This window comes from Rhinopithecus roxellana, chromosome 5 (assembly GCF_007565055.1).
Source record: "Rhinopithecus roxellana isolate Shanxi Qingling chromosome 5, ASM756505v1, whole genome shotgun sequence".
Classification (NCBI taxonomy): domain Eukaryota; kingdom Metazoa; phylum Chordata; class Mammalia; order Primates; family Cercopithecidae; genus Rhinopithecus; species Rhinopithecus roxellana.
Window position 1 is genome coordinate 159506736 of NC_044553.1, and position 142727 is coordinate 159649462.

The 142727-nt window shown below is 40.4% G+C and overlaps 2 long non-coding RNA genes, 35 other non-coding genes and 6 pseudogenes across 37 annotated transcripts; all 43 read left to right on the forward strand.

Moving 5' to 3' along the window:
- Positions 1–9557: 9557 nt before the first annotated feature.
- LOC115897995 lies at positions 9558–9629 on the forward strand. The gene has a single exon (XR_004057763.1). It is a non-coding gene; the product is annotated as a small nucleolar RNA SNORD113/SNORD114 family (small nucleolar RNA).
- Positions 9630–19246: 9617 nt separating this feature from the next.
- On the forward strand, positions 19247–19318 carry LOC115897986. Its single transcript, XR_004057756.1, has one exon. It is a non-coding gene; the product is annotated as a small nucleolar RNA SNORD113/SNORD114 family (small nucleolar RNA).
- Positions 19319–26105: 6787 nt separating this feature from the next.
- Positions 26106–26180, forward strand: LOC115897987. Its single transcript, XR_004057757.1, has one exon. It is a non-coding gene; the product is annotated as a small nucleolar RNA SNORD113/SNORD114 family (small nucleolar RNA).
- Positions 26181–27806: 1626 nt separating this feature from the next.
- Positions 27807–27884, forward strand: LOC115897988. Its single transcript, XR_004057758.1, has one exon. It is a non-coding gene; the product is annotated as a small nucleolar RNA SNORD113/SNORD114 family (small nucleolar RNA).
- Positions 27885–29790: 1906 nt separating this feature from the next.
- Positions 29791–29865, forward strand: LOC115897989. Its single transcript, XR_004057759.1, has one exon. It is a non-coding gene; the product is annotated as a small nucleolar RNA SNORD113/SNORD114 family (small nucleolar RNA).
- A 1499-nt stretch (positions 29866–31364) lies between these two features.
- LOC115897978 lies at positions 31365–31441 on the forward strand. Its single transcript, XR_004057749.1, has one exon. It is a non-coding gene; the product is annotated as a small nucleolar RNA SNORD113/SNORD114 family (small nucleolar RNA).
- A 2249-nt stretch (positions 31442–33690) lies between these two features.
- Positions 33691–33764, forward strand: LOC115897980. Its single transcript, XR_004057750.1, has one exon. It is a non-coding gene; the product is annotated as a small nucleolar RNA SNORD113/SNORD114 family (small nucleolar RNA).
- Positions 33765–36168: 2404 nt separating this feature from the next.
- On the forward strand, positions 36169–36240 carry LOC115897982. The gene has a single exon (XR_004057752.1). It is a non-coding gene; the product is annotated as a small nucleolar RNA SNORD113/SNORD114 family (small nucleolar RNA).
- A 4102-nt stretch (positions 36241–40342) lies between these two features.
- On the forward strand, positions 40343–40414 carry LOC115897955. The gene has a single exon (XR_004057728.1). It is a non-coding gene; the product is annotated as a small nucleolar RNA SNORD113/SNORD114 family (small nucleolar RNA).
- A 326-nt stretch (positions 40415–40740) lies between these two features.
- Positions 40741–40815, forward strand: LOC115897990. Its single transcript, XR_004057760.1, has one exon. It is a non-coding gene; the product is annotated as a small nucleolar RNA SNORD113/SNORD114 family (small nucleolar RNA).
- An 854-nt stretch (positions 40816–41669) lies between these two features.
- Positions 41670–41744, forward strand: LOC115897953. The gene has a single exon (XR_004057726.1). It is a non-coding gene; the product is annotated as a small nucleolar RNA SNORD113/SNORD114 family (small nucleolar RNA).
- An 844-nt stretch (positions 41745–42588) lies between these two features.
- Positions 42589–42663, forward strand: LOC115897976. Its single transcript, XR_004057747.1, has one exon. It is a non-coding gene; the product is annotated as a small nucleolar RNA SNORD113/SNORD114 family (small nucleolar RNA).
- A 491-nt stretch (positions 42664–43154) lies between these two features.
- LOC115897615 lies at positions 43155–45728 on the forward strand. Its single transcript, XR_004057366.1, has 3 exons — positions 43155–43223; positions 44098–44169; positions 45653–45728. It is a non-coding gene; the product is annotated as an uncharacterized LOC115897615 (long non-coding RNA).
- On the forward strand, positions 43586–43655 carry LOC115897969 (annotated as a pseudogene).
- LOC115897996 lies at positions 44460–44526 on the forward strand (annotated as a pseudogene).
- Positions 45729–46069: 341 nt separating the features above from the next.
- LOC115897981 lies at positions 46070–46143 on the forward strand. Its single transcript, XR_004057751.1, has one exon. It is a non-coding gene; the product is annotated as a small nucleolar RNA SNORD113/SNORD114 family (small nucleolar RNA).
- A 6091-nt stretch (positions 46144–52234) lies between these two features.
- LOC115897984 lies at positions 52235–52311 on the forward strand. Its single transcript, XR_004057754.1, has one exon. It is a non-coding gene; the product is annotated as a small nucleolar RNA SNORD113/SNORD114 family (small nucleolar RNA).
- Positions 52312–53948: 1637 nt separating this feature from the next.
- Positions 53949–54043, forward strand: LOC115897993 (annotated as a pseudogene).
- Positions 54044–55215: 1172 nt separating this feature from the next.
- LOC115897954 lies at positions 55216–55287 on the forward strand. The gene has a single exon (XR_004057727.1). It is a non-coding gene; the product is annotated as a small nucleolar RNA SNORD113/SNORD114 family (small nucleolar RNA).
- A 1292-nt stretch (positions 55288–56579) lies between these two features.
- Positions 56580–56651, forward strand: LOC115897973. Its single transcript, XR_004057744.1, has one exon. It is a non-coding gene; the product is annotated as a small nucleolar RNA SNORD113/SNORD114 family (small nucleolar RNA).
- Positions 56652–57625: 974 nt separating this feature from the next.
- Positions 57626–57700, forward strand: LOC115897977. The gene has a single exon (XR_004057748.1). It is a non-coding gene; the product is annotated as a small nucleolar RNA SNORD113/SNORD114 family (small nucleolar RNA).
- Positions 57701–58467: 767 nt separating this feature from the next.
- On the forward strand, positions 58468–58542 carry LOC115897967. Its single transcript, XR_004057740.1, has one exon. It is a non-coding gene; the product is annotated as a small nucleolar RNA SNORD113/SNORD114 family (small nucleolar RNA).
- Positions 58543–59394: 852 nt separating this feature from the next.
- LOC115897960 lies at positions 59395–59468 on the forward strand. The gene has a single exon (XR_004057733.1). It is a non-coding gene; the product is annotated as a small nucleolar RNA SNORD113/SNORD114 family (small nucleolar RNA).
- A 2490-nt stretch (positions 59469–61958) lies between these two features.
- Positions 61959–62033, forward strand: LOC115897971. The gene has a single exon (XR_004057742.1). It is a non-coding gene; the product is annotated as a small nucleolar RNA SNORD113/SNORD114 family (small nucleolar RNA).
- A 492-nt stretch (positions 62034–62525) lies between these two features.
- On the forward strand, positions 62526–62598 carry LOC115897966. Its single transcript, XR_004057739.1, has one exon. It is a non-coding gene; the product is annotated as a small nucleolar RNA SNORD113/SNORD114 family (small nucleolar RNA).
- An 852-nt stretch (positions 62599–63450) lies between these two features.
- LOC115897970 lies at positions 63451–63520 on the forward strand (annotated as a pseudogene).
- Positions 63521–64669: 1149 nt separating this feature from the next.
- Positions 64670–64744, forward strand: LOC115897957. Its single transcript, XR_004057730.1, has one exon. It is a non-coding gene; the product is annotated as a small nucleolar RNA SNORD113/SNORD114 family (small nucleolar RNA).
- A 939-nt stretch (positions 64745–65683) lies between these two features.
- LOC115897959 lies at positions 65684–65755 on the forward strand. The gene has a single exon (XR_004057732.1). It is a non-coding gene; the product is annotated as a small nucleolar RNA SNORD113/SNORD114 family (small nucleolar RNA).
- Positions 65756–66323: 568 nt separating this feature from the next.
- LOC115897974 lies at positions 66324–66398 on the forward strand. Its single transcript, XR_004057745.1, has one exon. It is a non-coding gene; the product is annotated as a small nucleolar RNA SNORD113/SNORD114 family (small nucleolar RNA).
- A 2214-nt stretch (positions 66399–68612) lies between these two features.
- LOC115897979 lies at positions 68613–68701 on the forward strand (annotated as a pseudogene).
- Positions 68702–69585: 884 nt separating this feature from the next.
- On the forward strand, positions 69586–69660 carry LOC115897992. Its single transcript, XR_004057761.1, has one exon. It is a non-coding gene; the product is annotated as a small nucleolar RNA SNORD113/SNORD114 family (small nucleolar RNA).
- Positions 69661–70595: 935 nt separating this feature from the next.
- On the forward strand, positions 70596–70667 carry LOC115897975. Its single transcript, XR_004057746.1, has one exon. It is a non-coding gene; the product is annotated as a small nucleolar RNA SNORD113/SNORD114 family (small nucleolar RNA).
- Positions 70668–71590: 923 nt separating this feature from the next.
- Positions 71591–71662, forward strand: LOC115897956. Its single transcript, XR_004057729.1, has one exon. It is a non-coding gene; the product is annotated as a small nucleolar RNA SNORD113/SNORD114 family (small nucleolar RNA).
- An 880-nt stretch (positions 71663–72542) lies between these two features.
- LOC115897964 lies at positions 72543–72614 on the forward strand. Its single transcript, XR_004057737.1, has one exon. It is a non-coding gene; the product is annotated as a small nucleolar RNA SNORD113/SNORD114 family (small nucleolar RNA).
- A 1508-nt stretch (positions 72615–74122) lies between these two features.
- On the forward strand, positions 74123–74194 carry LOC115897962. Its single transcript, XR_004057735.1, has one exon. It is a non-coding gene; the product is annotated as a small nucleolar RNA SNORD113/SNORD114 family (small nucleolar RNA).
- A 920-nt stretch (positions 74195–75114) lies between these two features.
- On the forward strand, positions 75115–75186 carry LOC115897965. Its single transcript, XR_004057738.1, has one exon. It is a non-coding gene; the product is annotated as a small nucleolar RNA SNORD113/SNORD114 family (small nucleolar RNA).
- A 1106-nt stretch (positions 75187–76292) lies between these two features.
- LOC115897991 lies at positions 76293–76363 on the forward strand (annotated as a pseudogene).
- A 903-nt stretch (positions 76364–77266) lies between these two features.
- Positions 77267–77338, forward strand: LOC115897963. The gene has a single exon (XR_004057736.1). It is a non-coding gene; the product is annotated as a small nucleolar RNA SNORD113/SNORD114 family (small nucleolar RNA).
- An 889-nt stretch (positions 77339–78227) lies between these two features.
- LOC115897958 lies at positions 78228–78299 on the forward strand. Its single transcript, XR_004057731.1, has one exon. It is a non-coding gene; the product is annotated as a small nucleolar RNA SNORD113/SNORD114 family (small nucleolar RNA).
- Positions 78300–79853: 1554 nt separating this feature from the next.
- Positions 79854–79925, forward strand: LOC115897985. Its single transcript, XR_004057755.1, has one exon. It is a non-coding gene; the product is annotated as a small nucleolar RNA SNORD113/SNORD114 family (small nucleolar RNA).
- Positions 79926–81148: 1223 nt separating this feature from the next.
- LOC115897968 lies at positions 81149–81223 on the forward strand. The gene has a single exon (XR_004057741.1). It is a non-coding gene; the product is annotated as a small nucleolar RNA SNORD113/SNORD114 family (small nucleolar RNA).
- Positions 81224–86405: 5182 nt separating this feature from the next.
- On the forward strand, positions 86406–86478 carry LOC115897997. Its single transcript, XR_004057764.1, has one exon. It is a non-coding gene; the product is annotated as a small nucleolar RNA SNORD113/SNORD114 family (small nucleolar RNA).
- A 46236-nt stretch (positions 86479–132714) lies between these two features.
- On the forward strand, positions 132715–139379 carry LOC104654446. Its single transcript, XR_746836.1, has 3 exons — positions 132715–132742; positions 138646–138853; positions 139186–139379. It is a non-coding gene; the product is annotated as an uncharacterized LOC104654446 (long non-coding RNA).
- Positions 139380–142727: the final 3348 nt, after the last annotated feature.

Genomic DNA, 142727 nt, shown 5'->3' on the forward strand with positions numbered 1-142727 from the left:
ATGGACCACACAATTATACTGGCTTGCTCTAAATGCACCAGTGAGAACTCTCTGCAGGAAACCTGCTTGGGAAATGCCACAGCCTGCAATACAGGCTTTTCCCTTCCCGCTGGTCCTGTGAGGCATGCAGGATCTGTAAGTAATAAACTGCTTCTGTTGTTTCATTTCAAGTGTTTTGTTGAGTTGCTTCCTCTGTGTCTCACCTGACCAACACACTTCTATCTAACTTCTTTCCTGGTCAGGGATCTCCTAGAGAGTAGCTACCTTGGTAGGAATAGACTGGACATAGGTCAGACAAGAACCACAGGGGGACTGTCAGTGTGAATAAGTTTCCTGTGAGAGGGACACCTGGTAATGGATAGGATACTTAGACATTAGACTGTCTGCTGGGATAAAGACATATCCCGTAAAAGACACACTGTAAACACCCATGACCACCCCTCCTGGATCCCCATCAGGCAGAGCTAGAATTTATATTCACTCTCTTGAGACAGACTCCAAGACCATGTTAGAGGAAAGTACAACACTCATTATCCTAGAATTATGATTATTCCAATTCAGTTCATCCAAGACCCCTTTAAAAGTGCATTGGTTAAAGAGTTAGTTAATATTCTTGTTTTTGCATGGTGGCATGTTGGATGTTGATTTTAGTACTAAAAATAAATAAATAATTACATAAGTGTGTAAAATAAACAAAAGGCCAAAACATGGACTGGCGACGAGAATGGTCCAAGAATGAAAGGATTATGGTTAAGTAAATTCTGACTTCCGTACAAATAACCTACCTCATTTAACTTCCTTTACCAGCTGCTTTGTATTTCATTTTGTGCATGTACATAGTTTATTTACACGTTTGCCCATAAATAGAAATCTGGGCTGTTTACTCTGACCAAGGAGCACATAAAGAGATGAAAGATGATGTCAGTATTCTATTAGTGGAGTAAGAGATAGGATTTATGGTTGCTCATTACAACTTCTTAAGAAATAATCAAATCAGATAAAAAAGTATCAGCATAAACCAGTGATGATGTTTCATGAAGCAGAGATCATGATTAATCCAATTAGGTTCATTAGAAAAAGTTCTAGAATATAACCTAAGTGTATTTTCTAGTATTGTCCAATGGAACTTTCTTTTTTTTTTTTTTTTTTTTGCCTTGAGACGGGTCTCACTCTGTTACTCAGGCTAGACCTCCCTAGGCTCAGGTGATCCTCCCACCCCAGCCTCCTGGGTAGCTAGGACTACAGGTGTGCACCACCACACCCAGCTAATTTTTGTATTTTTTGTAGAGACAGGGTTTCCCCATGTTGTCCAGGCTGGTCTTAAACTCCTAGGCCCAAGCAATCCACCAGCCTTGGCTCCCAAAGTGCTGGGATTACAGGTGCGAGCCACCATGCCTGTCCCACATAGACCTTTCTGCAGTGATGGAAATGTTCTGTAATCTGTTCTGTACAGTATGGTAGCTACTAGTCCCATGTGATTATTGAGTCCTTGAAATGTGGCTGGTGTTCATGAGTAACTGAATTTTTAATATTACTTAATTTTTATTAATTTAAATTTAAATAGTCACATGTGGCTACTGGCCCATGCAAGTCTGATATCCAGTGGGGCCGTCAAATTTTAAAGCTACTACATTAGTCAGTTGTGTTAGGTGGTTGGTTCATGGCAGTTTTTTGAATATTAAATATGAATGTATAAATACAAAAGTTAAATAAAAGAGAGTTAGTTATGAGGCAGTGTATTAGTCTGTTTTCACGCTGCTGATAAAGACATACTCAAGACTGGGAAGAAAAAGAGATTTAATTGGACTTACAGTTCCACATGGCTGGGAGCCCTCAGAATCATGGCAGGAGGTGAAAGGTGCTTCTTACATGGTGGAGGCAGGAGAAAATGAGAAAGATGAAAAAGTGGATACCCCTGATAAAACCAACAGATCTTGTGAGACTTATTCACTACCACAAGAACAGTATGGGGGAAACAGCACTCATGATTCAAATGATCTCCCACCAGGTCCCTCCCACAACATGTGGGAATTATGGGAGTACAATCAAGATGAGATTTGGGTGGGGCCACAGAGCCAAACCATATCATTCTGCCCATCGTCCCTCCAATCTCATCTCCTCACATTTTAAAACCAATCATGCCTTCCTAACAGTCCCCCAAAGTCTTAACTCATTTCGGCATCCAAAAGTCCACAGTCCAAAGTCTCATCTGAGACAAGGCAAGTCCCTTCTGCCTATGAGTCTGTAAAATCAAAAGCAAACTATTTATTTCCTAGATACAATGGGGGTGCAGATATTGGGTAAATACAGCCATTCCAAATGGGAGAAATTGGCCAAAACAAAGTGGTTACAGGGTCCATGCAAGTCCAAAATCCAGTGGGGCAGTCAAATTTTAAAGCTCCAAAATGATCTCCCTTGATTCCAGGTCTCACACAGGCCACGCTGATGTGAGAGGTGGGTTCCCATGGTCTTGGGCAGCTCCCTCACTGTGGCTTTGCAGGGTATAGCCTCCCTGCTGGCTGCTTTCACAGGCTGGCATTGGGTGCGGCTTTTCCAGGCACATGGTGCAAGCTGGTGGTTCTACCATTTTGGGGTCTGGAGGACGGTGGCCCCTTTCTCACAGCTCCACTAGGTGGTGCCCCAATAGAGACACTGTGGGGGGCCGTCAACCCCACATTTCCCTTCTGTGCTGCCCTAGCAGAGGTTCTCCATGAGGGCCCCACCCCTGCAGCAAACTTCTGCCTGGGCATCCAGGTGTTTCCATACATCTTCTGAAATCTAGGCAGAGGTTCCCAAACCTTAATTCTTGACTTCTGTGCACCCTCAGGCTCAACACCATGTGGAAGCTGCCAAGGTTTAGGGCTTGCACCCTTTGAAACCACGGGCCGAGTCTTGGTCCCTTTTAGCAATGGCTGGAGTGGCTGAGATGCAGGGTACCAAGTCCCTATGCTGCACGCAGTGTGAAAACTGTGGGCCCGGCCCACAAAGCCATTTTTTTCCTCCTAGGCTTCTGGGTCTGTTATGGGAGGGGCTGCCGTGAAGACCTGTGACATGCCCTGGAGACATTTTCTCCATTGTCTAGGGGATTAGCATTCAGCTCTTTGTTGCTTATGCAAATATCTGCAATCAGATTGAATTTCTCCTCAGAAAAAGGGTTTTTCATTTCTACTACATTGCCAGGCTGCAAATTTTCTGAACTTTTATGCTGTTTCTCTTTTAAAATGGAATGCTTTTAATAGCACCCAAGCCCCCTTTTGAATGCTTTGCTGCTTAGAAATTTTTTCCACCAGGGGCCGGGCACGGTGGCTCAAGCCTGTTACCCCAGCACTTTGGGAGGCCGAGGCGAGCGGATCATGAGGTCAGGAGATTGAGACCATCCTGGCTAACACGGTGAAACCCCGTCTCTACTAAAAATACAAAAATTAGCTGGGTGTGGTGGCGGGCACGTGTAGTCCCAGCTACTTGGGAGGCTGAGGCAGGAGAATGGTGTGAACCTGGGAGGTGGAGCTTGCAGTGAGCTGAGATCGCGCCACTGCACTCCAGCCTGGGCGACAGAGCGAGACTCTGCCTCAAAAAAAAAAAAAAAAAAAAAAAAATTTTTTTCCACCAGATACTGTAAATCATCTCTCTCAAAAATCTCTAGGGCAGGGGCCAAATGCTGCCAGTCTCTTTGCTAAAACATAACAAGAATCACCTTTGCTCCAGTTTGCAAAAGGATACTTAGGCATTAGACTGACATATTAGGAGATAATTCCTCATCTCCATCTGAGACCACCTCAGCCTGGACCTTATTGTTCATATCACTATCAGCATTTTTGTCAGAGCCATTCAACAAGTCTCTAGGAGGTTCCAAACTTTCCCACATTTTCCTATCTTCTTCTGAGCCCTCCAAACTGTTCCAACTTCTGACTTTTGGAACTGTTACCCAATTCCAAAATCACTCACACATTTTTGGGTATCTTTTCAGCAACAAACCCCACTCCTGGTACCAATTTACTGTATTATTCTGTTTTCATGCTGCTGATAAAGACATACCCGAGACTGGGAAGTAAAAGAAGTTTAATTGGACTTACAGTTCCACATGGCTGGGGAGGCCTCAGAATCATGGCGGGAGGTGAAAGGCACTTCTTACATGGTGGTGGGAAAAGAAAATGAGGAAGATGTACAAATAGAAACCCCTGATAAAGCCATCAGATCTCGTGTCACTTATTCATTACCATGAGAGCAGTATGGGGAAACCGCCCCCATAATTCAAATTATCTCCCACCAGGTCCCTCCCACAACGTGGGATTTATGGGAGTTCAATTCAAGATGAGATGTGGGTGGGGACACATAGCCAAACCATATTAACCAGTGATGGGAATGTTCCTTGAAACAAATATGATTAATCCGGTTCTGTACAATTGAAACTCACTGGCAAAAAATGTCTTTCATTCATGAAAAAACAACATAGGCTTATTCATTTATTTTATGACTATTGAGCGTTACATGAATGTGTACCCCATAGTTTCTGTGAACATTTCTCTAATGTTGAAGGTCTATGTATCTTGGTGATAAAGGATCAAAAATGTATTGTCAAAGTCAGTGTGTTGAATAGTGGCTTTGTGGATATTCATCATATGAAGTTATTTACTTCAAAAATGATTAATAAACACTAGAGATTCCATTACATGTGGCAAGGATCATAATGTGACATAGACTAGGGTTTGTGATTAAGTCACCAGAAGTGTAGTCCATAAATTAAAGATCTCATGTTACATTTGTTAGTGAGGAATATGTAGATGGATGCAACTCATTGTCATTATACATAAAGAAGCCTAAGCATGGACCAGTGATGAACGTGTGTCATGGGTCGGGTGTGGTGGCTTGCGCCTGTAATTCTAGCACGTTGGGAGGCCAAGGTGGGTGGATCACGAGGTCAGGAGATCGAGACCATCCTGGCTAACACGGTGATGCTCCGTCTCTACTAAAAATACAAAAAAAAAAAAAAAAAAAAAAAAAAAATTAGCCAGGCATGGTGGTGGGCACCTGTAGTCCCAGCTACTCAGGAGACTGAGGCAGGAGAATGGCATGAACCTGGGAGGTGGAGCTTGCAGTGAGCCGAGATTGTGCCACTGTACTCCAGCCTGGGCAACAGAGCGAGACTCTGTCTCAAAAAATAAATAAATAAATAAAAGAAAGTGTGTCATGAACCAGATATTACATCCATACATTTCTGAACAGATTAAGTCCATTATATAAAGGTTTCTGTTTCTCCAGTTATGGTTAAGGATTAAAAGATTATCTATCTATCTATTAATTATATATCTCTGTCTATAATATACTACGTTTTTCTTGGTTTTGATGGTAGATTCGTGGTGTTTTCCTTGATTATATTATAAAAATCAGTAAGTGAATAGATTTTTAAAATTCAAAGACCTTAAATAAATATGTTATCTGTCTCCTGTATGGTAAATATTCTATAGACATGAAGGCCACAAGAACCACTCCCACTTACAAAAAGAATAGGAGGCACTGAGCAGTGCCACCCCACAGCAACTCTAGTCCTGCTGGGCAGATAATGTGGGCTCTCCCTACCTGGGCTTGTCACTCATATAAGAGGGGACACATAGACGGGGTTTGTAATGGTCATCATTCTCATTTTTATTTTAGGTGATTCACTCAATGGTGTTTATTAAGTTAATAATTAAAATAATCAATTGATTAAGTCAATTAAGAAGGAAGTGTTAATTGTGGGTCAGTGGTGAGAAAGAGGGCAAGCCATGGACCAATGTTGGGAATGTGGCACAAACCAAGGGTTATGGTTAATCCAGTATTTTGCAATTTTAATATTTCTTTTAAAAGTTTAAATCTAGTCTCTTTCACAGCTTTTCACGCGTGCTTTCTCTTCTACAGAGTGAGTGCACCGCAGGTGATCAGCTATTCTGTAATGATGAGGGCCGGGCTGCTTTCTCTGTGGGCAAGGAGCATGGAGGCTGATGACAGGACAGTCAGGCTCCTTGTTCTTGGTTTGGATAATTTGCTCACAGATGTTGACTGTATTACTTAAAAGAAGTAAATAGCTCCACATATTAAAATACCACAGAACACGCATGTGCCAATGATGAGAATGTTATATGAATCAGTGTTCATGATTAATCCAACTCAACACCACTTCCATTAAGAATACAGTCAGGCTATTTTATTTGTGCTGCTGGCAGTTTAATATTCGTATACATTTTACATACTGTTGATTTAAACAGTCCTCCTCCGTTGATATAGACCTATGCCATTAACTGCTTAAGAGGGCAGCACATAGGAAGATTGAAAGTAATTATCAGTATTCTACTGGGCAAGAAGATGGTGGATTTATGGTAGCTCATTGTGTCATCTTTGAAATACAGACAAATTAAAAGAAAGAGGGCTAAGGATGGGCCAGTGATGATTGTGGCATTGCTATGTATGAAGAATGTTGATTGATCCATTGATCCATGTGTGTCATACTTAGATGTATTATAGGAAGATATCTAGTGTATTATTTCTGTGGGAAATTAAAGACATGCACTGTCTAATACCATCACTGCTAGCCACGGGAACTACTGTGTACTTGGAATGTGACTAGTCTAATTGACATGTGATCTACATGGAAAAATACATACCGAGTTTAGAAGCCTCAATATGAAAAAGGTAAAATATTTCTAGAATTATTTATATCGATTAAAAGATAGTATTTTAGATACTGGGCTAAATAAAATACACAATTACAGTTGATTTCACCTGTTTCTTTTTACTTTTTTTTTTATTGTTATACTTTAAGTTCTAGGGTACATGTACATAACATGCAGGTTTGTTACATGTGTATACTTGTGCCATGTTGGTGTGCTGCACCCATCAACTCGTCAGCACCCATCAACTCATCAGCACCCATCAACTCGTCATTTACCTCAGGTATAACTCCCAATGCAATCCCTCCCCCCTCCCCCCTCCCCATCTTTTTAAATACTGTAGCTTCTAGAAAATTTACAAGTATTTGTGTAGGTGGCATTAAATTTTTTATTGCTCAGCGCTGCTATAATGCAATGAGAGGAATGTTCAGTTTCATGTTTTTCTAGTCCATGGGCACTGATTGTATTATTATTGGCTAATCAGTGACACATCACTAATAAGTGAATAAATGAATGAGAAAAAAATGGAAACAGCACGTGCTAAACATTAAAGTGTATACTGCTGAAACAAGGATTACTTTCCTTTTTTTTTTTTTTTTTTTGAGGCAGAGTCTCACTCTGTCACCCAGGCTGGAGTACAGTGGCACAGTCACAACTCACCATAGCCTCGACCTTTAGGCTTAAGCCATCCTCCTGCCTCAGCTTCCCTAGTAGCTGGGACCACAGGCGCATGCCACCACGCCTGGCTAATTGTTTTGTATTTTTTGTAGAGATGAGGTTTCACCGCATTGCCTAGGCTGATCTCAAACTCCTGGGCTCAAGCGATCCACCCTCCTTGGCCTCTCAAAGTGCGTGAGCCACTGTGTCTGGCCTATTATAAATAGTTTTTATTAAGCACCAAAACCCGTAAAAAGAATGGCTATGGTTTAATGGTTAATTCTTTCAGGTAAGGACGGTTAGTTTATGTAGGCGAGGAAGATTTGAAAAGATCATGTAATAATCCATGCTGTTTTATTTTGTTGGTGGTCTCTTGATAGTCTTCAGTTTTTTTTGTTTCAAAGATAATTACTAACAACAAATACCTGATTTAGTAGCTGACTAAATGGAAGAGGATTAAGCATGCAAGTGCTGAGTGAGGGCAGGATTCATCTATGTAGGCACCACTGAAATCCACTCTAAGAGATACCCAGTCTCTTACCTTCATAGGTCGGCCTGTAGCAGTGTCTTGATCTTAACCCTTTTATGGCTCATGGTATTGATTACATTAGTATTGTTTAAGTGAACTGATGAGTAAATAATTAAACAAATTGAGCAAATGTATAAAATAACTTTTTTTTTTTTTTTTTTTTGGAAAGGGAGTCTCACTCTGTCGCCCAGGCTGGAGTGCAATGGTGCGATCTTGCCTCACTGCAACCTCCACCTCCTGGGTTCAGAAAATTTTCCTGCCTCAGCCTCCCGAGTAGCTGGGATTACAGGTGCCTGCCACCATGCCTGGCTAATTTTTGTATTTTAGTAGAGATGGGGTTTCATTATGTAGGTCAAGCTGGTCTCGAACTTCTGACCTCAAATGATCTGCCCGCCTAGGCCTCCCAAAGTGCTGGGATTACAGGTGAACTTATTAAACAAATGTGTAAATGAATAAAAAAAGAAAGCCAAGCATGAACCAATGGATTATTATTATGTTTTTGAAGCATTGAAGTCAATAAAATACACACAAGTACAGGGATGGATGGTTGCTCTTATTTCTAAGGTAGAGATTTTTACGGAAATAAGAAAATGGAAGACGACCAGTGTTGAGAATGTGTCAGGTGATAAGAATGAATATTAATCCAGTTCTATTCATTGAGTTCATTGAATAACAATGAGAATGAAGATCTAGTTGATTATCTCTGAGGGTAATGGGCAGATTGACAGATGTTAGTTTTATTCAGAGTTTTTGAACAGTTTCTTTGGATTCTCAGCTATAGATTGTAAGGGAATGAATGAAGAAGTTTATGTCACAATAAGTTAAAAGAAGACAAAGGACAGACCAGTGATGGTCATAAATTATGAAGCAAGTATTAGGATAAAGTCATTTCTACACTGCTGATGTCCATATAAAGGATATAATGTCTGGACTCCTAACTGCTTAATGTCCACAGATGGGTTCATGTTATAGTCAGTTTTGGATGCTGGTAGATTTATCCTTGTTAATTTTCTTTCAAAAGATAGTTATAAGATTGAATTAGCCTATTACAAATTAAACAGTAAATAAGCAAATAGATGAATACATAAAGAGGGTCAAGAAGGATTTGTCAATTAAATAAAATTTTATTTTATTTTAGAATAAAATAAAACTTAAAAAAAGAATGAGCATTGGTGAAAATGTACCCTGAAACAAAATTTAAGATTGATATAATTCTGAACAAGTCGGTTCCACTAAAAAACGGATGGAAGAAGATATTTCATTCAGTTTACAATTGTTTAGTATTTCACTTTTTCACTACTCTTAATTTACACATTCTGCCATTGATAAAGGTTTAGGTTTCTAAGCTATTGGCAGAGAAAACACAGGGAAGGAAAAAAATGTTGTCAGTGAAGTAAAACATTATGTTCCTTTATGTTCTTTGTGAAATGTTTAAAATTTGAAAATAGTTGAGGGAAGGCTAGAGAAAGAGGGCCCTGCCTGGGCCACGTTGAGTGTGAGACTGCATAAGGAGTTTGGTTGGTCCATACGTGTAACAGTGAGATCCTCTGTAGAAGGAGATTTGGTGGATTAGCTCTTGGAGAAATTAGCCTACATATATCAGTTATAACATTCATATATCTTATTCTTGCTTTGTTGTGATTCATGAATATTGATTAAGTAATTTTTAGTCAATTAATGAACTAAATCAATAAACAACTGTATAAATAAATAAAAAGTCTCAAAACTAAACCAATGATAAGTACTCTGGGGTGCTTGAATCAAGGATTTTGATTAAACTATATGACTCTGAGGTTCATTGTAAAAACAAACCTAGTTTACTGCCTCAGTGGGACATGGGCTTGTAGCTGCAGTGAGGAATATAAGCATCTCGTGCTCAGGATTTTGCAGATCTGATATGAATCCTACTATTAGTAGTAAATGAGTGCATGAGTAAATAAAGACACACACCAATGAATTCAGCCAAAGAGGGCTGGATATGCACCAATTATGAGAGTATGTAATGAGATGTAAATTATTATTAAATATTTCTGAGAAGCTGAGTTCTAATAAATAAACAGTTCAAGGCTGTTACCATATTGGTTAGGAACATATGGGCAGATGTATGTTTCTGGGTTGCCAGCTGTTAATTTTGTTCTGTATTTTAATATGAAAAGGGAAAAGAAGGGAACATAAATAATTGCTTACAGAACTACCTAATTGAAAGGTCAAGCAGGCACCAACTGTTGAGCTTATGGGCAGATGTTAGTGTTATTTAGAGCTCTTGTTCAGGGTATTTAGGTTAACAAATTTTGATGTTATTATTCTAAGTATATGAAGGAAGGGATTATTTATTTATTTGCTTATTTATTTTTTATTGGCAGAATTTTTTTTTATTAACTGTAGCATCAAGAACAATACTTCCCTCATAGCAATGACAAAATAAAACTATAATAATAAAATAATAAAAAATAATAAAACTGTTAGTAATATAGCTAACAATAATTGTTTACTATATATTAACCACTGTGCAATTTTTAAAAATTTTCTATTTTTATTTCAATAGTTTTGGGGGAATAGGTCATTTTTGGTTACATGGGTAAGTTCTTTAGTGGTGATGGTGCATCTGTCACCTGAGCAGTGTACACTGTACCCAATGTGTAGTCTTTTATTCCTCATCCCCTACCAGCCTTCCCCCTGAGTCCCCAAAGTTCATTATGTCATTATTATGCCTTTGCATCCTCATAGCTTAGCTCGCACTTACAAGTAAGAACATATGATGTTTGCTTTTATTCCTAAGTTAATTCACTGAGAATAATGGTCTTCAGCTCCATTCAGGTTGCTGCGAATGCCATTATTTTGTTCCTTTTTATGACTGAATAGTATTCCACAGTTTGTGGAATTTTTCCTTATCCACTTGCAGGTTGATAGGCATGTAGGCTGGTTTCATATCTTTGCAATTGTGAATTGTGTTGCTATAAACATGCGTGTACAAGTGTCTTTTTCATATAATGACTTCTTTTCCTCTGGGTAGATACCCAGTAGTAGGATTGCTGGGTTAAATGGTAGTTCTACTTTTAATTCTTTAAGGAATCGCTATACTGTTTTCCATAGTGGTTGTACTAGTTTGCCCTCCCACCAGCAGTGTGAAAGTGTTCCCTTTTTACCACATCCATGCCAACATGGATTAACTTTTGATTTTTTAATTATGGCCATTCTTGCAGGAGTAAGGTGGCATCCTATTGTGGTTTTAAGTTGCATTTTCCCTGGCAGTTAGTGATGCTGAGCATTTTTTCATTTGTTTGTTGACCATTTGTATATCTTCTTTTGGAAATTGTCGATTCATGTCCTTTGTCCACTTTCTGATAGATTATTTTTGTTTTTTTACTGATTTGTTTGGGTTCCTTGTAGTTTCTGATTATTAGTCCTTTGTCAGATCATAGTTTGCAAGTATTTTCTCCCACTCTGAGGGGTGTCTGTTTACTCTGCTGATTATTTCTTTTGCTGTCCAGAAGCTTCTTAGTTTCATTAGGTCCCATCTATTTATTTTTGTTTTTGTTGCATTTGTTTTAGTGTTGTTGGTCAAAACTCTTTGCCTAGGCTAATATCTAGAAGAGTTTTTCCGATGTTATATTGCAGAGTTTTTATGGTTTCAGGTCTTAGATTTTAAGTCTTTGATCCATTTTGAGTTGGCTTTTGTTTAAGGTGTGAGAGATGATGATCCAGTTTTATTCTTCTCCATGTGGCTGGCCAATTATCCCAGCAGCATTTGTTGAGTAGGGTATACTTTTCCCACTTTATGTTTTTGTTTGCTTTGTTGAAGATCAGTTGGCTGTAAGTATTTGGTTTTATTTCTGGGTTCTCTCTCCTTTTCCATTGGTCTACGTGCCTATTTTTATACGAGTATCATACTGTTTTGGTGACTATAGCTTTGTAGTATAGTTTGAAGTTGGGCAATGAAATGCCTCCAGATTTGTTAGTATTACTTTGGCTATGTGGGCTCTTTTTCACTTCCATATGAATTTTAGGATTATTTTTTCTAGTTCTGTGAAGAATAATGATGGTATTTGGATGGTAATTGCATTGAATCTATAGATTCCTTTTGGTAGCATGGCCATTTTCACAATATTGATTGTATCCATCCATGAACGTGGGATGTGTTTTCATTTGTTTGTGTCATCTATGATTTCTTTCAGCCGTGTTTTGTAGTTTTCCTTGTAGAGATCTTTCACCCCTTTGGTTTGGTATATTCCTAAGTACTTTTTTGTTCTTGTTGCAGTTGCCATACAAGGGATTGAGTTTTTGATTAGATTTTTAGCTTGGTTGTTGTTGGAGTATAGCAGTCCTACTGATTGCAGGAAAGCAATTATTTAAAAGAGGACAGGCCGGGCGCGGTGGCTCAAGCCTGTAATCCCAGCACTTTGGGAGGCCGAGACAGGCGGATCACGAGGTCAGGAGATCGAGACCATCCTGGCTAACACGGTGAAACCCTGTCTCTACTAAAAATACAAAAAACTAGCCGGGCGAGGTGGCGGGCGCCTGTAGTCCCAGCTACTCCGAAGGCTGAGGCAGGAGAATGGCGTAAACCCGGGAGGCGGAGCTTGCAGTGAGCTAAGATCTGGCCACTGCACTCCAGCCTGGGAGACAGAGCCAGACTCCGTTTTAAAAAAAAAAAAAAATAAATAAAATAAAATAAAATAAAATAAAATAAAATAAAATAAAATAAAAGAAGACAAACATAGATGAATAAGGTTAATTTATCATTAAAAATGTCTGTATAAATAAAAGGGGTATGGGTTCTGCACACTGTGGATAAAACGCATAGAATCAGTTATTTGCAATAATATTTTAGGCCATTTTGCATTTTCTTTGAAGAAAATAAAAATATTAACAAATTATTCCATGAGTGAATAAAAAATAAACAAATAAATGAATAGATTCATAAGTTAGGCTCAAACACAGACCATTGGTGAAAATGTGTTAAGAAATGGGAACATAAATTTATCCAATTCTAATCAAGGAAGACCTATAAAAAAGATCACCTTGGTTCTTACCTATGTGGGTGGGGCTTAAGTGATAGAATTTGGAACATGCATAGTTTTTTTTATTTTCTTAGGATGTAGGTTCAGGAGTTTTCCCTATAGTGCCTAAATTAGTAATTAAACAAGTCAATAAATAAAACCAGAGCCATTCTTAGGCTAATGATGGGAATTTGACAAAAACTGCAGTTTTTTTTTTTTAAATATATAAATTTGGTACAACAGGACTTAGGTACCTTAAAAAATCTAAATCTGTGCTGCTTCTTGAATTTTCTAAAAATCTGGTTTTCACTCCACATTCCGTATGCCAGATCTGACTTATTTGTTACCCAGGGATGGAGATCATGTCTGTCACTTTTGTGGATAAGAAACAGAGAGGCACATGTGAGTAACAGAGTTCTTGTTCTTGCTTTGAAGGGGGCTATTCATGTTGTCCATTGAATTAATTCAAAGAATGAATGGGTACCTCAAACATAAATAGAATTAAAAAACGCTGAGAGAGTGGGTGTGAGTGTTCTCACCACAAAAATGACAACTATGAGAGGTAATGCTTATATTAATTAGCTAGAGATAGCCAACCAACAATGTATATATGCTTCAAAACATCATGTCGTACACTATAAATACACGCAATTTTATCTGTCAATTAAAAATAAAATAACAAAATCAAAACCAATTAAACAATGTCATGCATAGACCAATATTGGGAATATGTAATGAACCATAGGTTAAGATGAATTCATTTCAGTACAGCTGAAGTCCCTTACAAAGATGAATTTACTTTGGTACAACTGGAATCCCTTAGCAAACATAATTGGAGGGGGTTGTATTCATTTTCATGGTTGCTTCATATTCTCCTCTATTGTGTACCATATTTTAAGAAGATTTCTCTATTGATAAAGATCTAGGCTTTTACATTGTTGGGAAGGGAGCGCCTACAAATATGGAAAGAATTGCCAGTGTTCCAGTTGTGGAATGAGATGATAGACTGTTCATTGTATCGCTGTTAAGTTATGAATAAATTAAGTGAAAGATGATTGAGCAAAGAGCAGTGGCACACGGGATGGGTAGGAAGCAAGGTTATTGATTAATTATAGGCACAGTCTGAGGCCCAATTAAAAAGAGATCTTGTCTACCAGCTCTGTGGGAAATGAGCCTGGAGATAGCATTCTGCAACACTCAGAGGTCTTGTTCTTAGGTCTTTGTGATTCATGGGTATTAAATTATTTTGTGGGTGAAACTATTAATGAAATAATATGCATAATCAATAAACAGTATATAAGTAAATACATGAGAAAAAAGTGAGTGATGAATAGTTCTGGGGCATATGAATCATTAATTTTGATTAAACCCTAAACTCTGAAGTCCATTAGAAAGAGACCTTGCTCTTCTCTGTAAGGGAGTGGAGTTCAGAGTAGAAGTTCAGATTCTTAGGCTTCAGTGAGTGCTTAGGTAGGGATTGTAAGTGAATCAATGAATGCATTAACAAAGAAATGTGTAAGTGAAGATAAAGACTATCATATGTGGACCATTTATGACAGCATGTCATGAAACAAGTATTACTAGTAATATATTTGTAGAATACTGAATTTCGATATAATACCTAGGCAAAAGCTGTCGTCTGGAGTACATAGGAGCTCTAGACACACAGAAACACATAGACAGATGCATCTAAGTGTCCATGTTGGCATTCTGGATTGGTAAGAGGTTGCTGGTTGTCAGTTTATTAAGAAGGGAAAATATTTACATAAACAAAATATTACATGACTGTAACAGAAAAGGAGCAAATATGTGCCAATTTGAGGATGTGTTACATGACACCAGTTATGATCCATCTAATTGTATCTACTGAATTTTATAACAAACAACAAAAAATGGCAAGGGATAGAGTCAGTTATTTCTATGGGTAATGAGCATGTGGGTTGTTTTGTTTTGTGTTCAAGTATAGAATCTAGGATCTCTGGTAATTATATATTGTTTTTTAAGTTGAATGAATATAATTATCTCTCAAGGGTCAACTCTGGACAGTGTGGAGCATGTGATGTGGAGTAAAGCTTATGACTAATCCCGTTCTACCCTACCGATGTCCATATAGGGAAAGTGGGATCTAGGCGCTTCTAACTTGGGTTTACTTGGGTTAAGTTCATAGAGAGAGATCATAGAGTATTTCAGTTCTGGGATGCTGGTGGGTTTACTATATTTTATTGAGATAGAGCCAAACATGAACCCATATTGAGAATGTGTCATATGACCAGGGTTATAATTAATCCAACATTATTTAGTGAGTTTTATTTTTAAGAAAATTAAAAGAGGAGGATTTTGTTGACTGTAGCTACGGGCTATGAACATGTAGACAGATATTGACAGTTTGTATCTTTCATCTTGGAGTCCATTGTTATTGATATATTGTTCTACGGGAATATAGGAGGTTGTTCATATCTAGGTCAATTACTTAAGAGAAGGCCAAGCATGGGCCAATGAGGAACATGTGTTATGAACCAAAGATAATGATTACTCCAGTTATACTCTAATGTTGTCCAGAAAAATAGAGCTCCAGGTTGCCCCTGCTTTGGGTAAAGCACACATTGAAATTTCCATGGAGTAATTCTCTAGAAAAACAGATATGTAATTTATTCCATGCATAATTGCATATATGAATACATAAGCAAATCACTAGACATATAAATCAGAAAGATTCTGTGTCATTGATGAGAATATGCCATAAAACAAAGGTTTACATTTATCTAATTTTACACAAGTGAGATCCACCAAAAATGATCACCTATCTGTTAAATTTATGGATAGGGAGTATGTAGACAGATATTTATGATAGATATGGCTCCTATTCTCATGTTGATATTCATTGTATTATTTAAAAGCCCAAACTACACAAGTCAATAAATAAGGAGTGCCATTTTTGGGCAATGATGAGATGACCCAAGTTTATGATTAATCTAATACTGCCAAACAAATTTCCATTAAAAAGTCTAACTGTAGAGTCTTTCTTTCTCTTGATAGTATGTATTTTACTTCACCAAATGAGCACATTATGGTGAAGAACTGGTTTAATCATTCTCTAATGCTAAAGATCTTGGCTTTTACGTCTGCGGGTAAGGAGAGAAGAGATTTATGTAAGTAACAATTAGCGTTTACTGTTCTTGGATTGGGAGGTTGGTTTATGGGTGTTGCCTGAATTTATTAAAATAATAACTGGATATATTAATAAATAAAACTAGGTAACACCAATATGGACCAGTGATGAGAATATGTTCAGAATTGGGATTTGTGATTAATCTGATTCAGTACTAGTAAAATTCAATAAAAAAGATACAGGGTGTTTCATTCATTTTCAGAGATGATTCAAATTCTGTTTTATTTTTGCATTGTGATTCAGTTAAGTACCTCTCCATTGATAAAGATTTAGGCCATTAATTCCTTGAGGGAGGAGCATATAGGAAGATGGACAATATTGTCAGTGTTCTAGTTGTGCAGCAGGATTATGATTCCTTGGTAATTTATTACATCATCTTTGGCACTTGAAAAAGGGCCAACTGTGGACCAGTGAGTAGCATGGAACTGACATGAAACAAGGATGTTGATTAATTTATATGTGCAAAAAGTGCATATATGTGTGTGTATATATATATGTATGCAAATACACACACACATATATGTTGCAAAAAGTGACCTCATCTATTAGCTCTGTGCTCAATGGACATATATACGATTATTAGTAGTCACAGATGTTGTTTTTGAGCTTTTTGATTCATGAGAATTGATTATACTATTATTAATGAATCAATGAATAAAGAAATAAACAATGCATAAAGTATGTCAAGTATCGCCAATCATTAGTATTCTGAGCTGTAGGAATCAAAGATTTTGATTCTCAGAGGTTTATTAGAAAAAAGAAACTAGTTATTTCTTCTGTGGGAAAGAGGCTTACAGCAAAAGTTAGGAATAGCCAAAGATCTGATTCTCAGTTTTTCATGCCATGAATGGTATGAGAAGTGAAGCAGTGCAAGAATAAAGATGCAGAAATTAATGATGGGCTAATTATGCAAGTCTGTAATGAAACAAGGATTATTACTAATTGTTATTATTTTCTGAAGCAGTGAGTTTCACAACATAGATTAAGTTTCCCTTACAATTTTCCATAAAAGACATATCTAATTTCACGAGAGTCCCTGTTGTAATTCTGGACTGATGTTGGGTTGTCGGTTTTCTTTAGAAAACAAACAAATCATTTACATTAAAAGTAATTTTTCCAATAATTGCCTAATTGAGAGAAGGCAAGGTGTAGACTAATATTGAGAATATGATCGTAGGTATTATTAATCCAATTCTGTTCACTGAACGTTATTTAAAAAAATAATAATGATCTAGCCATTTGTATTTTTGGGCAAGTGAGCATACAAACAGATATTAGTCAGTGTTCTTGTCCAGTTTCTTGGATTTTATTCATTTTGATGTATTATAAAAAGCGAATGAACAAATGAGTTTGTGTTTCAATTATTTAAAAGAATATGGAGGACTGACCAATGTGTCATCAAACAAAGATAACAGTTAACCCATTTTTACAAATTAAAAAAAAGAAATCTACATGGATCCCACTTTGGACAAAGTGCATGTCAACAGTTGCATGAAATGGTATTCCACTTCTGGATTACTGTTTAGTTTTATTCTTTTTTTAAAAAAAGATGAATACATCATCAAATCATTTTTGGGGTAATTAAATAAAAGAAAGAACACAAGTGAGTCAGTAAATGCTTAAATTAAGGTAAATCTTGGATCACTGCTTCATGGCACACTCTCAGCAATGCTCAAATATGGTCCCTTAAAAAAGATTAATGAGGTTTGGCTGTTTATGTGGTTAGGGAGTATACAAATGGATAGTTGTAATGGTTACATTTAGTACTCTTGTGTTGGATGGATTTAAGGGTTCATTATATTAAAAATTAAACAATAAATCCAAAAGGTATGGTTATTCCGACTCAATAATGAGAATGTGTTAGGAACCAAGGTTTATGATTAATCTAAAAGAATTTCTAAAAGAAGTTAAGTCTTTGCTGTTTCATTTTTTCTAAAATGTGTATTTTCCTTCACACAATGAACATGCCACACCTAATTATTCATTAACAATAAAGATATGGGTGTTTCGCCTCTGTGGTTAAGGAGCTCAGAGACTGTTGCAGATAATAGTCACAATTCATGTCCTGGGTTTAGGTGGCTTGTTCATCACTAAATTATGTTAGAAGAATAAACGGCTAAATATATACATATATGAAAAGCATACCATGCAAAAATCAATAATGGAAGTGAACCAAAGTTTATGATTAGTCTTTATTCAGCCCAACTAACTTAGGTCCATTACAAATGATGGAGGGCTTTTATTTTTCAGAGGTTTTTAATATTGTATTTTATTTTGTGCCGTGGTTGAGTTACACACATTTCTTTAATGTTAAAGATCAAGTCTATTCACTCCTCTAGGGCGAAGCAGATAGGAAGAGGAAGATAGTGTCAGTGTCCTCATTGTGTGTTAAGATGGTGGATCCACAGTTGTTCATTCTATTGTATTATTATATTTTACTGTGTAATGAATTACTGAACAATTTAATGGATTAAAACAACAATAACATTTGTTATTTCTCACGGTTTCTATGTGGCAGGAATCCAGGTGAGGCTTACTGGGGGCAGTTTTGGCTTAGGGTCTCTTGTGAAGTTGCGGGCAAGATGTCAGATGGAGTTGCAGTCATCTGAAAGCTTGACTGTGTTACAGAGAGTCTGCTTCAATTACATGGCTGGAAAGTTGGTGCTGATTGTGGGAAGCCACAGTTTCATCACAGATGGACTCTTCCTCAGGACTGCTTGAGTATCCTCACAACATGGCAGTTGATGTCCCCTAGAGCAATCAATCTAAGACAGAGAAATGTGGAACTCTCAAAGTATTTTATAATCTGGCTCCAGAAGTCATACACCATCATTTCCACAGTATTCTATTGGTAACACAGGCGGTCATGATTTAATATGGAAAGAAGCTACACAGGGCTATGCGTACCAGGAGACATGGGCTTTGGGAGCCATTTTGGAGGCTGGCTACCTCATGTACTATCTTTAAAATATGGACAAATTAAATACAAGAAAGTCTGGATGAAATATTAATGTGAGATTGGTATGAAGCAAAGAAGTGTAGTTCATTATTTGTGTAATGCTTGGATCCATTCTAAAAAAATGCAGTATCACTTCTATGGAAAATAAGTTTATAGATCTCAGCAATATTCAAGGATCTTGTTCTTAGATTTTTTTGATTTGTGTCTATCGGCTTTGTTGTTAGTGACTCAATGAGTGAAACAATAAACAAAAGTATGAATGAATGAATAAAAAAGGAATGCTAGGCCTAGACCAATGATGAGTATTCTGGGGTGTCTGAATCAATGATTTTGATTAAACCCTGTAACTCTGAGGTCCATTACAAGAGGAGACCTAGTTAACACCTATATGGTAAATGATATCATAGTAGAAGTTAGAATTATTTGGGATTTTGTTCTTAGGCGGTTGAGGTTCATAGGTGTGGATTGTATTACTAGAAAAGATTAAGTAAATGAAAAATGAAACAAATATGTAAATAAAGGAAGACAAGTAGAGCCATATGTGGCCTAATTATGAGAATGTATAATGTATTTATTATTATTAACACACTTCTGAAGCACTCAGTTTCAACATAAATTGATTAAATCTGATATTTGGGTAAGGAGTAGAAATCAATGTTGTTTGTCCTGCATTATTTAGGTGGTGCTGTTTCTTAATGAACACAAGAAAATATGATCTAGTCTGGGAGTAATGAGCAAATGGACAGGTGTTAATGCCATTCATATTTCTGATGCAGTCTGTATGTTCACAGATATTGATGATATCATGAGTGAATGTATACACAGGAGTGAATGTATTCAGTTATTTGAGGAACGTAAAGCAGTGTTTCTTGACTTTGGCTCTATGGACATTTTGGGTAATTCTCTATGGTGCAGGATTGTCTTGTATATTGTAGGAAGCGTAATAACTTCATTGGCTTCTACTCAGTAGATGCCAATATTGACCCTCCTCCCAGTGTGACAATCAAACATTTCTTCAGACTTTGGCAATTTTCATCTGTGGGGGGCAACATTGTCCCCAGTTGAGAACCACTGAGGTACAACATGGACTGAAGAGGAGCATGTGTTAAAAAAGTGTGAATTATTTATCCTGTAGTATCTTACTGATGTTTGGGTAAAGAAAAAGCAAAACAAAAGACCTAAAACTAGGCTCTTCCCATACGGGGTCAGGTTCATGTGTATAGTTGCACTTAATTGTATTACAATTCTGGGTTGTTGATGGGCTGATCATACTGTGTTTTCTCTGAAAAAACGAATAATTGTTCATGAATGCTTACTAAATGAATAAGTAAAACAAAAAATGAATAAAGAGATACATAAAGTAGAGTCTAGCATGGACTATTTTGGCGAAATTTTACCATAAAAAAGTGTTTAAATTTACCTAATTCTGTATTGTATAAATGAGATCCATTATTGGGAATAAAGTTCTAGACTTTTACCATCTGGGTAGAAAACACATAGATGGATACTTGTAATAGCTTTTATTCTTGTGTTGGGTGCCAGATGAATCAGTAAATAATATTCCAGGCCATTCTTTGGCCACTGATTAAAATGTCGTGTGAATGAGAGTTTATAATTAATCTTGTACAGTCCTACAAATGCCCCTTGAAAGATTTAAATGCATGTATGCTGTTCTTTCTTAAATCTGCTCTTACTTTACACAATAGATGCACCATACCTGATTTAATTATTTTTCAGTGGTGAAAATTATGGCTCTTACTTCTGTGGGTAAAAAGTGTAGGAATGGATTTAAGTTAATTTTTATCTTCTTGATTTGTGGGGAGTTGTTCATGCTTTTTAGTATTTTAGAGAAATAAATGGGCACATTTTTAAAGAAAGTAAAAAAGCTCTGTGCCGAGATGGCACCACTGCACTACAGCCTGGGCGACAGAGTGAGACTCTGTCTCAAAAAAAAAAAAAAAAAAAAAAAAAAAAGCTCTGTGCATTGCCCAGTGATAGAAATGATTGTAAACAAAAACAAAATTCTATTTCCGTTCAACATAATTGAGAACGTTAAAGAAAATAAGGGAGTTTTTAAATGACTTTTAGAGTTGAGGATTATTCCATTTTATTTTTGCACCCCAGCTAAACTACATTTCTGTTGAACACACACACACATATATATATATATATATATTTTTTTTTTTTTTTTTTTTGAGACAGAGTCTCTCTCTGTCACCAAGCTGGGGATCACTGCAATCTCCGCCTCCCAGGTTCAAGCGATTCTCCTGTCTCAGCCTCCCAAGTAGCTGGGACTACAGACACGCACCAACATGCTCAGCTGATTTTTGTATTTTTAGTGGAGACAGGGTTTCACCATGTTGGCCAGGATGGTCTCAATCTCTTGACCTCATGATATGCCTGCCTTGGCCTCCCAAAGTACCGAGATTGCAGGCATGAGCCACCTCGCCCGGCCAATCTGTTGAATGTTTAAGGGCAGCACATAGACAATGGTTTATATTGTCAGTGTTCCTATTGTGGGGTAAGATGGTGTGCTTGTGGTCATTTATTGTGCCATATTTAAAATACAGACAAATTAGGCCGGGCACTGTGGCTCACACCTGTAATCTCAGCATTTTGGGAGACTGAGGTGTGCGGATCACCTGAGGTCAGGTTGCCCAGGCTGGAGTGCAGTGGTGCAATCTCGGCTCACTGCAACCTCTGCCTCCTGGATTCAAGCCGTTCTGCCTCAGCCTCCTGAGTAGCTGGGATTACAGGGACATGCTGCCATGCCTGGCTAATTTTTTGTATTTTAGTAGAGACAGGGTTTCACCATCTTGAACTCCTGAGCTCAGACAATCTGTCTGCCTGGGCCTCCCAAAGTGTTGGGATTACAGGGGTGAGCCACCACCCCAGGCCAGAGACTTTATATTTGTTAGAGTAATTTTGGGTTCACAGCAAAATTAAGCAGAAGGTACATGTACAAGCCTCCTGAGTAGCTGGGATTAAAGGCATGTGCCACCATGCCCAACTGATTTTTGTATTTTTAGTAGAGACAGGGCTTTGTCATGTTGGCCAGGCTGGTCTCAAACTCCTGGCCTCAAGTGATCCGCCCATCTTGGTCTCCCAGAGTATTGAGATTATAGGCGTAAGCCACCATGCCTGGCCTTATTTTTTTAATCATGAATGAGTGTTGAATTTTGTCAAATGCTTTTCTATATTTATTGATATGATCTTGTGATATTTTCCCCTTTGTCTGTTGATGTAATGGATTAATTAACTGATTTTGAAATGTTGAGCCAAGCTTGCATATCTGCGACAAATTCTACTTGGTTGTGATGTTAATATTTTTTGAGAATTTTAACAGGTATGTTCATGAGCGATATTGGCCTGTAGTTTTTCTTTTCTTTGAATATTTTTTAATGGTTTTGGTATTTGGGTAATGCTGGCCTTTGGGAATGAGTTAGGAGGTAGTTTATCTTCTGAAAGAGAGTACCGAATTGGCATAATTTCTTCTTAAGTGTTTGGAAGAATTAATCCATAAATCCATCCATGTCTGGTGTTTTCTGTTTTGGAGAGTTAACTGTTGATTAAATTTGTTTTAATAGATATAGGCCTATTCAAATAGTTTTTCTTGTGTGAGTTTTGGCAGATTGTATCTTTCAAGGAATTGGTGCATATCTTTAATGTCATCAGATTTGTGGGCATAGAGTTGCTTGTATTACTCCCTTATTATCCACTTAATGTCCATGGGGTCTGTAGTGATGTCCTTTCTTTCTAATATTAGCAATTTGTGACTTTTCTTTTTTTTCTTAGCTGTCTAGAGGCTTTTGGATTTTGTTGAACTTTCTAAAGAACCCATTTTTTTTTTGGTTACTGATGATTGTTCTCTACTGATTTTCTCTTTTTAGTCTCAATGATTTCTGCTCTAGTTTTTGTTATTTCCTCCTTCTGCTTACTTCAGATTTAATTTGCTCTTTTTTCTAAGGTGGAGACTTAGATTAATAATTTTAGATTTTCTTTTCTTTTTAAAATTTAATATTAATATTATTTTAAATGTAAAAATATAATCGTATACATCTGTGGGGTACAATGGGATGTTTTGATATAGGTGTACAATGTGAAATGATTGAATCAAGCTAGTTAACATATCCACCATTTTTATTGTTTACCTATCATTTTTGTTGTGAGACATTTGAAATTTACTCACTTATTTTGAAATACCCAGCACAGTTTCATTGACTGTAGTCATCCTGCTTTGCAGTAGATGTCAAACTTATTCCTCCTGTCTATCTGAGACTTTGTACTCTGTGATCAACAACTCCCCATTCCCTCCCTTACTCTCACCCCATCCTCCGTTAACCATCATCCTACTCACTACTTCTATGAGTTCAACTCAGAGAATATATGGCATTTGTCTTTGTGTCCCTGGCTTATTTCACTCAGCGTAATATCCTCCATGTTCATCCACACTGTCACAAATGACAGAATTTTCTTCTTTTAAAAGGATGGATAGTATTCCATTGTGTGTATATTCCACAATTTCTTTTTTCATTCATCCCTTGGTGGACCTTAAGTTGGTTCCATATCTTGCCTATCGTGAATAATGGTGCAATAAACATAAGAATGCAGATATGGGCCGGGCGCGGTGGCTCAAGCCTGTAATCCCAGCACTTTGGGAGGCCGAGACGGGCGGAACACGAGGTCAGCAGATCGAGACCATCCTGGCTAACATGGTGAAACCCCGTCTCTACTAAAAATACAAAAAACTAGCCGGGCGAGGTGGCGGGCGCCTGTAGTCCCAGCTACTCGGGAGGCTGAGGCAGGAGAATGGCTTAAACCCGGGAGGCGGAGCTTGCAGTGAGCTGAGATCCGGCCACTGCACTCCAGCCTGGGCGACAGAGCGAGACTCCGTCTCAAAAAAAAAAAAAAAAAAAAAAAAAAAAGAATGCAGATATCCCCTTGACATATTGGTTTCAGTTTCTTTGGGTAGGGTTTCTGGATCATATGGTAGTTCTATTTTTATTTTTATTTTTGAGGAACCTCCATAACTTTTTCCACAATGGCTGTACGAAACTACATTCCTACCAACAATATAGAAGAGTTCCCTTTTCTCTGCATCCTTGCCATCATTTGTTACCTTTCATTTTTTTGATGAAAGCCATTCTAAAAGATAAGAGATGGTATCTCATTGTGATTTTAATTTGTGTTTCCCTAGTGATTAGAGTGACTGATAATTTTTTTATATATCTGTTGGCCATTAGTGTGTCTTCTTTGGGAAAATATCTGTCCAAATCCTGTGTCTGTTTTTAAATTGGGTTTTCTTGCTATTGAATTGTTTGTGTTCCTTATATATTTTGCATATTAATGCCTACGAGATGTATGGTTTGCACATTTTTTTTCCTGACTTGGAAGTTGTCTCTGCATTCTGTTACTTGTTTCCTTTGCTGGAAACAATTTTAATTTGGTTTTTAATTTGATGACATTCTACTTGTCTATTTTTACTTTTGTTGTCTGTGTTTTTGGGGTCATATTAAAAAAACATTGTCTAGACCAATGTTGTGGAGCTTTTCCTCTAGTAGTTTTATAGTTTCAGATTTTATGTCGAAGTTTTTAATCCATTTTGAGTTGATTTTTGTATATTGCGTGAGATAAGGATCTAATTTCATTCTGCACGTTGATAACCAGTTTTCCCAACACCATTTATTGAAGATACTGTCTTTTTCCCATTGTGTGCTCTTGGCACCTTTATCTAAAATCAATTGATTGTAAATGTGTGAGTTTATTTATGAACTTTTAATTCTGCTCCATTGGCTGATGTATCTGTTTTTATGTCAGTATTATACTGTTTTGATTATAATCACTTTATAATATATTTTGAAGTGAGGGATTGTAATGCCTCCAGCTTTGTTCTTTTTGCTCAAGATTTTTTGTATGTGGCTATTCAGTGTCTTTTGTGGTTCTATATGGATTTAAGGATTTTCCCCCTATTTCAATGAAAAATGACATTCAAATTTTAATAGGAATTGAATTTAACCTCTAGATGGGTTTAGGTAGCATAGACATTTTAACAATCTTAGTTCTTTCAACCCATGAACACAGGGTATCTTTCCATTTGTGTTTTCTTCAATTTCTTTCACTAGTGTTTTATAGTTTTCAATATACAGGTCTTTCACCATTTTGGTTAAATTTAGACAATATTTTTGGTGCTATTGTAAATGGGCTTATTTTCTTCATTTCCTTTTAAGTTAATTACCTATTAGCATATAGAGTCATTACTGAATTTTTTTTTGTTGATTTTCTGTCCTGCAATTTTACAGAAGTCAGTTCTAACTGTTTTTTGTGAGGTAGTTTGGATTTTCTGTATATAAAATCATGTCACCAGCAAATAGAGACCCTCTCACTTCTTCTTTTCCTATAAAGATGCCTTTTATTTCTTCTTGTTCTTCTAGGATAAGTCTACTTTTCTTCCATGTAACAACCACAGGATAGATGACATTCATTTTCTAAGAAACAAAATCTTGGCAGTTAGATCCGTGGGGTAAAGAATATAGATACTAATGTAAGTTACCACCTCAAGTTCATGTCCTTGATTTGGATGCTTTGTTCAGGAGTGTTTAGTGGTATTTCAAAGGAATTAATATCTATAACAGAAATTAAAATCACCAGGAATGGACCAGTGATGGAAATGTGTTCTGAAAATATGTTTAATATAATTTGGCACAACTGAAGTGACAAAATTATAGTAGTTAGACCATTTATATTCACAGTTATTGAACATTGTATCTTATTTTCTACCACAAATGATTTAATCTTTTCCATATTGGTATGGTCCTGGCTGATAACTCTTTGTGTGGCAGCCTGAGAGAATATGGAAGACATTGTCAGTGTTGGAAGATGGTGGTTTTATCACTTTTCATTGCACTATCTTTAAAACATGGGCAAATTGACTAAGACTACGGAAGAAATAATGGTGAATGTGGATTTGGTATGAAGCATGGATGTCAATTAATCACACGCGTTCTCTGAGGTCCATTGTAAAAGGACACCTAGTCTTTAGGGAGAGAGCCACTAATGGGGAGATCTTATTCCTAGAGTTTTGTGGTTATATTATTATTCATGAACCAATGAATAATAAATGAATGATATAAAGGAAGAAAAACGTGCTTGGACCAATGATGAGTACCATGGGGTATCTGAAACAGGATTTTTGATTAAACCCATATGCAACTCTGAGGTCCATTACAAAAAGACACGTAATTATTCCTTTTTTGGGAAGTGAGCTTATGGTACCTTGTCCTTGGACTTTGTGGTTCTTGGGGATGGATTGCATTTTTGTTATAAAATCAGCCCGTGAATTAAAAATTTATCAATGAGTAAAACAAAAAGCATAAGTCATGTACTTATTATCAGTGAATGTAATGAAACATGAATTATTATTAAAACTTATCTGAGACTCCCAATAAATTAATACCCAAGGCATCTGCCATTCTGGTAAGGAGCATATGGTCATTTGTATGCAAGAGTCAGAGTTTTTGTTCTGTGTTGGTGGTGGGTTGCTGACTGTTTTATTAAGAAAATGAAACATCTCTAATCATATAAATAGTTGGTTAAATAACCACTTAATTGAGACCAGAGACCAATGATGAGTGCATTAATCTAATTTTTAATGGATTTTTATTAAACAAATAAAAAAGGAAACATAGTCTGTTCTTCCTGAGGGCAATGACTCTAGACAGATGTAAATATTCTTCAGTGTTCTTGTCCAGTGCTGTGAGAGCACAGATACTGATGTCTTTTGTATATGAGAAGGGAGGTGCACTTCTATGTCTCTGTTTGTATTTTAGAGTCAGCAAACCGTGGACCAATTAGGAACAAATGTTATGATATGAGAATGCTGATTCATGTTCTTTTTTCATGACAGACATTCTAAGAAAAACTCTAGGCTCTTTCATTGTTTTTGGAATACATATATGGGCCTTTCCAAATTGTGGTAATGTAGTTTCTTAGAAAAATGTTTTTAAAAAGAGGCTTTTAAAAAGAGCCTTTTAAAATGTTTTTGAAACAAGGCTTTATTTTTCTCTATAGAATGAACACCATGTAGCTGGTTTTATTATTCTCTAATCATGAAGACCATTGTTGTTATTTGGTGGACTAAGGAACAGAATGACTGATGTAAGTAAACATCAAATTGATGTTTTGGGCTTGGAGGGTATTCATTCATGGGAACACACTACATTATTTTGATAAAATAAATGGTTAAATAACACATGAAATTAAGGAATGCCAGCCATGGACTTATGATTGTAATGTGTCATCAACAAAAATTTATGATTCATTCAACCCAACCCAACTGAAGACCATTGTTAAATAAATGAAGAGCATTTCATATATGGCCAGAGTAATTTCAATTCCCATTTAATGTTTCTGCTATAGTTGCTTAACATATTCCTTCACTGACAAACATTTAGGTTGTTGACTTTTTGAGGTAGAGGTACCTTGGAAGATATTATGTATTAATTTGCTCAATTGTAGGCTCACATGGTAGGTCCATGGTTTGCCCCCACATTAATGAGTAGACAAACCAAGTGGAAGAGAAGCTGGTAGACACCAATCACGAGTATGAGATTTAAATGCAGCAGAGTCGCTGATGAATATGCGTAAACTTGAGGTTCATCACGAAATATGATCTAGTCTATTTGTTCTGCGTGAATGGGAGTAATAAACAGATCTTGGTTCTGTTAAAGCCTTTTGTTCTCAGTTTTGTGTCATTAAGGAATATTGATCATATAATTATTATTCCTGAAACCATGAATGACTGAGTCAGTTCAAGAAGGTATAAATGAATGAAGAAATAGAATGCCTAGCCTGGATCAATGATGAGTATTGGTGGAGGTGTCTGAATCAACACTTTTGATTAAGCCCTCTGTGTAACTCTGAGATCTGTTATTGAATGAGAACCAGCCAATATTCTCTGTAGAAATTTCCTAGTAGAAGTTACGAAAATTCAGTAAAACTTGTTCGTGAGGTTTTGTAGTTCAAAGGTATGGAATGTATTTTTTTTTTTTTTGAGATGGAGTCTTGCTCTGTCGCCCAGGCTGGAGTGCAGTGGCCGGATCTCAGCTCACTGCAAGCTCTGCCTCCGGGTTTATGCCATTCTCCTGCCTCAGCCTCCCGAGTAGCTGGGACTACAGGCGCCTGCCACCACGCCCGGCTAGTTTTTTGTATTTTTTTAGTAGAGACGGGATTTCACCATGTTAGCCAGGATGGTCTCGATCTCCTGACCTCGTGATCCACCCGTCTCGGCCTCCCAAAGTGCTGGGATTACAGGCTTGAGCCACCGCACCCGGCCGGAATGTATTATTTTAAGCGAATTCAATGCATAAATAGAGGAATGTGTACATGAGAGATTAACAGGCCTACTTAAGGAACTATTCTTTGAGTACAATGAAAAAGTATTATAAATATTAACACTGGCAATAAAGCAAGTATAATTATTAATCTGAGATAAAATCCTATTATATGGAACATATTGTATCTACAGTTGAGACAATTTTTTGATTTTTATAGTTTGCTTTTTTTTAATTAAGAAAAGGGAAAGTGGGCCGGGCGCGGTGGCTCAAGCCTGTAATCCCAGCACTTTGGGAGGCCGAGACGGGCGGATCACGAGGTCAGGAGATCGAGACCATCCTGGCTAACACGGTGAAACCCCGTCTCTACTAAAAATACAAAAACTAGCCGGGCGAGGTGGCGGGCGCCTGTAGTCCCAGCTACTCGGGAGGCTGAGGCAGGAGAATGGCATAAACCCGGGAGGCGGAGCTTGCAGTGAGCTGAGATCTGGCCACTGCACTCCAGTCCGGGCGACAGAGCGAGACTCCGCCTCAAAAAAAAAAAAAAAAAAAAAGGGAAAGTGTTTGCATCAGCCAGAAATCCATTAAGTGATATCTACTTAACAGATTTTTATATAGACTAATATTTATAATCATTATAGATCTTATTCTTGGGCTAGGCGATGAACTCAATAGTGTCTATTATACTATTTAAAAGTAAAAGTTCATTACTGGCCTGAAAAACATTGCATTTTTGAGCCAATGTTTATTGTTATCTAGTTCTGCTTGTCTAACATCCATTGAAAAAACCCTGTATCTATTCTAAATCTGCCTTTTTCTCTCCAGAGTGGCCATAGGCCAGCTGATTTAATAATTTAGGAAAGAATTGTTATCCTGAGTAAGGAGCATAGAGACAAATATAAGTAAGTGCCTTATTTCATGTTCTTTCTTTGAATGGTTTGTTCTTGGGTGTTAGCTAAAGGATTTCAAAGGAATCAATGTCTACATACATGAAAGAAATAAAACACCCCAAATAGACCAGTGATGGGAATGTGTAATGAACCATTAATTATGTTTAATCTAAATTGTCACAACTGAGGTGATTATAAAAGAAGACAAAAGTTAACTTATTCTCAGAGCAGCTCAGCATTATTCTTTATTTTATGCCATGGTTATTTTACACATTCCCTTATGGGTAGAGATCCTGGCTGACATCTGTTTTGGGGCAGCCCATAAGAATATGGAATATAGTGATTTCATTGTTTTTTATCGGACCATCTTCGACATATATACAAATTAAATAGAAGTGGGCTTTATCAGATTGAGTGCTGAATGTGAATTGAGAGCATGCAGGGGCGTTGAGCAATTCACATGTGCATCTTTAAGTGTCATTGCCTAAGAAATGTAGTCTGCAGCTCTGTGGGCCAAGAGCCTAAAATTTAATGATCTTGTTTTGGGGATTTTTGATTGCATCATTATTTGTGAGTCAATAGGTTAATCAATACATGAAAAAAATGCACATTATGGACCAGTGATGAATGTCATGGGGTTTCTGAAACAACAATTTTGATTAAACCCATCTGCAACTCTGAGGTCCATTACAAAGAGACACCTCTTTATTCTTCATGGGAAATGAGTCTATATGACCTTGTTCATGGGCCTTTTGTGGTTTGAGGGTATGAATTACATTATTATAATAAACTTAGTCCATGAATATAGAATTTTATCAATGAATGAGAATAAGAAAAGTATGCATGCACTTGTCTCTTAAGGCATGTAATGCAACATGGATTATTATTGAAACAATTTTGAGATTCTTAGTCCCAATAAATTAGTAGTTAAGACTCATCAATTTGGTAAGGAGCATATGGTCATCTGTGCACAAGACTGAATGTTTTTGTTCTGTGTTGAGGCAGGTTGCTGATTGATCATTTTATTAAGGAAAAGGAAATACATTTACATAAATAAATAGTTGACTGAGTAACTGTAATTGAGAGAGGGAGAGCACGGAACGATGATAAGATCTATATACAACCACACGCATGATTAATTCAATCTTTTATGGAATTTTACTTAAGCAAACAAACAAGTTTGGTACTAGATTCACAGTCTTTATTATATTATCTAAAACAAAAAATTTCATAGTGGAGATATTTCATCTTGACAAAAACAATTTATGTAAGTTAATAAATAGAAAGCAGTGCTCTCTCTTCTCAAATGTTCAGAATAGGGTACAAAACAAGGTTTATGATTGTTTACTACACAACTATGATTCATTTTAAAGAGCTAAACATATAGTATTTGATTCTTTCTAAAATTTGTGTTTTATACTGCAGAATGAACGCACTCTACCTGATTTAATTATAGTCTTCTAGTGAAGATCTTGCCTTTATCTCTGTGAATCAGGAGAGAAGAGATCAATGTAAGTAAAAATCAAACTTTATGTTCTTGCTTGGGAAACTTGATCATGTTTATTCATTGAATTATTTCAAAGGAATAAATGGCTACATACGTAAATGATTCAAAGGTGGTTATGCATGGACCAATGGTAGAAATGTGTTATGAATTAAGAATTGTGATTAATCCATTTCAGCACAACCAAATTCATTAGGACAAAAAGTTGAAAGGTATTTCTGTCATTTTCAGAATGCCTTAATATGCTGTTTTTGTACCATAGTGGATTTAAACACTTCCCCATTGTGATTGTTATTGACTGTTAACTAATTGAGGGAAGAACATAAGAAAATGGAAAATCTTGCCTATAACTGTGGTATAACTTGGTAGTTATACCATGATATAACCATAGTACCGTCTTAAAAATATGAATGTTAAATGAAAAAAGCCCAGCCATGGACGAATGGCTAATGAGGAATTGACGTGGTGCAATTTGTGGAAATGAATTAATTCACCTTTGCAACACTCAGGCTCATTACAGAAAGAGCCAGTCCTCTAGTTCTGTGGAATATGAATCTTACAGACATAGTTACATCTTCAAGGATCTTTTTACCCTCTAATTAATGGATAGTGATTTTACTATTAGTGAACCAATGCATAAATCAAGAACAGTATATTTGAATGAAAGCACAGAATACCAAGTCTGGATCAATGATGAGTATGCGTGGGGCATCTGAATCATATATTCTGATTATACCCTGTCTGTATCTCTGAGGTCCGTTCTATCTATGGGAAATGTGCTTCGAGAGAAAGTTAGACATATTCAAGGAATGTGTTCTTGGTACTTTTTGGTTAATGGGTATGGATTGTATTATAAGTAAATCAATGAATGAATAAAGAAAAATACAAACAAAGACAAGGAAGGCTACATCGCATTCAATCATGAAAGGAGCTAATGATGTTTTGAGTTTAAATAAAATAAGTCTGCTCCTCCTTTGAGAGCATATAGATAGATATGGATTCAATGTTCCTAGTTAGTGGCAGGTTTCTGGTTGCATGTCTTGTTTGGTTTAGAAAAGGATAAAACATATACTTAAATGATGTATTTAGTTGAATAATACTTAATATAATAAATATTAGCCAATAAAATTAATATTTATATTCAATAATAACAATGTTACAAATCATGCTAAATATATTAACTTACATTTTTATAATAAACAGTAATTTAATACAATTAATAGTAGACATTAAAATACTAATGATTAGGTTGTGAAGTATGGAGAAAGTCTAAGGATGAACATTGAAAATTTGAATATAATAACTAAAAATCCTCTTATGTTTGCTCATTATTATTTAAAAAGAAAAATGCAAATGCATTTTCATGACTTTTATAAGTGAATAAATAGATGCTAGTGTCATAAAGGGCTTTTGTCCGGTGTCCTTTGAATTCATGAATAGTGGCATTATTATTATGAGTAAAAGAATCATTTTATATCTCCATCCCTTATTTAAAAGAGGGTAGATCATGGACTAGTGAGAAGCATATGTAATGTGTGAAGGGGTGTGATTAATCTTGTATATCCTCTTGAAGTCCACTTAAACAAAAAAGATCCAGGACCCACCTTCCTTTGGAAGGGTTGTAAAGACCCACTCTCTAGACATATTTTGCTATTAACATTTAAATGGAAATTAATTAAAAAATAAAAATTCAGTTCCTCAATTGCACTAGCCACACCCCAAGCCACAGGTTGCAAGTGACCACCATTTTGGAATCGCCAATAGAGAACATTCGTGTCGCTGAGGAACGTTCCAACAGCACATACAGGGCTAATAGGAACAGTTGCATGTAATAGCATTTAATTTTAGGTAGCAGGTGACTTCACCATTTTGAGTTTTCTTTAGAAAAGAGAGTAGATAATTAAATTATTTTTTGAGTTATTAAATAGACGAGTAAATAAACGAATCAGTAAATGGCTTGAATTAAAATAACTGTGGCCCGCTGGTCAGATTATGTTATAAAACAACAATTTAAATTCATCTTATAGTGAAAAGGTTTTCCTCATTAAAAATGTGTCTTCCCTTTATGCTAGGAATACCTAGGCAGATATTGAAAATTGTTCTTCTTGTGCTGGGTGGTAGATTTGAAAATGTTCATAATATTATTTCATGCTAAGAATTAAGTCAATACATGAAAAAGAACTACTGTTGGGTTGATGATTAAAATTTGACACAAACCAATGTTTGTGATCCATCTAGTAATGGAGAACTAACTTCTACTTAAAAATGGATTTAAAAATGTACACTTCTTATTCTTATAAAAATCTGCCTTTTCCTCCAGAAAGACTAGATGAGATTGGATTTGGTCATTTCTCCAAGGTGAAGAGCATGACGATTTCTTCTGTGGTAAGAAGCAATGTTAGTAATGGAGTTTCTGTTGGTGGGTTATGCGGTTGGTTCATGTGTGATTATCGAAGAAAGGAACAAAAGGCCATATACACAAAAATAAAAACACCAAGTAACAACCAATAATAAGAATGTGTTGTAGGCCAAGGAGTAGGACTGACCCATTTCAGCACAATAGAGACTTATTTTTTGAAAAGGTAGAAGGAATTTAATTTTCAGAAATGTTTCATGTTTCATAGTATTTCTGCACCATACTGGATTTAAGCATTTCCATACTGGAAGAGATTCAGGCTGTTAACTGTTCAGGAGAAGCTCTTGTAAGGTGAAACATGCTGTTTGTTCTAGTGGGGGATACCATTGTGGATTTTCATTGTTCATTATGTCACCTTTAAAATTACACAAATTAAATGAACATAGCCCAGTCATTGGCCATTCATATTGATAGTACTGATATGAATCAACATTTATTGATTATTCCACGTGTGGCACTGAGATCTAGTCTGACAGCTTTGTGGGAATTGAGCCTAGAGATATATTGTAGCGATATCCAGGGTCTTGTTCTTAGAATTTGTGATTCATGGGAAAATGAAGGTATATGTGAATGAAGAAAAAGAGTGCCAAGCCTGGACCAGTGATGAGATTGGAGGGTGTCTGAATCAAAAATTTTGATTAAAGCCATCTGTAACTCTGAGGTCCATTTAAAAAAGAGGCCCCAATTTTTCCCTCTGGGGAAATGAGCTTATAACACAAGTTCAGAATATTCAGGTATCTTGATCGTGGGTGTTCACAGTTTTTTGGTATAGATTCCATTTTATAAGTAAATCAATGCATAAATTTTGCATAAATGAGTAAATATAAGGAGAGCTTGGCATTGACCAATTATGAGAGTATGTAATGATGAATGGATTAGTATTATATGCTTCTATAGCACTGAATTCCAGTGATAGATATTGATAGAGGCTGTTGCCTTGTTTTGGAAGGAGTATGTGAACAGATATATGCAAGACACAAAATAATTGTTTGATATTTATGGTTGTTTACTGATTGGTTTTATTTAGAGAAGGGAAAATTGCTGGGCACAGTGACTCACACCTTTAATCCCAGCACTTTGGGATGCGGAGGAGGGAGGATCACGAGGTCAGGAGATCGAGACCATTTTGGCTAACGTGATGAAGCCCCATCTCTACTAAAAATACAAAAAATTAGCCAGGTGTGGTGGCGGGCACCTGTAGTCCCAGGTACTTGGGAGTCTGAGGCAGGAGAATGGTGTGAACCTGGCAGGCGGAGCTTGCAGTGAGCCGAGATTGCGCCACTGCACTCCAGCCTGGGCGACAGAGCGAGACTCCGTCTCAAAATGAATAAGTAAGTAAATAATAGGTGAAACAGTTATTTAATTGGAAATAAATGAGCATATTTCAACTTAAGAATATTCCTTATGAAAAGTTATTATGAATCCAACTCTGTACTAAGTTTTATTAAAAACTTAAAAAAGCATCTAGTTTCTAAACCTCTGTGGATAGCATAATGGACATATGGAGACATAATATTATTCAAGCTTCTTCTATAATGTAAGTAAATTCCCATATATTGAATTGTTATATGTGAATAGAATCTGTCCTTGTCACAGTTAATTTTTTAAAAGAGGGCATAACACAACTGAGTGAGAAATGAAAATGAAAGTTAATCTGTCTATACTACTGATGCTCTCTTCCTGGTTAGGTGTGGGAATATAGACATTGAACATGGAAAGCATTTGTGTTCTGGGTTCTTCATGAGTTTACTGCAGTGTGTGTGTGTGTGTGTGTGTGTGTATTTGTGAATGTATAATAAAATATTCCATGCGTCATAACATAAATGAACAAATAGAAACAATAAATGATTGAATTAATATGTAAGTAGGGTAAAGCATTTACCATTGGTGAAAATATGCCATGAATCATGAATTTAAATTCATTCATTTCTATACACGTTGAGTCCATTAAATAAAAAAGATGATCTAAGCGGTTGCCTTTGTGGGTAGGTGTCTATAGACAGATGTGGGCAGTAGTCCTGGTTTTTGTTTTGGGTGATGAATTTAACAGTGTTTACTGTATTATTTAAAGTTAATAGTTAAATCAAGAAATAAACATAAGTGTAGTTCTTGGGTCAGTGATAAAAATAGGATTTGAGTCCACTTTATGGTTAATTTAGTATCACACAACTAATGTCTTTTTAAGTCAATCTAAATCTGTACTGTTCATTCTTTTGAAAATTTGTATTCGACTCCACAGAATGAAGACCATGGCTGATTTAATCAGTCTCTGCTGATGAAGATCTTGGCTGTTACCTTTACGGGTAAGGAAGCTAAAGACTTAAGTAAATAACAGTCAAAAAGCTTGTCAATTAGGGTTAATTTTTCATTAATGTTCACTGAACTACTTAAAGTCAAGGCATATGTAGATCAATAATACGAATGTGTTACAAAACTTAGATTATGGTTAGTCCAATTAAGCACAATTTTGGTTAAAAATAAGATGAAAGACATTTTATTCATTATTTACTTCTGATTAATCATCTTATTTATACTGCATTTAATTTAAGATTTATTCAGCAACAAAATCTACGGCTGCACAGTTCAATGTCGTTTCCTCTATTCACTTGCGGCTATTTATATTTAAAATAATTAAAGGTACATGCACTTTTAAATGTAATTTCTCGGTTGCATTAGCCACATTTCTAGTGCTCAGTAGCTGTATGTGGCTATTGGTGACTGTATTGGAGAATGCAGTTACAGTGCATTTACATTATATGCAAAGTCCTGTTAGCTCCTTAATGAGGGAGGAATGCATGGAAAGGTGGAAGATAAGTGGAATGAGATGGCTAGGAAGCAAGGATGTTCATTGCTCTATACTTGCTTCACTGTGGGCCACTACGAAAGGAGATCTAGTCTACTGAGAAAAGGGCTAGTCTATGCAAAAAGAGTCTGTAAACAGATCTTTGTTATATTCAAGGATATTGTTCTTAGATGCTAAAATAACAATGGGTATTGACTTTGTTACTGCTACTGAATCAATGAATGGATCAATAAGCAAAGGTATAAATGAAGGAAAAGATTGCTTATCCTGGATCAATGATGAGTACCCTGGGGTGTCTGAATCTTGGATTTTGATTAAACCCTGTAACTCTGAGGTCCATTACAGAAAGAGTGCTTTTCAGTCTATGGAAAATGAGCTTATTCCAGAAGCTAACAATAATCAGGATTTAGTTATTGTGCTTCTGAGTATGGACTGTATTATTTTTAGTAAACAAGTACATGGATAAATCAAGAAAAGTGCTGTATAAATGAAAACAAAATGGTTATTCCTGTTCCAAATATGAGAGTATATAAAATAATAAGAATCATTACTAATACATTTCTGAAGCACTAAGTCCCAGTAAAATCAATTAATCAAAACTGACCCTTTGGGTAAGGAGCATTTAGATAAATGGATGTTCGAGTCCATGTTGTTCTGGTTTAGGGTATTCATTTTTTGTTTTTTTAAAGAAGAGGGCAAAATATTTACTTAAATTATTGCTTAAATCACTACCTAATTGAGAGAGGGTTTACACATGGATCTATCTTGAGAATATGTCAAATGATCAGTTATAATAATGAATTCTAATAATGTTCACTATTTAAATTCAGTTCCTCAGTTTAATTTATGAAAACAAGGAAACTGATCTGAATTTTCTGTCTAATGAGCATTTGGACAGGCATTGATATTGTCCAGTTTCTGTGAAGTCACAGATATAATGATTTTATTATAAATGTAAAAAGGAACAAATTAATGTCCCAACCAATTATTTAAAATAAGGCCAAATCACGGACCAGTGAGGGCCGGGTATTGTGGAACAAAAAGAGTAATTAATCCAGTTCCATACAATGGCTCTCCAGTATTGTCGTTATTTCCATAAACAAAATTGAGGTAGGCTCTTGCGTTTTTGGAATGGTGAATGTATTTATATATTTGGATAGCATTTCCCTTTCAGTCTTGTTGGTGCAATTTCCTTAAGACACGGAATAGACAAATGACTCCATGTGTAACTATTTAACTTCATATGTATGTATGCATGCACAGTTGTTCAGAATATATTCGAATCCAGGATTCAGATTAATTTAATTCTTTCTAGCAAGATTCATGTACCAAGGAGATTTAACTCTTTCCTGATTGGGTAGAAGGCAGATAAACAGACAGACATGTTTAAAAGTCATAGTTATTATTCTTTTGCCTGGTGTTACTTATAGTAGTTAAATTTCATACCTAAGTCAATTAATCAATGAATCAATGGATATGTTATTCATCTTTTAAACATATGACAAGTACCAGGGCTTATTTCTAATCAATAATTGTCAACCTGAACTGAATTTAAAAAAATCTAAATCTAGGCTGATCCATTTTTCTCTCTCTCTCATCTACCTACTTTTATATTCACCTTGTACTCCACAGAATGAATGTGCAATGATTCAATTATTCTCCAGCGAGGAAGATCATGGTTGTTGTCTGTTTGAGTAATGAGTGTAGAAACCTATGTAAGTAACAAAGTGATTGCTTTTGCTTTAGTGGTTGTTAAGAGAGTTAACTCTTACTGGAAAGGAATAAATGACTACGTACACAAATAAAATGAATAAAGTTTATATGTGAATCATTCAGCACATCTGTGGTCAGTTAAGGAGGAAAAAGCAAGACTATCTTATTCATTTTAATAGTTTATTAGTGAGTTAATTAATGTAAAAATTAATTATTTAGTTTTATTTGAGTCACAGTTGATTTTAACTTCCCTCTATAAAGACAGCTTAGTCATATTCCAAGATGGAGGATATTGTCAGTGTGGAGTAAAATGGTAGGTTCATAGTTCTTTATCGTCACATCCTTAAAATATGGACAAGGTCAATGAAAGATGATCAAGCCTTGACCAATTAAGAGTATGGGATTAATATGAAGCAGATATGGTCATTAATCTGCTAATCTGAAAAACTGAATCTATCACACAAAGGGATCTATCTTCCTTCCTTGTGAGAAATGACCTATGATGAGATGTCGTGGTTGTCTGATTTCTTGTTACTGGGTTTTTGGGATTCAAAGGAATTGATTACGCTGTTAGTAAATCAATGAAATATGAGATAATGTATAAATGAATGATGATGAAGAATACTAAATATGGACCAATGGTGAGTTTTTGTTGGGTTGAACCAAGGATTAAGATTAGTTCAAATATACAGTAGTAATGTCCATTTCCAAGAGGGACAGTCTATTCATCTTGTGTAAAATGAGCCCACAGACAACGTGGCAGTACTCATGGTGTTTAAGTTTTAAGGTTTTGATGGATATTGATTATATTACTATAAGTGTATGATGATTGAATTAATGCCCTAATGTAGAATGAAAGAAGAAAAGAATCTACTATGGGCATATAGAATGAAACAATAATTTTTGGTTTCTTTTTTACATTTTAATTTTATTTTAAGTTCTGGGGTACATGTGTAGGGTGTGCAGGTTTGTTACCTAGGTAAATGTGTGCCACAGTGGTTTGCTGCACCTATCAACCCATCACCTAGGTATTAAGCCCAGCTTGAATTAACTATTTCAAAAAATATTTCTGAAACACTGAATTTCACTAGGGCTTGATGAAGCATGTTATCCCTTTGGATGAGGAGAATATAGGCAATTTTTGTAATAGTCAATTTTCTTGTTCAGGTTATAGAGTGAATTCATAGTTTTTCATTTTATTTAAAAGAAAAAAGCTGTTAAATAAATAAGTAAAAGATTAACCCAGTAACTAAACTAGAGGGCCAAACATTGACTGTTAAGAAGCCTGGGTTCCTTTTTATTTAACTGCTGTTCAGATATAGAAAGAATTTCAAGGCTCTGTCCACTTAGGATATTTTACATGTAGACAGAGGCAAACATTATATTTTAGTTCTTAGTTGTTGGTTTTCTTAACCTGTACACTTTCTTTAGAAATGTGAATGATGATTAATTAATCCATAAGGAAGTATAGACACAAATACATAGATACAGATGTATACAAACTGATGTATACCCAAACAAGGGATACTGTAGACCATTGATGAAACTGTGCCATGAAACAATAATTTAGATTAATTTCATTTAAATGCAGTTCATTTAAAAGTAAACTTAAATTATTGTTACCTATTTCAGAGAGGCATAGAGACAACTATTCATTATATAGTTCTTTTTCTTGTATTTAGGAATGAGGTTTATTGTACTTATTAGTTTATTAAAACTTAACTTTGAGCTAGTAATAGGCCAATCATAAGCTAGTGATAAAAGTCTGTTACCTATCAAGAGTTTCAATTAATCCAGTAACAGACAACATCCATAAACAGAAAGAAAAATCACAGTGGTTTCATTCTTTCTAACATCTGGTTTGTACTTCACAGAATGGAGGCATGATGGCTGATCCAATCATTTTCCACTGATGAAGGTTTTGATGGCGACCCATGTGAGTAGGGAGGACATAGGCTGCTGGTAGTAATTGTCTTAAGTTCTTAAGTCTATTATCAAGGATTTTGTTAGTAAATTTTGATTTTATTATTATAAAGGGATCAATGACAGAACCAATAAACATGCATATAAACAAGTAAAAAAGGAGACTGAAGCATTGTTCAACTATGAATAAATGTAATTAGGCAAGAAAAACTACTAATATAAATGGAAAACACTGAAGTCTCAAGAAATATATGTACCAAACATGATATTTCTTTGTCTAAGGGTCTTAAGACACTGCATATAAGAAATAGTCAATATTATTGTTCTGGATGAGTTCAAGTTCAAGGTTAATTTTATTAAAAGAAAAATATACAAATATTATCACAGATTAATAAATACCTAAATATTGTGAAAATGAAAGGGTAATACAAAAGTGAATGAGGACAAGTTATCGACGTTTATCATCTGGTCTGCTTTGTACTCCTCAGAATGAACAGCCCCATCTGATTTAAGCACTGTGCTATGACCGTGAACTGTACGGTTACCTCTGTGTGTCACAGGAAGACTCTTGTGAGTAGTAGTCAAAATTCTTGCTTTGTTTTAAGGGTATTCTCTGTATTCTTAAGAAGTCTAAAATATAATCAAATAAGGTCAAGCATTTTTATTATTCACTACTTAAGTATAAATTTATTTTTAAGATTTCCCTCTTCATAGCTACTTATTTTATTATTACAGCACTGTTAATGAATTGATTAATTAATCAAAAAACAAATGTAGATAGACATGAAGAAAGATAGAGTCAATCTTGGACCAATGATGATGACTGGTGGCGTATGAGTCATGGACGATGAATACAGGTCTGGAAGTCTGAGGTCCAATATAATAAAAAATCTGGCCTTCACCTTCTGATCCTAAGGATAGACATTAGGAATATTTGAGGATGTTGTTCTTGGTCTTCTTGTTCATGCATTTTCCCTCTATTTTTATTATTGGATCAATGAATCAATAAGCAAATATATTTTAACTGCATAAAGATAAAAAGAGTGAGGCATTGTCCAATTACGGAAATATATGGTGAAATAAGAAATACTATCCATGTATATTAAAAACACTGATGTCTTCTTTCTATTAAGAATGAGTGAGTCAAAGGTATTACTGCTTGCTGGAGGATGGCATATACGAATGAGGAGAAAGTGGTCCTTCCTGGACCAATAGTAACAACTGCCAGCATATGCATCTTGCATGATGAATAATAGATGTCTGAAACTCTGAGGTGCAAACCAAAAGGAATCTAGTCCATTCCATCCCCTCTGTTTAGATGCTCCTATAGACAGATATCAGGAGAACACTATGGCCTATTCTTGTCTTTATGTTTATTAATTCTAAAAAATATTTTAATTAAAGTAGCAATAGTAGAGTCAATAAACATGTATAAATAAAGATGAGACATAAATTACTGTCTGATGTTAAAATGTATAAGAACAAATAATACCAATATAAATTGAAATCGATAAGTAGATCAACATATCACATCTTTCACTAAAGATCCTATAGTCAGTGATAAGTAATAGTTATTCCTCTGAATCAGTTGCAAGTTTAACATTTGTTGTATTAAGAGAAAAATTAATAAATACATAAATAACTGTGTAAATGAACAGTGGAAAATATGGACCAATATAGAGGATGTCTCAATATTTTCATCTTCTCTGCCTTGCACTCTTCAGAATGGATGCACTGAGCTGACTTAAGCATTCTTCTATGATCAAGATTAAATGTCCTTCTTAGGAAAGAGACCAATGTGAGTAACAGTCAAAGTTCTTACTTTGCTCTATGCCATTTGTTTCAGGGTGTTAGTGTTAAAGTAAATTTAAAAAGTGTTAAGTATATTTAAATAGCTAAATGACCCACTTTAGATGTGATACAAAATATTATTTTGATTAACTGTCAATGTACATTGAGGTCAATTAATGAAAGATGGATAATCTGTGGGAAATGATTCCGTAGACTAATGTTAGGGATTTTCAAGGATCTTGTCTTGGGCTTTGTAAATCACATGTTTATTTAGTTATTATTAATGAATTAATGATTTATTCAAACAAATGTAGAAACAAATGAAGAAAAGGGACCCAAACATGGACCAATGATGACTACTGGTGGCGTTTGAGTCATGGACGATGAATACTGTGTGTCTGAAACTCTGAGGTCCAACAGAAAACATAATTGGATAGATATCAGAAATGTGGAAAGATCATATTCTTACTTTGGATTAATAGATTTAGATTTATCATCAATAGATAAATGATAGAACAATTAAACAATAATTAGTAAATAGTGAATCATTGTTCAATTATGAATATACATGATGATGTAAGAAATATTATCATTAAAAATTTTAAACACTGATGCCCTTTAAAGAAATGGATCATGAATGTCACCTCTTTGGCTAAGGTTCATCTAGACTCTAATAAGAAGAGTCAGTTTCATTTTCTGGTTCGGTCTCATTTGTTATTTTCCCTTTTGTTATGAGAGAAAACATTTCCATTCTGAAAAAATAATCAATATCAAAATAACTGAATAACGGAAATGTGGAAAGGATCAATGGAGATAAGTTTTGAATTTTTTTCAGTTACCTGCTCTTTGTATTCTGCAGAATGGATGCACTTCAGCTGACCTAAGCATTCATGGTCATGAGCTTCATGGTTGCTACTGTTGGTTAGGAGCATAGAGATCAGTGTGAGTAATAGTTAAATTTCATGTCTTTCTCTAGGAGACTTTTTAAAGGGTATTCATAATATCATGGAAGTGTAAAAAATCATCCAAAAGACCAACCTCAGCCAATGATAAATATGAGGTTAGTTGAAACAGTATATTTACTAGCTCATTTATGACACATTGAGGATAATTCACATAAGATATATCAACCTGACAGATTGTGTAGAAAGTTCTAGAATATTCTATACTCTTTGGATATTTACATGGATTATAAAATTAATATTAGTGATTTAATGCATAAATACATGTAGATGAGAATTAAGCTAAAGAGTCCTAAGCCTGAGCCAATGATGAAAACTGGTGACATAGAAGTCAAGGATGCTGAATAATGTGTGTCTAGAACTCTGAGGTTCAATAGAGGAGGAAATATAGTCTATTGCTTTTGAAGTGATCCTGTAGTTAGGTTTTGGAAATACAAAAGGACCATCTTCTTGAATTGTTTTTGTGAATTTTGATTCTTCTTTAAAATAAATTCATTGATGTAATAATCAATGTACACATATAAAAAAGTAAAGATGGGGAATGTGAAGCATGTCCACTCAATGTAAATGGTGAGACAACAGAGATCATTAAAACCTACTGAAAAATCTGAATACCATTAAAAAAACAAACAATTCAAGTGCTGTTTTTTGACTAAGGATGACAAAGACAGTATAGTCAAGTTTCTTATTTTGCATCAGAACAAGTGTGTTCTTGTTCATTTTTTTAAAAGAAAATTGATAAGTATTACCACAATTAATAGATACCTGAATGACTAAGAGAAGGGTCGAATGAATGAATCCATGAAAAATATTTCAATCCTGTCATCTTCTCTGCTTTGCACTTCCCAGAATGGACACATCTGGGCTGGCAGAACATCTGGCCTTGATCTGGAGCCCCATGTCTGTCTCTCTGTAGAGGTGCACATGGGCCAATGTAAGTTAATAGTAAAATTATTTTTTGCTTTTGTTTATTTGTTTAGGATATTCAGTGTAATATTTTAAAAGTATTATATATTAATGTAATGAAGGAAGGCCAGCCATGTCCCAAGGATACATATGGACTTGACATGAAATATTGTGTAGATTAACAGATGTTACGTTAATGAACGTGACTGATGAAGGAAGTATTAATATACTAATTGAAGCAAATGATTATATAGACAGATATTAGGGATACTTAAGGATCTTGTCCTTAAAACTTGGTGATCCAGAGGTATTTATGTTATTGTTAGTGAATTAATGAATCATTAGGAAACTACTTATAAATAAAAAGAGAGAAACAGGGCCAATTCTGGCTGGACTAATGATGACCACTGGTGGCCTATGAGTCACACAATGAATATGTATCTGGAACTCTGAGGTCCATCACAAGCAGTATCTAGCCTAGTCCTTCTGTTTGAAAAACTCCTGTAGACAGATGTCAGGGAAATACAAGAACCTTGTTCTTTTTTTTTATGTTTATGAATTATAAAAATATTATTAAAATAGCAATGAAAAATAAACAAACATGTATAAGTTAATACAGATGAAGGTGGAGTATTGTTTAATGTTGAAATGTATAGTAAAGAACAATAATACTAATATAAATTGCAATGGATGGATAGTTAATGGACCAAGTGTAATACATCTTTGACTAAGGATCATATAGACAGCAATAAGTAATGGTTAGTGCTCTGAGTTAGTTGCAAGTTTCACATTTGTTGTATTAAGAAAACATAAATACTCAAATGACTATGTAAATGAATGGTGAAAAATATAGATTGATGGAAAGAATATTCAATTTTTAAATCATCTACTCTGCTTTGCAGTTTTCAGAATGAATGCAGTGAGCTGATCTTTTCTCTGTGATCAAGGCTATGTTGCCTCTGTGTTAGGCCAATGTGAGTAATGGTTCCTGTCTTGGTTTAGGTTGTTTAATAGTATTCCTGGTATTATTAAAAATTATTTAATATAATAAAAAGTTAATTGGTTCAATGACAATGTGCAACATTGAGGTTAATTAATCAAAGAGATATAGTCTCTGTGGGAAATGATCTTGTAGACAAATGTAAGGATTCTTCAAATACCTTGTTCTTGGGTTTTTGAAATCGTGTATTCATTTTATTATCAAAGAACAAATGATTTATTCAATAAATATTTAGAAATGAATGATGAAAGAGAGACCCAGCTATGGATTAATGTTGACAACTGGTGGCATAAAACTCATGGATGATGAATATGAGAAGAAAATAATCTAGGTTTTTGCTTCTGTTGGAAATGATCCTGTAGACAATGTCAGAAACATATAAAGATCATTTTCTTATCTTGGGGTCATAGATTTAGGTTTATTATTACTAATATATGACTGATAGAACCATTAAACAAATATAAACAGATAAAAATACAAGTAGAGGTTAACTTCTTGGACCTCAGAGTTCCAGACATATATTCGCCATATATGACATGAGTGATGTGATTCCATAGATAGATGTTAGGGATATAAGAATCTCTTTTCTTTGAGATTTTTTGATTCACAGATAATTATTTTATTATGTTTGATGAATTGAGAATTAATCAATAAGCAAATATAAAGTAGTATGAGGAAAAAGACATGTAAACCTGAACAAATGATTGATGGTTTAGAAGTCATGGGTGATGAATAATATGTGTCTGGAACCTAAAGGTTTGCAGAAAACAAAATCTGATCTATTTCCCAGGGTCATTTGCAAATGACAATCAATGTTTGAAATGATAGATTGATGTTAAGAATATGTAAGAATCTACTTCTTTTATTTTGGATTCATGGATTTACATATTATTATTATTTAAAATTGATCCATGATGAAAGTATTAAATGTATAATTTGACAAATATGAAGATGGTGTGATGGACTTCAACCATGTGATGATTCAAGATATACTATCAACATAAAATGAAACACTAGCTCCCAATATGGTGAAATCCTGTCTCTACTAAAAATACAAAAAATTAGCCAGATGTGGTGGTGCACGCCTGTAATCCCAGCTACTCGGGAGGCTGAGGCAGGAGAATCACTTGAACTCAGGAGGTGGAGTTTGCAGTGAGCCGAGATTGCACCATTGCACTCCAGCCTGGGCAATAAGAGCAAAACTCCATCTTAGAACGAAATGGACCCAAGGGTGTTACCTCTTTTTGATTAGTGATCATATAGATGCTGGGAAGTAGGAGTCAATTTTATTGCTTGGATCAGTCCATTTGAGGTTGTTTGTTTTGTTCAGAATGAACATATATGTTATGAAAAGTTAATAAATAACTAACCTACTGGTTTGGAATAAAATGTGAAAAGCAAAATTGACAAAGAGGTCTTAGTTTTTAAAATCACCTGCTTTGCTTTGTACTTCTTAGACGGGATGCACTGGCGCTGATTTAAGAATTCTCTCATAGTCACAAGACGTATGGTTGCCTCTGTGTAGGTTCCTGAAGACCAATGTGAGTATGAGTCAATATTCTTGTCTTGGTTTGAGTGTTTTTTTAAGAGCTATCACTGTATTATTATACACTTTGACATATAATCAGTTAATATCTTAAGAATGGAATTGATGTAATGCATTATGTTGATTAATCTGTATGTGAAACACTGCATTAAATTAATAAAATATTTCTAGTGTCTATGGGAAATAATTTGTAGACAGATATTAGATATTCAAGAATCTTGCTCTTGAGTTCTTCTGACTCTTTGTTATTTACTTATTTTTATTAGTGAGTTGATGAATTCATCTATCAATAAATGAAGACATGAATGAAGAAAAAGAGCTCCCAGTCTGGACCAAAGATGAAGTTTGGTGATGTATGAATTATGAACAATAAATACCTGTGTCTGGAACTCTGAGGTCCAACATGAAAACTAGTCTGCTCCCTAGTATAGACTAAGTATGTCCCCTATAAAGTTGCTCTGATTTAGAAACAAATTTTTGGATTTAACTAGTTGTATTAAGATTGGCTAGGCTGGGCGCGGTGGCTCACGCCTGTAATCCCAGCACTTTGGAAGGCTGAGGCGGGCGGATCATGAGGTCAGGAGATCGAGACCATCCTGGCAAACGCGGTGAAACCCCTTCTCTACTAAAAGTACAAAAAAAAAAATAACTAGCCGGGTGTGGTGGCGGGCGCCTGTAGTCCCAGCTTCTTGGGAGGCTGAGGCAGGAGACTGGCGTGAACCCGGGAGGTGGAGCTTGCAGTGAGCAGAGATCACAGCAGTGCACTCTAGCCTGGGTGACAGAGCAAGACTCCGTCTCAAAAAAAAAAGATCGGCTAGGCATTTCTGTTCTAGATTTCTGAAAATGAAAATATTACTCATTTTCTTGAAAAAGAATAGATGGTTGGAAAAATTAATTCATTTGTTCCTGAATTATAAACTCATTTATACTAATAATGAATGAGTTAATAGATAAAAAGGTCAAGAACTGACCACTCATGAGAATGTGTTATAAAGCTAGGAATGAGAAGAAGCTGATTCTGTAAGTCGAAGCTAACTTGCAGAGAATACCAAGACGATTGTATGTGTGAGTGGAGGCACTGAGGCCAATATGTCCCATAGTCAGATGTTTTTCTTAACGCAGGTGATGGATTCAAGAATGTTCACTATTTGATGTAAAATTAATAACTGAAATAATTCAATAAATAAAAGGATTGTGAATCTAATCTAAGGATAGGGAGTGTCATGAACCAATGTTTGAGATGAACCTAACCCTTACCATTTCATATTTATTCAGACACAGCCTGAATCTTGTTGTTTCATACCTTTAACATTTACTTTGTACTTTTCAGGGTTGATGTTCATGGGTGATTGATCATCCTGTAGCGACGGTGGTATTGACTGTTCCACAGCGGACAAGGAGTGTGTTCTTACATAAGTCATAGTTGACATTCTTGTTTTTGATTGGGTAGTTTGCCTGTTCATTGATATTCATAGTACTATAGAAGGTAGATAAATGGCCACATACCTAAATAAAATCAAAGGAGACAAAAGGTGAGAATCTGTTATAAACTAAGGATTATAATTAATCTAATTCAGTACAACTGTGGACAATTTTGAAAAGATAAAGATTGATGTCATTTTAGTCATTTTATGGGATAAACTAAAAATGGGACATTTTTGATAACCCATTTCAGCATTTTTCATAGTTTACACAAACGTTCCTATATTGCTAGATAGCCTAGTCTGTTAACCCCCTGAGGAACAGCATATGTGAAGTAAATACTTGTCATTATCATAGTAGGGTCAAGTGGATTATTCTTCCGGTTTATTGTTACATCTTTATAGAATATATAATTTAAACAAAAAGGTTCAAGCATGGACCAATGACATAACTGAAATCACATCTGGACAAACGTATAAAATTATTATATTTCACAACATTTTTATAGTTCATTACAAAAAAAGACCTAGTCTATTACATTGTTTATTACCTCTCTTGGAAATGAACCCACTGACAGATATTAAGGCTATTCAAGAAACTTGTTTAGGGGCTTTAGTGGATTGTTAACACATACTAATTTTATTATCAGTGGATCAGTATGCAAAAACATCATGTAAATTAATATAGATAAATATGTCTAAGTGTGGTCTCATTTTGAGTGTATTTACTGGAAGAAGAATTATTATGACATGTCTCAAATGTTATGATCCATTAATAAAAATAGACAAAGCTTGTGACCCAAGTCAGTAACCTGCATATACGCATATGTGAATACTCATTGTCTTTATTTCTGGAGCTTTTTAGTTTATACTTGTTTTTGTTTTCTCTTTTAGTAAATAGAAAACATTATATAAATATGTAAAGCAAAACATAGGTAAGGAAATGAGAGGAAGCTAAGCATGGACTACTTATGAGGATGTGTTTTGAAGCAGGGATTATAACTTAATCCATTTTAGTATAATGGAGCACAATTTAAAAAGAGATCAGTGTTTTCCATTCTCTTTTCATGGCTATATATTATTCCATTTTAGGTTTTACTCCTGTTTATGCAACATTCCTTGATGGATAACAATCTATGGGTTAGATCCAAGGCTTACAATTTAGGCAGTTGTGTTTTCGTAAGTCATTATCAGAGTTTTAGATGTTGAATGCGGTGGTGAATTGATGGTTGTTCATTGTTCCATCTTAAAAGTATGTACACATTAAATGAAGAAAAGGCCAAGCACCAGTGATATGAATAGATTGATTGATCAGTTTTATGATTAAATTCATTTCTGCACTCCTGCAATTTATTTAAAAAGGAGATTTGGTATATTAAATCTACAGGAATTTGTCTGCAGACGTATTTCAGTAATAATCCAAGAACTGATTTCTGGGGTTTTGTTGGGTTGATTATAATGCATCAATGGTAATATCAATAAACACATAAATAAATGAATAAAGAGGAAAAGGACAGAACTGGACTAATTGTCCAAATAGATTATGATGGAAAAAATTTGTTAATGTAATTCTGAAACTAGTATTTATTAAAAAATAAACAGAGTATCTGAAGGATGATTTAGGAATATGTACATAATAGTCAAGGTTCTTGAATTTGATTAGTGATAGTCTAGGTTTTTTGCTTAATTAAAAGTAAGAAAGTAATTATTATGTTAGCTAATCCATATGTCAATGTCTTAGAAAATGAAACGAGGATGGCATGAGGTCAGTGGAGTGATTGTCTCGTGGTTTTCACACCTGTCCTATATTCCACAGAAAGGACATCATGATTGTGATTGTCTTTATTAACTTTGTCAGGAGAGTAAAGACCAATGTGGCCAGGCGTGGTGGCTCATGCCTGTAATCCTAGCACTTTGGGAGGATCAGATGGGCGGATCACATGAAGCTGGGAGTTCAAGACCAGCCTGACCAACATGGAGAAACCCCGTCTCTACTAAAATTATAAAATTAGCTGGATGTGGTGGCACGTGCCTGTAATCCCAGCTACTCAGGAGGCTGAGGCAGGAGAACCTCTTGGACCCAAGAGGCAGAGGTTGTGGTAAGCTGAGATTGTGCCATTGCACTCCAGCCTGGGCAACAAAGTGAAACTCCATCTCAAAAACAAACAAACAAACAAAAAACCAAAAAAAAAAATGTAATTAGCTGTTAAAGTTCTTGTTATGGTTCAAGTGGTTTGCTTCCTCACTGTGTTTTTAAGAAGTTTGAAGTATATTTAATGAATGTCCTCCCTTCCCACTGGCCCTGCCAGGCATGCTGCCATCTGTTCTCTGGGACTTGTGAGTAGTACACTGCTCCTGTTATTTCATGTGATTTGTTAAGCAGTTTCTTCTGTGTCTCACCTGACCAACACACCCAGACCTAACTTATTTCCAGGTTGGGTCTGTCCTAGAGAGTGCCTGTCTTGGTAGGAATAAACTGGACACAGACAAGAGCCTCCAGGGTGCCTGCCTGTATAAACAAGTTTTCTATGAGGGGGACACTGGGTCATAGATTGAACACTTGGGCATTACATCTGTGAGAATAAGTCTATAGTAGATTTCAGTAATTTTCAAGTATCTAATTATGGGGTTTTGGTGGATCCTGGGAATTTATTGCATTATTTGAAGGAAATAAATGAAAGAATCAGCAAAACATACAGACACACATATAAATAATTAAAGATGAAGAGGATAAAGCTGGATTAATTATGAAAAATGTTATCAGACAGGATTTTTGGTTATATAATTCTGAAACACTGCAATGCATTGAGAAACCAGTACATCAAGGGTGTCACCTGTCTAGGGTAGGGTAATATAGAGTAGTGGTTCTCAAATGTGAGCATTGAAGTGACCTGGAGGGTTTGTAAAAACACAGAAGGCCAGTTACATTCCCAGGATTTCTGATTCAGTAAGTTTGGTGTGGGTTCTGAGAATCCAAATTTCTAATAACTTACTTTCTACAGGTTCCAATAGTTTCCCAAGTCATGCTGATGCTGCTTCCTGAGAAGTATTTTCAGAATCACTGAGAAAAATGTATGAAATAGTTAATGTCTTTGCTCTATGTCAGTGGTAATTTCCAGTTTGTTTGTTTTATTGAGAAAGAGAAGGTAATTAATTAAGCAATTAATATTTATTTATTTATTTATATTTGAGATGGAGTTTCACTCTGTTTGTTGCCCAGGCCGGAGTATAGTGACATGATCTCAGCTCACTGCAACCTCCGCCTCCTAGGTTCAAGCAATTCTTATGCCTCCGCCTCCCAAGTAGCTGTGATTACAGGTGTGTGCCACTATGTCTGGCTAATTTTTGTATTTTTAGTAAAGACGGGGTTTCATCATGTTGGCCAGGTTGGTCTTGAACTCCTGATCTCAAGTGATCTGCCCACCTCGGCCTCCCAAAATGCTGGAATTACAGGCATGAGCCACTCCGCCCTGCCCAATTAATATTTAAAAGTCTAAGTAAATGAAAGAGGAACAACATGGTTCAATGGAGAAAATGTCTAATTTATGTAATATCATTGTTATATTGTACAAAATGGATGCACCTTAGGTGATTTAAGCATTCTGAAAAGACCAGGCTTTCTAGGATACTGCTACATTTTAGGAGATTAGCAATCAATGGAATTGGCACAGTCTTTGTCTGTTGAGTGAGTTTTCATGGGTGTTCATTGTACATCTTTAAAATGAGGAAATGACTACATACATGAATAAAATCAAACAAGGACAAGTCTATACTAACGATGAAGAACCAAAATTTAGGATTAATTTGATTTAGTGTTATTTAGGATGGTTTCTAAAAAAGATCAAGTCCCTATCACAAATTGTTCTGTTTAGAATTCTACTGCAGGTTTCCCCTAAGCATTCCTCAAGTGATAAAAATGTAAGTTATGAAGAAGGGACACATAGGAACTAGAAGCACTTGTCAGCGTTTTAGTTCTGGTGGTTGATTCATGTTATATATAGAAAGAATATACAAATTATGTGAGAAAAGGCCAAGGAAGGACCGATAATGTGAGTAGAATACATTCTGAAATGTGTTTTATGATCAAAATATCTGTGACCTACAGCGGTCCACTACAAAGAGGGATTTAAGTGTTTACATCTGTAGGAATGCCTACAGATAGATTTCGGTGATATTCAGGAATCAGGTTCTCAGTCCTTGGTGCTTCATGGATTTTGATTTTGTTGTTATTCAATAAGTGAAAGAATAAACAAATATGTCAATGTATAAAAATGAATAGAATGAAGTGTATCTAACTACGAAAATATGGGGTGAGGCAAGAATTATTGTTAATATACGTAGAACCACTGGAGTTCATTAAATAATGATATCTTTACCCCAAAATGTAACACCTTAATGCATGAAAGGGGTTACATTTTGGGATAAGGGTAAATAGGCAAGGTAGTGATATATAGTAGTCAGGGTTCTTGCTTTGAGTCAGTGACGAGTTCAAGTGGTTACTTACTGCAGAGGGAAAAAAATAAATTATGCCATAAAATAATAAATATCTAAATGACTGAGGAAATGAAATGGGGAAGGCATGTATCAGTGGAAAGAATATCTCAGCTTTCTATTATTTGCGTTGCTTATATTTCTCAGAATGAAAGCTCCTAGCTGATTCTCAGAATGAAATGAAAGCTCCTAGCACATTCTACTGTGGTCATGAACTCTGTGTTAGGAGCATAGAAACCAATGTACGAGTCAAAGCACTTCTCTTATTATGAGTGGTTTGTTTAAAAATACTCACTGTACTATTTACAAAACATGTTAAAGTTAGTCAAAGAAGTTGACTATGGTGTACTATGGCATTGATGTGAAACGTGTGTTCATTAATGGATACGTACAACACAAATTAATTAATGAAGGTTATAGATACTGAGTGAATTTACTCTGTAGACAATTGTTATGGATATTTAAGAATACTGTTCTATGGAATTTGTGATTCATATACATTTATATTATTGTAATTATTCTATTGAAGAACTAATAAATCAACAAATATAGAAATGGATGAGGAAAAAGATGTCAAATCCTGAACCAGTGATGATGGCTGGTGCCATATTTAGTCACAGATGATGAATAAATACATGCCTGAAACTCTGAGGTTAGTACCTAGACAGAGATCTAGTCTGTTATTTTTGATGGATGTAGTCCTGTAGAATGATTAGTTATGCACGAAGGTATGTTCTTGGACTTTTGTAGTTTATGAATTTTGATAGTATTGTTACAAAACAATTAATGACAAAGTTTATACAACTGCATGAAGATGAAGACGGTGAAACATTGTCCAATTTTGAAATATGAGGTGAGGACTGAAATACTATTAATATAATTTGAAAGTCCTAAGGTCCATAAGTAAATAAGTGTCACCTCTTTGGTACAGTATCATATAGACCAAGGGTCCCTGACCTCAGGGCTGCAGACCAGTACCAGTGCCTGGGTGTTAGGAACCAGGCCACACAGCAGGAGGTGAGTGGCGGGTGAGCAAGCATTACCACCTGAGCTCCACCTCTTGTCAGATCAGTAGTGGCATTAGATTCTCATAGGAGCAGAACCTGTTGTGAACGGTGCATGCCAGGGATCTAGGTCACATGCTACTTATGAGAATCTAATTCCTATGATCTGAGGTAGAACAGTTTCATCTGGAAATAACCCCTCCCTGCCCTGGTCCATGGGAAGTTTGTCTTCTACAAAACCCATCCTGGGCGCCCAAAACGTTGGGGACCACTGGTATAGACAGTGAGAAGTAACAGTCAATGTTATTGTTCTGCATCAATGGCAAGTACCATCCTGTCCTATTTTTAGAAGAAGAGACAAATAATAACATCAATTAGTAAATATTTACGTGACTAAATAAATGAAAGTTGGAAAGCCATTGTCAATGGAGAGAATGTCTCAATTTTTAAATCACTGGTTCTCCTTTATATTCCTCAAGGTGGAAGCTGTCTGCAGTAGGAGCATGGAGACCAATGTGAGTAACAATCACATTTTATGTCTCGGTTTGCATGGTTTATCTCAGGGTATTCATTATATAATGGCATTTGAAATATAATCAGACAGGGCCAAATGCACCCCAGTAATGAAGTTGGGATTGATGTAAATTATGTTCTTTGGTGTATATAAAACATTGAGTCTTTCTGTATCAATCAAATTTTATTTTCTGGGTTGGTTGCAAGTTTGACATTGTTCCTGTTGTTGAGACAGAGAGAAAGAATACAAATATATAATGAAAAATTAATAAATAAGTAAATGAAATTTGGAAAGGAGGGATAAATGCAGATAAGGTCTTAATTTTTTTTTATCACATGTTCTGCTTTGTAATCCTAGAATGGATGCTCTTAAACTGATTTAAGCATGCTTCCATGGTCACAAGCCCTATGGTTGCCATGGGGCATTAGGAGCATGGAGACCAATGTGAGTCATAATCAAAGTTTGCGTTTTGGTGTGGGTTGTTTGCTTAAGGGTATTATTCACTCACTGTATTATTGAAAAGAGTGAAATATGATCAAAGAAGACCAATTGTTGTGCAGTGACAAAATTGATATAAAGCACTATATAAATTAATGGATATATAAAAAACTGAAGATAATAAAGGAGATACGATGACGTAAGATGACTTTATATACAGACTAGAAATATCAAGGGTCTTCTTGGGTTTTGTGAATATAGGGCTTTAAAATTATTAGTGAACGAATTAACTAATCAATGGATAATGTGGAAGTGAGTGGAGAAAAAGAGAACGAGTCCTGGATCGATGATGTGATGACCACTAGTGGCGTATGAATCTTATGTGGCATATGAGTCTTATACAGTGAATACGTGTTTGAAACTCTGAGGTCTGTTGGGGAAGATACATGGCTCATTCTCTCTTTCAAATGATGCTACATAAATGTTTCAGAAATGTTTTTCTTTGTGATAATTTCATTCTATTTTTATAATTGGATCAATGTGAGAATCAATAAACAAATATATAAATAAAGATAAAGTGGATGAAGCATTGTTCAGGTATGGCAGGATATATTATTAATATGTATTGAAAACAGTGAAGTCCAAAGAGAAATAAATGGCACATGTCTGTCACCTCTTTGGCCAATGATGACATAGATAGTATAATTATAGACAATGATCAATTTTTTGGTTAGTGGCAAGTTCAAAATTGTTCATTTTCTTAAGAGAAAATGAAATAAATATACTCCAGATAATTACTGCCTAAATGACCAACTAAATGAAAGGTGAAAGGCAAAGATCAATGGTGATAATGTCTCAAATTTGTTATTATCTTCTCTGCTCTGTACTCCTCAGAATGAACCTAATTGTACTGTTTTAAGAATTCTTCCATGGTCCTCTGTTTGCACCATGCTTAGGAACGAGCATGCGGACCCATGTGATTAGTGATCAAAGTTCTTGTCTTGGTGGTTTGTTGAAGAGTATGTCATGTGTTATAAAAAAGTTTGTAATAGGCTGAGCATGGTGGCTCACACCTGTAATCCAAGCACTTTGGGAGGCCGAGGCAGGTGAATCACCTGAGGTCAGGAGTTTGAGATCAGCTTGGCCAACATGGTGAAACCCCGCCTCTACTAAAAATACAAAAGTCAGCTGGGTATGGTGGCCTGTAATTCCAGCTACTCAGGAGGCTGAGGGAGGAGAATCACTTGAACCCGGGAGGAGGAGGTTGCAGTGAGCTGAGATTGCGTCATTGCACTCCAGCCTGGGCAGCAGAGTGAGACTCCGTCTCAAAAAAAAAAAAAAAAAAGTTTATAATACAAAGATGGCCAATGTTATCCCAAAGATAGATATGAGAGTTATATAAAGTATTATATTGATAATGCATAGATGAAAAACTGAGGACAATTATATCAATGTTAGAATGATTCTACATACATATATGGAATATCCAGCTTATTCTTGTTTTTTTTTTTTTTTTTTTTTTTTTGAATCATAGGGACTTACTAGTGAGTTAACAAGTCAGTCAGTAGACAAGATAGAAATGAGTGGAAAAAGAGATGATCAGTCCTGGATCGATGATGACTGCTGGTGGCGTATGAGTCTTACATGATGAATACGTGTCTGAAACTCTGAGGTCCATCACAAAAGAAATCGAGCTCCTTCTGTAGTTTGAAATAATCCTGTGTATATAGATGTCAGAGATATAGAATTTATTTGTTTTTGGTCTTTGTTTTTACTTATTTTCGTTGTATTTTTATGGTTGCTCAATGTGAGAACCTATGTGTATATATATATAATTTCCATATATTATATAAAAAGAAGAATAATGTTAATCATTGCCCAATTATTAAAATCTGTAGTGAGGCAAGAAACATTTCATATGTATTGAAAACATGGAGTCCAAAGAGAAATAAATGGGACATGCCTGTCACCTCTTTGGCCAATGATGATATAGCCGGTATAATTATAGACAGTGTTCAAATTCTTTTTTTTTTTTTTTTTTTTTTTTTTTTTTGAGACGGAGTCTCGCTCTGTCGCCCAGGCTGGAGTGCAGTGGCCGGATCTCAGCTCACTGCAAGCTCCGCCTCCCGGGTTTGCGCCATTCTCCTGCCTCAGCCTCCCGAGTAGCTGGGACTACAGGCGCCCGCCACCTCGCCCGGCTAGTTTTTTTTTTGTATTTTTTAGTAGAGACGGGGTTTCACCGTGTTAGCCAGGATGGTCTCGATCTCCTGACCTCGTGATCCGCCCGCCTCGGCCTCCCAAAGTGCTGGGATTACAGGCTTGAGCCACCGTGCCCGGCCTCAAATTCTTGGCCAGTAGCAAGATCGAATTTGTTAATTTTCTTAACAGAAAATGAAATTACTACGATTAATGAAATGAAATTTTCTTAACAGAAAATGAAATTAATATGAAATTGAAATAATGATTGCATGAATGACTAATTATAGGTGAAAAGCAAGAATCAATGGTGACAATGTCTCAAATTTGTTATCATTTTCTCTTCTCTGTACTCATCAGAATGGATGTCCTTGTTCTAATTTGAGGATGCCTCCAAGGTCACATACTCTGTTTGCACCATGCTTAGGAAGGAGCGTGCAGACCAATGTGAATAATAGTCAAAGTCCTTACATTGGTTTGGGTGGTTTGTTTAAGAGTAATCAATGTATTATTTAAAAGCATGAAATACAGTCAAAGATGGCCAATGTTATTCCAGTGACACAGGAGTGACATGAAGTATTATATTGATGATGCATATATATAAAACAGGATAGTTAATGAAACACACCACTGTTTGAGTGATTCTGTATACTGATGTGGAATATCAAGAGTGTTACTGAGTTTTGTGAATCATGGGCCTTGAAAGTATTATTAATGAATAAATGACTTAATCAATAGACAAGGTAGAAATGAATAGCAAAAAAAGATCAACCCTGAGTGAGTGATGACTACTGGTAGTGTATGAGTTATATATGATGAATACATATCTGGAACTCTGAGGTCCATCACAAAAGAAATCTGGCCCATTCCTTCTGATTCAGATGATCCTATGAATATGCAATGTGTTTGCTTTTGGTCTTTGGGTTTGTTCACTTCATTGTATTATTATAATTGGATCAATGAACTAATTTATACATATACATGTACATACATGAAGGGGATGAAGTAGTGTCCAATTATAAAATAAGTGGTGAGGCAAGATGTACTATTATTATTATATTAAAGCTTTAATATATTAAATAAATATCTAATATTAGTTAGTGCATAATAAATGCAATATTTAATATATATTAAATATAATAATATATTAAAATATTATATTAAAGCATCGAAGTCCCAAGAGAAATAAATGTTACACTACTGTAACTTCTTTGACTAAGGATGATACAGATAGTATTTATAGATAATGGTCAACCTCAGGGTCAAGGAAAGTTGCACAAGGTGTTCATTTTCTTAAGAGAAAATGAAATAAGTATCCTTCAGATAATGATTTCTCAAGTATCTTCCTAAAGGGAAGATGATAAACACAAATCAAGGAGGACTGTTTAATCTGTTTGTGATGTGCTCTGCATTGTGGCCTCAGGATGAATGTTTACCAGCTGATTCCATGGTTACAAGCTCTACAGCTGCATCTATATTAGGAGCATGAAGACCAATGTGAGTAATACTCAATGCTCCTTCTTGTTTTGACCATTTAAAAATGTTATTTGCATATTATTAAAAAGTATTAAACACAATAAAAGAAGGTGAAATATGCAATATTTAAAAATTGGATTAAAAACTTTAGGTTAATTAATGCATATGTGAAACATTGAGCTCAGTTAATGAAAGAAATATGGTCTTTGTGGAAATGATTATATGAATGAATGCTAGGAATATGCAGGAATCTTACTCTCTTTTTGAAGACTTATGTGTATTTCCTTGTTAGTGAATTAGTCAACAAACAAATTGAGATGGTAATAGAGAAAGAAGGCTGATTCTGGAGCAGTGATGGCGACTGGTGGTGTGTGAGTCACGCTCAGTGAATATCATGTGTCAGGAACTCTGAGGTCCAATACAATGGGATCTTGTCCATTCCCCCCTTATAAACAGATGTCAGGATACAGGATATACAAGGATCTTCTTCATGATCTTTGTGCTCATGAATTTAAAAAATATCATTGTAAAAGAATCAAGGGCAGGATGAATAAATCAGTGTGTAAATGAAGAAGATGAGGTGAAGCATTGTTTATTACTAAAATATGTACTAAGAAAAATGGATTTTAATTTAAATTGGAATGGACAATATAGGCATGGATGAAAGGTATTATGTCTTGGACCAAAAATAACATAGATTGTGATAGGTTATAGTTATTACTTTCAATTAGTTGCAGCCTTGAAGTCTATTTTATTAGTAACTATTACCATTAATTAATAAAAGCCAAAGTGACAATGTAAATGAATGGTGAAGTGTATGGATTGATGGAAAGAATGTCTCAATATTTTGATTGTCTTCTCTGCTTTGCACTCTTCAGAATGGATGCACTGAGCTGATTATGAATTTAGCCCTGATCAAGACTTGTGTTGCTGTTATGCTATGAAAGATTCCAGTGTGAGTAATAGCCATGTTCTTGTGTTGTTTGGGTGGTTTGTTTAAGGATATTTACTGTGTTATTGAAAATTTTAAAAAGTTAGGTAATGTATATATATATATATATATATAAAACGAATATCAATTATAGACGAATTATGGGAACCATAAATTTTTATCATTATTACACATGAATTACTGAATTAATCAACAAATAATATCTAACTGAATGAAGAGAAAGTGGGCCCTTCCTGGACCAGTGATGATAAATACCGGCGTATGAGTCTTGGATGATGAATAATACATGTCTGGAACTCTGAGGTCCAACACAAAAGAAAGCCAGTTTTTCCTGCTCATATATTTTCACTCTATTATTATAATTGGATCAATAAAAGAATCAATGAACAAATATATAACTAAATAAAGATGACTCGTGTGAAGCATTGTCCAATTATAAAAATAGATGATGTGGCAAGAAATAATATTAATATATACTGGAAACTCTGAACTTCAAAGAGAAATAAATGGTACATGATTGTTAAATCTTTGGCTAAGTATGATGTAGACAGTAATAGGTAAATATCTGTGTTCATTTTCTGGGTCAATGGCAAGATTGACATTGTTAGCCTACATAGGAGAAAAATAAACATTATTACAAATTACTAATTATGTATGACTGAATACCTGAAAAGAGGAATTGAAGGACCAGTGGAAAGAATGTTACAACCTTTTAAAATCATCTGCTCTGCTCTGTGATCCTCAGAATGAAAGCACTTGAGTTGAATCAAGCACTCTTCTATGGTCATGATCTCTGTGGTTGCCTCTGTGTGTTAGGAGCATGGAGACCAATGTGAGTAGTAATTAATGTTGTTATACCAAATCCACCAGTTTTTAGAATGGTATTTGCTGCATTATTTTAGAGTTTTAAATATAATCAAATAAGGGAAGTCTGTCTATGTTAAATATCAGATTGATATGAAACATTATACTGAGTAATGCATTCATGCAATAGCTCAGTTAATGAAAGAAATTTGGTCTCTGTGGAAAGGATTATATAGATGGATGTTAGGGATATTCAGAATCTAATTCTTATTTTTCTTTTCAGATTTCTGTGTATTTCTTTGTTAATACATTAATCAGTAAACAAATTTAGATGGGAATAGAGAAAGAGGGCTGATCTGGACCAATGATGACCACTGGTGGCGTATGAGTCATGCACATGAATACCATGTTTCTAGAACTCTGAGGTCCAACACAAATGGGATCTAGTCCATTCATCCTTTGTGAAGGGATCCAATGGACAGGTATCAGGATATGCAAGGATCTTTTTCAGGATTTTTGTGTTAGTATTTAAAAAATACTATTTTAAAAGAATCAAGGGCAGGATAAATAAATGAATGTATAAACGAATAGAAATGAAGAGAGTGAAGCATTGTTTATTGCTAAAATATGTAATAAAGAAAATGGATTATTGGTGTAAGTTAGAATGGATAATATATGGATGGAATTTATTATGTCTTGGACTAAAGATGACATCAACTGTGATGAATAATAGTTATTACTCTCAGTCAGTTACACATTTGAAGTTCATTTTATTGAGAGAAAAATAAGCAAATATTTCTATAAATTATTATTATTATTATTATTATTATTATTATTATTACTTTGAGACAGAGTTTGGCTCTTGTCACCCAGGTTGGTCTGCAGTGGCACAATTTTGGCTCGCTGCACCCTCAGCCTGCTAGGTTCAAGTGATTCCCCTGTCTCAGACTCCCAAGTAGCTGGGATTACAGGCGCCCGCCACCACGCCTGGCTAATTTTTGTGTTTTTAGTACAGATGGGGTTTCACCATGTTGGCCAGGCTGATCTTGATCTCCTGACCTCAGGTGATCCACCCACCTCAGCCTCCCAAAGTGCTGGGATTATAGGCGTGAGCCACTGTGCCTGGCCCCATAAATTTTTAAAAACCAAAAAGATGACACAAACGAATAGTGGAATATATCAGTTAGTGAAGAGAAATTCTCAATCTTTTATCATCTTCTCTGCTTTGTATGAAGATGGATCAGAATGAATGCATCAAGTGGGCTTAAGCATTCTGCTTGATGGAAAGCTGTATTGCTGTTGTGTTTGGAAAGAAACTAACATGAGTAATAGCCAAAATTATGGTCTTCCTTTGGGTACTTGACTAAAGGTATTCATAGTATTATTAAAAATTTTTAATTATTATAAAGTTAACCATAGCCCAATGGTTAACATAATATAGAACAGTATGTTTATTAATCAATAATGTGCCACATAGAGGTGAATGAATGAAAGCGACATTGTCTAATGTGGAAAGGATTCTGTAGACAGACGCTTGGTATGTCTGGCATCATGTTCATAGGTTTTTGTGAATCATGTTCTTTTTTTTGAGACGGAGTTTCGCTCTGTCGCCCAGGCTGGAGTGCAGTGGCTGGATCTCAGCTCACTGCAAGCTCCGCCTCCCGGGTTTATGCCATTCTCCTGCTTCAGCCTTCCAAGTAGCTGGGACTACAGGCGCCCGCCAACTCGCCCGGCTAGTTTTTTTGTATTTTTTAGTAGAGACGGGGTTTCGCCGTGTTAGCTAGGTTGGTCTCGATCTCCTGACCTCGCGATCCACCTGTCTCGGCCTCCCAAAGTGCTGGGATTACAGGCTTGAGCCACCGCGCCCGGCCGTGAATCATGTTCTTATTTTACTCTTATAAATTGATTAATGATTTATTCAAAACAAAAGTAGCAATATATGAAAATTGAGACCAATGATGGCGTGAGCCATATACAATGAGTTAAACATGTCTGGACTTTGATAGGTCCAACACAAAAGACATGTAGTCCATATTCTTGATATAACGCATCCTCTAGGCGCATGTTGGGAATATCCAAGGATCTTGGGCTTGATCTTTGGGTTCATATATTTTCATTCTAGTATTATAATTGCATCAATGAAATAACCAATGAATAAGTAAATTAATGAAGTATTGTTCAAATTAAAAATATGTAGTGAGCAAAGAAACACTACTAATATATTATGAAAACACTGAACTCTAATTTGGAATAATTTTACATGACTTTTACCTCCTTAGCTCAGAATGGTGTAGATGGTATAAGTTACAGACACTGTTCATGTTCTGGATAGATGATGATTTTGAATTTGTTCATTCTCTTAAGAGAAAAAAATACTCAAAATGTGTGATTACTGAAATGACTGACTGAAGGTGAAAAGCAAGGATCAGTGGAGAGAATGTCTCAGATGTCTGTTCTCCTTCGTTTTAAAATCATCTGTTCTGTCCTGTATTTCTCACACTGGACCCATCTGAGCTGATTTAAGAATTCTCCCATGGTTATGACTGTATGATTGAATCTCTATTAAGAGCTTGGAGACCAATGTGAGTAAGAGTCAAAATTTTTGTCATGGCTTGGGTGGTTTGTTTAAGGATGTTCACTATGTTTTAAAAAGTGTGAAATATAATCACAAAAGGCCTAATGTAAACATCATGATTTGGGATTATCATGAATCATTATACTGATTAATGCATATATGAAAAACTGAGGATAAATAATAAAATTTAAATACTGATTTGTGAATAATGATGGATACCTAACAAATAGGTAGGTATGCTTTTGTTGGAGGTTTGTGAATCATCAGCTTTAAAAAATATTATCAGTGAATTTATGAATTAATCAATAAACAATGTTGTAAAGAATGAAGAGAAAGTGGGCCTTCCTGGACCAATGATGACAATTGCCGGCGTATGAGTGTTGGGTGATGAATAACACGTGTGTAGAACTCTGAGGTCCAACATACAAAACACCTCAATAAGCAAGGATCAGTGGAGGAATATCTAATTAAAAAAAAAAATCTTCTTTTTTTTTGTACTCCTCAGAGTGATAATCTGGAGGTGATTTATGCATTCTTCCATGGCCACCAGCCTTATGGTTGCATCTCTGCGTTAGAGCTTAGAGATCAATGTGAGTAATAGTCAAAGTTCTTTGTGTGGTTTAGGTGGTTTAAGGTATTCACTGCATTACTAAAAAGTATGAAATATAGTCACATAAGGCCCGCTGTTACAAATGACAAATATGAAGCATTATATTGATTAATACATGTGTGAAAAGCTGAGGATAATTAAAGCAGGAGATACATGGAGATGAGATGATAATATGTACAGATTAAGAATATCAAGGCTGTTCTTGGGGTTTTGTGAATTATAGCGTTTTGATTTATTGTTAGTGAACTAATGATTAAGTCAACAGACAACATATAAATGAATGGTGAAAAGGAGGCCCAATCCTGGATCGATGATGACCACTGGTGGTGTATGAGTCATACATGATGAATTGTGTGTCTGGAACTCTGAGGTCCTTCACAAAGGAAATTGAGTCTTTTTGTTCATTCTTTCTTATGTTATTATTATGACTGGGTCAATGAAAGAATCAGTAAACAAATACATAAATGAATCAAGGTAAAATGGGGGAAACATTGTCTAATTATAAAAATTTGTAGTGAGACAAGGAATTTTGTTAATATGTGTAGAAAACACCAAAATCCAAAGAGAAGTAAATGGTGTATAATGGTTTATTTTGGCAAAGGATGATATGGACAGTATTAATTAGGTAATGTTTTTGTTCTGGGTCAGTGGCAAGTTCAAAATTGTTCATTTTAAGAGAAAAGGAAATAAATATACTCCAAGTAGTGATTGCCTGAATTAATGACTAAATGGAAGATGATAAGCAAGGATCAATGGAGGATTTTCTCATGTTTTAATCATCTGTTTTGCTCTGTACTCCTCAGAATAGATGCTTTAGAGGTGATTCAGTCTCTCATCCCTGCTCACCAGCAGGTTGGTTGCATCTCGTTTTGGAGTATGAAGGCCAATATGAGTAATAGTCAATGTTCCTGTCTTTGTTGGTGCAGCTTTTTAAAAAAGATATTTCCTATGTTATTAAAATGTGTTAAATATAACCAAAGAGGCCCAAACATGCCAATTTTACTATCAGATTGATAGATGTATTATAGTGATTGGTCAATATATGGACCAAAGAAGATCATTACCATGGAAGACAATAATGAAGAGATTTAGTCTGTGGAAATGAATCTGTAGATGAATGTTAGGAATCTTTATGAATACTATTCTTGTGTTTTCTGACTGATGTGTATTTATTATTAATGAATTAATCAATGGATAAATTTGTATTAGTGTGAAATCAAAGAGATCCTGGACCAATGATGATGACTGGTGTGAGTCATGCATAATGAATACCATGTGTCTGGAACTCTGAGGTCCAACACAAATGGCATCTAATCCATTCCCCATTTCGAAGGGATCTTATGCACAGATGTCAGAGTCTATGAGGATGTCGTTGTTGATATTTTTGTTCATGAATTTTAAAAATATTATTGTAAATGAATCAAGGACAGAATAAATAAACAAATGTATAAATTAATAGAGATGAAGAGGGTAAAGCATTGTTTATTACTAAACTTCATAGTAAGGAAAATGAATATTACTAGAAATGGAATGAGTAATAAATTGATCAGGATATTATGTCTTGAACTAAGGATGACACAGACTGTAATAGGTAATAGTTCTTGCTCTCATTCAGTTGCAAGTTTTGAAGTTTATTATGTGAATAATATGTAAATATTAGCATAAATTAATAAAAGCCTAAAAAGCAGTGCTAACAAATGGTAAACAACGTGGATCAACGGAGAGAGCATCTCAATGTTTTTCTGTGCTTTCTACTCTTCAGAATGGATGCAGCAAGCTGTTTCAACCATTCTGTTGGAATCAAGATTGTTGTGTTGCCTCTGTGTTTGGAAAGAGACCAAGGTGAATTATAGTCAAAGTTCTTATCTTGGTTTCAACAATTTGTTTGAGGATATTCTTGGTATTATTATAAAATGTATTAAATTATTCAGTTGGAGAGGAGAGATGCGCTCAAGAGAAATATTATACAACATGGTGATTGTAGTTAATGTTATCCATCATATTCTTGAAAAATGCTAGAGGGTAGCTGTTAAGTATTCTCACCACAAAATGATAACTATGAGATGTAATACATATGTCAGTTAGATAGATTTAGTTATTCCACAATGTATATATACTTCAGAACATCATGTTGTGCATGATAAATACATACAGTTTTATCTGTCAATCAAAAAATTAAAAAGTATTAAATTAATACACAGTTAACCACAGCTCTATGATGAGTATGACCTGAAACAGTATGTTGTTTAATTTATCATGTGCAACATTGAGGTCAATAAATGAAAGAGATCTAGTCTATGTTGAAAGTGACTCTGTAGATGTTATAGATACTAAAGACCTTGTTGTTGGCTTTGTCTGAACCATGTATTTGTTTTTATTAATGTCATTAATATGATTATTTAATTGATAAAAATGTAGGAACACATGAAGGATTGGAGACCCAATCATGGACCAATGATGACAAATGGTGGCATTGGAGTTATGGACGATGAATAATATGTGTCTGAAACTCTGAGGTCCAACACAGCACATAATTAGTCTGTTCTGTCTGTTGAAATTGAGTTACAGAGAAATGTCAGGAATATAGAGATAATATCCGTGTATTGATTCCATAGATTGATATTTATTATCAATGGATCAATGATAGATTCATTAAACTAATATAAATTAATGTATAATGAACAAGAGGGTCAAACATTGTCCAATATGAACATACATGTGGAGGCAAGAAATGTTATTAATCAAAATGTAAAGCACTGACATTCATTTACAAATAAATGGATAAAAGATATTACCGCTTTTGGTAAGAATCATATAGAAATTGATAAGAGTTGATTTTATTGTTCTGGATTAGTCCCGTGATGGAAGTATTCCTTTGCATAAGATAAATAAATATATATACATACACACACACACACACACACATAGTGAACAAATAATAAATACCTACATGACCTAGTAAATGAAATGCAGAAAGCAGGAATCAATAATCAATGGAGATAAGGTCTTAATTTTGTTATCATTTGCTCTGCTTCATACCCTTAGAATGAACACACTCAGGTGATTTAAGTACTCTTCCATGGTGATGAGCTCTGTGGTTGCCTCTGTATATTAAGAGCACAGAGATTAAAGTGAGTAATGACTGACATTCTTTTCTTGGTTTCAATATTTCTTTTATCATAATATTATTCACTATATTATTAAAAAGCATGAAATATAATGAATGCAATTATAACCCAGTAATAAATATGAGATATATGAAACATTATATACATTAATGCATGTATTAAAAATAGGATAATTAATGAAGCTGTTATGTTGATGTGAGAATAATTCTATATAGAAATTAGGGATATAAGGACTCTTCTTGAGTTTTTGTGAATAATAACACTATAATTGTATGATATAATGAATTAATCAATAAACAAATATAGGTGACAATAGAGTAAAAGGGCCAATCCTAGATCAATGATGACTACTGGTGGCGTATGAGTCATATACAATGAATACGTGTCTAGAACTCTGAGATCCAATGTGAAAGGATGTAATTCATTTACTCTGGTTGAAGTGACACTGTAGCCAGTTGTGGCGACTATACAAGGATCTTGGTTTTGGTCTTCAAGCTATGCAGAGAATGTCTTTTTTTTTTTTTTTTTTTGCCATTTTCTCTGATTTGTATTTCTCAGAATGGACTCACTCAAGCTGACTTGAGAATTCCTCCTTGGTCACAAGCTTTTGGGTTGCATGTCTGGATTAGGAGCCTAGAGAACAATGTGAGTAATAGCTAAAGTTCTTGTCTTGTTTTGCATGGTTTGTTTATGGGCAGTCACTATATTATTAAAAAGTGTGAAATATAATCAAAGAAGGTGAGCTGTAGCTTAGTAATAAGCATGGGATTAATATGAGGTATTATATTTTTTAGTGTGTACGTGAAATACTACAATTATTATTAACGTAAGAGATATTGAAGTGAGAATGATTTTAAGTACATGTTAGGGATATAGATCTCTTGAATTTTTGTGAATCAGAGTTTTAAAATTATAATTATTAAATTAATCAATAAATAACTTAGAAATGAACTGAGTAAAAGTGGGCCCTTCCTGGATCAATGATGAAACTCGCCGGCATATGAATCTTGGATAATGAATGATATGTGTGTGGAACTCTGAGGTCCAACACAAAAGAAAAGTGATTTTTTTTTCATGCACTTTCATTCTATTATTATAATCGGATCAATGAAAGCATCAATGAACAAAAATATAAGTAAATCGAGATAAAATAGATGAGGCATTGTCCAAATATAGAAATATGTGGCAAGGCAAGAAGTATTATTACTATATGTTCAAATCATGAAATTCAATGAGAAATTAATGGTATGTGACTTTTACCTCTTTGGCTAATGATACACAGACAGTTTAAATTATAGGCAATGTTCATGCTCTGAGTCTGTGGCAAATCTGAAGTTGTTCGTTTTTAGAGAAAATGTAATATCCTCCCAATGAATGTTTGCCTTAATTACCAGCTAAACGGTAGACACAAAGCAGGGAACCATGGCCATAAGGTCTCAAATTTTTAGTCAACAGTCCTACTTTGTGCACCTCAGAATGGGCTCACTTGAGTTGTCTCAAGCACCCCTTCATGCCCACGGGCTGTACAGTTGCATCTGTGTGTTAGGAACTTGGAGGCCACTGTAAGTAATAGTCAATGTTCTTGGCTTGAGTACTTTTTTTAAGGATAGTTACTACAGTATTAAAAATTATACAGTATATTGAAGAAGGCCAACTGCAGCCCAGTGACAAATGTGAAATTGATATGGAGCAGTCTATTGATGAATTCATTCAATTAATTAATTTAAGAAAACTGAGGATATTTAGTAAAGGAGGTACACTGACCTGAGAATGATTCTATACACATATTAGGGACATCAAGGCTTTTTTCAGGTTTTGTGCATTATAGCACTTTAAACACATTATTAGTAAATTACTGAATTAATCAATAAACAATGTAGAAACAAATGAAGAAAAGATGGGCCATTCCTCGACCAATGATGATGACTGGTGGTGTACGACTCAAAGGTATAAGAAGTGTTTTTGTTAGTGGCAAGTTCAGAGTCATTTGTTTTAAGAGAATATGAAATAAATATATTCCAAATAATGATGATTTAAGTGATAAATGAAAGGTGAAAGGCAAGGATCATTGGAGAAATGTCTGAATTTTTAAATCATCTGTTCTGTTTATACTCCTCAGAATGGCTCCACTCCATCTGATTTAAGCACTCTTCCGTGGCATGTGCACTGTGGTTGGTTCTGTGTGTTAGGAGCACACAGACCATTGGGAGTATGCATTCATTTCCTCTCTTTACAAGGTCCAGTAAGTTGGTGTCAGTGACATACAAGAATCTTTGTGTTCATGCATTCTTTTTTTTTGAGGTGGAGTCTCTCTCTGTTGCTCAGGCTGCAGTGCAGCAATGCGATCTCGGCTTACTGCAAGCTCTGCCTCCCAGGTTCAAGCAGTTCTCTGCCTCTGCCTCTCGAGTAGCTGGGATTACAGGCACCCGCCACCATGCCTGGCTAATTTTTGTATTTTCAGTACAGACGGGGTTTCACCATCTTGCCCAGGCTGGCTTGAATTCCTGACCTCGTGATCCACCCTCCTGAACCTCCCAAAGTGCTGGGATTACAGGCATAAGCTGCCACGCCTGGCTGTGTTCATGCATTCTTAAAAATTAAAAGGAATCACTGATAGAGTAGATGAACAAATACATAATGGATAAGCATCAAGATGGTAAAGCATGCTCATTGTTCAAATACACAGCAGGGAAAATAGTATTAATATAAATTGGAACAAGTGTATTTTGTCTTAGACTAACAGTGATAACTGAAAGTGAGAAGTAATGGTTTTTGATGATTCACTTGCGTATTTCATGTTAGATTTATTAAGAGAAAAATAAATATTGATATAAATTTATAAATGCCTGAATGACTATATAAAGAAATGGAGGCGTCTGCGGCTCAATGAAGAGAATATGTAATCATCTCCTGTGCTCTGATTTGTATATTCTTCCATGCTCACGAACTCTGTGTTTGTATCTATGTGTTAGGAGCATAGAGATCAGCATCAGCAATGGTAAAAATTACGCTGGTTTGAGTGATTCAAAGAACGTCAATCATGCTAATGTTTTATTTCAGATTGATATGCAGTATTACGTTGATTAATGCTATGTGAAAAACTGAATTCATTTAAAGAAAGGGATTTAGGCTCTTTATGATAGTATAGATGAATGTGAGTGATATTGAAGAGCTTATTTTTTGTGGTTTATGTGTATGTCTTTATTAATGAATTACTCAATAAACAAGTGTAGGTAAGAATGAAGAGAAAGAAGGCCAATCCTGGACCATTGATGACAACTGGTGGCTTAGGTGATTGTATATGCTGGTTGTATATGAAGAATAGTACGTATCTGAAACTTTGAGGTCCAACACAAATAGAATCTAGTCCATTCCCGTGTTTAAAGTGATATAATAGACGGATACCTGAAATGTACAAGGAGTTTGTGATTAGTCTTGTGTACGAGAGGTTTAAAAATATTGTAAAAGTAGCAACGGCAGAATAAACAAATAAATGTACAAATAAAATAAAACAAATAAAAATGAAAAGGACAAAGCCTTGTTCATTGCTGAAATATGCAGTAAGGAAAATACTGTTAATGTACATTGGAATGGATAATAAATGGACCAGGTGTATAATATTTCTGACTAAAGATGATAGAGACAATAGTAATAATTACTGATAAGTAATAGCCAGTTATTGCCCCAAGTCAATTACAAGTTTGAAGTTCATAAGAAGAAAAATAAATAAATATTACCATAAATTAATAAATACCTAAACGACTAAGTGAATGAAAGAAATTATAGATCAACAGACAGAATGTCTCAATCTTTTTATCATCATCTCCACCTAGCACCCTTCCATGTAGATGCAGTTAGCTGATTTGAGCACTCTGCAACAATCAAGTTTCTCATGTTAACTCTGTTCAAAAAGAGACCAATGTGAATATAGTCAGTCAGTGTTCTTGTCTTGGTTTCATTTATTTGTTTGTGAGTATTCATGGTATTATTAAAAAGTATTAATCAAATAGTTAATAACAAGTATAATGTAAAATATGCTGTTGATTAATCCCTAACACTGACATCATTAAATGAAAAAGATGGATTGTATATGGGAAATGGTTGTATTGTTAGCTGTTAGCACTATTCTAGCATTTTATTTTTGCGTTTTTCTGACTCACTGATTTTCAGTGAATTAGTGGTTCAGTCTGCAAATGTAAGATTGAGTGAAGAAAAAGTTGGCCGATGAGTACACATAGAACAATGATTACAAATAGTGGTGCAGGAGTCATAAACGATGAGTAATATGTGTGTGGAACTCTGAGCATCAACACAAAACGTATTTATTCTTTCTGTTTGGAATAATCCTATAGACAGATGTTTGGGATATATAAGGACCAAGTTTTATTTTAGATTCATAGATTTAGATTTATTAATATTAAGGAATTAATGATAGGACCATGAAACAAATATAAGTAAATAGATAAAATTGAAGAGAGTGCAGCACTGTTCAGCTATAAAAGTATGTAGTGAGGCAATCAATATTATTAATATAAGTAGAGAAAACTAACATCCATTAAGAAAATATTGGATCGAAGATGTTCCCTCTTTCTTTGGCTTAAAATCATATAGACACTAATAATAATAAGAATCAATTTTATTGTTCTGAACCAGTTCCTCTAAGTTCGAGGTTGTCCCTTTTGTTAAGAGAAAAAACATATACTTCATGGAAAATTATTAAGTACCTGAATGATCAAGTAAAAGAAATTCAGAAAGCAAGAATTATACAGGATGAGGTGTCTGTTTTTTAAAATATCGACTCTGCTTTGTTTTCATCAGAATGAGTGCACTTGAGCCGATTGAAACATTCCTCGTTGCATCTTTGTTCTATGATTGCATCTATTTGTTAGTAGCACAGAGACCAATGTGAGTAATCATTAAAATTCTTCTCTTGGTTTGCGTGGTTATTTCAAAATATTCAATGAATTACTAAAAAAGTGTATACTATAATCAAAGATGACCAGTGGTATTCTAGCAATAACTAGGGGACTCATGTGAAGCGTTATATTGATAATGCATCTACGAAAAACTGAGGATAGTGAATGAAACAGCTATATCCATATTAGAATGATTCATTGTAGGGATTAGGAATCTCTAAGCTCTTATTGGGATTTCATGAACCACGATTTTAAAATTTATGGTCAGTTGATTAATAAATCATTAGTAAGTAATCAGAAGTGAGTGGAGAGAAAGAGCACCTATCCTGTGGATTGTTGATGACTACTGGTGGCATATGAGTCATCTACAATGACTATGTCTCTGGAACTCTGAGGTGTGTCACAAAAGAAATCTAGCCCATTTTCTATGTTTGATACAATCCTTTAGATGGGTATCACGAGCATAGAGTGGGTTTGTTTTTGGTCTTTGTACTTATACATTTTCATTCTATTTTTATTGAGTTAATGTGAGAATCAATAAACAAATATAAAAAAAAAGATATATTAGGTGAAGTGTTGTACAATTATAAAAATAGATGGTGAGACAAGAAATACTATTAATATGTATTGGAAATAGTGAAGTTCAAAGAGAAACAAATGTTACATGTCTGTCACCTCTTTGGCTAATGATGATATAGAGAGGATAATTATAGACAGTGTTTATATTCTGGGTCAGTGGCAAATTCAGAATTGTTCATCTTCTTAAGAGAAAGTGAAATAAATATACTATACTCTAAATAATGGTAGCCTAAATGACTAAAGAAATGTAAAAAGCAAGGATCAATGGTGATAACGTCTCAAATTTGTTATCATCTTCTCTGCACGGTACTACTCAGAATGGACATTGTTGTTCTGTCTTGAGAATTCCTCTAGGGTCACATGCTCTGTTTGCACTGTGCTTAGGAAGGAACATGCAGACCAATGTGAGTAATGGTCAGAGTCCTTATTGTGGTTTGGGTGGTTTGTTTAAGAGTAATCAATGTATTATTAAAAAGTGTGAAATACAGTCAAAGATGGTTAATGTTATCCCGATGGTAGACATGGCGGTGACATGAAGTATTATATTGATAATGGATGTATGAAAAACTGAGGATAATTAATGAAACAGATAATATCAATGTTAGAATGATTCTGGATACAGATCAGAAATACCAAGGCTGTTCTTGGAGGTTTTCGAATCATAGGCTTTGAAATTATTATTAGTAAATTAATGAGGCAACCAACAGACAATGTAAAACTGAATGGAGAAAAGGAGGGCCAATCCTGGATCAATGATGACCACCGGTGGCGTATGAGTCATATGTGATGAATACGTGTCTGGAACTCTGAGGTCCGCCACAAAAGATATCTAGTCCATTTCCTCTGTTTTACGTGATTCTATAGACTGATGTCAGGAATATAGAATGAAGTTGTTTTGGTTTCATTTTCATTCTAATGCAAGAATCAATAAACATATAAATAAAAATAAAATAGGTGAGCATTGTACAACTATAAAAATACATGTTGAGGCAGGAGATACTATTAATGTATATTGAAATTGGTGAAGTCCAAAGAGATATTGTACATACCTGTTACCTCTTTGGCTTATAATAATATAGACAGAATAAATTATAGATAATGTTCAAATTCTTATTCACTTGCAAGATCAAATTGTTCTTTTTCTTAGGAGAAAATGAAATAAATATTAGTCCACCTAATGAATGCCTAAATGACAGACTAAAGGCAAGGTGAAAAGCAAGGATCGTTAGTGAGAAAGTCTCAGTTCTGTTACTGTCTCTGCTCTGTATTCCTCAGAATAGATGGCCTGTGCTGATGGAAGGATTCCTCCCTGGTGACATGGTGTGTCTGCCTCTTGATTGGGAACACGCAGACCAATGTGAGTAATCAAGTTCTGGTCTTAGTTTGGGTGGTTTAGTTAGGAGGACTTGATGTATTATTAAAAAGTCTGCACTATAATCAAAAATGGCCAGCTGTAGCCCAGTGATAGAAATAGAAGTGATATGAAGCATTATATTAACAATATGTATTTGAAAACCTGAGAGTAATTAATGAAACATTTATCAGTGTGAGAATGATTCTATATGCAGATAAAGAATATTAATATTAATGCTGTTCTGAGGCGTTTGTGAACCAAAGGTTTTAAAATTATTATTAGTGAATTAATGAATTAATCATTAGACAAGGTAAAAGTGCACAGGGAAAAATAGGACACATTCTGGATCGATGATGACTACCGGTGGCGTATGAGTCATACGTGATGAATGCGTATCTGGAACTCTGAGGTCCGTCACAAATAAAATCTGGCTTATTCTCGGTTTCGAATGTTGTTATAGACAGATTTTAAAAATATAGAATGTTTGTTTTTTCTATGTGATTATGTACCTTTCTTCTATTTTTATAATTGGATCAATGTGATAATCAGGAAACAAACACATAGTAAATATAAAATGATTGAAACACTGCCCAATTATAAAAATTTGTGGTAAGGTTAGAAATGCTATTAACATATATTAAAATCAGTGAAGTCTAAAGAGAAATGAACGGTATATGATACAGATAGTATAAATTATAGACAATGTTCATATTCTGAGTCAGTGGTAATTTTGAAGATTTTCATTTTATTAAGAGAAAATAAATAAAACAAGTATACTCCAAATAATGATTGCCAAAATGACTAATAACAGGTGAAAATCAGGGATCAATGTTGAGAATTTTTTTATCTTTTCTGCTTTCTATCCTTTCAGAATGATGCACTTGTTATGATTTGAGAATTCCTCCATGGTCACGTGCTCTGTTTTTATCATGGTTGGGAGCCTACAGACCAATGTGAGTAGTAATCAACATTCTTATCTTGGCCTGAATGGTTTAAGAGGAATCGATATTATCAAAATATCGGATTGTCTTGAACTCCTGACCTCAAGTGATCCACCCACCTCATCCTCCCAAAGTGTTGGGATTACAGGCGTGAACCACAGCATCTGGCCAGAAGCACTCTTAATATCTTTTGACACAGTGAAGTCCACAGAGATATAAATGGCATCTTCTGGTGACCTCTGTGGCTAATGATGGTATAGACAGTACAAATTATAGAAAACATTCCATTTCTGGGTCAATGGCAATTTCAGAATTATGCATTTCTTTAGATAAAATGAATATACTGCAAATAATGACTGCTGAAATGACTGACTAGTGTTAGATGATAAGAAAGGGTCGGTAGTGACAATATCAAAATAGGATAATAGGATAATATCAAATATATTTAATATTTGATAATAAATATATTTTTTATATTTAAAATAGGATAGTATAAAAATACAGGATAGGATAGATAATAGGATAATATCAAAATAGAGGATAACAAAAGTTATCCTCTTCTCTGCTCTGTATTCCCTAGAATGATTGCACATTGCTGATTGAGGGATTCCTTCAAGGCCATGTGCTCTACTTGCACCGTTTTTAGGATGGAGCCTGGAGACCTAGGTAGGGAATAGTGGAAGTCCTCAGCTTGCTTTGGGTGGTTTCTTCCAGAGGGTTCAATATATTATAAAAAGGTGTATACTATACTCAAAGATGAGCAACTGTATTTAAATAAACATGGGCATGATGTGAGGATTATATTGAAGATGCATACAAGAGAAACTGAAGATAATTAATGAAATAAATATTCCTACATATTGGGATTATCATGGCTATTCTTGTGGTTTTGTAAATCATAGGGCTTAAAATTATGATTAGTGAATTAACAAATTAGTCAATAGACAAGGCAGAAATGAATCCAAAAATAGAAGATCAGTCCTGGATCGATGATGACTACTGGTGGCGTATGAGTCTTTTGCGATGAATACGTGTCTAGAACTCTGAGGTCCATTGCAAACAAAATCTAGCCTATTCTGTATGTTTGAAATTATTTTATAGACAGCTGTCAGGAGTATAGAATGTATATGTTTTTGGTATTCATGTTTACATGTTTTGATTCTATTTTTACAATTGATCCATATGAGAATTAATAAACAAATGCAAATCAAGATGAATAAATTCAAGCATTGTCCAATTATAAAAATTAGGGACAAAGTAAGAAACATGATTAATGTATATGAAACAGTGACATCCACAGAGAAATAAACGATACATTCCTGTGGCTTCTTTGGCTAATGATGGTATAGACAGAATAAAATATAGGTAATGTTCAACTTCTGGGTCACTGACAGTTTCAAAATTATTCATTTTATTTTCAGAAAATGAATTAAATATACTCCAAATAATGATTGCATGAATGGCTAACTAATGATAGCTGAAAAGCAAATATCAATATTGAAAATGTCTTACTTTTGTTACTCTCTTCTCTGGTCTGTATTCCTCAGAATGAACAACTTGTGCTATGTTAAGGATTCCTCCATGATCACGTGCCCTGTTTGTACACCGTGCTTGGGAAGGTGCATGCAGACCAATGTTAGTAATAGTCAAAATTCCTGTGTCAGTTTGTGTGGTTTGCTAAAGAGGACTCAATGTATCATGAAAAAGTGTATTATATAGTCAACGATGGTCGACTATGTCCCAGTGGTATTTATGAGAGGGTTCTGAAATATTTATTGATAATGCATATATGAAAAATGGAGAAGAATTAATGAAACAGATATATCTATGTTAGAATGATTCTGTGTAAAGATAAGGAATATCAAGTCTGTTCTTAGGGTTTTGTGAATCACAGAGTGTAAAATTATTACCAGTGAATTAATGAATGAATCTAAAGACAACATAGAAATGAATGGAGAGAAAGAGGGTCAACCCTGGATCGATGATGAGCACTGGTGGAGTATGAGTCACATACGATGAATATGTGTCTGGAACTCTGAGGTCCATCACAGAAGTCAGTTTCCTCTGTTTCAAGTAACTCTAGACAGATGGCAAGAATATAGAATGAACTTTTTTTGTTTATGAGTTTTTATTTTATAATTGGTTCAATGAAAGAATGAAACATGTGAATAAATAAAATAAATAAGCTAAGCATTGTCCAACTATAAAAATGTGTGGTGAGGCGTATTTAATATGTATTTAAATTGATGAAAGCCAAAAAGAAATCTAACATACCTAACCTTTTTGGCCAATAATGAAGAGACAGTATAAATTAATATGCTGTTTTCATGTTCTGGGTTAGTGGCAAGTTCAAAGTTGTTCATACTTCAAATAATGATTGCCTAAATGTTTAACTAAAGATAGGTGAAAAGGGAAGATCAACAATGAGAAAATCACATGTTTGTTATTATTTTCTCTGCTCTGCACTCATCAGAATGGACATACTTGTGATGATTTAGAGATGCCTCCAAGGTCATGTGCTCTGTTTGCACCATGCTTAGGAAGGAGCATACAGACCAATGTAAGTAATGGTCAAAGCTCTTGTCTTTGTTTGAGTGGTTTGTTTAAGAGGATTCAGTGTATTATAAAAAGGTATAATATATTATAAAAATATATTACAGGAATATATTATATATATTTCTATAATATAATGTATTATAAAATACATTATAAGAAGATATACATTGTAAAAGATATAATACATTATAGGAATATAATATAGGAATATATTATATATAATATATTCCAATATAGTATAGGAATATATTATATATAATATATTCCAATATAGTATAGGAATATAATCCATATATAATATATTCCAACATATTTTAGAACTATAGTCTATATATAATATATTCCAATATATTATAGGACTATAATCAAAGATGGCCAACTCCTTCCCAGTTATAGGAGTGATATGAAGTACTATATTGAAAAAGCATATATGAAAAATGGAGAACAATTAATGAAAATATATATCAAGTAGGGATTAGGAATATCAAAGCTCTTGGGCTTTTAAAAACCAAAAGATTTTAAAGTTATTATCAGTGAATTAATGAGTTAATTATTAGACAAAAGTAAAAATGAATAGAGAAAAACAGGAAGAATCCTGGTTCAGTGGTGACTACTGGTGTCATGTGAGTCATACGGTGAATACGTGTCTGAAACTCTTGAGGTCCATCACAAAGTCAGTTTCTTCTGTTTCACATGATTCTATAGGTAGATGTCAGAAATATAGACTCAGTTTGTTTTTGGTCTTTGTGTTTTATGCATTTATATTTTATTTTATGATTGGACTAGTGAGAGAATCAATAAGCAAATATTTGAATACATAAAGATGAATAAGGTTAAGTATTGTCCAATTATAAAAATATTTGGCAAGGCAGCAAGCACTGTTAATATGTACTGGAACAGTGATAGCCAAGGAAAAATGAGTGATGCATGCCTGTGGCCTGTTTGGCGAGTGATAGTGTAGACAATATAAACTATAGATAATGTTTAAGGTATGGGTCAGTGGCAAATTCAAAACTGCTAATTTTCTGAAGAGAAAATGAAATACACTTCAAATAATGATTGCCTAAATGACTCATTAGATGAAGATGAATCATGAGCAAGAATGTCCCATTGTATGCTCTGAACTCCTCTGTGCTTTGTGCTCTGCAGAATGGATGAATTGTGCACCTTGAAAAGTTCTTCCCTGGCCACCTGAGGCACTTGCATCACAGTTAGGCTCAGGCAGACTAATGTGAGTAATAGTCAACATTTTTGGTTTCCTTCTGGTGCCCTTTTAAGAGGACTCATTGTATTATAAAAATTGTATGATTTTATCAAAGATGTCCACCTGTATCGCAGTGAAAGATACGGAAATGATGTGAAGCATTGTATTGATAATGCATATATAAAAACCTGAGGATATTTAATTAAGAGTATATCAATTTTGAAATGATTCAGTATACAAATTAGGAATATTAAAATTATTCTCGGGATTTTTTTGAACCATTAAGACTTAAAATTGCTAGTAGTGAATTAACAAAATCAATCAATAAACAAGGTAGAAACGAATGGAGAAAGAGATGAACAATCCTGGATCGATGATGACTGCTGGTGGCGTATGAGTCATATGCGATGAATACGTGTCTAGAACTCTGAGGTCCATCACAGAAGAAATCTAGCTCATTTTCTGTGTTTGATATAATCCTTTAGACAGGCATCAGGAATATGAGTTTGGTTTTGGTCTTTGTGTTTACATGTTTTAATTCTGTTTTTATAATTGGCCAATATAAAAACCAATAAACAAATATATAAATAAAGATGAGTAAGGTTAATCATTGTCCAGTTGTAAAAAATATTTGGTGAGGCAAGAAACACTATTAATATATATTGAAAATAGTGAAGTCTGGAGAGAAGTAAATGTACATGTCTTTCACCTCTTTGGCTATGGTGATATGGACAGGATAATTATAGACAATGTTCAAATTCTTGGTTAATTGTAAGTTTGAAATAGTTCATTTTTTAAAGAGAAAATGAAATAAGTTTACTCCAAATAATGATAGCATAGATGACTAACTAGTGATAGGTGAAAAACCAGGATTGATAGTTAAAATGCCTCTCTTTTGTTATTATCTTCTTTGCTCTGTACTTAGAATGGACGTACTTATTCTGATTTGAGGACTTCTTCATGGTCACGTGTTCTATTTGCACCATGCTTAAGAAGGAGCATGTGTACCAATGTGAGTGACAGTCAGATTTCTTATATTTCTTTGGGTAGTTTATGTAAGAGGACTCAATGTACTGTAAATAAATATGTAATATAGCCAAAGATGGTGAATTTTATCGAGTGAGGGATATTGGAGTCAAAAGAAGTATTATATTGATAATTCACATACGAAAAACAGGATAATTCATGAAACATATATTAATGTCAGAATGATTAGGGATATCTTTTTGGGGTTCTGTGAGTCATAAAGTTTAAAGTTATTATTAGTAAATTAATGAATTAATCAACAGGCAATGTAGAAAATAACAGAGAAAAGAAGGGCCAGTCCTGGATCGATGATGACTGCTGGTGGCGTATGAGTCATATACAATGAATACGTGTCTGGAACTCTGAGGTCCGTCTCAAAAGATACCTAGTCTATTCCCTGTTTCAAGTGATCCTACAGACAGATGGCAAAAAACAGAATGTGTGTGTGTTTGGTTTTCATGTTTATGAATTTTTATTTTATATTTATAATTGGATCAATGAGAGAATAAATTAATAAATATATAAATAAAGATGAATAAGGGCTTGGTGTGGTGGCTTACACCTGTAATCTCAACACTTTGGGAGGCCAATGCAGGTAGATCTCTTGAGGACAGGAGTTCGAGACCAGCCTGACCAACATGATGAAACTCCATCTCTACTAAAAATACAAAAATTAGCCAGGCATGTGCCTGTAATCTGAGCTACTTGGGTGGCTGAGACACATGGATCTCTTGAACCCGGGATTCAAAAATCTGCTTGAACCTGGGAGGTTGCAGTGAGCCAAGATCACGTCACTGCAGCTTGGGCAATAGAGCAAGATACTATGTCAAAAAAAAAAAAAAAAAAAAAAAAGATGAATAAGGTTAAGCATTGTCCAATTATAAAAATATGTGGAAAGACAACAAACACTATTAATACGTACTGAAATTGGTAACAACTAAAGATAAGTCTTGCATACCTGTTACGTCTTTGAATGAGATAGACAGTATAAATTATTGACCATATTCAAGTTCTGGGTCAGGGACAAGTCCAAAGTTATTTATTTATTTTATTTAGTTTTGTTTTTTTTTGAGATGGAGTATCACTCTGTCACCTAGGTAGAGTGCAATGGCACGATCTCAGCTCACTGCAACCTCCGCCTCGTGGGTTCAAGCAATTCTTGTGCCTCAGCCTCCCTAATAGCTGGGATTGGAGGCATGCGCCACCACGCCTGGCTAGTTTTCGTATTTTTAGTAGAGATGGGGTTTCACCATGTTGCTCAGGCTGGTCTTGAACATCTGACCTCAAGTGATCCACCTGCCTTTGCCTCCCAACATGCTGGGATTACAGGCATGAGCCACCACATCCGGCCAGTTATTCATAAAAAAAATGAAATATACCTCAAATTAATGAACATGCAAATGAGTATAAATGTTTACACATTCATTAATTTGAGGTATATTTGAAAAGCAAGGATTAATGGAGAGAAGGTCTCATTTTTGTTGTCATCTCTTCTGCTCTGTACTCAGAATGGAAGCACAGAAGCTAGTTTTCACTGGTTAAGAGCTATCTCTGTGCTAGCAGCTAGAGACCAATGTGAGTAATAGTCAAAGTTCTTATCCTATCTTGGGTGTTTTGTGTAAAGGTTTATAGTGCATAAACAAAAAATATGAAATATAATCCAATAAGGCCATGAGTAGCTCAGGGATAAATATGGATGGATATGGAATGTTACACTAAGGGATGCTTGTATGAAAAGCATGTCCTGTGTTATTATGAAAGGTAGTAATGAGGGGATATGCTACTGTGAGGCTGACTGTATATACAAATTGGAGATATCAAGGGTCCTCTTGGGGTTTTGTGAGTGATAGTGTTTGAAAGTTATTAGTGGTGAATTAATGAAGTGATAAATAAAGTAACAAAGAATGAAGAGCATCAGAGCTAATCCTGGATCAATCATGACTACCGGTATTGGGTGGGTCTCAGTCAGTGAATACCTATCTGGAACTCTGAGGTCCATCAGAAAAGAAATATAGTTTTTTCCCTCTTTTGGAAGTGATTGTATAGACAGATGTCAGGAATATGCAAGGGTCTTGTTTTTGCTGTTTGTGAGCGCGAGTTTTCAATCTATTATTATAATTCGATCAATGAAGGAACCACTAAACAAATATACAAATAAATTATGTTGGATGGTACTAAGCATTGTCCAACTATAAAAACAATTTGTGAGGCAAGAAAAGCTATGATATGGCCAGGCGCGGTGGCTCACACCCGTAATCCCAGCACTTTGGGAGGCCAAAGTGGGTGGATTACTCCTGAGGTCGGGAGTTTGAGACCAGCCTGGGCAACATGGTAAAACCCCATCTCTACTAAAAATACAAAATTAGCTGGGCGTGGTGGCATATGCCTGTGATCCCAGCTACTTGAGAGGCTGAGGCAGGAGAATCACATGAACCCAGAAGACGGAGGTGGTGGTGAGCTGAGATCACACCACTGCACTTCAACCTGGGCAATAGAGTGAGAAGAAAACCTATGATATATATTGAAAACACCAATGCCATTAGGAAATAAGTGGCATGAGGTTGTTATTTCTTTAGTTAGGGATGTTATAGACAGTGATAAATAATAATGAATGTTTATGTTTTGTGTCAGTGGCGTGACTGATACTGTCTGGCTGTGTAGAGTAAATCAAATAGATGTTATCCCAAATAACCTATATGATTGAATCAGTGGAAGATAGAATGCAAAGAGTAACGCAGATAATGTCTTAATCTTTTCTGATCATCTCTTGTGCTCTGTACTCCTCAAAATAAACACACTCTGGCTGATTTTATCATTCTTTTTAATGGGAAGATCCATGATTGCATCTATGTGTTATATGGTGTATGGAGACAATGTGAGTGATAGTCAACGTTCTTGGTTTCAGTGTTTTTTAAAAAAGATATTCGTAGTATTATTAAGAAGTGTTAAATATAATCATTGAAGGTAAGCTTTGGCCCATTTGTAAAAATAGGATTAATATAAAGCATTATGTTGATTAATGCATATATATGAAACATTGAATTTAATTAATGAAAGAGATGTATTGCTGTGAGTAATATTGACAGAGACAGATATTAGAGCTATTTAAGGATTTTACTCTCAAGTTTTTGTGGCTCTAAGGTAATTATTTTACTGCTAGTGAACTGATAAATTAATCAATAAAAACACATAGACACGAATTAAGAAAATGAGGTCCAAGCTTGAGCCGGTGATGACAGCTGGTGGCGTGTGAGTCATGGATGGTGAATACTAAGTGCCTGGAACTCTGAGGTTCAATATAATAGAAATCTAATCTATTCCTCTGTTGAAAAAAATCCTTTAGATAGATGTTAGTGATATTGAGGGCTATTTGCTTCCAATTTTACAGTTCATTGATTATGATTGTATTAATATAAATGAATTAATGAAAGAATCAAACAAAGATTTAAATGATTAAACATGAAGAGAGAGAGGCATATTCTAATTGTTAACATATGTGGCAAGGAAAGAAATACTATTAATTAATTTGAAATGGATAATAAATGGGCCATCGGTTTTAACTCTCTGGCTAACAATCATAGAGCCATTGATAGAGCAATAACACTGATTATTAGTTATTAATGGCTATGTGATTTTTTAGGTCAATTCTCAGGTCAACTGGGTCAATTGTAAGTTCAATATTTATTTTATTAAGGGGAAAATAAACAAATATTAACATAAATCAATAAATACCATCTGACAGAGTAAATGGAAGGTAGAATGGAAAAACGAATGGATAAAAAGTCTCACATTTTGTCTTCTGCTCTTCCTTATAATCCTCAGAACAGTCACTCCCTGCACTGATTCTGCCATGAGCACTTGCTCTGTGGCTGTTTTAAGGAACCTGCAGACAAAGGTTAGTAATCGTTAAAGTTCTTGTCTTAGTTTGGGCCATTTAAGAGTGGTCAATGCATTATTAATAAGTAGAAAACATAATTAAAAAAGACTAACCATGGCCCCAAAATGAACATGGGGTTGATACAAAACATTATGTTGAGTAATGCATGTTTGAAACAATGAGGTCAGTTCAAGAAACAGGTCTAATTTCTGTAGGAACTGATCTTCAGATAGACAACAGGGTTATCACAGCTCTTGTTGTATTTTTTTCTGATTCATGTCTATTTCTTTATTATAAAGTAGCAAATTAATAAATAAATGAAATAGACAAAGTCTAAATGAAGAAAAAGATTGATGGTCTGTGGCCTAGTCCAGAGATGATGACTCGTGGGTATGAGTCAAGGATGATGAGTAACAGGAGTCAGGAAATTTAAGCTCCGGTATAAAAGAAATCTAGCCTATTGCTCAGTTGGAAATTATCCTGTAGACAGTAGTTAAAAATATTCAGTTATTGGCTGGGTGCGGTGGATCACACCTGTAATCCCAGCATTTTGGGAGGCCGAAGTGGGCAGATCACAAGGTTAGGAGTTTGAGACCAGCCGGATCAACATGGTGAAACCTCATCTCTACTAAAAATATAAAAATTAGTTGGGTGTGGTGGTGAGTGCCTGTAATCCTACCTACCTGGGAGGCTGAGGCAGGAAAATCACTTAAACCCAAGAGGTGGAGGTTGCAGTGAGCCGAGATTTCACCACTGAACTCCAGCCGGGGCAACAGAGTCAGACCCTGTCTCAAAAAAACAAAAAACAAAAAACAAAAAACCCAAAATCAATTATCCTATACCCTATTCTTATGCTTTTGTAACTCATGGATAATGATTATATTATTACAAGTAAATTAATGCATGAAGAACTCAAGTAAAAGAAATAAGTGAATAAAAACATGGCCACATCTGGACCAAATATAACATGTGTAATAAAGCATGTCACAGTCCTGATCTATTGCTCAGGAAGTGGGAATCGTGTCAGATTTTTAATCTCTCACAATGAGAAACATGTAGATAAATATATGAGTTGTCTATGTTTATGTTGAGTTGTCTTTGGTTCCCTGGTTGTTTGTCTTATCCCTAAATAGGGATGTTGTTTATATAAACAAAAAACTAATTTTAAAGAGGGCCAGTGACAAGAATTTGTTCCACAGCAAGAGCTATTGTGCTCACTAAATTCCATTACAAAGTGACATCATCTGTTATTACTTTGGTCATGATCAACTATGCATGTGCTACGATGATCCATGCTATAATCTAGATCATGTGTAAGGATACTGATTTTATCTTAATAATGAACAAATGCATGTTAATAATAATCATTAGCTAAAAAGGATAAAGCAAGGGCCAGTAGCAAACACGTCTGGAAATAATGGTTGTGATGTAACTGGGTCCAGTGATTGTGTTCTTCTTAAGGCAAATATTTTGGCTCTTACAAGTGTTTGCATAAAGAGGCTATACATAGATGCACATTATCAGACATGTTCTGGGTTTCTGAGAGTTTACATATTGTTCTGTTTCTTTACAAAGAATGAATAATTGGCCAAATTGGTTTGTGAATGAATGAATGAAGTGGTATCAAGCACTGTTCATTGGTATGAAATTGCTCTGAAACGAGTATTTAGATGAATCTAATTGTGCATATGGGAGGTCCAAAGATTTAGGTTGTTGAGTGCATGGGTGGAGGCATTGAAGCTGACATGTTTTGTAGAGAACTCTCATTTGTGATTCAGGTGTTGGATTCAAAGGCATCCATTTAATTTATTTAAGTGCAGGATGTGGATGTTTGTTACTTGGGTAAACGTGTGTCACGGTGGTTTGCTGCACCTATCAACCCATCACCTAGGTATTAAGCCTGGCATGCATTAGCAATTTTTTCTGATGCTCTCCCCACCCTCCCCTGACAGGCGCCAGGGTGTGTTGTTCCCCTCTTGTGTCCATGTGTTCTCATTGTTCAGCTCTCACTTATAAGTGAGAATGTGCAGTGTTTGGTTTTCTGTTCCTGCATTAGTTTGCTGAGGATAATGGCTTCCAGCTTCATCCATGTCCCTGCAAAGCACATGCTCTCATCCCTTTAATGGCTGCATAGTATTCCATAGTGTATATGTATCACATTTTCCTTATCCAGTCTATCATTGATGGCCATTTGGGTTGATTTCATGTCTTTGCTGTTGCGAATAGTGCTGCAATGAACATACATGTGCATGTATCTTTATAATGGAATGATTTCTATTCCTTTGGGTATATACCCAGTAACGGAATTGCTGGGTCAAATGGTATTTCTGCTTCTAAATCTTTAAGGAATCACCACACTGTCGTCCACAATGGTTGAACTAATTTACATTCCCACAAACAGTGTAAAAACTTTCTTATTTCTCTTTAACTTCGTCGGCGTCTGTTTTTTCTTGACTTTTTAATAATTGCCATTCTGACTGGAATGAGGTGGTATCTCACTGTGGTTTTGATTTGTATTGCTCTGATGATCAGTGATGTTGAGCTTTTTCTCTTGTTTGTTGGCTACATGTATGTCTTCTTTTGCGAAGTGACTATTCATGTTCTTCGCCCACTTTTTAATGGGGTCATTTGTTTTTTTCTTGTAAATTTGCTTAAGATCCTTGTAGATTCTGGATATTAGACCTTTGTCAGATGGATAGATTGCAAATTTTTTCTCCCATTCTGTAGGTTGTCTTTTCACTCTGATGATAGTTTCTTTTGCTGTGCAGAAACTCATTAGTTTAATTAGATTCCACATGTCAATTTTTGCTTTTGTTGCAATTGCAAAGGCATCTATTTCAAATGCAAAATTAATAATTGAATTAATATGACAAAAAAGAGGGACTTTCTGGCCAATTGTAAAAAGAGCATGACCCAATTATAAAAATTGATCTAAACTTGCTTACCTTTCATTTATTAGAATATTAGAGCACAGTCAAAATTTAGGATGTTTCATTCTTTTTACCATTTGCTTTCTGCCCTCCAGAATGTATTATCGTTGGTGAAGACCTTGGCTGGTAAGTCTCTGGGAAAGAAGACTATAGGCCCATACAAATAATGTGCAAAGTTCTTGTTCTTGGGTGGGGTGTTTACTCAGAGGTATTCATTGTATTATAAAATAATGCATAAATGACTACATCTATATACAGAATTAAAAAAGAACAGGGATGAGAGTGTGTTACACACCAAAAATTAGAATGAGTCCAATCAGAACATCTGTGGAATTACATATTTTTAATATCCTGAAACACTGAATTTTATGAATAAATTAGTAAATCAGGAATGTTCCTTCTTTTGGTGAGGATCATATACACAAAGAATAGTAATACTCAACGTTCTTGCTCTGGGAGAATGGTGAGTTCAAGTTTGTTTTGTTAAGAGAAGCAAATAAATAATTTCACAAATTTACCAATACCTAATTACAAATAGCTAAGCAAATCAAGGAGGGAAACATGGATCAGTTTTTGATATTTTCACTCCCTTTTTGTAAGGGATATTCCTGCGTATTTTGTGTATAAATTTTTAAAGGTATAAAGTAATACATATTTATTTTTCCTTTTTTTCACCATCTGCTTTCAATTCCATAGAATGAACACACTGATCATTACAATGATTCTGTAATGATGAAGACCTTCATGGGTCAGTGTGAGTAATGATCCAAGTTCTTGTCATTGTTGGATGGTCCATTTAGGGTATTTAGTGTATGATAATAATAACACATAATATAATCAGTGAAGGCTACATAAGGACCAATGGTAAGATTGTATTATAAATCAAGTTTCACGATGACTACTGTTTTACACAACAGAAGTCCTTTTTAAAAGAGGAGCTCTACATTTTTAGCTCTGTGGGTATGGAATATGGAGTCAGATGTATGTAACTCTCATCGTTTTTATGTTGGGTGGTTCATATAAGGGTATTCCTGATATTGTTAAAATGGATAATATGTTAATTAATAAGATGGCGCTCCATTCACAAACCAGAGATAAGAATGTGGCATAAATCATTGTTTGTGATCAATTTCTGCGATGGTTACTTCATGTTCACTAAATTGAAACCTAAATCTAGGTCTTTTCATTTGGTAATATCCTCTTTCATTTGGTAATATCATCTACAGGATGGATAGACCAGAGCTGATTAAATTATTCTTCCTTGATGAGGAACTTTACCTTATCCCTTGGAGTAAGGAGAATGTCATGCAATGTAAGTAATAAAGTTTTTGGGGTTGGGTTGTTAGTTCATGATTTCTACTGTCATTTAAAAAGATAATTAAATTTTAAAAGGTCATGCATAGGCCTATGATGAGAATGTGTTATGGACCGAAATTAATCCAATTTAGCACAAGTGAAGTATAAGAAAAAAAACCTTAGCTTTTCCATTCATTTTCAATAGTTAAATGTCACACTGTATGTTTGTCTCACTGATTATTTAAAGACTCTTCTCTTGATAAAGGCTGTTACTCATTTATGGAGTCAGTATTCTAGTTGTTGAGTAGGATGGTGGTTCAAGCTTGTTCATTTGATATCTAAAAATGTTTCAAATTAAATGTAGAGGGGCCATGTCTGGACCAATGATGTGAATGGAATGCATCTGAATAAAAATTATGATCAATCATTTTTGAACAACTGAGGTCCACTGCAAAAAGAAGAACTAATATGTAAACCTTTGTGGGAATAATGTCAGGCAAGTTTGAGAATCTAGTTCCGGAGCTTGAGAGGTTTCACAGATACTGATTTTATACAATTAGCAGATCCACTTGTGTGGATCAACACACAAGTATATTCATGAGGAATATAATTAATTCAGTTCTGAAATACCTTGGTCCATCAAGAAAAAAAAACATTAAATTTGTCACCACTTTGGGTAAGAAGCATCTAGATAGAAGTATTTAATAGTCAATGTTCTGCTCCTAGTTTGCTGTGGGTTCCCAGATGTTTGATTCATTAAGACAAAAAAAAGTTAAAATTAAACAAACAAATATGTGTATAGCTAAATAAATGGGTGCCAAATATGAACCAATGATAAGGGTATTTCATTATTTTCTACATCTGCTTTGTAAGCCTACAGAACAGAGGTAACTTGGCTGTTTTAATAATTATTTAAAGGATGAAGATCTTGACTGTTACCTGTGTGGCCAAGGAGAGTGTAGAACAGGGCGAGTCAGATTAAGTTTTTATTCTTGGTTTAGCCTTTTGTTAGAGATGATGATTATTTATTATTTAAAAAGAAGAAATGACTTTATGCAATCATAAAATCCAAGAAGACCATGCCTGAACCAATGATAAGAATGAATCCTGCCAAGTGTCATTTTGCAAAACGAGATCCATTTAAAAAGAGGTTTGGTTTGCTACCTCTTAGATTAAGGAGATTATAGGCAGATTCGAGCCTTAGTCAAAGATCTCGTTTTTGGGTTAGTTGTGTTCTCTTGAGTTTTATTATTTTATTAAAAATAATAAATAGTTAAACAAGTACAAAGCGTTTATGCTAGTAAAATTACAATGGCCACTCATGACCGGTTGGGAGATTATATCATGAAACAAGGATTTGTTTAACTTGGGTTAACTCTTTTACCACTGTTTGAGGAGGTCATGGAAAGATTTAAATGATAGTCAATTTCTCCCCTCTTTCTTGGGAGTAGATTCTTTGTTGTTGACTTTGTTTTTGAAAATGAGTAACTGACTAAATTAATGAACAATAAAAACACTAGAATGGACAAGAATATTCAAATGATAACATTTCATGAAGCAAGAATTATGATCAACACAATTCTGCTTCTCTGAAATCCATTTAATAGAAAAGAGTCAGTCTGTTTTCTCTGTGTATAATGAGGTCAGAAACAGGTGTTAAAACATTCAGTGTTCTTGTTTTTGTATTTTGGTGGGTTCATGGAGTTGATTATTATGATTAAGGAAATAAGTATATAAAAATAAATTAGAAGAGGGCGAATCATGAACCAGTGGTTAAAATGTGTTTTGAAACAAAGATTATAAGTATTTCAGTTCTGCACCATGGACTTTTATGAAACGAAACCTTCATCTTTTATATCTTTATTTTAATAGTACATAGTACCATTCTGCATATACTACAGATATATTTTAGACATTTTTGCATGCTACTTATATTGAGTTTTTTTCACTATCTCAGTTATAAATTCTAGTGAATTGATTTATTTGGAGGTGGTAGTAGGAAACCCCTGTACCCCATATTTTAAAATTTTCTGGCAGGTGATATCGGAGAGAGTACTAAAATAACTAATATTAAGGTATTAATTTCAGCTCAACAAGTATTGATGCTAATTTTTGTCATACCCTATGTCAGGAGTGGCATTTATATATGAATTTAGTTCCACTCATTAAGTAGCTCTGTGAGATTAGATAGAGACCCACTTATAAATGCAGCAATTCAATAGAATAGGGAAGGTAGATGGGCTCTCTGTGAGGTTAGAGGTAGACCCACTTATAAATGCCACAATTTGATAAGATAGGACAGGTAGATGGGCTTTCCAGAAGCACAGAAGGTATGCCTTCAGCTCAATCTTAGTGTCAGGTGACAAAGCTGGGGACCACACTCCTCTCCTTCACTGCTCTGCCCCTTGTGCCTTGCATGGAGAGCACACACAATAAGCACCTGTTGAATGAGTAGGTGAATACATGGTGAATAAAAGAATGGAGGAATGAAGCAGTACATGAACAAATGAGTCTTCGAGTAAACACAGGAATGAATAAATGAAGTAATAAAAATGGGAAGGAGTACATGAATGAGTGAATGGATCAATGATAGGTCCATGAGTGACTGAGTCAGCGATAAGTGGATAAATGCATGGTGAGTTAATGAGTGGGTGAGTTCATGTGTAAGTAGAAATGTCACAAAGTGAATGAGTGGATGATGAAAGACTAAGTCAATGAGCAAATGAATGGAAGACTAACAGGTCAAGGAGTCAAGAAATGAAAAAGGAACATGTAAATGGATGAGTGAATCAATAGGTCCATGAATTCCTGAATGAATTTATGAATTAACAGATAAATGAAAGTCAATTAGTAATAAGGAAATAAATGAATAGATGAGTCAATGTATGAATCAATCAATGAGTTAATGACTCAATGAAGAACCAAATGAATGAATTAATCTATGAATGAGTGAGTTTACAAATGAATAAATCAAAGAAAGAGGAAACAATTGAATAAATTAACTGGGTAGATAAGTCAGTGAATGAAACAAATTATGAGTGAATAGATAGACAAAGGGATGGATAAATGATGGATATATTACAGCTAATGAATAGAACAGTGAATTAGTGAGTGAGCAAATGAGTCAGTGAATGAGTATGTAATCAAGGAATAAATTAGTTCTGGGAATGAGTAAGTGAATAAGTGAATGAGTCAATAAATTAGTGAATTAGTCACTTATTGAAGCGTAAGGCAGTGAGTGAATGAACTCACACTGGGACTCTTTCCCTGACTGTTCCACAGAGAATAGTCATGCCCCAGCTTCACACCACAACATAAATAATCAGAGCACCCACCCTACACTATCGTGGGCGTTTGTTTACATGTGATCACTAAACTGATGTGCCGCAGGAGCCAGGAACTGGGTCAAATTATTCTCTCTATCCCTGGTGCCTGCCCAGCTCTGAGCCTCGGAAGAGCACAGTAAATTGTTGCTGAATGAATGAACGATAGCTAAAAATACATGAGCTTTTTTGGAACCAGGATGGGCCGTCTGAGAATGGCCTGGGAGCTGTTCTTTGGGGAGGTGTGCTGTGTGTCAGATGGTTTGTGGCATCCTCCTACGCAAGTCCAGAGTCTGCCTTGAGTCCAGCTTCCTGTGTCCAGTGCCAGACAGTGAGACAGGATACTGGCAGTTCGAACTGCCCTGGATGTTGGCCCATCCTTGGGCAATGCTGGCTTGGCATGGTGGAATGGAAGCCCTAGGTCTTCCCGAAAGCTGCCCTTGCCTCTGCCAAGACAGGAGATCAGAAATAACCCGGTCTTGTTTTTATGCCTTCAGCAAGTGGGCCCACTCCATGCCTTTCCAAGCAAACCATATTCCTCCTTGCTGTAATTGTGGGACATTGGATTGAAGTACCCCTTGACCTTTATCTGGTAGATGAAAATAACAGTCTCCTGCCTGGGTGGATGTGCTGCTTTACAGGAGATTATTTAATACATGTTACATACGTAGCGTGGTACCTGGGAGGAAACAGATGTTTCAGAAATGTTACATGCCAATTTTCTTCATCTCCACCCAACGTAGCTATTTTTGATGATTTCAAATGCATTAATTTAAAAGCTCTCAGATGGATGTGATACTCAAATTCCCCTCTTCCAGAAGATTGGAGAGTTCAACTGAGTTCTAGGAAGAATACCAGTCTGGATGGTATTCTGGGTCAGTCCAGACCTTCAAGATGGCATGGCATGCCCTTCTACCAGGGAACAGTCAACCAGAAAAATGAGTTGGCAATATCCACGTTCTATGTAGGACACATACACGAGACCCACCCTTCATCTCTCTACCCTTCCCTCCCTTCCTTCATTCAACACATAGGTATTCAGGGCCCACTGTATGCCTCACACTGACCATTTCTTGTCTTCTCTTATCTTGGCTGTCTCCTGACCCTGGATTTCATCTCTCACTGCTGTTCTCACGTCCTTCCTTTGAACTTGGCGATCGGTTCTTGGTCATCTGGTGTGAATACTGCCCTCTCCTTCATGAGGACTTGATTTGGGCTTCCTACTTCAGAGCACATCAGGTAGACTCCCCCTTCTTAATTCGGGGCATTGGGGACCCCTATTCTGACTCTTCTAGGTCAGCTGTTTTCCATCTGGGCAAGCTTCAGCCCCTTATAAGAGGAGCTTAGGTTGTGTTGGTGGCAGGGTGACATCTGAATGCTGGGGTTGGGTGGCAGCGTCAGCATGGAAGGCTTCGGGCTAGACTCTGAGATTCGCTTGGTGCCTGAAAGCTGGTCTAGGAGAGAGGAGTTAGGTTGTCACTGCCCCCTTGTCCACTGAATTCCTTGAATAATGAGGTGAAACAACCTTTCAACATTCAGCAACTTGCAATTAATTTAGTTTTCCCATCCCTCCCACTGGTTACTCAGCCTGTGCTGGGCCTGACACACATGTCACCCCCTCTCCTATCTTCACAGCCCCCCGCCCTCTCCCCTAGCTTCCTTCCCACAGTCTTCTGTTCACATCTGCCCTTCCTCACTCCTCCATACCCACGCCAGAACCCACATCACATTGTCTGCTGTGAGCTGCCAATTTATCCCAAAGGGCTATGAGCTTCTTGAGGCAGGTGTTCTTTTTATGTCATTATAATCCACAGAAGGTCTAGACATCAGGAAATGTTAGGTGAATTAGGTGTTCATCCAGTCATTCATTTATACAAAAGGTATTGGGCTCTTTCTGTGTGCCAAAGGCTGGGTGGTAGAAGTAAGTAATCTATCTTACAAGAAGTAAGACAGATACCACCTCTGCCCTTATAGAGCTCCAAGTCTTGGGTGAGAGATTTTAAGCAAATGTTTCCGGCAAAAGAATTTAATTACACTCGTGATAAGTGCTATGAAGCCATGGCTCTGGGGACCGTCATTTGCTCGGCCAGCTGGGTTGGTCCTGATGTTCCCCTTGCTTCTCTCCTTGGCTTTGAGGAGAGCCTGAGAGAAGGACAGGACTCTAGCCATGGTCAGAGATGGCCAGTGGCTTTGGCTCCCTGGGCTCAGGTCTGTGGGATGTTTGGACATCTAGGAGGAAAGAGGAATGACTGGACCTGGGGGTTTATGCTTGGCTGTTAAGCTTGAGTTCTGCTTGATAATGACCTGGGCGATTGTGAGCCGTCGAACCCTGCCCTTTGCTCAAGCACCTCACCTGTTAAGGTCTCTGCCGAGTGTCAGGGTTTAGTCTTCCCTGTCAACTTCCAAGTATTTCTCTCAGATATTTTGCTAAATGACAAACTAAAGGTAGACTGGAATATGAGTTGACCTTTTCTTTTTCCTCCACTGCAGTTCTGAGTTTCTTAAAGTGGTTGCCTGAGAAACAGTGATATCCTGCAGGCAGCTGGGCCACTGGGCATGCGCTGTTCCAAGCATCATCCCTGCTGCCTCCTCCTTCTGCCTTTGTTGTTCAGTCTCCACCCAGGCACCCATCCCTCCTCTGTAGAACCCCCAGTGAGCCCGCAGGTCCCTCTTCTCATCTGCACCACCATGCCACCCAGGCTTCCCTCATCTTGGGCTGGTCTTTCTGCTCCCACCTCCACTCTGTTCTCTTCCTGGGAGGTGGAGTTAGAGCAGTCTTTCTAGAATGCATGCCCCAGAGTCCCTGCTCCTGAAAGCCTGCTCATGACTCCCATAGACCCCAGGATGGAGCCGCAGCTCCTTGGCCTCCTGCCATGCTTCCCACTACCTGCCCCCTGCCCTTGTGTGCTGCCTGCCAGAGCCTGCCCAGGTCTCCGGGCGTGTGCAGTCTTTATGCCTTTGCCCTTGAACCCCTCTCTGTTGCCACCCTCCCACTGCTCCATGGATGCAAGACTGCTCTTGCTTCCCTCCCTGCGGAGGGCTATGTTGCCCCACACTTGAACTGTTACATGGTCATGAACTTGACCTTCATTCATAACATTTGTTGCTTGGTCATGATTTGTTTAGGTGTCTGCTTCCACAACCAGACCTTCAGCTCCCTGAGTATAGGTGCTCTGTCCTGGTCATCTCAGACTCCCCCACTGTCCAGTACAGAATCCAGTGCAGAGGGGCTGATCATTCAGAACATTAGTTGAATGAAGGAATGAGTGGTTGCACAAAAGGATAGTTGTACTGTCATACTGGGGCACAAATTATATCCCTGGCGGAGAACTGGGTTCCCTGGCATGGCGGAATATCACCTCCTTCTCCAGCCAACTCCACTTTGCCTTCCACCTGTGACTCATTAAGAGCTATGTAACCTTAATCCTTGAAATTGCCTGAGATGGAGCATGTTTTCACTCAATGGCATGGACATGGGGATTTTATTCCTTTCTTAAATAAATCTCACTCCCCTAGGAAGCTTGGACAGGATGTGGGCAATCAAACTAGGGCTTGAAACTGAATGTTTTGCAAAAGGCCCCTTTCGAAATTTGAAACCCTGTGGCCACTGGCCAGAGCTGAGTCTGGCTTGTGGGGGTCGCCGGGGCCTCCTCTCAAAGAAGGGAAGGGAAGATTGAAAATAAACCTAGGCTGATGGTTTGTGAGACAGAATTCTGAGGTCTGGTTTTGCTTCTCTGACGAAACTTGAGTGAGCTTGGCCATCCTCTTGAGCTCTTCTTCCGAGCCTTTGGCCGAAGGCTCCAACCCTCCCAAAGCCAGAAGGGAGATTGATTTGATCCTGAAATGGACAGGACTAGTGTGCAGGCACTAGGTGGGATGGGAGCTTTGGCCCAGGTTGGGAGGAGAGGGAACTCAGGGCCAGGGCCAGCGATCGTGCAGTCCTGCTCAGAGGGTGGAGTGACGGGGGGCTGACCCTTCTCCCAGGGAGCAGGCACTGGGTGGACCCTGACACTGGGGAGAATGAAAGGAAAATTATATCATGCCTATTGTGTGCCAGGCACAGGCAGCCGCTCCCCTTTCATCCGGGGAATGTCCCGGGTGGGGGATGCCAGTTCCTCATTGTGCAAATGAGGAAACTGAGACCCGGGGCCCATCCCATCCATGCTCAGGGCCCAGGCAGCTCTGACTGAATGTTCAGTGCTCTCTGCCGGCGTCCGGGCGCTTGCCACGCAGAGCAGTGACCGAGGATCACAGATGCAGTGGGCTGGGGGGATGGCAGAAAACAAAGGGTTAGGGTGCCCGGATGCCAGGTTCTCAGTGCTGGTGTCCTCACAACTGGCTGTCCCTATGCCCCTGCTGTCCTCAGTGGGTGGACACTAGACCCGGACTGACCCCTGGGACAGGAGGATTCGAGATGTCTTATTTTCTTTTGATTTCTTTTGTCTTTTCTCTGCCAGGAAGATACTGGTCTCTGTTCTTGGTTAAGTTCCCGGAACCGTCTAAGTTTCGTGCCCCTCAGCTGTAAAAGGGAAGTGCATTGCATTTGTTTATTCTGTAAAACTCTTGGTGTGTGCCATGGCTATGCACTGATGACGAGCACATGTGTGCGGCCCTGCCCCCATGGAGCACGTACATGGTCCTTCAGCCGGAGACCGCGCTGGGAGAACTCAGGGGTTCGCTCCCGGTCAGAGGTGAGCATCTGCCTCTGCATACAGGAAGGCATTTCATGAAACCCCAAAGGCCCTGCAGCCCCCACACGTGGAAGGAGTCACTCTCCTCCATGTGGGGTGAGCTACGCTGGCCTTGTGGCATTCACATGTTCTCTCCACCTGCTTCTCCAGCCTGAAGGGGACCTCAGTGTCCTCTGATGACCTTCTGGAAGAGAGACATTTCCTCCCTGCCTTCACTGGAGCCTTTAGACGGAGCCGGTGACAGCCCAACCCAGGTTGTTTCCCATCTGTGAAATGGGAAGAGGGAGGAGGGCGCCAATCCCTTGCCCTCACCCGTTGTCCGCTAGAGAGAGGAAAGATGTTTCAATTCTGATCCCCACACACCTCTACCCCGTCCTTCCAGGCTCCTGATCCTCATTGTAATTTTGGGGCTATTTGGTGATATTTTCTTTGTCCTTGGATCTGAGGCTTCTCCTACCAGCACGTGTGTTTTCAACATGACAAAACAAAAGCCCTGGGCCAGGCGGGGTGGCTCATGCCTGTAATCCCAGCAGTTTGGGAGGCTGAGGCAGGTGGATGACGAAGTCAGGAGTTCGAGACCAGCCTGACCAACATCGTGAAACCCCATCTCTACTAAAAATACAAAAAATTAGCTGGGCATGGTGGCATGCACCTGTAATCCCAGCTATTCAGGAGGCTGAGGCAGGAGAATCATTTGAACCCGGGAGCTGGAGGTTGCAGTGAGCTGAGATCACGCCATTGCACTCCAGCCCAGGCAACAAGAGTGAGACTCCGCCTCGGGGGATAAAAAAAAATAAGACAGCCCTGCTCCTGCAGCAGGGTCTGAACCCCATCCCTGACAGATGTTTCTGGTATCAGCAGCAGCTGGTGACCCCGACCAGCCCCCTGCCAGCCGGGGCTCCTTGCAGCCACCCAGAGGGGACAAAGGCCATCCTGGGCACATGTGTCCCTCCTGTGGCCTCCCTTCCTTCAGCTGCCCGCCCCCACCCCCACCCCATTGCTGCTGAGCTCCTGGCTTCATTTATTGATGGACTCTCCTGTGGGGTTCTCTGGGGAACCCAAGCCAGAGTTCAGACTTCCTAAAGGGCTGCTTAACTGACTCCCTGTGTCCCGGGGTTCCCCTGTCCTCCTCTGCGATCCTGGTCCCTGGCCCCCTCATTTGCACGCAGCTGTGCTATACATTCCCTTTGCATCACCCCCCACCCCCTGCTCCCTGCAAAACCCCACTGCTCTGCAGGCCACAAATCCAGAGATTTAATACCCCAGTGAACTGTGGGCCACGTTCCTTGGCCCAGCTGTTTACTCAGCTGGTGGGTGCTCATCAGAGTTGGAGAAGCCATATTGGAGGGGAGGGGTCCCAAAGGTAGCAGCAATCCCTCTAAAGCCATGGAGTTGGGTGCCAAGGGCCACCCGGGGCCCTGTGGTCCTATGCTGCTGCAATAAAGGTCTCCTGGCTTCTCCTCCCAGGCTTCCTCCTTGCCATCCTTTCTCGGAGACTGTGGCTGTGTGGCCTGGGTTTGGATTTGTATTGTGAGGAAGAAGACACAGAGTGGGGTGTGTGACAAAGGCTGGGGTAAGCAGGAAATCAAGCCTTGCTAGTTGGTTTTCTGGAGTGGAATTGAGCCTTAAGAAATGAGATTTGTGAGGGCCAGGTGTGGTGGCTCATGCCTGTAATCCCAGTGCTTTGGGAGACCCATATGGGAGGATAGCTTGAGGCCAAGAGACCAACCTGGGTAACATAGCAAGACCCTGTCTCTACAAAAAAATGAAAAGATGAGCTGGGTGTGTTGGTGCACGCCTGTGGTCTCAGCTACTCAGGAGGCCCTCGGGATGCCCCTCTACCCTGACTTCTAGTATGGCTTTGTGCCACTGTACTCCAGCTTGGGTGATAGAGCAAAGTCCTATCTCTAAAAAAAGAAGAAAGAAAAAAAAAAAAAAAACCAACCTTGTGAGCTGGAAACAAGGGAGACAGAGGTCCTTCTAGTTCCCCAGCCCAACCCTGCAGGACCCCCAGGGAGCTGTCCCTCCCTCCCTGCTTCCCTGACATGGGTGGAGTCTGTGCTGCCACACTGGCCACCTTGCTGAAGCCTGCCAGTGCTGCAGGGGGGTGTCACTGGCCTTCCTTACAGAGAAGGAAACTGAGGCTCAGATGAATGCAGACAGCCTAGGCCTGCGCCAAGTCTGGGGTGCATCTCACGTCCCCACACCTGCCTCCAGTACTGCTCACTGCACCCGGGACACACAGGTAGGGGATTGAAGCAGAAGCTGGCAGCGGCTCTGTCTGCAGAGGCTGGTTGCCTTGTCTCCCATCTGTGTGCTTGGGTCAGGGCCTCTTTCACGAAAAGGCCTCCGTCCCGAGAGCACTGCAGCACATGTTCACGGTTTGCTCAGCAGGATGAAAGAGCTCACCAAACTTTCCTGGCCGAGTTGACCAATTCGGTGATTTTTCATAAAGCCCCGCAGCAAAGCATCTGGAAAGCTCCTTTCCTGCTCCTGACAGTCACCCCGAGCAGCGTGTTTCCAAATCCACAGAACATATGGGCTGCGGAGCTGAGAGCCTTGCTCCTGGCCCAGCCAACAGAATGCTGTCTTCTTTCCTTGGCATGGGTGCAGGGGCCACTCTCAGCTGCCTTGCCCCCAACCTTAGAGCCTTGCCTTTGGTACCCACTCGCTTGCCTCCAAATTCCTGCGTCCAAGACCTCAGGGACAGCCCCCATTGGGTACTCATCTGCTATTAATACCAGCCCATTTCTTTCCCAGCAAGGAGAGCCTGGCTGAGTCAGTCCCTGGGCCAAGATTGGTATGGAAGGAACTCTACTGATATGAGCAAGGCAGTGAATATGCAAAGCACAGCTCCTGAATCCAGGATCAGGTCATAGCCAGTGGCTATCAGAGCCTCAGATGGAAGAGCCAGCGGGAAGCCCCAGACCCACCTGGCTGTATGGGACTGACCCAGCACAGTGAGAAGACCCAGGTGGATGTAAGTTATAGTTACTGTTCTCATTCTGGGTTGGAGGCTGGGCTTATCCATGGGTACTGAATCCTTAAAAAGTTAAATGAAGATACTAAAATAGAGCCACTTAGGGACTCATGTTGACTGGTGTCGGAATAAAGACTATAATCAGTCCAATTCTGTGTATATCTGAGTTTGAGGACAATGATAGTAATAATAACAATAGCAATAACTTGACTGGTCTAAACCTCAATGCATTGCTCTACTTGGCCAAACCTTTATACCCCACTTCCCCCAAGTTCCTTTATCTCAGTGAATGGCCTCAGTAATCCTGAAACCAAGGTCTGCTGCATCTTCTTCCTCCCCTGCACCCTCCAGGAGCAATCCATCACCAAGTCCCATCAGTGCGACACCCTGAATGTCTCTCCTCCTCACTTCCTTCCAATTGCCCCTGCCTGGTCAGGCCTCATCCTCCCTGTCTGGCTCCATTGGATGCCCTCTGCTTGCTTGCCTCATCTCTGGCTGTATCCTGTGGGTGACATGCATGCATAACCGGCACCACTTAAACCCCCCGGTGGGCTCCAGGCTGCACCAAGCCACGCCATCCCATTGGCCCCGTGCCCTTTCCTTTCCCTCTCCTGCTCCAGCCTTACTTGTAATTCCTCAGTTCACACCTCCATCATGTCTGTCAGTCTCAAGATCTCCTCGAAACCCGCAGCCCTTCTCCAGACCTGTTCAAGTGCCCCATTCATCACTGCCCGTGTATAGTTCCGTAGTTGTCCATTTCACATTGACTTCCCAGTATCTGGAGGCAGGAGCCGGCTCTCACCCAACTTGCCATTCCCAAAGTACCCTCTCAGTGAATGTGGCAGGTCCCCCTGCCTTGTTAATACCCTCTCAGTGAATGTGGCAGGTTCCCCTACCTTGTTAATACCCTCTCAGTGAATGTGGCAGGTCCCCCTACCTTGTTAATAAGTCATGTGATTGGGCAGGTTGTGTGACTTGTCCCTCTTGTCTCAGAAGGTCGTCCTGCCCAGAGCCTGTGAAGGTGCAGTGGCCAGAGCCAGGCTTCGAAGAGGACAACCGTGATGGGCTCAGCGTGTGCGTTGCTGGGTGAGCTCTGCTTTTCCTGGTTACACTCGGAAATACTTGTGTACCTGTGACTAAGGGCCAAACTCGGACTAGATGACAGGCGATCAAAGATGGGCTTTGTGACAGGCTGGAGTGCCTGCGATGGCCTCAGAGAGGGGCTGGAATGCATGTGTTTCTCACCAAGAATGTTAGCAAGCAGAGGCTGGGTCATTTCTAACAGCTGCTTCTCTGAGTGGAGGGAAGGGCTGGCTAGGGAAGTCCCTCATCTCTGGTCCCACCTAAGAGGTGGGAGTCATGTTACTGTGCAGCTGATCAGATGCCAGCTTGAGATGGGGCTCAGGGTAACCTTCACATCCCTGCCCGAAGGCTCTTTTAAAAATTATGTAGCTAATTGCATTCTATTAACTCATTACCGTAATGGAGAGTGCAATAAGCAGGGGTCATGTACATTTTCCCCATAAAATAACCTGAGCTAATGGCTGACATTTATTGCACATAATTTTAAAAAATATTTTTCCCATTAAAAAAGAAATACATGTTTATTATACAGAGCTTGAAAAATATTGAAAAGAACAAGTGTAAGAGCAAGACTCTCGCTGGTTCCCCCACTCACAGATCACCGTTGCCAACATTTTGGTGGCCAGCCTCGGCCTTTTGTTTTTTTCTATAAATTAGGTGTGTACGTGTCTGTGTGTGCTTAATTGAGTTTATCATTGCCATCCTGTCTTTTATTTCCACTAATTATATATCCTGAACATTTCCCATGCCATTAAGCAATTTCTTATCTTGTGCTTTTTAATGGTTACATAGGGTTCTAGCAAATGGCTATATTGTAATTAATTGGTTTGCTTTTATTGAATATTTAGATCCATTTAGAAGTTGAATTGCGTAAATCGGGAAGGACATCTTTGTTTATTCACTGTCATATACGTGTCTGGCTCACTTTCTGCAGTTCATTCTGTGTCAAAAGGTGTGAGCGTTTTATGGCCAAATTGCCCTCTTAAAGCTTGTATCAACTTACCTTCTCAGAATTAGTTTGAAAAGTACCTGTTTCTCTGGGAATTATCAAGGTTGTTCACCTTTGCCAATTTGTCAACACACAGTATTTCATTCTTTTCATTGGCAGTTCTTTTATTACCTGTAATAAAAAACATTTCCCCCTATCTCTTTTGGTTATCTCTATCTGAATTGCCAGTTCAGGTTTTTTTTTTTTCATTTTTCATTTAGTTTTTACTTTTGTCATAGTCATGCAAATGCATCGTTTTAAGAGTCAGATAGTTCTACAAGATGGTTGTAGAGCAGCAGGCTTCCAACTCTCCCAATTCCACCCTAATTTTCTGCTTAACGGAAGCAACAGTTTTTAACTCCTTTAACTGATTCTCTTGACATTTACATCCGAATATCTAAGTAACATTGTTTTTCTCTTCTACTTCTTGATTTTCTTTTTCTTTTTTGAGGGTTAGGCATTATCGTGACTTTACAACTGTAGAAGATGAGGATTTGACTCCTTGGCCTCACCGCCCCCTCTTCCCTTCTTTCTGTGCACCATCCTCAGTATATTTAGTACAGAGTTCGGGCTTGATCCAAATTCAGAGTTCACCTTTTTATGAGAGTGTAAGCACTCCTGAAATCTGAGCAACGTTAGCACTACAATTCACCTTTCCTTCACGACTGTTTTTTCTCTTGGAGTTAGTAATTATCTTGTATTTTTTTTCTCTTTGATTGGTTAGTTTTTTTGTGAGCCTAGCTGATTTATCCCTAGCCTCTCAATATATTCAAACACATAATTTTTAATTTTTTAAAAAATGTGTTTTATCCTATCTAGAAATGTCTTCCTAGAACCTTCTGGCCAGTTTTGTTATGAACCGGGTGATCTTTAGGGTTCTGGATACCATTTTGGAATATCTTTCACATTCTCCTTCTGAGGATTCCTTTGATCCTCTCTCCTTACCTGGATTTTGTAGATTGCCTACTTTTGTAGATTCCATGTTATTATCCTTTTTGGTTTACTCCTTTGTTTTGCTAGAGTGCATCCCCTAGCAGTTTCTGTAGAAATGCTTAATGGAAGGTAAATTTTTAGAGCTCTTTCACATCTAAAAAGGAAAATGTCTAGCCCACACTGACATTGAAAGATTGGCTGAGTATAGAATTCAAAGTTGGAAACCTTTTTTTTTTTATTTTGGCTCAGATTTTGAAAGAACAAATCATTATCTTCTGGCTTTCAGTGTTATTGGTGAGATGAGATGTCTTTGTGATTCCTCATCCCTTCTATGTGATTTTTTTTTCTTCCTTTCTGGAACTTGTAGAACTTTCTTGTTGTCTTCCAGTGTTTTAAAATGTCATGTGTTTGTGTATTGATGTACATCTATGTTTATCCATTTTTCCAGGTTCTTTCAGCCTGAAGACACTTGTCCTTCAGTTCTAGAAACTTGTCTTAAACAACTGGTTGGATCATTTCCTCACATTTGTTTTCTCTTCCTAGCATTTCCTTCTTTTTTTTCTTTCTTTTCTTTTCTCCCCTTATTTATTTATTTATTTTTTTGATGGAGTTTCACTCTGTTGTCCAGCCAGGAGTGTAGTGGTACGATCTTGGCCCACTGCAACCTCTGCCTCCTAGGCTCAAGCAACTCTCCTGCCTCAGCCTCCCAAGTAGCTAGGATTACAGGTGTGTGCCACCACACCTGGCTAATATGTGTATTTATGGTAGAGATGGGGTTTCATCATGTTGGTCAGGCTGGTCTTGAACTCCTGACCTCAAGTGATCCACTCGCCTTGGCCTCCCAAAGTGCTGGGATTACAGGTGTGAGCCACCACGCCCAGCCTCTCTTCCTAGCATTACTGTTGTTTGTATGTTGGAACTCCTGACTAGTTTTCTAATATTTCCATATTTTTCCTTTGATTTTTAACTTTTATTATTCATGTTCTGTTTCTAAGAAGGATTTCCCTATCTTCATGTTTTAACTTATTTTCATTTCTGCTTTCATATTTCTAATTTTTAGTTTTTAAATTATATTCTAAATATTATATAGCATTTTTTGTTTTATGAGTGCAATTGCTTCTTTAATATCTCTGATAATATTAATAATAGGTCTTTTGAAACTTTTTTCTCCCCGCAGAGTAGGCAAGCTTCATTCAGTCTTTTGAAACTTTTTTCTCCCCGCAGAGTAGGCAAGCGCCATTCAGTTTACCACTTTGACCTGGAAATCATTTACCCATTTTGCTCTATAGGTGTGTTCATTTTTTATTTTGATTTTGTAAGACCTTTTTTTAACAAGAATAGTAACTCTTTTTCTGTCATATGTTACCTGGATCCCCCACTTTTTCATTTGCCATTCCATTTTGTTCATAAATTATTTTTTATTTTAAAAATTACTATGTTCAAAAAATGTATCATTAATTTTTCCTTACAATTTCTTCACTTGCATTTTTCTTTTGGCTCAGAAAGTCCTTTCCCAAACTGAACTGAATTTTTTTTTTAGTTCTTTCATGATTTCATCTTTTATATTTGAATCTTTACTTATCAACTTAATTATTGTGAGAAATAACTAATTGTTCCACTTCCACATTTACTACATGCTAGATACTTTTATAGTTTGGGTTCTTGTTCTGGTTTTCTATTATCCATTGGTTTGTCATTGCTTTATTTTAGTTTATTGTATTATTAAAATGTGTTATTACTCAGTAGCAATAGTCTTCCTTAATTCTTATTTTTCAAGATTTTCTCCGTTAGTCTTATTTGTATATTCTTTCAGATGAACTGTAGTGATATTGTAAAGTTAAAAACATTCTTTATGGATATTGTGTGGAACTTTATAAAGCTGTCAATTAATTTAAAGAGAGTTAATATTTTTTGAAACAGGCTTTGCATGATATTTTGCAGCTTTATGTATACATATATATTCGTAAGTTGTCAAATTTGATAGATTCACAATTTGTTACTTTTATTTCAGGGAATTAAGTGTGGCTTCTATTGTGAATTTGATCCACTTTCTTTATATTTTGTAACTGGTTGTTAATGGTATGTAGGGAAGTGTCTGTATATTTATTGTTACTGTTCATCTCACTGAATTCTCTAATTTGTTCTACAAGTTTCTAGTTGAGTGTTTTGGAATTTCTAGGTAAAGAGTCATTCATGGCTGGGCGTGGTGGCTCATGCCTGTAATCCCAGCACTTTGGGAGGCCGAGGTGGGTGGATCACCTGAGGTCAGGGGTTTGAGACCAGCCTGCCCAACATGGTGAAACCCCGTCTCTACCAAAAATACAAAAAAATTAGCTGGGCGTGGTGGCAGGTGCCTGTAATCCCAGCTACTCGGGATGCTGAGGCAGGAGAATAGCTTGAACCCGGGAGGCGGAGGTTGCAGTGAGCCGAGATCGTGCCACTGGACTCCAGCCTGGGCGACAAGAGCAAAACTCCATCTCAAAAAAAAAAAAAAAAAAAAAGAGCGATTCATATCTATATATAATGCAATTTTTGTCTGTCATTTTATCTCATCTCTTTTCCTTTGGCTAGATCTTCTAAAACATTGTATTATTGATAACAGAAATCTTGTCTTGTTTCTGGTTTACTTTTAAGTATGGTTGCAAATCATTTTTTAGTTGAGATTTTTTTAAATAAATGAAGTATTTATACCTAGTTCACGTAAGACTTTAAAATCAGGATTGGAGTTAGAATTTTATGAAATGTTTTTTTGATATCTGTAGATAACATGTTGTGTTTCTCTGTTGATCTGTTGATACAATAAACTGTTTCGTAACTTTGAAACATTTTTGGATTGAATTCTCCTTGATTATGGTGTATTGTTGTTTTAATATACTACAAGATTTGCTAGGTTAATGTTTCATTTAGAATTTTCCAAATCAATTTTTTTGTTGAATTTGGGTGTCAAAGTTATGCTGATTTTGTAAAATAAATTAGGGAACATTCCATCTTTTTCTATGTTCTGTACCATATATGCATTATTTGAATGATTTAGTCCAGGAAAGCTTGAAAGAACTCACGTATGTGACTATCCTGGGATAAGTCTTTGGCAATGTCTCTTATTTCTTCTGTATTTATTGGATTCTTTAGGTTTTCTATATCTTTAGAATTTTTGCTTCTTTTTCTAATATAGCTCAGTGTTTAACTGTGCAGGCACTGGAATCAGACAAATTGAGTTTAAGATTTTGGCTCTCTCATTTTCCATGTGATGGGGACACTGTGTCACCTCCCTAGTTCTTAGTTTCCTCATTTGTTAAATGGTTAAAACGAAAGCCTCCAAGGGCCCTAATAGGACCGGTGTGAGGATTAAGAGATGTAGTTACCTTGCACTGGTTCTGGCACATAATGAGTGCTCAATAATGTTTTCAGATATTATTTATCCTAGAAAATAATAGATTTTTCTGAGATTTAAACATTTATTCATGTAGGATTATAGTATTTTTATACTAGAATTTTAATGTATTTCTATGATTACATCACTTCTGTCATTCTTAATTTTGTATATGCATACTTTATCACTTTTTTATTAGATGACCTGGAAGAATATCTATTTTAGAAGTTTTTCAAAGAATCTGTTCTTGGGATAACTTGTCAGTTCAACTGGTTTTTGTGTGCCTGTGTTCAAATTAAATAATATCTGTCTTTATTGATTTCTTTCTTCTGTTTTCTTTGTTTTATGGGTTTGTCCATATATGCCCTATTGTTATTCTTCTTTAATAATGAAAAATTTCATGGTATGAACTTGCTTCTGCTTGCAATTTTGACTACATTTTCATATGGCTTAATATATAGTCTTCAGTACCTTAAAATATTTGTTATAAGGCTTATTTCTTCTTCTTATTAGAAGAAATAATTATCTGAATTAAATGTGCAAAAGTAGAGCTGATTTTAAAAAATTAATTTCTAATTTTTTAAAGTTGTAAGTTGTTTATACTTTTAATTCAATTGTGGTTGCCTTTTATTGTGGCTTGAGAATGTGGACACAAATTCTACTTTGGGGGAATTTATTGATGTCTTTTTTCTGCATAATATAATTGATTTTGTAAATGTTTTTTGTGGGCATTTAAAAGTAAGATGTACTCCTTGTTTATAAGGTATGGATTTTGATGTAAAGATATTTAGTTTTATTAGCTTTTTAGTCTTTATTTGGATTTTCTTAGCAAAGAATTACGTAATGTATAAGGAACCGTATTTTGAATCTCAATCTAAGAGTTTACTGGATATATCTGGCTTTTGTTTGTTTCATTACATTGGTTGGAACTTTTTGGATGGTGACCTCATGTTGATGAGGTAGCTTCTTTCCTGTGTTTCTCATGTTCTGTTAAGTTTGTTGTTGCTTTTAGATTTGGGGTATGCTTATCATTCATTGACTTCCTACCTATTTGACATTTTTAGGACTGGAAGAGTTTTGGAAACGATGCTTCTATTCTTTTTCCTTGTTTGGGTGCTATTTTACTTCTAATGCAAATGTTCATGAGTGCTGTGTCACTGTTGTGGATTATACCTTCCCTCTCTGAGAGGTGTTTAATGACCTGAAATCACAGAAGCACATCTGTCTTCTTTTCCTTTGTGTTCCTAAGCTAGGTAGCCTCACTTGCTCATGTAATTGTTTCTGGAAGCCTGTAATGAAGGCAAAGTGTTGTTTGAAAGTTGAGCTGGAGACTTGCATGTTCCAAAGAATTTTGCTCCTCGAGAGCTCAGTCTTCCAGGCAATTTCTAACATTCCATGGATGTTCTTTAGTTTTGTTCTTTTCAAACACGCAGTCAGCTGCCTTAAATTCAATTATTGAGGCCAAAGATGGGCCATGTTGGGTCCGCCTAATAATGCCCATGTTTATACTAATTTCTTAAGTATATAGGAGATCTGTGCTCTTACCACAGGTATCAGCAACTTTGTTTTTCCATTTTCCACTTATTTATAAAACAATGGAGCAAAATGTAATTAAATACTGGTTTTCAAAGGCAGCCAAACCCTTTATTCAGACCAAATATTACCCAGAAGGCCAGTAAGTAAAATAGATCAAGTCAGGTCTGCCTTGTTTGGGGCTGTGCAGTGACCCCAAGCTGTTGGTGCTGGGCACCCTCCTTGAAATGCTATGGGGGACCCCAAATGCCCCTGAGAATACCCTTTGAAAGCCTCTGCAAAGAAATATTTAAATAATTGCACAAGCAAACTGAAAAAAAAATGGCTATGTATGCAAAACTGGGGATGCCATTGACTGCTTGCTGGTAGTCAGCTGCTGACTGCATTCCGTGGTTTGGGGGATGTCAGTGCATGATTGTGTGGGCTACCTGGGATTCCAGTGCATGGAAATTGAGGCCATCCTGTTTATCTCTGCCATCCCTTGGCTTTGGATTTTCTTGAGTTAATTTATTTAAATTGTGTCCCAAATAGACAATATATAGTTTCTATTAGAGAGTCTTTTGACCCAAACTGAGCATTCTGTTTGGAAAGAACGTGTAACCCGGCCGGGCGCGGTGGCTCAAGCCTGTAATCCCAGTACTTTGGGAGGCCGAGACGGGCGGATCACGAGGTCAGGAGATCGAGACCATCCTGGCTAACCCGGTGAAACCCCGTCTCTACTAAAAAAATACAAAAAACTAGCCGGGCGAGGTGGTGGGCGCCTGTAGTCCCAGCTACTCAGGAGGCTGAGGCAGGAGAATGACGTAAACCCGGGAGGCGGAGCTTGCAGTGAGCTGAGATCCGGCCACTGCACCTCCAGCCCGGGTGACAGAGCGAGACTCCGTCTCAAAAAAAAAAAAAAAAAAAAAAAAAAGAACGTGTAACCCATTTACGTGTGGTCCCTTAATTGTCATGTTTGCGCTTTAAAAAAAATTGTACTTAATGCTTGTTTTATTTTTTTCATCCTTTCTTCCCTGCTATCTTCTGTTATATCACAGAGACTACATTTTTTTTTAATTTTAATTTTCTCTGTGATTTGGAAAGTACATAACCAGTTTCTATGTCTGTTGGTGCTTACATTTCAGTTTTTGAAAAACTACGCTTACATCTATTATTTCTCTATGGTAACAAATGAAATAGTGTTCTCTGACTTTGCCCTGTGTGGAATAATTAAGTTTCGTATTCATCTGCTTCCTCCCTTTCCTCCCACTGTTACGCCCTCCCAAACGCTAAGGAAGGTGTCGGTGAGTTTTATCCCTGCCTCCTCTACTAACCATGCCCCTGGTCCTGTGCCTTGTGGTTTGGGGGGCACAAATGGCCTCTCTCTGCCTCTGTGGTCTGCCCTCCCCCCTGCAGTAGGTGGGGCTGCTTACTGTTTCTGGAGCATAGATCGTGTAGACCTCAAATCCTACTACTTCATGCGCTTCTGAATTCACCGATCAGCATTGTGTGGGTTGAGTATCTGTTTTTCCCTTATGCAGCCTGTGAGCCCCTGGAAGGCAGGAGCACTGAGTCAGCCTCAGCCTCTGCACAGGGCAAATGCTAGAAAATGCATCAATGGTTGAGTATCCAAGAGAGTACCTGGGCGAGCCAGTGAGAGGATGCGTAGCTGAGGAGTGGATAACTCTGTGAAGGAGTGGGTTCTTCAAGGAGAAGAGTGTGTGCAGGAGTGGATAAGTCTGTGCACCTTTGCAAGAATGGATGGGTGAGGGAGTGGAAAAATGATTGGGATCTGGGGAATGAGAAGGGTTGCCAGCCATCTGCAGTCAGCAGGAGCTTCCAGGCCCAAGTTTGGTGTGTTGGGAGGCTGGGTGAGAAGGTGGGTCCACTCACCTCTCTAGATACCCAAGAGGCTAGTGGGGACCCAGGCCACTTTCTCCAGGAGGACATGGATGCTTTTCGGGTCTCTCTCTTGTACTCCTTCCTTCCTCACCATGCTGTGGCATGCACAGCCTGTGCTGGGAGCTAGGGGTACAAAGCTGAGGCCAGTACCTGCCCCAGAGGAGTTCCCATACCAAGGGAGGACCTGAGTGAGTTCCCCCCACACTGGAGCCCCCGCTTGGCTCTTCTCGTGTTCTAGTCCCTTTATGTTTACAGACCTCAAGAATCCACCTTAGTTCCCCTCACCTAGCTGCCATCTGCTTGGTGGCTTCTCTGTATCTCACTTCTTTGTGGTTCCCAACCCTACCACTCCACCCAGAGAGCTAGGTACAGACCATCAGGGGCCTCCACCAACTGCCAACTCAGAATCTCCACTAGGATTTCTTGGTGCCACTTCAACCTCAGCACACTTAAAACTAAGTGTGCCCCACCAGCACTTGGTCCACATCTAATGATCCCCAGCCCCGAGAGTGGTCCCACTCTCAGCCAGCTCCCGGGCCAGACACCCGCAAGGACATCCGATGTTTTCTCATGGCCCACCATGCCTTGTCCACATCTGGGCTGTTGCCAAGTCTCTTGTGCTCTTCTTCCTAAATATTGGGAAATATGGCCGCTTTCCTGTCTCCATGACTCCTACCATCCTCTCTTCGGGGTCCTGTACTCTTTCTTCCTGCTCCTACTCCCAGCAACACCAGCCAGAGATTTCATATCAGCCAGAGAAACCTTGTAAAAATAGGAAGCTTGCTATGTCCTTTATCAGCTAATAATGGCTTCCCCTTAGCCTGAGGAGAAGTTGGGAATTTTACCTTTGTTTTAAGGTCCTGAATGATCTGGCCCCACCCAGCTCCTCAGACTCATTTCTGGCATGGTTCTGGCTTCCCGGGCTCAATTCACATGGATACTCATCCAGACGACGCCCCATCCAGTCCACGCCCCATCCAGTCCACGCCCCATCCAGACCACACTGCATCCAGTCCACGCCCCATCCAGTCCACGCCCCATCCAGACCACGCCCTATCCAGTTCACGCCCCATCCAGACCACGCCCTATCCAGTTCACGCCCCATCCAGTACACACCTCATCCAGACCACACCCCATCTAGACCACACCCCATCCAGACCACACCCCATCCAGTACTCAGCCCATCCAGATCACACCCCATCTAGACCACACCCCATCTAGACCACACGCCATCCAGTCCATGCCCCATCCAACCACACCCCATCCAGTCCACACTGCATCCAGACCTCACTCCATCCGGTCCACATCCCACCCAGACCACACTCCATCCAGTCCACATCCCATCCAGTATACAACCCATCCAGACCCCTACTCTATCCAGTCCACGCTCCATCCAGTCCACATCCCACCTAGACCACACTCCATCCAGTCCACACCCCATCCAGTCCACACCCCATCCAGACCACTACTCCATCCAGTCCACAATCCGTCCTGTCTACACCCCATCCAGTCCACACCCTGTCTAGTACACACCCCATCCAGTCCACACCCCATCCAGTCCACACTGCATCCAGACCTCACTCCAGCCAGTCCACACCCCATCCAGACCACTATTCCATCCAGTACCCGCTCCATCCAGTCCATGTTGCATCCAGACCACTCCTCCATCCAGTACCAGTACGTACTTCATCCAGTCCACAACCCATCCAGACCACTACTCCATCCAATCTGTGCTCAGTCCAGGCCACACCCCATCCAGACCACACCCCATCCAGTCCACTACTCCATCCAGACTGCACTGCATCCAGTCCACACCCCATGTAGTTCACACTGCCCCAAGTCAACACCCCAGCCAGTCCATGCTCCATCTGGTCCATCCAATCCACATCCCATCTCAACCACTACCTCATCCAGTTCATACTCCATCCAGTCCCCTCTCCACCCTGACCATGTTCATCTGACCCATGCTCCATCCGGTCCATGCTCCATCTGGTCCTCTGCTTTTACCCTACAGTGTCCACTCTTGTCCTCTCTCTTATTGGCTTAGTCCCCTCATCCTTCATCTTTGAATCTAAACTTCTGAGAAGTTTTCCCTGATTGGCGAGAACTTCTTGTTAAATGCTGTCAGCTCCTTCACAACACTTTAGCCTCCTCAAATTTTGAAACCAATTCTCTGCAATCACTATTTTAATGTTGGTTTCCCCCACAATGCTGGAAGCTACAGGAAGGCAGAGACTGTGTCTTATTTACTGGTCTAGCTCCAGCACCTCACAGATGTTCAGTAAATACAAGTTTATTTCTATGAGTGACCACATGGAAAATGTGAGTGGGCTGCAGTACAGGTGCAGGCAGGGTGCTGTGGAGGGTCAGGGATGCAAAGGCCTGAGTTGGCTGAGGCGGGGTCAGGGCTCATGGAGGAACTGCCATTTGCTTGGGCTTGAGAGAGATGTAAGCGGACATTGGCTGTGGGTGGAGGAGTAGTGCCAGCAAAGGCATGTGGACAATGCACGGGGTGTGGAGGGTAATCTCTTAGACTGGACTAGCTCATGCGTGGAGGGAGCAGGGGAGGATGGTGCCTTGAATGACTTCCTAAGGAGTTAGGACTTCCAACAACTGGGTTGCAGGGCCCAGTCTACACTGGGGATCAGGACTTTAGAGGACAACTGTGTCCTCCTGCAGGGCTGCTGGGGGGTCTGCCCTGTCCTTTCCCTGGAGGCTAACTAAGCATTGCTTTGCATCCCATTCACATGGGATAGTTGTGCCATGAAAGGGGATGGAGAAAATTAAGGAAGACCTCCTGAAGGAGGTGGAGAGGTTGATGAGGATGTGGAGGAACACACTGCCCACTCAGCTCTGGGGTTTGAGTCTCCAAAGGTGGTCTAGAGCATGGTGAGGACCATCAGAACTTGGGTGAGCTTGGGAAGTTGTTACCTAGAGGTTGAGGGACCCCCTTTCATATGATGAACTGTGCCCTTAGAGTGTCCCGTTTGCCATGCAGAACAAAACACTGCCCTTTATCTTGATGAAGAGATAGTTGGCCACATGATGGCCAAAGCATGGTCAATATTGTACACTTTGCCTTGTCGCAATCTTTCCGAGTTGACATGGCCTTCCTGGAGGAATTATCACTTAGGGTAGAGGCGTCCCTTCCCCCATCAATGCCACTGCCCCACATTGGAGGAGGGGTTGTTGATGTTCACCATGTACCTGCTTCCAGTGCCAAATCAGGCCTCAGAAAGCTTTCTGGAAGTGACGCCAACTTCAGGGGCAAGGCCCTGGTTCTGGGGTCAGCACCATTCCGTGGTTCCTGAAGAGATGGTAGACTATGGAACGTAGGCGTTATGATTTTTGACCTATGTAACATGGTCCACTAACTCTCAGTATCCAATCCATCCTCGGAGGGCTTCCTGGAGGTGTTGCCAACTTCAGGGAAGAGAACACTGGGTTTAGCTTCAGCACTGCTCCACGGCAATTCTGTGGTTCATGGTTGATGTCTGACTTGTGCAACAAGGCCTGGCTCTTCTGGGCACTAAATACACTCTCTGGGGAGTTTTCTGGAAATGATGCAACTTGGGTCCAAGACACCGGTTCCAGCCTCAGCCGTGGTTCTGGAAGAGATGGTTTGCCATGTGGCCTATGCGAAAGGAGGGATTTGTGTGACATGGGCTGCCACTTCCCAGTAGCCTGCCAGCTTTGGAGGGCTTCGTGGAGCCAGTACTACCTTCAGGGGGACCCACCAGTTCATCCTTCATTCCGCTGTGTGGCATTGAAGAGTTGTTGAAGTTTTCTGTTTATACTAATGTCCACCTCTGATCAATCTTACATTCAGTCTCAGAGGGTTTTCTGGAGGCAGTGCCAAGTCTGGGAATGAGACAGTGGTTCTGTCCTTAGGGAGGTGGTTGACCAAAACAACTCCTGCTTTGTTCATGAAGATGGCTTGGTGCTCAGAATCTAATCCAACCTAAGAGGACCTCCTGGAAATGCCTTTGGTATTGAGGCAGATATGGCCTTACAGCACTGTTTTTTTTTTTTTTTTTTTTTTTTTTTTTTTTAAATGCCCAAGACTAGAGCTCACTAATAGGTAAGATCTGGGCCTCAGGTGCCCAGTACTGTTTCTTGGCCTGGTCAGTGTAACTAGACGGATGTTCTTTGGTTGCACATGGGCCATTTTGTATTTCTGATTTTCTCCCCACTCCCCCAACCAGCTCTGTTAGCCATGTGGCATGTCCTCCCTCCTACCTACCCACTCCTTCAGACCCAGCACAGTGTGTCTGGCACATAGCAGGCACTTAATCAGTATTTATGGAGTGATGAAATCCATATCATCATCCACTTCTTCTCAGTGGAACTTTCAGCCTTGGAGGGCTTCCTGGAGGAGTTGCCAGTTTTGGGGATGAGCCACTGCTTCGAGCATCCATGTCAACCCCTGACCATGAAGACGAGACTCCTGGCCTGTGTGTGCTTGTCGCATGATGCATGTGCTGTGCTCAACCTCCCTTCTGGTTCCAGCCAGCTCAAGGCCTTGGAGGGGTTTCTGGATGTGTCCTGAGCCTTTGTCCTCGGCATCTCTGTGTGGTACTTGGAGAGATAGTAGACCGTATAGCGTACGCTTTATCTGTGACGTATGTAACACGGTCCACTAACCCTCAGTATCAAATCCATCCCCGAGGCTCCCGGAAACAACGCTGTCTTCGGGGAGGAACCATTGGACCCACCACCACTTCTCCATGATACCTGAAGAGATGGTTTTCTGTATGGCATGTGTTTTTCTGCATGATGCAAAATGGCATAATCTCGCTCCTCTTAAATCAAGTTCTGCCTCGGGAAATCGCTCCATCCCTGGGGAGGAGACCTTGATTCTTTCCGGAATCAGTGCCGTTCCATGGCGTTCAATGACGTGGTTGACTACGCAACACTTATTCAGTAGACTCCGCGACCTGCTTCTTCTCAGCTTCAAATGCAGCCTAGAAGAGGCACCCTCGGGCAACTTCGTGGACTTGAGCCTTCTTCCAGCCACAACCACCATCGTGCGGTACTTGAAGAAATGGTTTACCGTCCCACATACATTTTCAATATGTATGTGGGACGGTAAACCGCTTCTTGGTATCCAGCCCAGCCATCCAAACCTCCCTGAAGAAAGCCTGGAGTTGGAGGAGAGCCACGGGTCTCGGCATCCTCGCCATGCCATGGTGCTTGGTGGAATGGTAGACTCTTAGATGTGTGCTTTCTCTGTCAATGCTTGTGACGCGGTCTTCTTCTCAGTGCCAAACACAGCCTCCAGTGGCTTCCTCAGGACAAGGATGACCTCCAGGAAGGTGTCCTGCTGCCCACGTTGGCACACCCCTCTGGAGTAATTGAAGAAACGGTGGCACGTGCCACTAATGTTCATGAAGGAGGGATGTGAAACAGGCCACCTCTCATCCTCAAAGCTCTCCTCAGATGACTTCAGGACAGTACGCCCATGTAGGAGCAGACATGGGTCCAGGAGACGATGCCACTCCAGGTACTTGAAGACGCACTGACTCATTTTTGTCTTTGCTGATGCGTGTACAGTCTATCTTTTTTCCATCTCAAGTCTAGCCATCTCGGGGGAAGATGCCCCAGCTCTGGACTCAGCCCTGATCCTCATGAAGATCTGATCGACCCATTGTGTATGTTTACAGAGGAAGTACTTCCGTGGCCCACTTCTTCACTATCTCCAGTCCAGAACCCTTGCTTGGAGAACTTGCTGAAGAAGCTGCCAGCCTCAGGGACAGAGCACTGGTTCTGGCCTCTTCACTGACCTCACGGTACCTGAAAAGGGTTCAGCCACACTGCATGTCTTTTCCCCATGACGTATGTAACATGGTCTACTTCTTTTCGAGTATCCCTTTCAGCCTGGAAAGTCTCCAGGGAGGTTATGTTAAGCTCAGGAGACGAGGCACCAGTTCTGGTACCAGTACTGCCTCAGGGTACTTAGTAGAAGTTGGCCATGCTTCATATGTTTTACTTACAACGCATGTTACTTGGTCCACCTTCCTATAACAGCGTGCACCTTGGGGGGCTTTCTGTAGGCAGTAACAAGTGTCAGGCATAGCACTAGTTCCAGCGTCATCTCCATTCTTGAGGGGTTCCTTTGTGCTGTGTCCACTGCATCTGTGGCAGATATTGCATGGTGGCCTCTTCTCAATACTGCATCAGGCCTCAGAGGGCTTCCTGGAGGTGATGCTAGCGAGAGGAAAGAGACACCGGCTCTGACATCAGCCCTCTCCAAGGTACCTGAAAAGATGGTTGACCATAGAACATGCGCTATCTCTGTGTCGTATGTAATGTGGTCCACGTCTTCTCAATATCAAATTCAGTCACGGAGGGCTTCCCAGAGAGAGGCAAAGTCACCTTCGTGGGAGACACACTGATCTGGCTTCAGCACCATTCTATGGTACTTGGAGAGATGGTAGAGCAAAAAGCGTATGCACTGTTGAATGACAGATGTAGCATGGTCCACTCATTCTCAGCATCAGGCAGCCCTGGGGCTTCCTGGAGGCCTTGCCGACTTGAGAGCCGGGCCTGCATGGTAGCCACTATGCAGTGCAGGTCACCGGGTGGTTGGCTGCAGACCCTGTCCTTTATTTATTACACTGGCCATTTGGTCCACCAGCCAAGAACTCAGCACCGGTCCCAGCCTTACAGGGCATCCTGGAGGTGGTAGTGGCATTGGATGTGAGTTTGTGGTCATTGACACATTGCCGGTGGCTGGTAGTTCATGATGCACATTGTGAGGGCTTTCTGGAGGTGATAGCAGGTGAAAGGAAGAAAGCCAGGGGTCAGCGTCACTTCCTGGTATTTGAAGATGCGGTTGACCATGGTGTGTACGCTTTATTTATGACGTAGGACACATGGTCTACTTCTTCTCAATATCACATCTCGCCTCGGAAGACTTCCAGGAGGTGATATCAGCTTTGAGGAAGAGCCACTGTCCTGGTGTCAGTACGGCTGCTGCTTGGTACTTGGAGAGAGGTGGTCCGTGGCGCGTTCGCTTTATTTATGGCGCACATTACACGGTCGACCTCTTTGCAGTATCTAATCCCGCCTTGCAAGCTTTCCTGGAGCTAACATCAACTGCGGGGTGGGGCCACTAGGTCTGCGCTCAGTGCAACCCCGCGGGGTTTGTGATGTGTTTGTCTTGTGTGTGACGATAACTCACGTGTGGCAGCCTTCTTCTCAGCACACTGCTCTGGCTTGGCGGCAGGGTTAACTTGCGGACAAGGAGCGTGGTGTCAGCACGTGCCTGGATACATGAGATGGTTGACCAGAGAGCACACGCTTTATATGTGCCGTTTGTGACCTGGTCCACTAACCCTCAGTATCTAATGCCCCCTTGGAGAACTTCCTGGAAGAGGTGTCAACTTTTGGGGAAAGAGACAATAAACCGGGGCCAGCTGCACTCTGCTAGACTCTGAAGAGAGCATCTGCGAGGCGTTCGCATCATGTGTGCCAAATGTGGCTGAGTTGGACTGATTTTCACTCCAATCTCTTTCCTTGGAGGGCTTTCCAGATGTGGAAGCATCCAAGTTCAAGGGAAGGGGCATGCTGTCTATACCATCCCCAAATCCTCGAGTGATCAGCTGACCTGAGTGTGTGCACTTTTATTTACAACCAAGGTCACCTGGCCTGCCACACCTCAGTATCCACTAGGTCCTTAGCAGGACCTTTGGTGGAGTCAGCCTTGGTTTGGGGCATCTGTGCCTCTCTTGAGTAACTGAGAAAACATGGCCCTGGGGGTTAACCCTAAATGCGATAGCTCCTGTGACCAGCCTTTCTATGGCATCACCACCTCTGGCTGTGATGTCAACTTCAAGGCATGCCATGGGGTCTGCTCCACTGGGGTACTTGGACAGGTGGTTGGCGAGCAGCATGCATCCAACTCTTGGCTTCCTCTAGCAAATCAACTAACTAACGCTCAGTGTGCAATTCCATATTGAACAGGACTTCCAGGACTGAATGTCAAGTTTGGGGAAGAATCAGTGGTGTCCTTGTCAGTGTTAATCAGTGGTACCTGAAGAGAGGTTTTCTGGGTTTCTGTTTCTTTAATGAGGATGAAACACACCTGGTTAACCTCTTTTCCAGTATCAAATCCCATCTTGGAGGCCTTCTGGTCCAGACCTCAGCTTCAGGGAAGGGCGTTACTCTCAGCTCCAGTTCACTGGACAGAAATCTATGGTTAACCACAAAGCCTGTGCCGTATTATTTTGACTGATGTCATCTGTTCTACTAACCCCAGTGTCCAATCCGTATTGAACAGGACTTCCAGGACTGAATGTCACGTTTGGGGAAGGAATCAGTGATGTTCTTGTCAGTGTTACTTGGTGGTACCTGAAAAGAGGTTTTCTGGGTTTCTGTTTCTTTATTGAGGATGAAACACACCTGGTTAACCTCTTTTCCAGTATCAGTCCCCACCTTGGAGGCCTTCTGGTCCAGACCTCAGCTTCAGGGAAGGGGTGCTGTGGACATAAATAAGTAGACATGAGCAAATGGCTGACCACTAAGCGTGCCCCCTGTTTCTGAATTCTGCCACCGATTGCACTAACCCTCAATGTCTTATCCCTTCTTAGGAGGACTTTTCAATGTGATGGCAGCCTGGGGGAAGACAGTATCACCACGAAGTGTCATGGAACATGCAGGTGAGTCATCTGTGGTTGCCTTCGTCGTGCTCCCAATGGATCGTGTGTGTCATTCAGGCTCTTTTGGCATCAGACCCTGCTGTTGGGGGATGCCTGGTTCTTGCCACACTCAGTGATGGGCTTGAATGAGCCAAGCCCACAACAGGGGAATGCCAGTTTGATGGGAATCATGCCCTGGACAAACAGCGCCGGTGTCCTGCATGCCTGTCCCCAGCCTGCAGTTTATTCTGAGTATAATGACACCTTAGAGAAGAAAAGCTGATTCTGAGGTCAAGAGGAGACCTTGGGGGCCCTGGAATTGGCCTAAGTTGGGACCTGTTTATTTCTAACAGGAATTGTGGAGTTGACTTATTTTAAGTCTGGAGAAATCCTTGATGTCATGCCAACTTGAGAGGAGGGCATTGTCATCAGCCCTGATCCAGGGGGAGGAAGTGGATGGCCCACCATGGGGCCCCCAGGAACACACCTGCTTCACTGACCAGCACATCTGACCCATCCGCGGGGTTGTGTTTCTGCAGATGGTTCTTCTTTGGGGTGCTTGAGGAGAGGTTTCCTTTGGCATATCTATTTCTTTTATACAAATCATTTCTGTGGACCACTCTTCAGTATCAAACGCCAGCTCATAAGGCTTTGGGATAAGACAGTAGTTGTCAAGCCCCTGGCCAGGGTGGGTGGGCCAGAGATGGGTGCTTCTCCTGTTCTGAGCATCCTGTCTGGCAGTAATGCTTGGTGCCCAACCCTTTCCAGGAGGACTTCTGGAGGTGATGCCGGCCTCTGGGGAAGGAAGTGGCTCCCTGCTAGCTCTAAGACCAAGGCACAGAAGTAGGTTTTGCTGGTGCTGCATTTGTTTTGATGGCACTTAGTTGTGACTGTGGGTCCTCAGCTCATCCATGGCATTTGGGGAGGGGACTTGTGAGGAAGGAGGGTGTCAGGTTCTGGAGAAGGGCCAGGTCCTTCCATCTCAACCCTACTTTTTATAACCAGAGACAGAACATATGAGGTAGCACCAATGACCACCCTCGCCAACCCTTCCTACTAGCTGATGCCCAAACACTGTTCCTTTCAGCCGAAAAGAGCCCTCATAAAGAGAGGGCAGAGAGAGAGAGTGTCAAGGCCATGTGACAGCAGGCAGTGTGCTGTTGCCTCTGGGGTATTCAGAGTAGGCGGCTGCTGAGTCCATGCAGATTGGGTGCTCTGCTGGCTACGCAGGGGTCAAAGGACAGGTGGCAAGGGTGCAGAGCCGAAGCCTGGCCCTGGGATTTTCTTCCCTGCCCTCTGCTCCGGGGTCCACCTTCGGGGGAAAGGAGGGCACAACTGTACAACTTTGTAAGAGGAAACCTGGAGTTTTCTGATCCCTGATTCTCTCCAGCCCTGTCAGGATTGATCTAACTCTCTGTTGAAATGCAAAAGAGTCTGGAGATACCAGTATTCCCCCAACAATGAAAACAATTATTGTCAAAGGAGTTTTATAGTAAACAGAAAATCCAGCCTGGAATTGGCTAAAACATTTGGGGAGCTCACATCAGGAAATGAAATTTGTTTTTATTTCTTAATACTGCTGAATTGGATTGAAGGCAGCAGAAGGCATTGGGTGGGATTTGACCTGGAGGAGGAGGTCCTGGTCATGCTCCTGGCTTCCCTGACCCTCCCTCCCTAGGTGTGTGTAGCGGGCGCTCACTTTGCTTACAACTTACTCGGCACCATGCATCTGTTTTTAGAATCACACCTTGGCTGGAAGACTGCTTGGATCCATGGCCAATGCCACACAGGGGCCTGGGCGCCGGCTAACTACAGACCCAGCCACCTGCTTCTTGACCACAGAATTCGAGATTTCCTGGTGAACTCTACTGATGCACTGACTTTGGGATGCAAACCATTATGACTGTGGGCACTTCCTGTGGCCCGGACTTCCACAAGGAAACCCTGGTTCCGCCATCAGGAAAGCTCCAGTACCCGGAAAGAGGTTGTACCTAAAATGTTCTCTATATTGGTGGAAAATGTTTCAAGGGCAACCTCTTTTCACTGTCAAGGCTTAAAGGGCTTTGGCTGACCTCCCGAAAGCAGCCTGGGACACTGGAACAAAAGCCATCTGACGTCTGGTCTACGCAGTGCCATGTAGATCCGCGGAATCCTCCTGGAGGTGACACCGACGTCGGCGAAGATTCGGCAGTTTTGTTTTGATTTTTTTTGTTTGTTTTTTGATCAGTGCTAATCTTCGATACTCGAAGGAGAGGTTGTCCGTGTTGTCTTCTCTTTATTTATGATGAAACATACACGGGAAACCTCTTTTTTAGTATCAAATCCCACCCTGGAGGCACTTCCTGTTCCTGATGCAGCCTTCAGGGAGGGACGTTGCCGGCTCCTCTCTCAGTGGGCGCAAGCGAGGCCGACGGCTTGCCGTGTGTCATAGGGGTGCGGCTCTCAGGCCCAGCAGTCCCGTGGAGGCCCCTGGGAGGGCAGCTGAGTCTGGAGAAGGGCCTGTGCTTCTGTGGTTGAGGGAGGTCACTCATTGTGGTGTGTGCCTATTTATTGACTCACGGCGGGTGGTGCCTCTTCAGTATGAGGTCTTGCTCAGATGGCCTTCTGGACATGCCAGCAACGTCATTGAAGGGATGATGGTGCCATCTGCTCTCCAGGGTAGCTGAGGGGATGGTAGACTGGTGACGTGCACTTCATTTACGATGTAGGTCACCCGTTTGACTATCCACCAGCACCCGGTCCATCTGTGGGATGACATCTTGGTGCACATGGCAACTTCAGAGAAGATGTGGGAGGACGTGGGGCTCATGGGACTCTGCAGGATTTCAGGAGGGGTTTCCCTTTGGGGGCCCCTCCTCCCACCTCCTTAAAGTCAATATAAGCAATCATCAGTGAATAATCTCTCTTTTGGTTTCAAATTCCGCCCAGAAGGGCTGACAGCCTGAGCACAGACAACGCCAGGACCGCGGAGGCCTCAGCTTCAGGGCCCCGGCAGGGAAAGGCCCACCTCACACTGCATGCTGACTGCAGGAGGTGTGTGTGTGGGGCCTGGTGCAGGGGTGTTGTTTATCCCTGGAAGGGTTTGAGGAGTGGTTTGTGTGTGTAGGACAGGGCAAGTGCTGGGACAGCTGTGGTTGTTATGGCCACTTTATTCTGTGCTACATGAAGAGAGGCTGTCTGACAAAGCTTGCCATGTGTCTGATGAATGCTACGTGGTCCATCTCTTTTCCATAGGAGGACTTCCTGGCCATGAAGCTAGATTCTGGCAGGGCCACTGGTGTCAGCAACACTCCTGGTGATTCGTGGATGGGGGACTGAGGAGCTGGCAGTGTGATTGAGATGAGCCCTTCCTGTGTCGAGACCACTCAGAATCCAGCCACTCCCGAGGCAGCATCCAGCCCATGCTTGGGGAAAGGGCTTTGTTGTCGTTGTTCACCTCTGTCTGTTGTTCAGCTCTGATTGCCTTACGAGGCCCGAGATGCCCTGGATGCTCTCAGTGTCAGACTCTGTGGAAGATGTGTCCCGGCTCTGACACGCGCTTCAGGGGAAGGCTGTTAGCGTCAGGTCCGTGGAGAGGTATGGGAGCGGCTATCTTGTCTGAGAGCAGACATTCTGTTTCGGGTGTGTGTCCTGGTCCGTTCATCCTCAGCCTCCCTCCCGTTCCTAGGATGACTTGTGGAGGGAAGGCCTGCTCTGGAGTCTGAAGGTGAGACCCACGGCTCTCACCCCGCTCTCGGGATATTCCCACGGCTACGGCAGAGGCACAAGAAAGTAACTAGAAATGCAGAAACTCCTTAAGGCCACGGCTGGGAACTGCTGTATTTCCACCCCTAGATCATTGACCAGGACAAATGACGTGGTTGAGCCCAAGGCAAGGGGCAGGGAGGCACACTCCACCCGGGAGGAGGTTGTGGTGAGGTGTGAATGCACGAACTGGGGAGGATTTGCCACCAAGGAAGCTGTCCACGTGGACCATCTGAGGATCTGGGTGTTATTCATTGCCCATTCACCCCTCTCTGACCCGCAGCTCCGATCTGCCATGGGGGCACTTCTCGGGCTCAAGCTGGTCGACGGTGGTGACACTGTGTCAGGACCTCTGGTCATTCCATCTGTTTGAGGCAAACATTAAAAAATCCCTTGTGGTACTCATTCTGTGAAGACTTCCTTGAAGAGCCCTCAGGGGCTCCATCAGGACAGGCACTTTGCTGTTTGCCCCTAAAGGGTAGGTGGTAGATCTCATCGATCTTATCTGGGGAGTTATTGTGACTCTCCTGGTCCCTGCTTATCTATCCTCAGGAGGAATTTTAGGATGCCAAACCAGTGTTTCTGTGCCATTGTCATTCTGTGATCCTGGAGGAGACTTTGTTATTGATGAATTAAACACACCCTGCCCACAAGCACCTCCAGGACACAATGCCACCTGTGCAGAGGGGGCAGACCTGTTAGAAGTCTCTGAGGTCTTGAGGTGGGTTGTATGCAGGGCCATATCTTTGTCACCCATTGCCCGGTGTGCATCAGGACCCATGTGTTCTCAGGAAGCCTGCAGAGGTGATACCAGTCGCGGAGAAGCAGTGCTGTCAACGATGCTGACGTGCGGTACTTAATGAGAAGTTGCCCGTGTTTTTTTCGCTTTATTTGTGACGAAACATTCGCGGTGCACTTCTTTTTCAGTATCCTATTCTGCCTTGAAGACGTCTTGGTTTGGGTGCCAACTTCAGGGAAGGCACATGGGGCCCCTGTAGTGGACGCTGGTCAGGACCTCCCCATCCCATGTCTTTTCTCCCTTCCTAAATTTCCCCTGGTCTTTTTTAATGAAAGCTCCCCTCTTCCTACTGTGTGCTTTGATTGCATTGACCCTGCCCGACTTCCTTCACCAGCCCAGGCTTAAGTGAATCTCTTGATCTCTTCTTCTTTGCCACTGCAATTGCTTCCAGAATAGGCTCCTGACCCCACTGAGCCAGAGAAAGGCAAGGAGATGTTTACTGTGGCTTCTGGGAAAGAAACTGTTTCTCCCTTTTCTATGATAGCTGCCAGAGTAGATACTGTCTATTCCATTTGGCTGGGAACAGACAGTGAACTTTGATGTGAGCTTCAAAGGTCCTACAGCCATTTAAGGACTAAGAGGAGAGGGCTTGGTGCCACACAGACACAGAAGAGGGAGTCTACCATGAAAGGCATCTTGGAGACCTAGAGAAGAGCCTAGGTGATATCATATGAATCCCTAGATCAAACCCTGCCTGAAGCTTGTCTGTCTCTGTACTTTTTAGTTATATAAGTCTATACATCCCTTACTTGTTTAAGCCAGTTTGAGTTAGATTTTATCTTACTTGCAATACAAACAGATGATACCACAGTGTGTTTTCCAGTGTGACTGGGAAAGCCTGCATTTTTTTGATTATGTGTTTCTCACGGTTTGCCTATCTATCTTCAGCATCCTATTTAAGGCAGGGTCTTTGTGAAAGGTGACTTTTCTTATGGACTTATGCTTTCAAAGCTTTGTCTTAGTGATTTAATTTTTGGTTGACAAATGATGCACAATTACCGTGTTTTGTGTCCAGCAATGGATCACTGGGTCCTCTCTGGAAGGCCTGAAGCCCCAGAACTTCTGCCCTGATTCACTCTCCCTGGAATCCACCTCTCCCTGGGAGGCTGCCCTTCAAGTGATGCGGACTTGGGGAAGCTGTTGTCCTTTCCTGGCCCCTGCTGTCCTTTGGCTCTCTGTGGGTTGGCTGTATCTGTCACAACTCACACCAAACTGTCAAGTGTTTTAGAAGCAAGCCATGCCTCCAGGGAACCCAGAGCACGTTAGGGAGGAGGCGTGGTGGTCAGGACTGTGCAAGGTGCACACACAGATAGGTCCACCGAGAGCCGGGGCTGCCTCACTGGTTTGTTTCTTCTAATCTGGTATCCTTGTCTTCCCATCTCTGAAGAGGAGAACTTCCTGGAACCAGGGACTCATGGAGGAGATTCTATTTTTGGGTCCAGGACCATCCCATTTTCTCCAATTGTGGGTTTGATAGTAAACATTCCGAAAGCCGTCTGCCCTGATTATTGAATTCTGCCCATGAAGACTTCCTGGGATCCTGAAGTAGAGGGAGTCTGGGATCGGTTTGCTTTATCTGTGATGACTGTCCGCCTCTGCTCAGTGTCAGCCCAGCCCTTCGCAGCATGCTCCCCGCCTACCCTGGGGTGAGCCAACGCCCAATGCTTTTAGGCTTAATTGAGCATAAGTTTGATTGGGAGTGTCTGCCCAGCCCTGCCCCCACGCCCTGACCCTCCGTGTCCCTTCACGCCCAGGTGTGCCGCTGGTGGGGAGGACGTGCTCATCTCTGGTACCTGAAAAGAAGTTGCCCATGTTATTTTCGCTTTATATGTGACGAAACAAACATGGTGCACTTCTTTTTCGGTATCAAATCTCTCCTTGAAGAGCCTCCATCCCCGATGGGACCCTGAGCATGGGACCTGGTGTCACTACCTCTCCTGGTATGTACATGGAGGATTTGTCCCGGCAGCCCCTCGGTGACTCTGCATGTTGGTGGGCTCAGGGACCATGCTCAGTCCTCAGTCCACGCCCACCTCTCGGAACAGGCACAGTTGGCGAGGCCTCAGCCACATGCCAGCTCCCCGCTGCAAGGGAGGCTGGGGAGACGCACTTCCAGGCTCCACTGAGAAGCGTTCCCCAACATTTGAGAAGAGTTCAGATTATAGCAGCTAAGAACAAAATAAAAAAGGAAGCAGCTGCCACAACCACAAAAACAAATAAGCAATGAAGACCCCTGCCCCCATCCGCTCTGTCCAGAGGCGCGAGGGGATGGCTGAAGGGGACATGAGGACATGCCACCTGGTGGACTGCCGCCCGCACCTCCACAGAAGAATTCACTGGGGGTAGTAACTGTGGCAGAAGTCGTCCCTGTGGTGCTGGGGGACAGGATTTCCCAGAGTGATGATTCACTGGAGCCTAATCCTCCTAGCCCTGCTCTTTCTTTTCTTTTTCTTTTTCTTTTCCTTCTTTCTTTTTTTTTTTTTTTTTTTTTTTGACACGGAGTCTCACACTGTCACCTGGGCTGGAGTGTAATGGCTCGATCTTGGCTCACTGCAACCTCTGCCTCCCAGGTTCAAGCGATTCTCCTGCCTCAGCCTTCCAAGTAGCTGGGATTCCAGGCGCCCGCCACTAGGCCCGTCTAATTTTTTGTATTTTTAGTAGAGACGGGGTTTCACTATGTTGGCCAGACTGATCTTGAACTCCTGACCTCATGATCCACGCCTGCCTCGGCCTCCCAAAGTGCTGGGATTACAGGCACAATCCACTGCGTCCGAACCCCGCCCCATTCTTTCTAGGTGCCAGTCCTGCCTCTGAGAGATGTGCTCCTTGATCACCAACAGCAGAGAGACGTTGGTGACTGACGTTGGTGTCTGCCGCAAGTTGGGAGCAGTGAACAATGGCTGATGGCAGAACACATGCCTTCCCGAAGACACTGCTATCCGGGTGTCCAGTCCCCAAATCCAGTCCGTCCTTGGGTCCTGGAAGAGAAGAAGTTTCCCCAGTGTGTTCATTTTATTTGTGACGAATGATTTCTGGCCAGTCTGTTTTCAGTATCAAATCTCACTTGAAGGGAAAGGCTGTTCAAGCTGGGAGCTTTGGTGGCGTCAGCAGTTCTCTGGGGTGAGTGATGGGTGTTGCCCAGAGGGCATGTGTGCCAGCACCATGGCCACCTGGTCCTCTGAACCTCAGCATCCCTGTCCCCTAGGAGGGCTTCCTGGAGCTCTGCCAGCCAGAACTAGAGGCTATGGGACTGCTCTCTGGGTTACACTTTGGTACTGGAGGAGAGGTTATCTGTGTTTCTTCTCTTTATTTATGATGAAAAATATGGTGCACTTCTATTTGAGAATCATGTGCCATCAGGAAAGCCCAGAACCCACTTCTGGGAGGAGATGCTAACGGCAGTCCATTGGTGGCACTGGGACCATGCTGGCCTCAGCAGGTGCCCTTTGGATAGTGGGCAGCTGCTCCACCCATCCCCTGGGCTCTGGCCTCCCTCCAGAGAACTTCCTGGTGGCAGAAACACTTTGGAGAGGCAGCACCAGTCTTCATGTCAGGAAATTCCATCAAGAAAGGCTGTCCAAGCTGTGGCGTGCACGGTCAACCCGTTTTACTCATTTGAGTGCCACCCTTCTAAATGATGGGATGCCCACTTCAGGGAAGGTGCAGCTGTGGGAGCAGAAGGCAGGCCATACAGTCTGTATATGACACGTGCCACTTGGCCTGTGGACCCTCAGCCTGAGGACCTCTGGAGGGGACACTGGTTCTGAGTCCCCTGTGGAAGGGGAAGCATAGTTGTTGGATGACGTGACATGGACAGTTCTCTTTCGACCAGAGCCTCATCTCTCATCGAGGAGGGCTTCTGCTCTCTGCTGCTTATGTCAGGAGAGGGCCACTGTTGCCTCCACCACCTCAGGTACGTCAGAGGAAGACCTTGAGGAAGCATTGCGTCTCCCACGGTGCGTGTCCCTGTGTGTTAACGCTTGCCGTCTGTTTCCTTTGCAGAAAGACCCCTGGGCTCTGGAAGAGAGACAGGACCCCAGAAGCTGTCCAGGAATGGTTGGAGGGAGGTTGTTGGTGATGTATTCACTCTGTGTGTGCAGATACCCCACGGTGGACCTCCTAAAGCACTGAATGCCTCCTTGAAGGACGTGCTGTACGTGGGGTCAAGTTCAGGAACATGGTATGGGTGTCTGTCAGCCCCTCACTGAGGGTGTGTATGCAGATGGTGGAACAGATGGCAAGTATTTTCCTTTATTTGTTTTTTCTTTTGAGAATTGAGAACTTATTGAATGAATCACCATGTAATCCTGTTTCCTAAGGTAAATCTATACGTAAAAATTTAGGTCCTACACCACTAATTTCTTATTAAGAAATGGACCAAGAAATGTGAACAAAACCATATGTAGCACAGTTTTCAGATTTTTAGAAGAATGTCAAAATGTACACTATCTCGTCTCTTGATTCCCAAAGCTTAAACTCTAAAGAATAGGGAAGACATAGGTATACAATGGAAAAAAAAATGGCAAATGAGTGAGGAGGATGGGAATTCTCATGACTACATGGGAGACACACTGAATTTTTTTTTTTTTTTTTTTTGAGACGGAGCCTGACACTATTGCCCAGGCTGGAGTGCACTGGCATGATCTCGGCTCACTGCAAGCTCCGCCTCCCGGGTTCATGCCATTCTCCGGCCTCAGCCTCCTGAGTAACTGGGACTACAGGCGCCCACCACCACGCCTGGCTAATTTTTTGTATTTTTAGCAGAGATGGGGTTTTACCATGTTAGCCAGGATGGTCTCGATCTCCTGACCTCGTGATCTGCTCACCTCGGCCTCCCAAAGTGCTGGGATTACAGGCGCCCACCACTGTGCTCGGCTAATTTTTGTATTTTTAGTAGAGACAGGGTTTTACCATGTTGGCCAGGTTGGTTTTGAACTCCTGACCTCAGGTGATCCGTCCACCTCGGCTTCCCAAAGTTCTGGGATTATAGGCGTCAGCCACCGCGTCCGGCCAGCAACTTTTTGCATCTAAAAGGTGAATGTTCCTCCTATGCTTACAGGATTTATGGTTAATCACGGAGGAAGTACCATCAGGGAAGCCCATTCCAGGAGGAAGTGGGGAGGGGGCAGGTGAAAAAAGAGGAAGAAACCAATTAGGGGCGTATCCAATGAAGGACAAGTCCTGTCCTGAGCAGGGTTGCTGCAGCCAGATCCCCCAGCAGGGCCTGGGGAGTCAGCTGCACCTAGAGCTGAGGCCCGGGGCAGACACGGATGTGTTGGTTCACTAGCCTGGGTACCCTAGCCAGGCCCCTCAGGGAGGGATGCCAGCCCCTCGGAAGAGACAGCCTATGGGCTGACCTTTCTCCCAACTCACAGGAAGAAGAGTTCCTTGGCTGATTATGAGACCTATCCCAGCTCTTCCAGGCTGCTGGTGTTTCAGTTACCAAAATAAGACCCCCACGCCCAGCCAGCAGCTGTTCCTCAATTCCATGTCCCCCCTCTTCAGGACCATCCTGGCAAGACCCACTCCTGGGGACATGAATGATGTCTGGCCACAGAGAATACATGTTTATGACTCAGACCGTTTGATTCCCTAACCAGCCATGTCCCATTGGTCCTCAACAGGGCCTCCTGGAGGCAGCTGTGACCTGGGGGAAGTGGCCTTGCTCTGGCTGGTACGGGCAGAATGCTTGTCCATGTAGATTTGCTTTATTTATTCCAAATTGTGCTTTGAGGCTTTGGGGAATCAGACTTGCTTCCTCAACAAGCTGTGGCTGCAGGGGAGGGACTGGCAAATTGCAGACAATGGGTGTTATCTGGTCCGCTCTCTAATCCATTTGCCAGTAGGAGGAACGCCTAACTCTGCATGTGTGAGAGGTAGTGGTTTTTAAGTACAAGACTGTTTTGAACCAATTCCAGCTTTAGAGAAGTGAGATGGGTGTAGGTTGTCGGTTTGTGGAATGTGAATGGAGGGTTGGACATGGAGCATATGCTTTGCCTGTGGAGAATGTGACCTGATCCTCAGTACTGAAGCCATTTTAGGGGCACTTCCTGGAGTGATGGCACCCTTGCGGGATAGGGTTTGAGTCTGGGATTACTGGTCCTTTATTTTTAACTCTGGGAGGCATGTGTTGTCACTCTTTTAGTAAGCCTCTGCATCCAGTCCACCCCAAAAATGATTTTTCTGGAAACTGCGATCATTGTTTGTAGAGGGTGGTGGTGGTAGGGGCTGGTGAGCATCATGTTTTGCTACCTCTCGGTTATATTTAAAGAGACATTGTTTTTGACCTGTTTGCCTATTCCTCAGTCTGTCACACTGACATGACCAGTCCTGCCGATTGAAACTTTCTGGACACAGGCTTCACTTTCTGGACACAAGCCTCACTTTCTGGAAGATTCTTGGGTATCCTTCTCCCTCCAAGGTATGTGAAGGACGCTCCAGCCCACAGTTACGTGACGTTGGTCATTAGGTGCTTTGGGAGGGCTTCGTGGAGGCAGTGCTGACTTTAGGAACCTGACAGGCTTATTTTCTTTTTGTTTTTTATATTTTTGGAGTTTAAAGCATGGAATCCCTCCTTCGCCTGCTTTACTTATGGCAAACTTTTGATGAACATTCACTTTTTTTTTGTTTTTTGTTTTCCAGAATTAAATGCTACTTTGGAAACGCTCTTGACCATGAAATCTCCATTAGGGAAGAGACCTTAGGGTCACCCCCACCCAGACGAGTGACAGCAGGGCAGACCCCAAACCTACGCGTGCCTCCATGGGAGTTCCATCTCTGGACGTGAAGAGGCGGGGGTGGGCCCCGCGCTTCCCATGTGGGACTCAAAGCGCTCACCTGCTTCCGTTACCTTCTCTCTTTGATGAGTCCTGTTTGGGTTTGTGTTCTCCAGGGCTGTTCCAACTTTTTGCATCTAGAAGGTGGATGTTCCTTCTATGCTTACAGGATTTATGGTTAATCATAGAGGAAAATCCACATGGTCAGTATCTAAGGCCGCTTTTAAAACATTTCTGAACATTTCTGAGAGGAAGGTTAGCGCCCGGCCCCATGCAGAGAGTGATGGAAGGTGACTCCCAGAACCTAAGCTCTTGTTAGCAAGGTCTGTCCCCAGACATGTGTCCTCCGCAGGGCCCACGTCACTGCTGCTAGCCCGGGAGGCCCCTGCCGACTGCACCTGTCCTGTGCTGTCTCTCATCTTGATCGATTGTGCTTAGGTTCATGCTTTCCAGGACTCAATCCTTCTTTGGTATTTAAAAGGTGGATATTCCTTCTATGTTTATGTTATTTATGGTTAAACATAGAGGAAATTCCACGTTTTCAGTATCAAATGCTGCTTGGAAACATTCCTGGACTGAAACCACCATCAGGGAAGAGACAATAAAGTCCCCCCCCAAATCCAGGGTAAGTGGAAAGTCGGTGGACCCCAGAACATGTGCTGAATTCGTGCCATATGTCTGCGGACCACCCGCCCATCCTGAGAAGACCCCTGTCGCAAGCTGCCCGCTCAGCCAAGCGGCTGGGCTCTGTCGCTTCTCCATGAGGCTGAATGCTCTCCTCTGTGTTGTGCTACTTTTGTGTTTGACGGATTGTACTTAGGTTCGTGCTTTCTGGGATGAAACCTTCTTTGGTATTTAAAAGGTAGATTTTCCTTCTATGGTTACGTGTTTGATGGTTAATCATAGAGGAAAATCCACGTTTTCAGTATCAAATGCTGCCTTGGGATCATGGCTGGACGGAAGCCACCAGCAGGGACGTGAGGTGGGGCTGAGCCCTCCAGGGTAAGTGGAAAGATGGTGGGCCGCAGAACATGTGCTGAGTTCGTGCCATATGTCTGCTGACCATCACCTTTAGAAGCCCCCTTTCGCGGAGGAGCCAGCTCGGCACACAGGCTGTGGTGTGTTGTCACGGCTACGCCATGGGACTGAAAACGGTTGCGTTGCTGTCTTGCCTCCTATTTCCATGAACTGCGTTCAGATTTGTCCTTTCCAGAGCCCAGTCCTTCTTTGGTATTTAAAACGTGGATATTCCTTCTATGTTTACGTGATTCCTGGTTAATCATAGAGGAAAATCCATGTTTTCAGTATCAAATGCTGCTTTGGAAATGCTTCCGGAAGAGACCGTAGGGCCTGATTAGGTGCAAAGATGGTGGGCCGCGCGTCGTATCTGAATGAATGGGGTGCGCCTGAGAACCATCTTGAGATGCCAACTTGGTGAAGATTAAATTGTGGGTCTTATTTCCATGGAAGCTCGTCTGCCTCATGTGACTTTCTTTTCTGATGACTCAAGCACAGGTGCGCGTTTTCCTGGATGGAATCCTTCTTTGGTATTTAAAAGGTAGATTCTCCTTCTATGAGTACATTATTTATGATTAATCATAGAGGAAAATCCACGTTTTCAGTATCAAATGCTGCTTTGAAAACCTCGGAGGACGTGAAGTCGCCATGGAAGAAGGGATGCCATCTGTACCCCTCTCGGGTACAGGACGGACAGATACAGAATTGTACTTTGTGTGAAATACGCCGTCAGCTTCTCTGCTGTTTGCTCACTGCCCTGGGCGCGTGCATAATGTGTTGTTACAAGGCTGTGTTCTCAGTATTGCCTCATTGACCTTGAACGAAGTTTGTTCTCTGTGTGTTTACCATGATTGCAATGCATTTTCTGGAATGAACCTCTTTTTCTGTGACTAGTCGTACCTTAGAGAATACCTGAGTGGGCTGTCAATTTCAGGAAGGAGCACTGCTTCAGGGGCTATGGAAGGAATAGACTTATGATTCACCTGCAGGCCTGCACTTCACACCTCAGTGTGCTGCTTTCACCATGCAGATCCCATGTGTGTCTCTCAGGCTTGCTCCTGGAGCTGGTGGCAACTTAGTCACAGTGAAAATGGCCTTCCTGTCACTGCCATCATTTGCTACTTGAAGAGAGGTAATCCTTCCTGCTTTTGGTTTACTTGCAATGATTATACAACGGCAGACTCTCTCTAGGGAGCAAATCCTGCCTGGGAAGCCTTCTTGGGAACAAGACTGACTCCAGCAATCTGTTAGATGGCCAGGATAGCCCTGGGGTGTGGATGGTTGACCACAAGGCATGTGCCTCTGTCTTGCTGTTTGTGACCTGGTTCTCTGACCCTCTTCATCTCATGCGTCCTTCCAAGAACTTTCTGGAAGAGATGCTGGCTTTGGAGATGATATAAGGTTTTCTTTTCAGAGCACCTGTTCTGCTTAGAAAAAAAAGGGCCTCCCTTGGCCGGGCATGGTGGTTCACGCTTGTAATCCCAGCCCTTTGGGAGGCTGAGATGGTGGATGGCTTAAGCCCAGGAGTTCAAAACTAGCCTGGGCAACTTGGCAAAAACCCGTCTCTGCAAAAAATACAAAAATTAGCTGGGCGTCATGGTGTGTGCCTGTGGTCCCAGTACTTAGGAGGCTGAGGCTGGAGGATCACTTGAGCCTGGGAGTTGGGAGATTGCAGTGAGCCAAGATCGTGCCATTGCACTTCAGCCTGGCTGAAAGAGACCCCTGTCTCAAAAAAATAAGTTAAAAAAAAAAAAGAAAGAAAGAACAAAGGGCCTCCCTTGTTGGGCCCTGCTCATCACAAAGCATCCATGGGCTGCTACTCCGGCAGGACTGCCCAGCATGATGCCAGCCTCTGGGAAGAGGTCTCCTGGTCAGTGCATCTCCCAGATACATGAAAGAATGACCGTCAGCAAAGTCAATGTCTAATGTAGACGTGGGTCATCTGGTCTACCCACTCTCCATACCTAGCCCATCCTTAGAGTGACTTTTGGACCTCACTGTCCACTTGAGGGAAGGCCAGTCCACAGGAAGGAGGCCCCAGAGCACCCAGTGTGGCTACGGCACTTGCTACTGGGTCCTCTAAGCCCCACTGCTCTCTTAGTCCATAGGTGTCCTTTAGGGATTCTTGCCAATGGAAAGACCCTTGGATTCCTGATGTTAGTATCTGTTTATTCAGAGACAGTTGGCCCATGAGAATCTCATTTTCCTTTGATGAACCTTGCCCGAGATGAATACTTTTGAGTAACAACTAACTGCTCAGATGGCTTTCTGAGTACATTGCCAAATTCAGGAGAAGGGACACTTGTCATAGTGCTGCTTTGTGATTTGCAAATGGAGTGTGTTGGATTTCTGTTTCTCTTTTTTCTTTAATGATGCATGTTACTGCATCTTCTAACCTCCCTTAGCCAGTGTTCACCAGGAGGGCTTCCTGGAGGCAGTGGCTTTGGGCAGAGGCAGAGGTTCTTCTCCCAGGGTATTTTTGCAGGCCCTAAAGGGATTTCAGCCATTTTACATTTACATTACTTCAAATGGTACAGGATTTCCTGTCTTTTGGTAACCAATCCTGTCTTGAAGAGATGCTGGGAAGTAAAGTCAACTGTATGGCAGGCCCAGCTCCAGGGACAGCCAGATGAGGCTTGTCACCTGGCCCCTCCCCCTTGGTCTCAGGCCTCACAGGAGGAGATGTCCGCTCCAGCGAAGACCTGGTGTGGTCATCACCTGCTCTTCGAGCTGCTCTTTGGTACTTGAAGAGAGGATACCCTTTGTATGTTCACTTGATTAATGGTGAATATACAGGGGGAGACTCTTATTTGCGTATCAAACTCTGTCGGGGAAGACGCTCAGACCCTGCTATCTCCAGGACAAAGCCACAGATGTCAGCCCGTCTCAGGTATGGCCTGGCTTCCCTGTCTGGGAACGTGAGCTTAGCTGTGATCCTGGCCCTTGGGTTCTGCCTTTGCCCTCTGTGCTGGTTCTTCCTGTGGACTCCCTGGAGGCAGTGGGAGAGGAGGGTCCTTTTTGTGTGCACCGAGTTTAATGGTGGTTTGCTTTTTTAAGGATAAATCACACGGATCTGCCTCTTCTCCATACGAAGTCATACCCAGAAGGCTTCCTGCTTCCGGCACTAACCTCGCACCTCTCTGGACACATGAATGGGTGGTGGATGGTGGAGCACGGAGCCGATGCTGCTGCTCACCTGCTACTCCCCTGACCTGCTACTCCCTGGTGGGCTTCGTCCTTGAGAGAGTGTCAGCCTTGAGGGAAGCACATGGATGTCAGGCTGTTCTAAGGCAAGTGACTGGTGGAGCTCCCTGAGCCTGCCTGTGCCCTCTGGGACTGTTGCTGGACTCCAGTGGCCAGTCCTCAGAGCACATTGTCCAGTGGATTGCACCTGAGTGTGCCTTGGGCAGGTGTGTCTGGTCTTCAGGACTCCTTTGTCCCCAGTGTCTGATGCTGGGGCCCTTTTTGTTTGTTTTGAGGCAGGTATAGGTGACACATTCTTGGATCTGGTCATCTCTAGGACAGCCAGCCTCAGAGGAGGGGACAGTGTCTCAGCACTCTCCAGCTCTGAGAATGCCTGCAGATGCCCTGTTCTCTGATGAGTCCCTGTCTTCCAGGGCTGAGCCTTCACACCCCATGCCCCTTTGGAGAAAGGTGATGGTTCCATTGTCCAGGTAGCTTGTGGGTATCTGAAGCAGGTTCACCCATGCATGCTGAGTACATTGATAGTCATGCCCACCTGTTCCCTTGTTTAGAAGCCAATCTCGCTGCAGGGAGTCCTGGATGTGCCACCTTTCAGGGCCATCCACAACCTGCAAGGTGCAGGCCCAGCTCCAGGGTCAGCCAGATGAGGCTTGTCACCTGGCCCCTCCCCCTTGGTCTCAGGCCTCACAGGAGGAGATGTCCACTCCATCGAAGACCTGGCGTGGTCCTCACCTGCTCTTCGAGCTGCTCTTTGGTACTTGAAGAGAGGATACCCTTTGTATGTTCACTTGATTAATGGTGAATATACAGGGGGAGACTCTTATTTGCGTATCAAACTCTGTCAGGGAAGACGCTCAGACCCTGCTGTTTCCAGGACAAAACTGTGGATGTCAGCCCCTGTCAGGTACGGCCTGGCTGCCCTGTCTGGGAATGTGAGCTTGGCTGTGATCCTGGCCCTTGGGTTCTTCCTTTGCCCTCTGTGCTGGTTCTTCCTGTGGACTCCCTGGAGGCAGTGGAAGAGGGGTTTCCTTTTTGTGTGCACTGAGTTTAATGGTGGTTTGCTTTTTTAAGGATAAATCACACATCATTCTGCCTCTTCTTGGTACCAAGTCATACCCAGAAGGCTCCCTGTTCCCAGTATCAGCCTTATAAGGGAGACCTGGATGTTGGATCATTTCAAGGGGAACACAGACAGGAGTGATGGTGGACCACGGAGCACTGGCTCTGTCTATGCTGTTTTCGAGCCTGGTAGGCCAGCCCAGGAGGGCTTTCTAGAGGTGGTATTGACCTTGGGGAAGGGGCTGAGGTGTGCTCATCAGCGTTTTTTGTTTTTTTTTTTTTTTTTTGGATGCTTGGGTGTTCATGATCCAGCTTGCAGTCCCCAGGCTGAATCTGCAAGAGTGGTTTGTTTCTATTTGTTGTTTGTGATTGCCCATGAAGGCAGCTCTGGGGATGAGCTGTGGGAGCTGTCAGCCCCGCACCAGGTGCGTGAATGTGGGAGGTCAGAGGGCGCCTGCTTCTGCCTCGATGTCTGTGCCCCGCCTCTGACTGCTGGCTTTCTGCTCACACCTAGGATGGCGGCCTGAGAATGGGACTCTGGTTCTGTGTTTGCGGAGACACTCCTTGGGCCGTGTGACTGCCAGCTTTTTACACCCCGACTGCCATGGGGGTCATGTGGACCCGAAGCCAGCTTCAGGAAGGGCATTTGCTGCATCCTCAGCTCAAGGAAAGTGAACGTCCTGGTGAAGAGAGGTGAGCGCCAGCCTGGGTAATGAGTCACACAACCTGCCACCTGGACCGGCATCTCCTGCTCCTCTCCCCTTCTTGAGGGAGAGGCACTGTGGGGAATGGGCTGTGGGTCTGCTTCCTAAGTTACTCGGGGGTATGTGGGGTTTGACTACTGTTGACCATGAGCTCTTTCTTAGCTTGGCTTCATGGACACGATGCCAGCCTCTGGCAGGGATGGGGCAAGGGCTGCCATGGAGAATGACACTGGTGTTAACGGCTCTGTGAGATGGATGAAGGAATGGTGACCACAGGGCCTTTGCTTTGTCTAAGGCGTGAATTCATCCAGTGCCTGGGACCTCGGTGCTGAGTGCATCCCTAGGAAGACTTCCTGGAGAGGTGCCCACACTGGGAAGGAGATGGTGGTCCCAGCCCAGGGAGTTCCTGTAGACAGGGAGAAGCTGAGCTCTGTGTGTGCCCAGGAAGGCCCATGGGGTGGATCTCCTTTTCAGGAACAAGTCCTAATCTGGAGTGATACCTGGAAATGAGGCTGATTCCGGTGAAGGGGTGCTGGCATCTGCCCCTTCCGGCTTCTTTGGGATGGAGAGCCGACCTATGGGCACACGGCTGGCAGGTGGTGTTTGCCACCTGGTCTGCTGATCCCGCGTCTCCCACCCCCTCCTCCCCCAGGATGAACCCGGGAGACGAGGCCGGCCCTGTGAATGATAGTGAGGAACCTGCCCAGTGCTATTGTTTGGTACTTAAAGCGAGGTTGCCCTTTGTATATTCGGTTTATTGACATGGAATATACAAGGGCAAGCTCTCTGTGAGTATCAAACCTTGTCTTGGACCCAGTCCACACTCAGCAAGGGATGCGGTATGTGTGTGCATGACCGTGTGTATCCGTTTTGTGTGTGGCAAATCGCTCACGGGTCCCCACTTCACAGAGAGGACTTCACGGGCACATGGATGACTTTAGGGAAGGCAGTGGCCTCTGGGACATCCCCTCTCCTGGTGCAGTGTGGGCGGGGCCAAAAGCATGCACAATGTGTGTGGTCTGGGTCCCTGCTTCCTGAGCGGGCAGTCACCAGCCTGGGCTGATGGCTGGGGTGGCGCTGGTGCGGGGCATTGGCTTTGTGGTCCCTGCTGTTACTCGGTACGTGAGTGTGCATGTTCTGCTTGGGGTATGTGACCTGGTCCACTAACCCTCAGCATCTAATTCATCCCCAGGACCGCGCCTTGAAGACATACCAAGTCCACCCAAGGCAGTGGCTTTCTTTTCCGTGCTAACCTTTGGTACTTGGAGAGTGGTTATCCCTGTCCTGTTCGTTTTGCTCATGTCGAATCGTACAGGGTCATCCACTTTTTCAGTATCAAGAGCGCAGACTCTGGAGCTCGATTTCCTGTGTTTGGATCCCACCTCTGACATTTACTAACCGTCCAACTTTGGGCAAGGATCTCATCGTGCTGTGCCCGTTGTCTCACATGTCAAATGGGAATCACATCGGCGTCTACTTTGTGGGGCTGCTGGGGCTGAATGAGTTAAGACTTGTACATGGCTCAGAGCAGAGCCCGGTGGTCAAACACTTCGTAGGTGGTAGCCAGGACCCTTGTGTGCTGTGAAACTATCACTGGGGGTGGTGGTGGTGGTCTTAAGACTAAAATCTCTCCGTGGGTTTTTGGAACAATGTCAAGACATGGAAGTCAAGTCCTTTGTCGGGTATGGAACGGACTATGAAGCCCAGAGCACACACGGTGTTTACAGTGGGGGCTAGTGATACTCTTGATGCTTGGCAACTAAGCCATTCTCACGATACTTTCGAAACACAATGCCACATGCAGTGGGGTCAGCAGGGGTGCCGAGAACATTTGCTCCACTTAAGAGAGACAGTCCCTGGATTCTTGACCTCAGCCACTATCCACACTTTGAAGCAAACTCTTGAGAGAGAATGCCAAACCGAGTGAGAATTCTATGGCATCTTGCTTCCCTGGTGCTTAAAGAGAGGTCAAACATGGTGCATGCATTGTGCATGCCTGTATGTGCGTGGTGTGTGTGCATGAGCGCGTGCGTGACTGGGTTTGCCAGGTAGCAGTCACCATCCAACCTTGAGCCAAAGACCTGGAGGTGGTGGTGTTCCTGTCCGTGCTGCTGTTTCATACTTGAGGAGAAATTATCCTTGGTGTGTTCGCTTTATTTATGATGAATCATACAAGGACAATTTCTTTTTGAGTATCAAATCCTGCTTCGGCAGACTTCCTGGACGCCACGACAAGTTCTGTAAAGGATGCACGCATCAGCCCTTCCCAGGGGGCTCACGCCTGGGTGGGGATGAGGGTGCATGCAGTTGGTTTGTGGTGGGGACTCTTGTACCCTAACCTCAGAACCCTGGAGGCGGGGCCATGCTTGGCAAGGGGCCATGGGACTCCTTGGTGCTGCCAGGGATTTGCATTGGCCATGGGTGTGTGTTGTGGGTGACCCAGCATTTAAGTGACTTATCAAATCCTGCCTCTTGGAGGCACTTCTTGGACATGAAGCAAACCTTAGAGACAGATCACTGGGGCCAGACCCCCTTCCCCTGCCCGAGAGTGTGACCCCCCAAGGCATGGGCTTGACTCTCAATGTGTGAAGCTGACCTGCTAATCCTCATTGTTTGGACTACCTGAGAAGAACTTTCTGGAAGAGACACCAACTTTGGAGAAGATGCCCAGCTCTTCTTGATGGCACAGTTCTTTGGTGCTTAAAGAATGGCTGTCCGTAGTATGGTCTCTATATTTATGATGATTAATATCGGACAACCATTGTTTTAGTATCCAAATTTGCTTCAGAAGTTTTCGAAAGCACAGTGCTGACTTCAGCGAGGGGACATCGGTGCCTGCCCCACCATGGAGTGTGACTGTGTCGATGATTTATAATAATGAATCCAGTGATCTCAGAATGCAAGCCACCAGTGTGATTTCCTTGGACAAATGCTAGCTCTGGGATGGAGATGCCATTTAGGGGTTTGGTGCCATATTGTTTTATTGGAAGATGTTCACAATTATTTCATCTCTCTTTCTCTTCTTGTTGTTAAATCTTAACTACGAGGAATTCCTTGGAGAGATGCCAGGGTCAAGCATCTCTCTAGATAGATGGTGGACCGGGGCATCTGGGTCCAGCCACTCCTATCTTTAGCCTTCATTCTGAGCATGAAAACTTTCCTGTAGGGAATGCAAACATTAGTAAAAACTCAGTACATTTCCTGTTACTACTACTACTTTTTGGCAGCTCCTAAGCAGCTGCCTGTTGGGTGTTTGGATTATTCTTGGTGGACGTGGCATGGCTTCGTGTCTTCCTTGGGAACCACCCCATCTCAGACAGACTCTCATGGAATAAGATGTTGTGTTCGACAGCACCTCTGGTGTGTGTGTGTGTGTGTGCGCGCGCGTGTGTGTGTATGAATTGTTGGCTACAGTAGTGTTTCTCAGACTTTAAAAATGCTCCTAAGATTTTCATCACCTAGGGATCTTGTTAAAAAGCAGATTCTGATTCAGGGACCAAGATTCTGCATTTTTAGCAAGTTCTCAAGTGATGCTAATGCCGCCGGTCTGTGGACAACACGTGCAGCGGTTCAGGGCTGGAGACCAGGTGTTTTCCCTGTGATGTGCGTCCCCTGTCTCCCCACATGCCGTATACTGTCCGTCATGGGAGAACGGCCCAGAAGCAATGTACCATGCTTTGGTTTGTGAACAAGCGTTCACCTTCACATGCATAAATATCACAAGATTACTTTTCTTTAAATCAAATCATGCCTCAAAGGGCTTCCCAGATGCAAGACCTGCTTCAGGGAGGGACCGCCGGTGTCAAGCTGCTGCAAGATTGTCGGGTGGGGGTCAACGGCATGCTTATTCATTATTGATGTCCTGGGCTCTGGAATTCTGTGACCCTTCGTTTCCAAGCAGTCCTCGGGAGGAAATTCCAGGAACTGAGACCATCTCTGCGGTAGGGCCCCTGTCTTCAGGGATCAGTGACACCCCATTTTGTTGGAAGCAGAATTCTTCATGATGGCTTTGCTTATCTCTGACATGCATTCTGGTGGATTCTCGCCATCAAATCCTGTCTTTCAGGAATCCCTGGAGGAAGCTTTTATATATCTTTAATGGAACCTGCCTTAGAAGTCTTTCTGAGCATGGTTCCAATTTCAGGGTTTGGACTTTGGTGCCAGGGCTGCCTGGGCCCTGAGACTCAGGTACGGGAATGGAAGGTTGATGCCAGCATGTGTGCTTTCTTTGCAGGATGTGAACACCTCTCCCTGCCCCTGCTGCAACCCTGGGATTCAGCTCATCCTGAGAAGAATCTTCTGGAAGCAAAGACAACGGTGGGGAAGAGGCCATGGTTTTCGTTTCAGAACTATTCAAGGATATTTGAGGAGAGGTTATCCGTGTTATGTTCGCTTCATTCATCATGAATAATACATGGTTAACCTCTTTTTGAATATCAGACTCTGCCTCGGAGGGCCGCCCCCACAGGAGACGTGAGAGTGTGTGCCTTGTGTGAGCTGAGAGCCCCCACCCCGGCTCTGTGCTGTGTGAGGGAGGCTTCCTGAAAGTGAGGCCGGTGGGGGGAAGAGCCCTGGATTGCTTTGCTGTGTTTGCTGTGAATGCGATGTGTTTTTACGAGTTATGTGAGGTTCCCTCCTCTTTGAATGCCAACCTGTGCCTTCCCCCAGTGCCGGGGCCTGTCTGTGGCTGGGTCCTTTCCTGGGACAGACCCTCTGGACCCAGTGCTTTTCAGGGTGGCTCCCTGGGGGTGAGGACAAGGTCTACCACTGCACTGGGACACTTGAGGAGAGGTTACTTCTTCCGTGCGGACTCCATGCGGACTCCTCTGAGGACAGCCTGTTTTCTAGGGTCGGATCTGGGCCAAGGTGGCTCCCTGGATAAAGCCCAGTGCCTCTGTGGGTATGTGAAGGGCAGGGCGACTTGGGCTCTGTTCCTACTCCTCACCCAGGTCACTGGCCCAGTGCCACTTCCTCCTCAGGTCAGCTTCCCTGAGGCTCTGCCAGCCGACCTGGTGGGATCTCCTGGTCCACTGCTTGGCACTCAAAGACGCTGGCATGGTACCAGATTCCCTTCGCTTCCTCCCGATGGAGTCCACACAGCTAATGACTCTTTGGCTCTGTGATGCTGCCTCAGAGGGCTCCCTGCACGCAGCCCCTAGTTTGGGAGGAGAGCATGGACTCCAGCATGGCCCCTGATTATGGAGAAGGGAGGCTGTCCTTGATCCCCGGGTTGGTGGATGATATGGTTTGGCTGTGCCTCCACCCAGATCTCATTTGAGTTCCTTCGCGTTGTGGGAGGGTCCTGGTGGGAGGTGACGGAGTCATGGGAGTGGGTGTTTCCCCTGCTCTTCTCAGGATACTGAATGGGTCTCACGAGAGCTGATGGTTTCGTAAGGCGGAGTTTCCTGCACAAGGTCTCTGCCTGCTGCCATCCACGTAAGACCTGACTGACTTCTCCTTGCCTTCCACCATGACTGCGAGGCTTCCCCAGCCACATGGAACGGTAAGTCCAATCAAACCTCTTTCTTTTGCACATTGCCTAGTCTTGGATATGTCTTTATCAGCAGCCTGAAAATGGACTAATACAGTGGAGGACGGTGGCACCGAACCCCACCCCCTTCAGGATGTGGTCCCTGTGCAGGGCAGCGTCCTGGAGTGGCTGCAAAGCCCCACTGCTCTCTGCCTCGATGCTTTGTCTTATCTGAGGCGGCCGGTGCGCTGGGGTCCCTGTGTGGAGTCGGTTCCGTATGGGTCCCTGCAGGTGCCAGCTTCACAGTAAGAAAACTGTCAGCTTCGCCTGAGGTATGTGCGCAGAGGTAACGCAGGAACAGGAACTTTGTTGACGAATGTATTCCCTGCACCGCTAACCCGGAGAATTCGTTCCACCCTCAGGAGAAGCCCTAGAAGTGATGTAGGCTTTGGCCGGGGGATACCGACGTGCTTGTGAATGTCGCAGCATGGGGCTTGGTGAGGAACCGCTGGAGGGCTCTTGCATTTTTCATGACAAAGACCACACCATTGGCCTCATTCCTGCATGGTGGGAGAATGTGTGGAGGTGTCCCGCCGCCAGAGAGGAGGCCTGTGTCAGCACCATCACGAGGTACCTGGGGAAGGGTCTGTTGATGATACCCAGTGTTCGCTGGCCCAAGCAACCAGTCCTTGGCGAACTTCTGGGCAAGATCGTTTCAGTGCTCAGCCCCATTCTGTGTCCCAGGCAGAGAGGGGGCTGAATTGATGATACCTATTAAATGGCTCATTAATTCTCATGATCCATGCAGCCTGCCCGTGAGGGCCCCCTAGAAGGGAGGGCAACTCCAGGGAAATGTTCTCGCCATCAGCACGAGGCCATGGTCCGGGAGGTACTGCTGGACCAGAGGCCACAGGGCAGATTGTCAAGCCAGGTCACAGGCTTTCTCTGTCCTTGACCCTCAGCATCCAGGCTACCTACAAGAGGAGGCAGGGGGACTCCTCTGCCACACCTGGAGAGGTCTCATCCATGGCAGGTTCCTTCTATAATGCTTTCTCTGCTACAAATGCAACTCAGCATCACCTCTTTCCTGGATATAATTCCAAGGAATTATTAAAGGAGGCATTGGTGTCAGCACCTCCCAAAATACTTGTAAAGATGGCCCATGGCAGAGCCTGTGCCTTCATTAGAAGTAAGCCTCACACACAGTGGCCTCCAGGCTCTGGAGGCCTTGGGGGCAGAGCAGCGTCCAGGGTGACTGTGGGGCCTCGCCTGGGTTTGTGGCTCATCATATTGGACTGCTGTTTTTCAGGACAGACTCCCTGGAGAGGTGCCTCGGCAGGACCCTGACCTGGGGGTCAGGGCGCTGTCCGTGATAGGAGAATGGATGGTTGATCAGAGAATGTACATTTTATAAATGGTGTATGTCAATTGATCCACAGTCCCTACCTATCCAGTGACTTCTCCTGGAGGCCACATCAGCTCAGAAGAAGAGGTGGTGGTTTCCTAGGCCATGCTGTTATCTGGCACTTGAAAGGACCTTCTCCTTGCTGGGTTTGTTTTTTTTTGTGCCGAGTCTCATGAGGGAGGGTTGGTGCCTTTTTTGAGTGTGGATATCGCCGGGGAAGCTTTCTGGAAGGAGCTGTTGCTCTTCATCCGTCTTCAGGGGCAGGAATGCATGGTTGACGGGAAAGCATGGGCTTGATTGACATTGTGCACCCCTCAACTCTCCTAACCCTCTGTCCCCAATTCATCCTCAGGCAGACTACCTAGAAGGAAGGTAAACTCTGGTGAAGACGTGGGCCATCAGCGTCAGCCTTCGGTACTTGAAGAGTGGTTATCCCTGCTGTGTTCGCTTTATTTATGACGAATCATACAGGGACATCCAGTTTTTCAGTATCAAATACTGCTTTGGAGGACTTCCTGGACAGTGTCCTGCCTTCAGGCAGGAGGTGTTGGCTTCCTTCATCTCCCACCCAAGGTATGTATGTGAGCGGGCCATCGCGGGACACGAGCTTCCTCACGTGCCACAGCCATAACCAGAGTCCGATCTCTGAGGAAGGTGGTTGCTTCCAAGGCTGTGATTTTCTGGAAGGGGCTTTGGCGTCTGCACTACATTACTGGGGGAGGTTGACCAGTGAGAAGCCCATTCACACAAGACATCTGTCACCTGCTCCAGGTGACCTTCACCCTTGGTAAGATGAATCCCTGGAGACATGCTGGCTTGGTAGTGTTATTGTCATCAGCTGGACGGACTGATAGGTAATTGGTCATCATTATTGCTTTTGTTCCAGGGCAGAAATTTTGAGTGTCAAATCTTGCTGGGGAAGGGTTTCTGGAAGCAGCTCTGCCCTCTGGGGAAACTTGGCATCCACATCTTTTAGAGTTTGTGGAGAGTTAGTTGAGTAGTCTGAGCTTTGTTTTTGAGGCATCTCCCTCAGCTCACTCTCCTGCCAGAGCTGTGTCCTGCCCATGACCATAATGGCTGTTGAGAGGGTTGGTGGCTTTGGCCACCATGATTTTGTTTATCAGGGTTTCTCTTTTTTAAAAAAGCAGATTCTTTTGTTTTTAGTGTAACTACGCGGTTCATGAATTGATCAAATAACAAGGAATGATTTGGTCAATCCATAAACGGTGATAGAGTGCACACTCTATTCTTGGTGATTCTGGACCTCAGCATAGAGCAGAGAATGAAATCAAGTTCTTGCTCACGTGGACTTTACATTCTGGTGGAAGAGAAGGATGAGAACACATGAATCAGGAAGTGTTAATTTTGTCCACTGCTAGGTTTTATGGAGAAAGGGAAAGCAGGTTACAGTGACAGAGGTAAAAGCAGGTGGACCTTTGTGTTAAATACAGGGGTCTGGAAAGCTCTCTCTGAGGATGTGGGTGGGAATGGAGTGGGCTAGACCAGAGGAAGATCTGGGGTAGGAGCATTTCAGGAGGAGGGCAAAGCCCATGGAAAGCCCCCTGACATCTTTAAGAAAAAGCAAGGAGGCCAGTGGGATTGAACCGAGCTGCTGGGAGTCACTGGGTCTGAGCTGGGAGAGGCAGGACTCCAGGTTTTATTCTGAGTGAGATGGGGGATTTGGAAGGGTTGTGAGCAGGGGGGATGCATGGTCTGTGTTGGAAAGATCACTCTGACCATGAGGGCATTGATAGAGAATCCACCCAGGGCAGTGATGGGGAACCCACCAGGGGGCTGGTGTGTCTGAGCTGGGCAGTTTCTCCAGGGGCACCTGCAGTGGCAAAAGGGGGCTCTCTCTGGACCTCCCCAGTTCAGTGGGCCCTGCAGGAGCTTGGCTGGCACCTTGACGTGCTTGATGGATAACTCAGTGTGCTCTGTTGAGAAGTCCAAGGCCCTGTTCAGAAACCCTAGGGTCTACACACTGTGGAGTGCTCCTGGCCTGCGACAAGTGGCCTCCCTCTTCTCATTTCTAAACTTTGCGCGTGTGGATTCAGGACCAAAATTTCGACTCCAGGGAAGGGGGACTGTGCCAGCACCACTCCAGGGGAGGTGAGTGGAGGGTTGCCCAAACTCCAGGGTGTTCCTAGAACACCTGTCAGCTGCCTCACTAATGCTCAGTGTCCACTCTGTCCACAGGATGATGGTTGGCAGCCACTCCCCTTGGAGAAGTGGAAGGGGACTCCTTGTCTGTCTTGTCTCTGCTTTTCTGTGGTACTTGAAGAGAAGTTGTTCGTGGTGGATTCGCTTTACTTATGACGAATCATTCACGGACAACACTTTTTTCAGTACCAAATGCTACCTCTAAGGACTTCCTGGACACAATGGCAGCTTCAGGAAACATAGTCTTTGTGTCAACCATGTGGAAAAGCCAAGAATGGATGGCGGGCCATGGACAATGCGCTGACCTAGCTGTAAGTCACCTGGCCCGATAACTCGAGCGTCCTCTGCACCTATAGGAGGCCTTCCCGTGGGTCTCGCCAACTCTGGGGAATCAGCTGTGGTTCTGTCACCAGCGTCACTTCACGAGACTTTGAAGAGAGGCTCCCTGGGCCCCAGGCCGACTTCCAGAAGAGATGTTGGTGTCAGCACCGTCCAGGGTGTGTGACTGGTTGACCAGAGGGGCGTGCACTGTGTTCACCCTGTGGGCCACCTAGTCACCAACCCTCAGCATCACTCCCACCCCAGGAAGACTTTCCAGAGCTCCCACCGACTCTGGGGAAGCGGCCATGGACTTGCTGTGACTGCTTGGTGGACCGGGATGACACGTACTCTTGGGGGTGTGTGTTTACTTAAAATGCAATGAGTCAACCTTGGTAGCTCCTTCACCCAGTCACAGCCTCCTTGAAGTGTTGACTTCTGATGTTGGATGCCACATTGTCTTCTGTTGAGGGACCTGATGCAGGCCAGTTTTTCTCCTGGGTGTGTGACTGAATCCTTCTTCCCAGAGCATGTGCTGCGTTTATTAGGTCTGTCACTTTGTCCTCTAATACCCAGCATCCTGTCTCTCCCTAGAAGGCTCCATGGAGGTGCTGCGGCTTT